At 41.6% G+C, this 104,256-nt stretch overlaps 3 protein-coding genes across 6 annotated transcripts; 1 reads left to right on the top strand and 2 right to left on the bottom strand.

Moving 5' to 3' along the window:
• Positions 1–3,665: 3,665 nt before the first annotated feature.
• On the bottom strand, positions 3,666–30,820 carry HPS4 (HPS4 biogenesis of lysosomal organelles complex 3 subunit 2). Of its 3 annotated transcripts, none has more exons than XM_075276546.1 (14): positions 30,731–30,820; positions 28,472–28,611; positions 26,272–26,362; positions 19,068–19,211; positions 17,697–17,804; positions 17,414–17,527; positions 16,906–17,000; positions 16,342–16,408; positions 7,651–7,678; positions 7,010–7,106; positions 5,544–6,420; positions 4,858–4,990; positions 4,159–4,267; positions 3,666–4,004 (listed from the first exon to the last, which is right to left on the bottom strand). In XM_075276546.1, exons 2-14 carry the CDS (start codon positions 28,510–28,512, stop codon positions 3,833–3,835), a joined length of 2,076 nt encoding a protein of 691 aa, XP_075132647.1. In that variant the 5' UTR covers positions 28,513–28,611; positions 30,731–30,820; the 3' UTR covers positions 3,666–3,832. The 3 variants fall into 3 exon arrangements, with proteins under 3 accessions (XP_075132647.1, XP_075132648.1, XP_075132649.1); XM_075276547.1 differs by having other exon boundaries at positions 30,497–30,778; XM_075276548.1 differs by lacking the exon at positions 30,731–30,820 and adding an exon at positions 30,153–30,225.
• An 88-nt stretch (positions 30,821–30,908) lies between these two features.
• SRRD (SRR1 domain containing) lies at positions 30,909–40,881 on the top strand. Its single transcript, XM_075262787.1, has 8 exons — positions 30,909–30,980; positions 34,374–34,538; positions 35,187–35,227; positions 36,449–36,666; positions 37,266–37,364; positions 38,823–38,974; positions 39,048–39,093; positions 40,298–40,881. Exons 2-8 carry the CDS (start codon positions 34,375–34,377, stop codon positions 40,487–40,489), a joined length of 912 nt encoding a protein of 303 aa, XP_075118888.1. The 5' UTR covers positions 30,909–30,980; position 34,374; the 3' UTR covers positions 40,490–40,881.
• A 3,546-nt stretch (positions 40,882–44,427) lies between these two features.
• On the bottom strand, positions 44,428–79,684 carry LOC142205649 (clustered mitochondria protein homolog). 2 transcript variants are annotated; one of them, XM_075276545.1, is made up of 26 exons: positions 79,592–79,684; positions 74,540–74,655; positions 73,443–73,614; positions 73,148–73,291; positions 72,895–73,046; positions 72,195–72,349; positions 71,736–71,861; positions 71,488–71,635; positions 70,520–70,612; positions 69,042–69,736; positions 67,965–68,053; positions 63,226–63,330; positions 63,031–63,131; positions 60,545–60,697; positions 60,212–60,274; positions 57,881–58,125; positions 56,990–57,074; positions 55,943–56,096; positions 54,615–54,754; positions 53,983–54,063; positions 53,732–53,857; positions 52,955–53,076; positions 51,056–51,149; positions 48,380–48,514; positions 47,943–48,016; positions 44,428–47,843 (listed from the first exon to the last, which is right to left on the bottom strand). In XM_075276545.1, exons 1-26 carry the CDS (start codon positions 79,680–79,682, stop codon positions 47,258–47,260), a joined length of 4,245 nt encoding a protein of 1,414 aa, XP_075132646.1. In that variant the 5' UTR covers positions 79,683–79,684; the 3' UTR covers positions 44,428–47,257. The 2 variants fall into 2 exon arrangements, 1 of the variants encoding a protein (XP_075132646.1); XR_012716640.1 differs by lacking the exons at positions 44,428–47,843; positions 51,056–51,149.
• Between the last annotated feature and the right edge of the window lie 24,572 nt (positions 79,685–104,256).

The raw sequence follows: 104,256 nt of genomic DNA, 5'->3' as shown, positions 1-104,256 counted from the left end.
GGTGTCAAGTGTTACTACTATTATGGTGTTAAATGAAACTGCCCCATAATGAAATCATTTGACAAAAGAATTGACAAGTGAAGCATTTTTCCATAATACAATTCCCTACCGCAGATAACTACAAGTGCCAATACAGCAAAAAGATCCAATAAAGATGGCAATAATCAGTGACCCTAAACTTTTTATGAGAAAATATAGAGTAGAAATTCCCCCTCTTTCTCCTCTGCACCCTAGGCAAAGTTTGGCAACATCACAATATAACTGCTTCCCATTTATGCAGGTGTTCAAGCATATACCGAGAGTTACGTGTAAAGCAGTCGCCCATCGCGATATTAGTCAGAGTGGGGCACGTCTAAATAAACTTCTTCCACGTAAGGAAAAACACTAGTTATCTTGTCTTTATTATAAAGGAGCTGTCACTAGTGTCGTGCTTAATATGAGGCAGATTGAGGCCTCTGAAATATTTCATTTGTAGTAAGTTGAAGAAATATATTTGGTAGGCAGGTATTTCCTCTGACCCATATAGAGGGGTGGCAGGCAATATGAGGCAGATTTTCATCTGATGTTTGCAGGAGTATAGGTAGTGTCTGTATAAGGAAAGGCAATTTGGGAAAGAAAACCATTTTTTGAGAAGGTAGCATTACAAAACAGAAAGGATAAGGGATTTCGAGTATTGGAATTCCTCATTTATTTTCTGGATCATCAGAAAAATTTCTAGGTATTTTTAAGAAGTCTGTCCACCAGGTCAATGGAATAGTTTTTCCAGCCCCTACGTGCATATTAAAAAACTGACATAGCTTAAAATTTCATAAAATTCACACTAAAACGGAAGACTGCACTGAACTTATAGATCAGTGACATGGGAAGAGGTAAAGCTTCACTTGGGTTGTAAATTAAAGGGAGTAGATCATCTGCAAATGCTAACATTGTAATCTCTGATGTAGAATACCACTTCTAAGCATTGGAAGACAGTCTATTGCTCTAAGGCAGTGGTTCCCAAACTTTCCAAAAGTGGGACCCCCTACTACTATACTTAGTCCCAAAGACAGCTATATTGGGCCTCTATTATACTTTTCAGCTGTAAACTGCTTCTGTTCTGCTTATTCCACATACGCCTGCTACACACACAGCTTTGTAACCTCCATATTCTTCCCACACATCCACATTCTCCATACCCACAGCTGTGCTACCTCCATATTTCCCAAACATAACACTGCTGCCCCATGTTCTCTTTCCTACACACACACACAAAGTCTACCACTGTGCTTTCATCCTAGACTCACAACAGTGCTGCTATCATGTTTTCTCCTTACATACAGCCTGCACCTTCCATACTTTCAATCCTGTTATATCCACCTCCCCACACAATCAAGTCTGCTACTTCCATATTTTCCCCACCCTCAGCTCTGCTACTTCCCCACAGCTTCTCCTCTATATGGAGCTATTGCACAAGTTCTGCCCCTTCATGTCACTGATTTTAGGACTATGACATCTTAAGAGGTCCTTTTGCAGGACTTCAAAATACCAGCAATTCCAAGGTTTGGGTATAAGAGATAAGCAGAAAACCGTTTCTAGGAGGTTTCTGGTCCCTTTGGAAACGTATGCCCTCTGCAGTACAGTCTGATCAGGCTTTATATAAGATCTTGTAGATGTTTTAGAAGGCTTTGCATATTTGTGGTGTTTGGATAAACGTATGGCCTTCAGAAGTACTGATGCATTTGATTGTAGTGTCAGGGAGAAAGGGACTGGTCAAAATCCGGTAGCCAGTGTATGGTATAATAACTGAGAGGACGCTTATTCTTGGAGACTCATCTGTTTATTTAGCCTCTTTAGGTTTCTGTATGTCAGCGATATTAGCAAACAATGGTTTAAGTCATGTTAAAAGTCCTTTTGTATGCAACATACACAATTACATGGCTCCTAAGCACAGCTTCCCCTTATCCAGAATAGGTTGAGGTCCTTCTGTTGAAAGGTTTCTCTCTTGGCCCTGAGAAATATCCAAAATGTGATGGAGTTATATGAATCTGGAAAACTTCATCTCGAGGAGAACAACCCAGGCAGCTGTAAATCTATCTGAACAAGAATAGGGTATGATCTGAGAATGCATGTTGAAGAATATCTGGTCTATGGACAGAATTCAGCAGAGTCAGATAACAGCCAATAACCAAGGCACGTGTGCCCATCATACCAGGAGAGTAGAAAGTATTCTGGTAGAAGTGCCATGTATTGATAAGGTCATTCCTCTTGAGGAGGATGATGGAAGCAGCCAGTGTAGGTGGAAGTAGAATAGAGATATCAAGTATTGAATCAAATAGCATGTTAAAATCTTCCCTATAGTCAGGTTAGAATCTCTGAAAGCTTAACAAAGAAATGGTAGGGGTGTTCAGAGCGCAAATGTTGACTAGACAGTGAGATTGATGTTGCTTGAACTAGAGACCTGTCTGTTGTCAGTGCGCATTTCTGTATGAAATAGTCCAGCTGCTTATGAAATTCACTCCCCAACATAGAAATTGCAATACCACGACGGACAACATGTATGGCTAGAATCAAATGTTGTGGGATGACTGATACCTCTTGTTTGTTGACATGCCAGTTATGGCCACGTGTCACAGACTGAGAGGAACAGAATCCTTGAAAACGTATAGCTCCAGCACATCGCTACTTGTCTAGGCTGAGACACCAACACTGTTCAATACTGTAAGTCCTGGTGGGTGAGCAGAGGCAAACCTCTGGCCAGACAGATTGTGTGATTGGAAGAATGGCGTATAGTGATCCATTCTGTATTGCACGTGCAATTGGACATCCCAAGCCTAGCCTAGGGCAGCAAACCATCATAAGGGCCATATATCCAGCTACAGGTCTTACCCCTAAAGGTGGTACATCTCAGCTGTATGCACAGGATATCCTGAAGCCACATATGTTATCTCTCATGGCAGGAATTCTAAATGTCATTATTTAGCAGGATAATGTTAACCCACACACTGCAAGAGTTTCTCAGGAATGTCTCCGTCATATTGCAACACTTCTTGCAAGATTTATCACCAATCTAGCATTGATGGGACCTGTAGGGACACCAGCTTAGGCAAACAATGAATGTGCAGAATCTACAGGCCCAGCCATAACATTTGTGGGCAAATGTGCTACAGAATACTATATGGAACCTGTATACCCCCTCAGCCACCTGTATCTCATCTTGTATACAGACTACAGCTGGCCCAATAGGGTACTAGAGCCTCCTGTCAATGGTACAGCTTTCCTCAATTAACATATTCATTTGCTCCAATATTATAATCATTACATTCACACATATAAAGTATAATTTCACTCCAATAAATCCAGCTTGCTGCATTTTTTTTTTGTCAAATAGTATATGTAAAATGGAACAAATCTCTTGATCATTTATTCTTATGATCAGAAAAGGGCAGACCGCAATAAAGAGTTACAACCGGATCCCATAGATCTCTGAGTATCATGGCATCCGCCGTATTTCTGGTGTTTTAAAACTGAAACCCGTGTAGAAATATATCCTCTGTGCAGATGTGAACATAGCCCTAGTCACAGTGTTTATAAGGAGGTTTTGTAGACAATATCAACATTGATATTACATTACAAATCAATAACACTTATAACCTTTATTTATATATTTATTATTTATATTTATCTATTTAAAATATTTCTTTACTTTGTGGTGTAAAACACATTTAGATGTAGATACACGGATGCATCTAATAAAGAGTAGGTTTCATAAACGACATTGCTTTTGTTCAGTTTTGGCTGGAGAAAATACTATTATGCATACTATAGCATTCTCATGATACAAGGTGTTACGCTGTTAAAGCAGGTTGAGCCCATGCTTCAGCAACTTCTGCTTGGCTTTGCTATGTAGCATGAAGGTAAAGTCCTGTGGGTCAGGAGCTCCAGAATTCCTGAGAAGAGGCGCTAGTTGCTGGAAGTAAGTTTCATGGACAGCACTTTGGCAGCCATAGACAGATGACGAGGCATTCCTATAACGTTCATTGAAAAAAGATAACATTACTTGCTTGCATAGCCTGAACATTAACACAAAAGACAGCTTGTGGCATCTGTCAAAAAAATTGGAAAGGCTAGGAAGATGGAGATGAATTTAACACTTACATCAAATCATCCCCCGTATCTTACCTTACCGTCACCTCATGTAAAGATGGATATAAGCTAAAGTCCGAGTGGATTAAGTTAGCAGCTCTGAGAAACTGGCGGTCACTTGTGCTTGACGTTGATGGCAGATTAGCTGTAAAGAAGACACAATGAGAATTCTTATACACAATCCAAGAATCTGACTATGGGTATTAAAGGGGCATTCCCATCTCACATTGATGGCACATTGCTAGGTTATGCTAGAACTATAAATTGTGGGGTCCAACCTCTGGGATCTACTTGTTTCACTGATAGGTAGTGTTCACACTATCGTTGGATTCTGTTATGAAGGTAAAAAAAAAATAAAAATTTACACCTATCATGACGGACAGAAACGAACAGTAACTGATAGCTATCAGTTACTGTCTGTTATAAGTCAGTTGCCCATAGACTTCAATGTTAAAAAAAATAACGGACACTTACCATCCGTTTTTTTCCAACAGACAGAAAAGTCCTGCATGTAGGATTTTTTTGTTTGCTGGAAAAAAACGGACTTGGGTGTAAACGGACACAAGATAAAATCCCATTGAAACAAATGGAAATTTTAACGGATTTCTGACAGTCCAGCTAGTGTCCTTTGCTAAAATCTTGTAACGGACAATAGCTATGGACACTGATGACTGTCACCAACAGTAGTGTGAACGCCCCCTATCGATATAATACTAAAAAAAAGACACCACATACCAGTAAGTGTGTTCTGAATAGAGTCATAATGCGTAAAGTTGTAAGTGCTCTTTGATAAATTATTATTGGCTACTTGTAACGTCTCCTTCAGATGAACTTCTAAGCCGTTGAGAGAAGCCAGTGTGCTGTCGTACTAAAGGACAAAGAGACGTAACAGAAATGTTAGCGTAAACCTTTTCACTAGGCTTCAGCCTAAAAAAATGTTATTGTAATACTATCTGTTTTGTCTGTAATGTAAATGAAGTGAGTGCTGCTATGAAAACCACTAAAGAATTGGCAAGTGTCAGCGCTGGATTTAATACCTTTTTTTAAATCTAGATAGATCGATGACATTGGAAGTGCATAAAAAAAATAACAATGAAAGTCTATATTATTGGATAGAAAGATATGTTGTTCTTGTGAAAGATTTATTCATTCACAAAACAGCTTTCTTGAAAACAATGTTTGCAGTCTGTTCCCATAAGGATTGTTTGCCCTTTACCCGGTGTCACTGAACATGTACGACCAGATTGAGGAATAGTAACGGACTAGTCAGCTAAAATGTGTATGGTTGCTTCAGCAGATAAACTTTCGTTTAACAGTTTGTTCATCTGTCCTTATTTCTACCTACTTTTTATTGACTAGAGAAAGATATTATTCATGGTCAAGGAAAAGTTTTAAGTCCTTGTCAAAGGCTTCATACTCACCACATCTTTAATAGTCTCTTTGGTGCATTTAAAATCACTTTCTGCAATGAGAGAGAGCACTAAGCCTTTCACGTTATGGACATATAAAACCATCTGCACCAGTTTTGAGCTACTGCTTGGTGGGTTAGAGCTTAGCGACAGCGTCCAATCTGTGATATGACAAGAGTTAGTGGTCTGACAGCTTTCTATTTCTGTGCTCTCAAAAGACAGTGAAATAACCTTGGAAGTTTCAGCATTTTTCACTTGGGTGTCACTCTCTGTAATGGACAACATCTCAAGTCTGTCCTCAGTAGTCCTAGGGACATGATTGTCTCCAGAATTCTCTTCCATGGTTGGTAACTCATCATTATTTACTTCAATTGAGTTGTTCACAGTGGTCTGGCTGTCCACCAAAGTGGAGCAGACCGATTCACTAGGACTGCCTTTCTCTAGCTCATCTGTAGAACAGCAAGTAACAACATTCCCTGTAGATAAATGTTCACTTTCAATTTCAGGATCTTTTTGTGACACAAGAACCTTTTTTTGGTCTTCAGAAGTCATTACAGGAAAGTACTTAGGACCGTTGTCTACGAACACATCTTCAGGGCTGCAGCTTTCTTTGGCATCTATCTGTTGGTCTTCACTGCCTGTATTAAGCACATTTATAGGTTTACATGGAGATGAGCTTCGTATAGGAACATGCGGCAGGGTTCCGAGAAACACAGAGTCTGAAGCTATACTGTCATTTTTAGCACTGACATTTCCTGCTGAATGAGATGAAACCTCCACTTTTGGTAATGAAGTGGAAACCCCATCTGAAACCTGAGACTGGTTAACTTGGGCTTCCTCGCTGAGGCTGTGTGAAATACTTGAATTTCTTCTTGAGGAACTTGGTATTCTAGGTATAGAAATACAATACAGTATTTTGAGTATGTGAAATGAATGATCAAAACACAATGTAAATTGGTTCTCATATGCTTGTAACAGATGTACATGGGGATACCCAAACATAGTATCCATAGAAACTGATTCTGGCAATGGTCAAGAATTTTTCATAAAACATAAAAAATGTCCTCACACAAAACAACTGTAAGAAAAGTGTCAGTGCTGACCATGGCAATAAACCCTCAGAACTCTTCCTTTATTTTCAAAGATGTTCTGAAAGAGAGATAAAGAGAGAAAGGAGATAAAAAAGGAGGAGAAAAAGGAAAAGTAGAGAAACAACAAAAATAGTTAGAAAGAAGGGAAAAAAAAAGAAGTAACAGTGGGAAAGGGGAGAAAGAGGGAAAAGCACAAAGTGAGATAGAAAGAAGGAAGGAAGGAAAGAGAAAAAAGAAAAATAGGAAAGAAAGAATGTGAAAAAAAAAGACAAAGTGAGAGAACTAAGAAGACACAGAAAAGACAAAGCTATATAATAAACCAGTCAGAAACTTCAAGTGGTTTCCTTTAACTCTCCCTTTCTATCAATCTACTTTTTTTATATCTACCTGGTCATCCATTGAACTGGGTATTGGCGAAGTGCCGTAGCTTCTTTTTCCATGACAAATACTGGGATCATATAGACATCCTGAAGTAACAAGGTATCTGTTACAGAAATACAAAAGCAGTAATAATATTAGCATGGTTCAGCTATAACTTTACAATTTTTAGTTCACGCTTCTCAAAGTGAGGGCTTGTTATTAGAGATGAGCGAATACTATTGGAAACTCTAGTTTCGAATACCTTGCTCCATAGGAATGAATGGGAGCAGGCGAACTGCAAGGGGTTAAGCGCTGGCCAGTGCGCAATCTCTCCCATTCATTCCTATGGAGCGAGGTATTCGAAACTGCAGTTTTGAATACTACTCGCTCATCTCTACTTGTTATATATGGAAAGAATTTGGGCACATAATAAGTTAACATTAAATATTTTTAGAATTTTTTTTTTTTTTCGGGGCGAAATATTTTTACACCATGCATGTGTGTCCTATGAATTGTCAAGTGCTGGTATATATAAAGTAGATAGATAATCATTATATGCAAAGCTACACAATGATTTGTCAATGCAGCACCAAAATTGTGACAAGCTGCAACGGATGTCACATCATGGAATATTGTTTGAAAGGGAAGAATAATTATGGCATTCTTACCTTGTCCTTGAGAAGTGCTCAAGGGTGCCTGAAAAAAAACATGAGAACATCAAGGTCAATGCACTTTGTGTTAAATAATAACAATGCAGTTTACTATATAGTATGTATTATTCATCAGCAGCTATACTGTAAACTTTTATTCAATGTACTGTATATCCTGTGTCATTCCTGACTTCTCAATATGTAAGGCTTTCTAAATATTCAGTAATAAACTTGCACCTCCAGCGTTATTGCAAAACGTGGCAAATACACCAATCATAAGTCTACGAATCTTAGAGGAAGACCCTGAGGGAGTTATAATGGATGTCACCCAGCTGTCCCAGAAACAGACACATGCTGATGATATAGTACCAATATTCACACTACTAAGGTGGCAAATGGTACTGGATTCAGTAAATCAGATAAGGTCTGGGAAAAACTCATTTCTGGAGTTTCTCTTCATGCTGAAAACTAAACCTCATAAACCTGTACTATTTCTAGGCATATTTTAATAAAAGGCTGTCATGCAAGAGAAACTACCCTGCTAAGAAAGTCAACATATTAATATTAATGCAATATCATTACCCAATTTATATAGGAAAAATATATTAATGTTAAATGATTGTCCCTGGAGGATGACAGCCACATGTATCAAGTGGAGAGGGAGTAAAATAAAGATGTGAGCATTATTAATATGATAAAAAAATCTAACAACATGTTCAAGAAAATGTGCAATTAATTCACAAATATGAGGCCCATATTCAGGAATTGTAGTACAAGTACACATGCACTTAATAATATTGGGACTACGCTGAGATTTAAAGGCGTTTTCTGGGACTTTACAATTGATGGCTCATTCTTAGGATCCATCAGTATCAAATCAGCGAGTGTCCAACTCCTGACACCCCATATCAGCTAATCAAAGGGGAAGGCAGGCTTGGGCAAGTGCTGAAACTGCTTCCTAACCAGACATTACTACATACACTGTAGGCACATCCCCTTTAAAGAGGACCTTTCATGTCCTAGGGCACATGCAGTTTTATATACCACTAGAAAGGTTTTCCCGTTTGTTATGTGATCTGTAAGAAGGTACATTTACTGATAGCTCTTCACTGTCAGAAGGTCGTTCCTGATAGTCTAAGGGGGCGTTCACACTACCGTCGGTGTCCGACAGCTAGTGTCCGCTCCTAGTGTCCGTTCAAAATCTTGTGTGGACATTAGCATCAGACACTAACTGAGTCCGTGACATTTTGCATTGATTTACTAGGACATCATGTGCATTCTTTTACAGTCCGTGTCTGTCCTTAACTGTCTGTTCCCAAAGATGTCCGACTTTTCAAGCGGACAGCAAAACCCGACATGTAGGTTTTTTCTGTCCGCTTGAAAAGTCAGACATCTTTGGGAACAGACACTTAAGGACAACCACGGACAGTAAAAGAACGCACCCAGTGTCCATTTAAATCAATGCAAAATGTCATGGACACAGCTAGTGTCCGCTGCTAATGTCCGCACAAGATTTTGAACAGACGTTAGCAGCGGACACTAGCTGTCGGACACTGACGGTAGCGTGAACGCTCCCTAACTGGGAATGCCCCTCTTGACGGTACTGTCCGTAGCGCTATACTGTGAGAGTGCATTCCTTACCACCCAGCCATGACACTAAGCGGTGAGGGACGGCCCCCTCCTGACAGTACTCATCCATAGATTAGGACTGTGGAGGAAGGGGGTGGGGGGGTGTTCCTCACTGATCAGCGTCATGGCTGGGTGGTAAGGAATGCATCCTCACAGTATAGCCCAGGGGTAGGGAACGTACGGCTCTCCAGCTGTTGCAAAACTACAACTCCCAGCATGCATACTGGCTCTGCTGTTCTGGAAACTCCCATGGAAGTGAATGGAGCATGCTGGGAGTTGTAGTTTCACAGCAGCTGGAGAGCCAAAGGTTCCCTACCCCTGGTATAGCGCTACGGACAGTACTGTTAGGAGAGGAGTTCCCAGTTAGACTGTTAGGAATGACTTTCTGATAGTGAAGCGCTATCGGTAAATGCACCGATATCCCTTCTCCCAGGACATATAACAGGGAAGCTGGCAGTACGCTAAATTCAGTGCACTGTTGGCTTTCTAGCAGTATATAAAACCACATGTACCTGAGGACATGAAAGGTCCTCTTTAATTCATTGATCGGCCCAGGGAGCCAGCTGATCAGTGGGGGATAAGGTAGTCGGATGCTCACCTATCTGAAATTGCTGTTCTATCGTAAGGATAGGTCATCACTGTAAAATCCTGGTGACTGGTTTCCTTTAAGGCGTAACTAAACTTTCAAACAACTTTAAATTTTCCCGCAATATTTGTGTTATTAGTACATTTTCTAATGTACTTTACTATCAAATTCTGGCTCCCTTCTCTGAAATCCAGCATTTCTTTATTCTTTCCCTTGCTTCTCAATTGTGACACTAGGTTCACACCTGCGTTCAGCTGTCCGTTCTGTGGTTTCCGTCTTCTGCATGCCAGAAGACGGAAACCACAGACTGGGTCCGGCCGTGAGCGGCGGTGAGCGCTTTATGCTCTCTGCCGCGAAACCGTTTTTTTAAATCCGGACACAGAGTACTGCATGTCCGACTCTGTGTCCGGATTATAAAACCTGGTTTTGCGGCTGAGAGCATAAAACGCTCACTGCCGCTCACGGCCGGACAGCTTTCTCACCCATTCAAATGAATGGGTGAGAGACTCCTGCAGGTTTCCGTCTCCTGCTCTGTTTTATGCAGGAAACGGAAACCTGAAGTACGGACACCTGGGCGCAGATGTGAACGAGCCCTGAATAGTACTCTGCTTCTCAATGTGTATGGTGTACTGACTGTGCAGGGAAAAATAAGGGTAGTGGTCACTCAAACTGTTATATCTAAGGGATTATATAGTGTAGACACTTGCTTCTCAAGTATGACAGATTATCAGGATGCTAGTCTGAATCCTGAGATTACACACATGAAATTTTTTTTTTTTTTTTTTTTCCCAAAGTAGAGTTTTTGGTATTCATGACCTAACATTATTATCAGGGAATATTTTATGTACTGTAGGTCAAATAGCCGTCTGATGGATTGGATCATTAGAGCTATATTGACATGACATTTGCTTCTACTCTCAGTCAGGCCACAACAATATAAGTCACATGTATATTAAGTTTTTTGATTGCCAATAGCATATCAGATTCTCATTCTCTGCTTGTCATTCCAGTCACAAAACATAGGCAGACATTTGGATTGAGCGCAGTCGTTTTAATCTGCAACCGTTTTGGGAAATGTCCCTCCTGAAACGTATGGTCCTTGGGGCTTGAATATAAAGGAAGTGTTTGAAGTGCTGGAATACCAATCACTATCATAAAGGTCTGCTGTACAAATAGCACTGATAGGATTAAAGACTCGACTATAGGAGGAGGTTAGATCAAAACACGTTGGCACAAATCACATGTGTGCACAGAACAATGGCTCTCGGGAGGTGGCGGACAAACCACTCTTATCCCTGCTGCAATAATCTGCTCATCACATGTATGGAAATGACAGCAGGTCATGCAAATACAGCCGCAATAATCCAATCAGCTGCTTGACCAACATCAAAGGCTTAGAAAATCCAGCAGGATAAATGTTTAGATTAATCCATTTACACATAACTCCACTCTGAGAACTCCTTCAATGCTGAGGAAATCTAGGATAGCGCTTATAATTCATTAAGAACCAATTTGTGCAAAGATAATGACTATACCACTCGTAGAAACATGAAACTCTTTCCAGGATATTCAATGGATGGGCTTAATGGGGACATCCTGATACAACTGGCAGCATACATTCACTTTTACTCTGATGTGTCTCGAGACAGACGAGAAATCTGACATATCCCCAAGGGGTCAATCCCATACCTCTCTTGAAACCAAAGGTCCCTGAGACAAGTTTTGTTGTCACTAAGAGTGAAAAGTTTGTCACGTGAGCAGTTCTCAGAAATTCATGTCTATGGAAGTTTTTTAAAAAAAGCCAAGGCTGCCTGGTCTGCAAGGAGATTTGATTTTTAAAATTAAACTGAATTTAATACAGAAAGCAATAGATGTGCGGCAAACTCTCCATTCTTATAGACCACAAATCTGGGCTCAAGGATCTCAGAGATTGGTGTCAGTCCCAGGTACCTGTATCTATCACACCTTTATGGCATATGAGATGGGAATGACTCTTTAATGTCAGAGACAATTTTTTTTTTCTTTTGCATGTATTGGTACATTTAAGTTTTTGGTGCACACGCACAGTTACACACGTGGACAAAATTGTTGGTATCCCTCGTTTATTGAAAGAAAAACCCACAATGGTCACAGAAATAACTTGAATCTGACAACAAAAGTAATAATAAATAAAAATTGTTGACAAGCCACAAAGCTTCTGGGAGAATATCCTATGGACAGATGAGACAAAAATCGAACATTTTGGCAAGGCACATCAGCTCTATGTTCACAGAAGGAAAAATGAGGCAGATCTTGAAAAGAACACTGTCCCTACTGTGAAACATGGAGGAGGCTTTGTTATGTTCTGGGGCTGCTTTGCTGCATCTGGCACAGGGTGTCTTGAATCTGCGCAGGGTACAATGAAATCTCAAGACTATCGAGGGATTCTAGAGAGAAATGTGTTGCTCAGTGTCAGAAAGCTTGGTCTCAGTTGCAGGTCATGGGTCTTGTAACAGGATAATGACCCAAAACACACAGCTAAAAACACCCAAGAATGGGTAAGAGGAAAACATTGGACTATTCTGAAGTGGCCTTCTATGAGCCCTGACCTAAATCCTATTAACATCTTTGGAAGGAGCTGAAACATGCCGTCTGGAAAATGCAGCCTTCATACCTGAGACAAGTGGAGCAGTTTGCTTATGAGGAGGGGGTCAAATACCTGCTGGCAGTGCCATTTATTGTAACGTATCTGTGCTTGGTATTAAAACTCAGCCCAATTTACTTGAATGGAACTGAGCTGTAAACAGGCCATATGACCAATGACCTGTGAAGCATATGTAGTATGCCAGAGTAATAATATACCGTATATACTCGAGTATAAGCCGACCCCCCTAATTTTACCACAAAAAACTGGGAAAAACTTATTGACTCGAGTATAAGCCTGGGGGGGGGGGGGGAATGCAGCAGCTACTGGAAAATTTCAAAAATTAAAATGGCCGAGTTCTTGGGTGCAGTAGATGCTGGGGAAGGGGAGGGGGTGTTTTGGTTGTCTGTCTGCCCCTTCCCTGAGCTTGAGGACTGGGTTTTTTACCCCCAGTTGGAACTCAGCCTGGCTGAATATAGGGTATCTGCAGTGCTCCTATTAACCCCTTTCTGACAGAACAGGAGCACTGCAGGTACCCTATATTCAGTAGACCGGGCACTTTCAGACACAGGGATATCTAATGTGTATGTGTGTCACAGTCATTTTCTACTTTGAGGGAAGGTTCACACTAGCGCCCAATCTCCGTTATGCATAACGGTTTCGCCATGGGCAGCAGAAGACGCTCACCGACAGACACTGAATGTCGGTTTCTGTCTTCTGCCGACAGAAAACGGAAACCTGCATAACTGAGATCAGGTGCTGTGAACCCGCCTTTATATGTATTCTAGGGAAAGGAGTGAGTTAGAACTTTTATTTATTTTATATTATATATATTTTTTTTAAACTTTTTTTTTTTTAGCCCCCCCTGGGGGACTTGAACCTGCAGTCATTTGATTGTAAGTCCCATAGATGGCAATACAAGTGGGAGATAGGAGATTCTCTACATTACTATTACGGCTGGTCATAGACCAGCCGTAATAGTAATATAGCGATGACAGGCCTGGGAGCCTTCATTAGGCTCCCGGCTGTCGTCGGAACAGGTCGGCTCCTGCGAGCTCACTGCGCAGGAGCCGGCCTGCAACTTTAAAAGTATGGGGCAGGCAGAAGGGAGGAGGACATCTCCGGAGGGGGGAGGACATCTCCGGAGGGCACCTCCGCTGTAACGCTTACATTTACAGACCCGGCATCCAGACACCGGGGGCGGGTGCCGGGACCCACAGCATCACCACGCTCCTGCCAGGAGCATGGCGATGCTGTACATTAAAAACTGCAGAAGTACTTACGGTACTTCTGCTAGCAGGCCAGGAAGCAGCCACATGCCGGGTGCGGGCCTGAGCTTACGTGGTGTGATGGAGCGGTGGGGGGGCGGGGTCTGCTATCCTGGCCTTCTAGCAGAAAATTACCGTAATGACCCGAATATAAGCTGAGGAGCACTTTTTCAGCACAAAAACTGTGCTGAAAAACTCTGCTTATACTCGAGTATATACGGTAATTAACAAATAATCTAATAATCAATAAAAATTAATCTAATAAACTTAATAAATTGATCTGCGGGGGTTCCAAGTGCCAGACTCCTACCATTCTAATATGTATTAATTTATCTTATTTGTATAGCGCCATCATATTCCGCAGCGCTTTAAAAACATTGTAAATTGTCCCATATAGGGCTCACAATCTACATTCTCTATCAGTACATCTTTGGAGTGTGGCAGGAAACTGGAGAACCCAGAGGAAACACACACAAACACGGGGAAAACATACAAACTCCTTGCAGATGTTGTCCTTGGCAGGATTCTAACCCAGGACTCCAGCACTGCAAGGCTAACCACTGAGCCACTGTGCTGCCCCAGTGGCTTCAAATTCTAATATTCTATTATTAAAGATCAGTGCAAAGAACAGATCATAAATCTTAAGTGTAATTTTTAACTAGGAAATCTTTAGCATTGACATAAATCATCCTAACACATGGTTTCATCACTTAACACACAACGGAGGTTGAATTTAAACCAGTTCCCAGGTCAAATTTAGAGTTCTTCAAAAAATGATGGATAACATTCCAATATCTGACTGTACAGCAGAGAGCTTTCTAACCATCCTTTTACAACAAGTCCTGTACTTATGGAGGAAAGATTTTAGTATCACTCTAACAGCAGTAAGACTATGGAACTCTCGGCCACGGGATGTTGTGATAGGTGATGCATTGGACGTTTCCAAAGAGGCTTTGCGTTAGATCATCAAATTACAAGTTATTGATACTGGGTCATCGATGCAGGGATTTATTCTGATTGACATATTTGGAATTGGGAATGAATAATACATGGAGCAATAGGGATTATTATTATTTATTTAGAAAGCACCATTAATTCCATTGTGCTGTACGTTTGTGAAGTTGTTTTCATACATAATACAACAAGTACAATAAATAAAAAACTAAGTAGATAACTAACCAGATACAAGTAGGAAAAAGGCCCCGCCTGGAAACTTATAGTCTATAAGGGAAGATAGGTGAGACAACAGGTGACATGTGGTGTAGTGGTGGCAGTATTACTGTGGGGGGAAGGGCGGAGGTCAGTTTTATGAATCATGGTAGTGAGTTCCAGAGTATGAGGCATGCATGGGAGAAATCATGGAGGCCATTGTGAGAAGAGAAGATAAGAGTCATGGGGCTGTAGGAAACTCTACTAGATAAATATGTGAAGAGCAGACAGAAATTCCTGAATATTGACATACAAGTACATTATTGAGAAAAACAAGTCCACCCTCTTTCTTCTACCTATCAGGAATATAATAAAAATATCTGGTGCTTAGGGAGCGTTCACACTACCGTCTGTGTCCGACAGGTAGTGTCCACTCCTAGTGTCGCTCAAAATCTGGCACAGACATTAGCGGACATTAGCTGTGTCCGTGACACCTGTCATTTATTTAAATGGCCATCGGGTGCGTTCTTTTGCACTCCGTGCCCTTCCTTCCCTGTCCGCATGTAAAGATGTCCGACTTTTCAAGCGGACAGTAGAACCCTACATGTCGGGTTTTTCTGTCCGCTTGAGAAGTCGGACATCTTTACATGCGGAAAGTGAAGAACGGGCACGGAGTGCAAAAGAACGCACCCGATCGCCATTTAAATAAATGACAGGTGTCACAGACACAGCTAGTGTCCGCTCCTAATGTCCGTGCCAGATTTTGAGCGGACACTAGGAGCGGACACTACCTGTCGGACACCGATGGTAGTGTGAACGCCCCCTTAGACAGTCTTAAAATGAGACAAATAAAATTTCAGATGCACAACAACACATAGCAGATACCACTGTGTCATCATCTATAAATGGAAAAGCTAAGAACACTCCATCAATCAAGAAGTTGTAGAACCATCTTTAGCAGAAATAACTATTTATTTAGAAAGCGCCAACTTGGGAATGATCTTTCTCATTGTATTTTCATGGACTTCTAATAGTGTACAAATGACCTTACAATTGCTTCTGTAAGATCACTGTGGATGTGTTTCCTTCCTTGATATTTTGTTAACACACACTTGAATTTGCCAAACCAGCAAACTGCCAAAATTGTTTTTCTAGAAGTTTTTATATGATTGTGGATGACCAATTAATCAAGGGTATTGCTCAGCAACACCGGGCTGCTACTTACCCTCGTAATTCCTAGGGGAGAAGTAGGAGGGTACTGCTTCTGCATTTTAGCCTAGTTTTTGTTAAATGATGATATTTTGTAATTTCTCACGTGTTGTTGTTCATTTGAGGTTGTATATCTAAGGTCATAAGATTTTTTTTATGATGTCCTAATATGCACAACAATAGAATTGAATAGAGGGTGGACTTTTGTTTTCACATGACAGAAGCTTGTTTTGACACATACTCACCTTTTGTACAAGGCTCTGAAAGAGAACCCTCGAAGTCAGTGAAGGAGGAAGCTGTGTGCTCACTATGCTGAAATGTGAGAGACAAAGGGTTTTTACTTGGTATATTATAATAATGTTAGTTAATTAATATAAGCTAATGACTCACAGTCACTGAATAACAGGAGGGATGCAGTACTTCAATAAGTCAAAGCCTCCTGAAAACACAGTCTTGAATAGATCATACAAATCATACACTAAAATGACTAATCCATGTGTAAATATTGTGGATGGAGACATGATTCAGTTTGCTCCTTAAACGTGTGAGATGGAATCACAATACTCACACACACTTTAGGCTCTTTACATGCTAATATCATGGCTTCCAGTTTCAAGATCTATAACAAGTCTGTTTTCTCCAATTCACTGACTTATAATATTTCTGGCATTTTTATTTACTGGATAGAACAGCACAGCATACTGGGCTATTCTGACCGTACATGAAGAAACCAAATAGAAATAATGTCATGACAGATCCCTTCTTAAAGATAAAATTACCATTAATAATAATAGGATTACTTATCATACCGATTTTTATACATAATGCAGCCAGCCAGTATATAGGGGAAGCGCTGACATGTCTGCAAAATGAGTGCAGCTTTAAGCAACAGAAGTGGATCCACCTGCAACATAAAAAAGTCACTTTGGCATTTATTGCAATTTTATCTGTATTCATTTCATCATATTTGTTTAAATGTGACACCATTGTTTCCAGCCCTCCCTCTTTGCCCCGTAGCTTTTACACGCTGATTCAGCAGAGTGACTCGAATTGCACGTTCTGTCGGTAAATCAGCCACAGAATCTGCAGCAAAACCGACCAGGATACTTATTACTTTCAACTTCCTGTTTTGATCTCTGCCTCCCATTGAATACAATGGCAGGCAGATTCGGGACTGAATTTGGCACTGACTTTGAGGCAGGTCTTACCCTTAGGCACCACAAGCAGATTTATTTTTCTTGTGTTACAGTCATATAGCCACACTGTGCATCATAATACACAAAATAACAGATTGATCTGAAGACAGGGAGATCATACTTTAGTTTTATCCACATGGCTGAGGGAGCTGAAGATTTGGTGCAGATCAGAGCTGTTCTGTATGTGTTCAAGGTAAAGATCCCACTCTGCGCTCAGCTCCTCCTGGGGACGAACCTGAAAAGAAAACAGGTATTGATATGCGTGTAACCCTATATATTTGGTACCAAGCTCAAAACTACACTTCTTTCTTCCTATAATTAAAATATTGCTCATTCTTGATATAGTAAAGTACCATATTGCATATTCACAGAACTAATATAAGACTCTGCAAGTTAACAGTTACCTGATAAGCATGCCACAATGGCCCGTTATAGAACCGAAACAGTCCAATGAGGTCCTCCAAGAAACACTTGCAAGTGACATCAGAAACATCAACTGAGCATCCGAGAGCCTGAAAGAAATTTAAGTGCAAGGATGAAACCTCTGAGAAGTAGTTCCTATAAGCCGTCAAATTAATTATTTTTACAATTCAGATGATATCCCGATATCACCACAGTGCAACATGATGTTAAATAGAGCATAGTGCATTTACTGCACTGGATGACAAACATTCTTACAATAAAAGCCAGAAATCTCTTTGTGCTCTGCCTTCCCTGCTGCTGCTTCAGCTCTCTGTGACGTCCCTGACTCCGCTCTACTCCAGGTGATTTTCATAGAGTAGAGTGGAGTTGGTCATCTGATTGAGAGTCAGAGTGTCAGCAGAGAAAGTAGAAGAATAAGACTTCTGCTTCCCCTGCTGTGTTCTCCAAATATAATAACGGGGACTGAAGGGACCCTCATCTATATTAGTACGAATGTTCAACCAGTGCAGTGTGAAAACTTTAATTCACATAAGTTTACCGGTAAAGTTACAATAATGTTTGATATTGTAAATCTCGGTATATTTTCAATATACATTTATTACCATAATTACAGTTTTCCTGCTTTCCTCCCTGGTCCTCCCTGTATACTCTGTACTTGTGCTGCATAGGATTCTTGGCTAGGGAAATCTGTAGCCTGCACTTACACAGTGGGCAGGAATTTTAAGTAGAACAATTCCAATTGGGGAGTTAAGAGCCAGAGCTAACTCTAAGCCAATTGGCTAATCAGCCTGAACACAAAAAGAACAGCAAGCCCCACCCCAAACCCCACCCCTGCAGGTCTCAAGCAGCATGTAGCCTATTCTATTTTCACGATGCTACTGTTTAACTAAAGGTATTTAGGACAGCAACACAGCAAATATGTTTACTCCTTTATTTCTTCCCAGACAACTCCTTTAAACCCCTTTGCTCTCGTAATAGAGCTGTGTGTGCCATTCTTGCAGTTTACAGAGCAGTGTCATTTATATCAATTATGGCCTGCTTCTCTGTTGGAAGACCAGAACAACGGAGAAGCAGACTGCTAAAACAGTGGTAATACAGTCCGACATACCGTATTGACTATAAGTGGGTCTGTTGTGTGTCCGTTGCTTTAAACCTGGAACCGGTGGAGGAAAAAGTTTTCCTCTACCAATTTTCAGGTCAGACACTGCAACGCAGATGTGAACTTAAATGAGAAATTTGAGAAATGGGGGTATTATAACCCACAAATAAGTGATTTCTAATATGTTATTTATTTACAAAGTATAACTAAAGTGAACTGCCACCAAATACTTTTTAATATCTAAAATACTCACCCATAAATACTCTCCATGCACCTGAATTGCAAATTTTTGCTTCCGCAACCGAATAAGATTGGGAGGAGAGTTGGAAATCTCAGTCAGACAGCGAACAACTCCTGCTATCTGTCCACATAGTAACTCCTGTTGGTCAATAACTGTCTGGAAAGCACAGAGAATCATAAAATTAGTTATTTTATTAATTAGATCTGTGCTGCGATAATAACAGAGACTGAATGGGGTATGTCAGGTTTCTGTTACAGTGTCCATCATTTTGCCAGAAGACTAGGTTTAGCCTGTGATTTTTGAGCCCCTAACATATATATCAACATAGCCTTAAAGAATAATTCAAGTTTTAAGACAGCTTTTCATAAATCAATGGCACAGGTGAATATAAGAAACTCTGTGATATATCTTACTAAAGAAATATGTTCCTTCTTCACTTATCAAGCTGAGTTTTTTTTTACATAGAAGTCTATGGAGAGGGGAGGGGGGAGGCTGTTGCTAATCTCTAGCACACTGTGAGTGAGAGAACTCTTTTGATATTTATGTATCTTCAAGAGTCTACTGAGGCAAAAAATCAGTTAATTAGCCTCCCTTGTCCTCTCCATAGACTTCTGTATGTTTGGCTGAGTAAGGAGACGATTCAGATAAACACTGAGTTACAATAAGGAGGAGGAGAGTAGACTAATAAATGGAGAAGGAAACAGATTTCTTTAATATTACAAATCTCCATATATTCAAAGTGCACTATTCATCTATGAAAAGTGGTTTTAGAATTTTAGGTAAACGTTAACGTGACTTTTTTTTTTATTATCTTTGTCAATTACTCATCTCTTTTAAAGATATCTTTTTGCTATCAGTAAATAGAAAGATCCTTGTTTACATGAAGAAGGGTGCCTATTACAGAGACCAACATTTGGCAATTGTATTAATGTTCGCCATTGCTCCATGCAAATATGGCCACTATTAGCTTACAATAAGAGGATTTTGACAGCCAAGTGCCAGTGACAATAGTACAAGACGTAGGATAGGAAATAACAGGCTTCTGGATGTTGTAAATAAATAAAACAAGCCTTCTAATTTTTTTTAAAATTTACTTATTTTAAACTTCATGAGTTTTTACATTTGATTTACCATAGCATTTCAAAATGCAAGAAAAACGCACAGTATGAATCTAGGCTAAGGAAAACACAGACCTGATTCAGCCCAGGTCAATATGAAAAGTAGATCCAAGTGCAGCTGCAAGAACTCAAGCAAGCTACAAAACCATTAAAGGGGTTGTTCAGTTCATAATTTTATAGGTTTGCGGAATACTGTCCTCTTCACAAATGGAACATCACAGCATTCACGTGCTGTTAATGAAGAAGTCACCCCTGAGGCCTATGCTTGTCTATAGTGGTCCTCTAGCACAAACATGACATCACCAGTGACATCAGCTAAGGAGTCTGTATAAAAGAAACTGATAATATGAACTGGATAATCCCTTTAAGGCTGCTACAGAATGGAAAAATGAAATAGCAATGAAAAGATTTTCCTCGAGTCAGTGTCTAATCTAAAATGGTGTGACTGCAGAGCCGGATGTAAACTCATTACTACAAGAGGAACGTTCTTATATGTTACATAGAGTATGCAATGAATTTACCATGCTGCATTCCACCACATAGAAATGCTGTTATGTAGATAAATTAGAAGATTTTTCCAGAGGCTAGCAAAATGTCACAAGGCTTCTATGGGATTGAAGGTTTTTATTCTTACAGTTTAGTCCGTGATATCTTTATGAGAAAAAGTTTCAAAGGTCATTGCAGTGAAGCCATATTGGGAATAAAAACAGGACCTTTCACCACCTCCACCAATTCAAGTTCTTAGCATCCATTAAAAGGAGCTGCTTCACTGCTTCCAGCGCAGTTGCAATTTTCTCTCTAACCTCTACTGTTCCTGAGCAATAAGAGCAGGTAATTTTGGTATATTCACAGTGGAAAAGTTGATCAGACCTTTCATAGGAATTAAAAAAATAAAAAATAACTTTTATTAGGTCCTTTTAAAACTTTGGTACTCCACAATACAACACATACCCAATTTGAGAAAATATTTACAACTAGGAAGTTGCTACCATAGCTGATATTTTCCCTAATAGCAACTAACTCCCTACATAGTAACCATGCGGTTATCACTCCCCATAGAGGTCTGTTAACAGGACTGTATATGTTTAAAGCTCAGTGTCTTAATCCCCACCACTTGGAGGTTACTGGCCTTGTGCCACGCCAACCAAGGGGGGAGGGAGTCACTGGCTTAGTCCCTGCTCAGACCTTAGCTATGTGAGGTCAGTTACTCATTGTGTCCCAGATAGAGAGCCTAATCCAAAATGCAAGCCATTATGTGGATGCTATATTGAGACCTTTTGTTCTTGGGTTGGCCTCATATACTAGGGACCGTATGGATGTTTTGAATCGATTGGATGGGATAATTATGGAGGAGGAAGTATGTTTTGCAAGTCTGGATGTCGAGGCGCTATATTCCTCTATCCCCCATGAAAAAGGTTATGAGGCTATTAACTATTTCCTGAAGTCCAGACGTGTAGAACTTACTGAACACAACAATTTCGTTATGCAGCTCCTTAAATTTATTCTGGAGCGCAATGTATTCTCCTTTGAGGGGCGGACCTTCCACCAGCTGAGGGGTACTGCGATGGGGGCCCCTGTGGCCCCCACGTATGCAAATTTATACCTCGGCTGGTGGGAGGAAACCGTTGTGCATGCGGAGGAGAATATAGAATGGGCGGGTCACATAGACTTATGGATACGCTTTATTGATGATGTGCTCCTATTATGGAGAGGATCTAAATCACAGTTTGAGGCATTTGTTAAGGGACTAAATGAAAATAGTTTGGGCCTTAGATTCACAGCAGAATTTCAGGAGGAGTCCATAACGTTTTTGGACTTGAAGTTGTTAACAGCTTCCTTAATTGGTCTAGTTGTCATCCAGATCCCCTGAAGAAAGGGATACCGAGAGGCCAATTTTTAAGAGCACGTCGTAACTGCTCGGCCTATACAGATTTCTTAAATGAATCCAGGACACTTGCAAGACGCTTTGAGAACAAGGGCTTCCCTAGAAAAGTAGTAGAGGAGGCGTTTACAAAGGCGAAGCAAGTAGAAAGAAAGGACCTTTTAGTCCCTAAACAGAAAGTACCCTCTCAAAGTCCTATTAGGATGATTGGTACATTTGATTCGGGTCACCAAGAAATAAGGAAAATTATGAAGAATTTTTGGAACATCTTAGTAGCCGACCCAGACATTGGTGAAGTGGTGGGTGAGCGACCCAGTATTACCTTCAGACGAGGAAAGAATTTAAAGGATCGCCTGGTACACAGTGTACTACCAGTTGAAGAAGAGAGATCAACATGGCTCTCAGCACAAAGACCAATGGGGACGTTCCCTTGTGGTAAATGCTCAGCATGTCCATTTATTCTCAAGAGATCTTCCTTTATGAGTGTGGCGACCGGTGTGACATACGATTGCAGGGATTTTGCAAATTGTGAAACCAGTGGAGTCATCTACCTCCTTAGCTGCCCATGTCCTCTTAATTATGTGGGTAAAACCCGCAGACAGCTAAGGCGGAGGATTAGAGAACATATTTGTGATATACAAAATCAAAGAGATACACCGGTGGCAAGACATTTTATTAACCAACACTCAGGACAGACGAAAGACCTTACTGTCCAGGTCATAGAGGTAATCAAACCTCCGTCGAGAGGAGGAGACTGGGACAGATTTTTGTTGAGAAAGGAAACTCAGTGGATTTATAGAATGGAGAGTATGGCACCAAAGGGGCTGAATGAACAGCTAGATTTTTCCTGCTTCTTGGAATAAATCATACCTGATATGTACAGATAATAGTTGAGACAGATCCTTAAGAACAAAGAGTAATAAATGATTGTGACACACTATAACCCCGGAGAAGAACACGTATATGTTTCAAGCTTGCCGCTCAAATAAAACGTTGCCTTTATAATACAGAGTAGCCCAGTAGTGTAAGCTACTGTAATTCCCAATTTAAAGTCTAATGGGGAATAAAAGCTCCCCACGTCGTCCCCCGTTATAAATAATAATTATAATAGGTTCACTAGTCTTGTTCAATATTGATTAAAGAAAAAAATTGGTAATAATTATGGTGTAAATATGGCAATTTATGAATAGTAAGAAATATCAGCACATCATGATAGATTAAAATAGGTCTGCGGCAATACACAACATACGTTTTTTCTACACTAAGTGCCGATACATACTTATTGTTGTAGTAGCTGCGGTGACAGGTCTAATATCACCGGAACCAGTCGATGTAACAAAGTGGCGTATATGTAGACATTCATACAGACAAGGTCTGACAATGATGCGGCAAAATGTCCAAAGACATGACGCATGCGCGAAAAGAATCTTTGAAGAAGCAATGTCAGCAGATCTAATAGAAACATTACGATCGGGAACCTTGATGACAGTACGCATGCGCAGGGGAAGAGAAGAGGGAGCGCCGAGTTCCGCCAATTGAAAGAGGTGGGCGGGAAGAAAGGTGCGGCAGGCCCCACGCATGCAAAAACAGAGGAGAATATACAATATGAGCATTGGCTCAGAGGAGCAATGGGGGAGTGGTTTAACACGTATAAGCGTGAAGTCCGGCTGGGCAACTCACCGCTGAAAGTCAGAGCGGCGGTCCTGCTGGCGGTCAGCGTATCAACCGCCCACACTATCAGACAAACAAAGCAGTTATTACTGCTATTACTTTGAGAAAAGAAAAAGGCAAAAAAGAGACCCCTGATGAGTTTAACGAAACGCGTAGGGTCAGAATTCTAATAAGCATAGCAGTAACTGACCTCACATAGCTAAGGTTTGAGCAGGGACTAAGCCAGTGACTCCCTCCCCCCTTGGTTGGCGTGGCACAAGGCCAGTAACCTCCAAGTGGTGGGGATTAAGACACTGAGCTTTAAACATATACAGTCCTGTTAACAGACCTCTATGGGGAGTGATAACCGCATGGTTACTATGTAGGGAGTTAGTTGCTATTAGGGAAAATATCAGCAATGGTAGCAACTTCCTAGTTGTAAATATTTTCTCAAATTGGGTATGTGTTGTATTGTGGAGTACCAAAGTTTTAAAAGGACTTAATAAAAGTTATTTTTTATTTATTTTTTTAATTCCTATGAAAGGTCTGATCAACTTTTCCACTGTGAATATAGGATTGTAGGATTTATAGATATTGTGTAAACAAACTATTTCAGGTAATTTTGGTGCCTGATGTTCTATTTACACTCTGTAATGTCAGAAGGTGAGTGTTAGGCAAGGGGCATGATTCAGAGCACGGAGGTAGCCAGTGTCAGAGCTCAGAATCACACCCCTCCTGACTGTACAGGGACTGAAAAGAATATCCTGCACTGATTGCTCAGAAACAGTGGGGGCTAGAGGAATAATTCCAACTATTAATTGATACAAAGAGCTGGACTTGTTGGAGATGGTGAAAGATCCTCTTTAACCTCTTCCCGCCGATGGCATTTTTTGATTTTCGTTTTTGACTTCCCTCCTTCTAAACCCCATAACTTTTTTCTTTCTCCGCTCCCAGAGCCATATGAGGTCTTAATTTTTGCGGGACAAATTTTTCTTCATTAATTATTCTGTATAATGTACTGGGAATCAGGAAAAAAATTCAGAATGAGGTGGATTTGAAGAAAAAATGCATTTCTGCGACTTTCTTACGGGCTTTGGTTTTACGGTGTTCACTGTGCAGCCAAAATGACATGTCCCCTATATTCTGTGTTTCGGTACGGTTCCAGGGATACCAAATTTATATGGTTTTATTTACATTTTGACCCCTAAAAAAAATTCCAAAACTGTGTTAAAAAATTTTTTTTCTAAAAGTCGCCATATTCCGACGGCCGTAACTTTTTTATACGTAAGTGTACGGGGATGTATAGGGCGTCTTTTTTTGCGGGGCCGGGTGTACTTTTTAGTTCTACCATTTTCGGGAAATGTTATTGCTTTGATCACTTTTTATTCAAATTTTTATCAGAATCAAAACAGTGAAAAAACGGCGGTTTGGCACTTTCGACTATTTTTCCCGCTACGGCGTTTACCGAACAGGAAAAATATTTTTATAGATTTGTAGAGCGGGCGATTTCGGACGCGTGGATACCTAAAGGCTCGTTCACATCTGCGTCGCCCTCTCCGTACTGCAGGTTTCCGTTTCCTGCCTAAAACAGAGGCAGGAGACGGAAACCTGCAGGAGTCCCTCTCACCCATTCATTTGAATGGGTGAGAGAGATGTCCGGACGTGAGCGGCGGTGAGCGTTTTATGCTCTCCGCCGCGAAACCGGGTTTTATAATCCGGACACAGAGTCGGACATGCAGTACTCTGTGTCCGGATAAAAAAATCCGGTTTCGCGGCGGAGAGCCTAAAACGCTCACCGCCGCACCCGGTCTGTGCTTTCCGTCTTCTGGCATGCAGAAGACGGAAAGCACAGAACGGAAAGAAGAACGCAGGTGTGAACCTAGCGTAACATGTATAGGTTTCACAGTTTTTAACTACTTTTATATGTGTTCTAGGGAAAGGGGGGTGAATTGAACTTTTAATTCTTTTTATATTTTTTTTTTAACTTTTTTTTTTTTTTGCATTTATTAGACCCCCTAGGGGTGTTGAACCCCAGGGGGTTTGATCACTAATGCAATGCATTACAATGCTATTGCATTGCAATGCATTGCAAAAAAGCATCCTTTCTTTTGCAGGCTGCATAGACCAGCCTGCAAAAGAGAGGATTTGCAGACAAGCCTGGGAGCCTTGTACAGGCTCCCAGCTGTCATGGTAATGGGACGTCAGCCCTGGAGCATGCTCCAGGAGCCGGCGATCCCAGCCAAAATGGCGGCGCCCATGCGCCGCCGGGAAAATGGCGCCTCCGGCGCCTTTGACCACGGCGCCATAGTTACAGACCCGACATGCGCCGTACTATTACGGCGCATGTCGGGAAGGGGTTAATAGCTTCACTATATATTAATAAAACAGGTTGTATTGTATTTTGCGTCCTTTGAAGATGCTCCTTAGTACCCAACTCCACTTCCCCAGCATAATTCCCCATTAGTGCCCTCACAAATAATTAGCACTTACAGCTGCTGAGAGAAACGTCCAGTTATACACATATTACCATCAGTTCAGATGTCCACGTTTTTTATCTAAAGCTTACCTGAGGAGGGTAGAAGTAATTAATCCCATCCCTTGTGGGGTCACCCTCTCCCTTTACTTTTGATCCATCATAGAGAAAAAAATAATTCATCCTGCAAACAACAAGAAAAAAAAAAACTATTTGGATGGACAGATAGATAGATAGATAGATAGATAGATAGATAGATAGATAGATAGATAGATTAAAATTACTGACAACACAAGAAAAGTCCCAAAAGCCCATGCTACATGTCGACTGTCAATTACTGATGGCAGGGTAGCATCTTGGTAGCATCTACATCATTGTTAATCTGCTATTCTAAGAATGTAGGAGATATTTCCCTTCTCAAAAGACACATCATGAATGTTGCTGCTATTTTTAAGGCTCATTTGCTCTTCAGATTAATACTGTGATATCAATGTGCCGATCAGTTGTCAGAAGCCTAGGAACTAAGTGACAACAAATAAAAGCCAGTGAAGAGGAAAAGTATACAGAAGCTATAAAGTGCTCTGATGTGACAGCTCTGCCCATGGTTTGTCAGAAGACGTGACACATCAGACCTATCTAAACACGTCAGACAAAACCTATTATGATGTTCAGGCAGAACAATCTGCAATTGGTGATAAACACATCAGTCTCTGCTTGTTTACACCAACCTTTTACACTGACTGATGCAAAGTATCAGGAAAGATTGCTACTACGATCATACCTCCGACATGCAGTTTTACATGTATTGTGTATTTATGTCTAATCGGATTTAATTAAAGTTTTTCAAATACAACAAAAGAAAAAACAAATAAGGAGGGAGAACAAGAACAGATGGCGCAATGGCACACAGGCCACGCCTGTAAACAAAAGAACAAAGGTACAACCTTGTCTAGGTTGTAGACAATATAACGTAGCATAGTAATAAGGGAAATGGGGGTCCAGAAGTACCGAAGGGGAGAAGGGGGACGAATCAATAGAAAGGGAAAACACATAAGTGAACTGAAGTCGGAAAAACACGTGCGGGAAAAGAATGGCGAGCATCCTCCTCCAAGGAGAGGGGGAAGGGGGGTGGTATGCTGGCATTATTTTCACATGTTAACTCACATATCTAAGATGAAGATGAGTGAGATAAAAGATGAAAGACAGGCTTAGTTTGTTACTGGAGCTAAATTGGTTATAAATCTATTACAATCAAAGTACTTTATTCACACCACTGCAGTAGTTTTTATATATATATATATATATATATATATATATATATATATATATATATATATATGTCCTGCAAGTTCCTACGGCTATTTCTGAGTGGGAGAGACACTTGTACAGAAGATTCTACCCTATGTACTGTGCACAGTATATGGCAGGTAGTCTCTACCCTCCAGTTCAGATAGAAATCAAAACTATACATCTAGCCGAGTATGTATGTGTGGAGGAGTCAGGCAAGATAGGCCATTTTCTGTGTACTGATAAATCGAATCTAGAACAGTTGTGAACTTGTGTAAATTGTTCTATAGCTGACACCAGTTCTGGTGCATATTATGGTAATATGAGGCACAGTGTATTGCGACAAATTTTGTGATTTTTTTTTTTTCATACACCAGATAGATGATGTTATGGTACTTAATATGCTAGTTAGGCTTCTACTGTGAAGTGGGTGGTCTGTGGCAAAGAGCAGACAGAGGCATGATTCTAAACTCTCAGTGTCAAATCAGAGGTAAAGTCAAAGGTCAGAGGCACACACCGCTATCTGCTCTTGTACAAGACCACCCAAATGTAGTAGAAACTCAGGTATCAAAACTAACCACGCTGATTGGTGATGAACAGTGGGCAGTAAAGGTGAGATGGCACAGATTAAGTTCTCATGCTCACCACTGTACTTTTTATTCAAAGTTGTGGATAAAAGTATGTAAACATACATTTCTATGGCCCCATACACACATCCGTAGTTTTTACAGATGTATATCCAGCCACAGAAAAGAGTCGCAAATCATGTAGAAGGTCCTATACATTTCCAGATTTGCGTCTCAGTCAACTAATTTGAATGTATGCGTACATGATCAATTTTACTCACCCATACACTGCACACTGACACTGTACATGTACCCTGAAGGATGCAAAGAACTAGAGACAGTGGAGTCCTCTTTAACTAGCTTAAAAATTCCAACAATTGTTCATATAAGCTCACACAACTGTTTACTGACTAATATTATTCTAAATAACACTCACTCACCATGACACAGGTCTGGACTCGGAAACAAAGGGAGATGCCATGGAGTCAGTGTGCAATTATTCACTCGCCATGAAGAACTTTACTGTGATGAAACACAAGATTTACTGCAGAGTCTCATAGCCTCCAAACTTTGTGGACTCCTGGTAAAAGGTAGAAAAATGAGAAGTGTTTGAGGGAGCGCAGAATGAGTGATATTTATATATTGTACATTTCCTATATATAGTATACATCCAAATGGATAGGATATAGGTCATCAAGTAACGCCCTGGTTTTCTATTCATCTTATCTAGATTCCTTAGTATTTCTATATCTCTGATTGTACTTATTGAACGAGAACCCTCAATGTCTGCTTCAAAGACATGAAGAGCAGTCCTGGTCATGTGATGATCACACAGGGATATAGCTTTTTACAATTAGAATACGGTTATTAGAAATGCAGCATAAGAAGCCATGTATCTGTGTTATCACATGACCCAGATAGATCCTCATACTCTGGATGTAAACAATATAAGGTTTGCTGATACACAAGATTGTTACCTCAGCCATATAAATACATACATATACACACACACACACTTGGCTCAGATGGGCGTGCAAATCTCAACTGAAACAAGGGAGGAAACCACTGCTGGACATTTCTGGTTTTCTGGTAAAATCCAACTGCTGGATCCTACTTGGCGGGAGTTCACACGGAGGAAAGTGGTGCGCAATCTGGCACGTATTCATGTGCCGGCAGATGACGCACTTATAATGCTATATACGCGTATATGCTGCGTTATTTTGCGGCCGTGATTTTGTGGCAGCAAAATAACGTGGCGTATACAAGACTAACTCCCATTGAAATCAATGGGAGCATTTTGAGCGCGTCATCTGCCGGCAAGTGTATACGTGCCAGATTGCGTTCCACTTTCCTCCGTGTGAACTTACCCTTACTCCCCACTTCTGCTGTTAGGGCAGAGTGCTGAGGACCTCGAATACTATATACTGTACGTGCAGTTAGATCTATGTCTGTTGCTAGTGATTTGAGAACAGCAGAAGCTGCCAGTTTTCTTATCAGTATGAGGATATTCCTGTGGACATGGACATGACTATCCATTTGCCATCTTCATAGATTTGTTGTTTTTCTGTATGGCATAACTTAGGCTGCTCTATGTCTCAATTCCACAATAAAGTATATGCTATAGTAGAAGTATAAGGCAGAGGCATGCCATTTTACTTATAGCGGAAAAAAGAATAAAAACCGTCCTGTATCTAACCGTATAGACTTAGACTGTGATGCCACATACAATGCCTATATACCCACAGTAGTTCTGGGTGCCACCTTTGCAGGGTCCATGTGGTTTTTCAGTTTTTGGACATACAGAAGAATATTTTCTCATATACTGAGGTACCAAACGTAATACAAATGTGGTTAGCAAGCATTTACTACATTTACTGCCAGAGGATCGTACATTGCTGGAAAATGTTTTATGTAAATGGCGGAAACAAATGACAGAATTATATAGAGATGTCTAGTTTTAAGAAGACAGAAACAAGACTACTTGTACTCCGCTGACTACGGTAGTTTCCTTGCACTTACACTGGTGGATACACATGAACCCCAGTAACTTATGTCACATAAAGCACCTGAAAGCAATAAAAAGTAGACAAGCCTTCATTGTTAGGAATGTATTCTACCCACCTCCGTGTCATAGCACAAGCCGCAGTACTGGAGGATACAAACAATGATGTACAGCCAGATATTTCAGATAAAGTGATCACAAGACTCTTCTCGTGATTCCTCCACTCCCCTCATTCTACTTCAGGGGTGTCATACTTACAAGCGGCCGCTAGGTGGAGCACGAGCACATTCTATACTCGTACAAGGGAGACCATAGTCATCACTGACATACTGATAGTTTATCAGGAAGTAGCAGCCAATGATAACCATACAACTACCCTACAGTACGGTATATTACTTTACACGTAATAATATGTAGAGGCATAGTCATAAACCACATATAAAGCGTTCAATGTCCCACAGACCTCATACAGAACTGCCTCAGAAGCAGCAGCCAATCAGAGTTCAGATTGTATTCCTCCAGTTACACTTTGAAAATAGAAGACACGCTCTGATTGGCTGCTGTAAGAACCGCTCTTACTTCCCTTCTCGGGGTCATATTTTGTCTCTTGGACGTTCACACTGAAAGCAGCAATTGCGTTAGATACAGCATTACGGCAGCGAGCGGCAGGGCCACATTCCGGAGCGACGCTTCCTACCTGTTGTTACAATTAGGTAACGCCACTAAACTAATGATTACAAAATAAACGTCGCATGAAATATACGGCCGTCCCTTACTAGATGCGTCACATCCCTGTGTCCGTACAACAACATGACAGCCACCTATCCGTGCGCGAAGGTGTGGAGAAGAGGCTTGGAACGCACGCCAGCTTCCGGTCTGAGGGAAAGGATGGACGCGTGGAGAGTCAAGTGGAACGCAAGCGTGCAGTGACTGGTCCATGCTGAAAGGTATACAGTTCTATTACACTGATAATCCTATATCATGGGATTGGCCGGGGAATCTGAGGGAAGATCACTGATTTCTTACACGAGAGTTTTCTTATGGCAGCTGCTGTGGACATGAGCTGTCTCCTCTCCTGTCTGCTTTACTAAATACTTGTATTTCCCATCATATACAGCTTTTCTTACAGCTCAACATTGTGCTGCCCCACTGTTATTCCTACTGGAAATGCATGCATACTACCATTCTACTTGTCAATGAGACCTGTCCATAGAAGTCTGATGTTGCCCTTCATATATTTCCAGGATTAATATCAGAGGAACACACAGATTTCGAAGAGAAACTGCCCCAAATTTGGAGAGTTCAAGTATTTAGTAAAACATACGTGTCAGGAGGGGCTGATAGACCCTCTACGGATCACAATTTTCCAAGATAATGTCCTTATCTGAATTGCTTTGACTTTGGTGAAAATTTTCACTATGCTGATCATTATTTCACTATGCTGACCTCTGAAGCTTATTTTCAGCACATCATTGTTGAGCACAGCAAGCGGTGACCGCTGGGGTGCTGTTACTTGTCTCGTGATGCGACACATAACATCAAGCTGATCATTAGAAGGGCCGGTATAAGTTGTTCAGTTTTCTTGTTTTGTTTTGGTGTCAGTTTCTTAACCCCTTCCCGCCGATGGCATTTTTGATTTTCGTTTTTCATTTTTGACTCCCCTCCTTCTAAACCCCATAACTTTTTTATTTCTCCGCTCCCAGAGCCATATGAGGTCTTAATCTTTGCGGGACAAATTTTTCTTCATGATGCCGTCATTAATTATTCTGTATAATGTACTGGGAAGCTGGAAAAAAATTCAGAATGGGGTAAATTTGAAGAAAAAGTGCATTTCTGCGAATTTCTTACGGGCTTCGGTTTTATGGCGTTCACTGTGCAGCCAAAATGACATGTCCCCTGTATTCTATGTTTGTGTACGATTCCAGGGATACCAAATTTATATGGTTTTATTTACATTTTAACTAGAGATGAGCAAGTACTGTTCGGATCAGCCGATCCGAACAGCACGCTCGCATAGAAATGAATGGATGTAGCCAGCACGCGGGGGGTTTAGCGGCCGGCCACCGTCAAAGCGGAAGTACCAGGTGCATCCATTCATTTCTATGGAGAGTGCTGTTTGCATCGGCTGATCCGAACAGTACTCGCTCATCTCTAATTTTAACCCCTTAAAAAAAATTCAAAACTGTTAAAAAAAAATTATTTTTCTAAAAGTCGCCATATTCTGACAGCCTATAGGGCGTCTTTTTTTGCGGGGCCAGGTGTACTTTTTAGTTCTACCTTTTTTGGGAAATGCTATTGCTTTGATCACTTTTTATTCAAATCTTTATCAGAATCAAAACAGTGAAAAAATGCCGGTTTGGCACTTTTGACTATTTTTCCCACTACAGCGTTTACCGAACAGGAAAAATATTTTTATAGATTTGTAGAGCGGGTGATTTCGGACACAGGGATACCTAACGTGTATGTGTTTCACAGAATTTAACTAGTTTTTTATGTGTTCTAGGGAAAGGGGGGTGATTTGAATTTTTAATACTTTTTTAAAAATTTTATATTTTTTTTTTTACTTTTTTTCAAAATTTTTTTTGCATTTATTAGACCCCCCTAGGGGTCTTGAACCCCAGGGGGTCTGATCACTAATGCACTGCATTACAATGTTAATGCATTGCAATGCATTGCAAAAAAACATCATTTCTTTTGCAGGCTGCATAGACCAGCCTGCAAAAGCAAATCACTGCAGACAAGCCAGGAGCCTTTACAAGCCTTTGATCGCGGCGCCGGAGGAGTTAATGTCTCCGATCAGTCCGGGGACCGATCGGAGACGTAAGCGCTGGTTGTCTACTGCGTAAAGCAGTAGACACCCGGCGGCTATGGCGGCCACCTGGGTGGCCGCCATAGTTACACACCCGGCATGCGCCGTAATAGTACGGCGGATGTCAGGAAGGGGTTAAGGAAGATTGCTAGAAATAACTTCTCAAAATAAATAGAGTGCAGTATTTCTGTAGTTGAATGTTCTAACTACCCAGTTTCTCCAAAAATAAACCCCATTCCAAAAATAAGCCCTGGCTTAATTTTGTAGGGTTTTTGCAGTAGGTGTGAAATATAAACCCTACTCCAAAAATAATCCCTAGTTACAGTAAGTACCTCCAGCGCTAGGTTACGTCACGTCACTGACGTCATGTAGAATAGGCATACCGTAGGTCCCAACCGTCCTGGACAATTGCTCCACTACCTCCCACCAGGGCAAAGAGTCCCAGCTCCTGACCGCTACTAAGCTGTGGGCTTGGCTACCTATGTGAACGGACATCAAGTCCCACCCCTGCTCGCTACCATAGATGCAGCCACTCCACTACAGCACCTCCTCCTTAGCATAAAGGAGAGGAGATGAAGAGGGTATGGTGCTACTGCCACACAAAGTGTTTAGAGAGAGTGCCTGTAAGTTTAAGAGTCACTGACTGCACCATTAATTGCGAATGTAAGTTAGGGTTAATAAACCAAAATAAAAAATACAATTATTCCAGCACTATGAGGATTGGTTAAGGAATTGTTAAACTTAACTTTTAATATAAATATATATCACAAAAAAGTATAAAAATCAAAAAATACAAAAAGGAAGAGAGACATCCAAAAACAACAAAAATAGACACCACATGATAAATCTAGCTCTGCCAAATTCAAAAAATACTGATTTGCTCCAATGAATGAAAAACAAGCCATAGCCTAAAATAAGCCGTAGCACTTATAATATAAGACCCTGTCTTACTTTCAAACACGGTACTTTGTATATATGCATAATGTCTGCTTAAAGGGATTTTCCGGGCATTTGACAACTCTCAAAGACTGCCATGGAAGGTGAAACATAAAAACCCCCAATCATACTCGCCTTTCCTCACTGCTTCGATGTCCACAAGACATCCTGTGATGTCCAAAGTCGCCACAGGAAGTCCTGCACTGCACGTGACTGCTGAGGCCAGTAGCCAATAGATTGATAGCTTCAACTGCCAGAAAAAAGGACCCAGCAAGGTATGTATTCTCCCGGAATCTTTTCCAGCCACTACTCAGGTTATTGGTTGGCCTCAGCGGTTACATGCAGTGCAAGACTTCCTATGGACAGTGGCGGACCCTGGAGTAGGTTTTTTTTTTTCCAATGTTCACCTTCCCTTGGTGTCCACTGTGAGTTGTCAGGTTTCTGGACAGTCCCTTCAAGGGTCATCCAGTTTTTCCCATGTGTATGAAATTATGGGTAATGAGAATGCCAGGCTGATATATTATGATAATCAGTCCCTATGTACAGCGTTGTGAAACGTGATAAATCTTGTTCATATTAGCTGTCTCTATTCCAGGATGGATTCAGATGCATGGCAGGTGGTCAGCAAGAAAAAAGCCAATAAGAAATCATCCCGGGTAAAGCATATTACAACTGCTGCATCTGCTGCTACTGAACCGCCTCATAACTTGTGTCTAGCTAAGGATTGCACCGATGTAATAAAGCGAATTAATGAGACCATGTAAGTTATTAATTTATTACTGTACACAGTATAAGGCCACACATAGCATAGATGGAGATGGCCTTACCTGCATCAGTTAGCAATTTATATTCTAAGTTCACACTTTGTTCCAACAGGATCATTTGAAATCCACCAAACACATGAACAAAACCAATGCAACTATCTTCACATTTGCTTCCCTGCATAAGTTTATTTGTGATGACATTAGTATACATGCTAGGAGGTCACCACACCATATAGGTGTGAATATAGCCTCATAAATTCTCACAGTAACAGCTTTTGTTATATACAGTCCCTTGCTTTAGCTAGTCTATCCATCACTACACTATAAGGCAGCATCTTTCTTTAGTAGGTTCTCTACATTGCAGAGATACCCTGTTTCTGTTAACATTCAAATGAGCTGTTTGAAGCAACAACAGCACTGCCATTGCTCCCAAGAGGTAAGCAGCAATACCGTCATAGCTCTTTTGCTTACTGACAAAAATGCCAATATCTTCACAACAGAGGCTCCGATTCACAAAGAAAAACATCCTTTGATTGCTGCTAATCTTACATATCTATCTGCAGACTCTCTTAAAATCTGAAACTTCTTTATAGATCCTAATATGACTGTTTAAATTATCTTTTATGTTTTTTTTATTTTAACAGGGCAGATCTGCAGATGTCTGATTTTTGGGTTTCTTGCCAAGGTGAGAATGTTTTGACCTGGACTATGTAAACTATTCATTCTAATATCAGAAAATTCAGATTGTTGTCCATTTATTTCTGTTATGCTGTTGCTGATACTGTGATGTCATTGTGTTGATACCAATGACACCCGTTTATGGTAGGTTAATTGGTTAAAGGAGTTATACAACAAAAATATTTATCCTCTATCCAAGGTGTCACCATCTCAGGACCTTCCTGTATAATTCAAACTGGGTAGAATATTATTACATAGTCTTTTCCCAGAGGCTCAAAATCTAAAACCTAAAGCTTCTGTTGATTATAAGAAGCTTATTATTAAATTATTTAGGCAAATATAAATAAAAATAAAAATTAATTATGCTTACCCTGTCACTTTATCAAGACAGGAGAACCCGAAAGGTGTTCCCTATCCTCTCAACATGGGATAACTAAAAAAACGGTACAACCCCTTTAAAATTTTGGTCCAAAGTAAGGTATATTATAGGTGACGACAAGTAGACGGTAACGCTCAGCCCACTAGATAATTGTCCAAAAGTATAGAAAAAACTGGTCACTTACAGTTCTTGATGAGTAATAAAAACAACTGGTGTGTGAACGGAATCCAATATGGAGTGCACAGATAGAAGTTCCTCCGGCCGGGATCGCAGCAATGCATATGATAATAGCAGAAAATCCAGCACCCAGGAGTCCGGTGTAATTTTAGATTAAAACTTCACTTTTATTTCAATGGAGTCGTACTCCGAAGGTAAAAACAAGATATCCAAGTGTGAGTCCGAGTGCAGAGATGGATTACTGCATAGCCATGGCATAGCCAGTAATCCATCTCTGCACTCGGACTCACACTTGGATGTCTTGTTTTTACCTTCGGAATACGACTCCATTGAAATAAAAGTGAAGTTTTAATCTAAAATTACACCGGACTCCTGGGTGCTGGATTTTCTGCTATTATCATATGCATATATTATAGGTGGTATAAACTTAGACAGTCTAAATATGCAGCAGATTTATCATCTGGGATAAATGTAGTATGTGGACAGCATGGCGGCTCAGTGGTTACCCTAGTGCTTTGCAATGCTCCAACAAAAGACAACATCTGCATGGATTTTGCTGTAAATTTTGCTTATATATGAAGTTCAATGAAATATGTTTTGTTTCTTTAATTTTCAAAATTTTCAAAATTTTCAAAATAGCTTTGTTGTCAGCTATTTATATATTTCTCCCAGATTGTATTCCCAGTTGTCAAGATCTATCACCAGTAACTTCACATGACAGCGGTATTTCTGAGGAGTTAATGGAGAAGTTGAACCTTGAGAACTCTACATCTACCTGCATTTCTCTCCAAGACTTTGACTGCGTGTGCTATGGTCTAGGAAATTTTACATCATGTGTTATATCCAGACACCAAATGGCCTTCTTACTGTTGTTCCTGGCACATTTTAAGGTGATTGAACATCATGAGAATACACCACAGTGTTAATAATTGTTTGTCCTCCATTTTCTATTTCTGAAGGTTAAAGGGGTTTGCCCACTATAATAAGTGATGGCATATCCCTAGGATATCACTATGTTATAGGAGTTGACCAGTGAGATTTCTGCTGGTCCTTAGAAGGAAAGGAGCGCAAGGTCAAGGGTGGAGCTATACAAATGTAAAACTTGAAGGGGGGAAAAGCTTCTTCTTTTTAGAGGTCACTAGATATCTAGTCACAAATTATTGTTCCCAGACCATAGAAAGTCTCTTCATTCATTATTGTATCTATTGGCAACCTAGCAAGAAAGAAAATGGTCACCACTAAGATGGTTAGAGAAAATCTATAAAACTACACAGTTGTTTCCGGATAGAATGCGGGCAATATCATCTCCTATGGCACATAGTTCATGTAGACTCATATACATCAGTATTTTTCAGTTAGTTTGTCCCTGTCATTGCGGTTAAAGTATGAAAATTTCAACAAAGTTGTTGATGCAAAGAAAAGAGATTACAGTGACATGTCTGGTCCTTTGGAACTAATTTCTTTTTATTTTTTATATATATTTTTTTAGATCCTGAGACACCAGTGCTATGTTTTTGATCCAATATTTTCCCCATTGGAGATTGCTGTACTCCAAGAACTAGGCCTGACTGTTGTGGCGAAAAATGAAGTAAGTTGTGCTAACAGGTCCTCTATTGATTTTTCATGTTTGGCTTTATGGCTGGACAGAGGTTTATTGCTACATAAGAAAAAGAAAAATACACAACAAAATTCATACAAATCGGCAAAAATGATCTGGAATGTCAAAAAAACGTAGGCACAGAAGTGTGAGCATTTGTTGCATGGCAGTTGGATACACACACTAGTCATACTAGGGTTGGGCAGATAATCGTAAAAATACCAAAACCAAATGTCGGTTCAATCAATGTGAATTTGCTCACATCGATTATTTCAGTTAGTTTACATCCATGCCATCCTATCTTACTCTGCCATTGGCTAAAGAATATGTCCAAAACTAAAATTCAGTGGTATGGCTTGGCATGTAATTAGGGTGTTTGTCATATAAAAAGGGTGTATTTGTTAATCCTAATGAAGGTAAAATGTTCAAACTATATTGATTTTCATTTAGGTCATAATCACTCAGCCCTTGTTTATGCAGTTTTGCGTTATATGCACTTTATAGGCTTTAACCACTTCTGGACCGTCCATTGGGTTTTTACTTTCGCATATTGGTTGTCTTGAATCGTGCAGTTGCAAAAGTAGGGAGCTGGCTGTTACTACACCCGGAGCTCCTCTAGAGAAGGCAGGGACGGTTTATTACTGTCCCTGCCTTTTCAATCACTGTGTACACAGCGTGCATTGAAGTTTATTACTATACCCAGTGCAATGTTCCCAAATCGGAGACTGCAAGCATGGTGGATTTATTTGGCATAGGTTGTGTGTGCAGTACAGTAGCAGGAGGGAGATGATGGTGATGATGATTGATGATGATCTGAAAGTGAAGGATCATAGATTGTAAGCTCTTGTGAGCAGGGCCCTCAGTCCCATTGTGTGAAATGACGTTCTTTGTTTTGTATCTGTCTGTATCTGAACCCTACAAATTGTACAGCGCTGCGGAATATGTTGGCGCTATATAAATAAAATTTATTATTATTATTAAGGATGAACCTGTGTAACCACTCACCTGTTCTTTACAGCTCTCACCTGTAGATCATCATCATCTCCTTCCTCCTCCCGTCTCTTACTACAGTGCACACAGCCTTTGCAAAGGGAATCCACTATGGATTCTAGTGTCTGGTTTTATCTCCAGGCAAATTCTAAGCCAATACACTTACATAGCAGAGGCTTTGTGTGCAGTGAAATAATGCAGCAGGAATAAGATATACCTATACACCTATAAGCAGCTACAAAATCTTAATCGCACTTACTGTGTTCCGTCTCCTCTCTCTGCTGCTAGAGGGGTTTTATATAAAAATCAGTAGTGGACAGTGGCTTAGCATGAAAACAATTGTCATTTTGTTTAATAAATTATTAAAAATGTGATATCTTAGTAGCATGGTGTGTAAAATATCTAGTGTCTGTATTTGCTGCTGATGTACATAAGTAATGTGTTCCCACTTTATTACAGGAGGGTAAGCATGCTGTCTGTAAAGCCACGGTGTTCTACATGCCACATTGTGGCAAGGCGCTGTATAATAACTTGCTCTGGAGGAATTGGTCATGTGATGCTTTGTCGCAAATGATCATCATTGGGAACAGTTTCAAGGGAATGGAAGAAAGGTAAGCAATTAGAATAAATCCCTATTTTATGCTAAAACTATATTTCCTTTTATCAAAATGTCTTTTCTTATAGACTGGTTTCCAGAATCCTACAGAGAGATTACATTTATATTTATAAGGTAAGTTCTGTTATAACACATCGCCCTACTCGATAGTATTCTTTTCTATTCTTGTCTATTGAGCTACATCATTATTCCAGCATCAAGTATTTAACACCATAGGTTATATTTTCCATAGGATAGGGGTCAGCTGATAGAGTATGGCTCAAAAAAAACTGAATGGGGTGGCAGTTGAGTATGCACTCCGCTTCTTTGTAGAGTAGGATAGCTGAGCACTGTGCTAGGCAGCAAGAGGTCTGAAGATGTCTTGTGCATCATAGGTATGGATATGGCATGTGAATGTGTTCCCTGCTGTATAGCACCTTGTTTCTAAGAAATAGGAACATTTATTTTAATAAGGGTATGTTGGGACTTTGGTTTAGCGGCTTAGGGCTACCTAATTGTTATGATCAGTGCTTGAATATACTTGTAAATTGGGCTATGGATAAAACTTCAAAGGGGCTTATACAAAAATAATTGGACGAAATAGCCTCTAACACATTTAGAGTAATCTCAGCTCCAACCACATACATCTCCCCCAATGACAAATGTACTGCTTTTAAATATTGACTATCCATTGTAACTAAATATGTTTTACAGAGGTTGGAGCTTCCGTTTCCACACAAATCTCCATAACATTTACGTCTCTTTACACGGCAGTATAACTAAATGATAAAAATCCTGAAGCCACCAGTAGGGGAAGGTTTTTTTTATATGGATTTATTTATGCAGCCCCCTTTTAACTCAATAGGAGCTATAATAATGTCTAAGCATTGAGCTTCCCCAACTGGAAGCTGCAGAAAAATGATGCATAGGCCAGGTTCACATCTGCGCACCCGCCTCCACTTTCCGGTTTCCGTATTCTGCCAACAGAAGACGGAAACCTGGCAGACAGTGTCGGGCCGTGAGCATTTTGTGCTCTCCGTGGCAAAACCGTTTTTTTTTTATAACCGGACACAAAGTCCTGCATGTTGGACTTTGTGTCCGGACAGCAAAAAACGCTCACAGGCGCTCACGGCCAGACACTTTCCAAACCCATTCAAATGAATGGGTTTGGAAACTGACTGCAGGTTTCCATCTCCTGTCCAGTTTCAAGGGCAGGAAACGTAAACCTGCAAAACGGAGATCGGGCGCTGGTGTGAACCCACCCTTATGTGTCAGTAAGAAGCAGTACAGTGGGCAATGCTATTATTATATAGGATTTAACTTTTCTGTATTTCCACAGAGTTTGCAGGTTGTAGAAGAAACGTCATTTCCAGAGAGTGATCGCTATAGCGATGTTTTCAATGACACATCCATTCATAGGTTTCCTATTGGAAAACTAAAATCTTTACATGAGAAAACATGGCAGTCTCAAGATGAACCTCAATATCAAAACTGTGAAGACCTTGAAATCATCCTCAGTCCCACAAGATAGCAATGACTGTTCCACTGTGAGAAACATCAAGGAAAGGCATTTTGTTATTTCTGTGTATTTTTGGCTGCTGGTAGAGAGGCTTGTGTGACAGTGGGAACTGGCGACTGTTCTTGTACTAGACACACAGGTACAGTACTTGTGCACAGATGACATGGACCCTACCATAAAAACCTGGGCCAATGAGACAACATTCCCAGGAGAAGAACATTTGCACAAAACCACATTACAGAATTGCCAAAGTTAAAAGCTCACAATCACAAACATCCCAACACAATGAAGATGTTGTACTCCAGGACCACTGTATTGCTGACCACTGAACCACCATACCACAAGACAGTGGCAGCTCGCTTAAAGGGGTTATCTCATGAATCATTGTTTTTACACAAAAGCCAAAAAGGCTATTAACTGGTATTTTATAAAATATTATAAAATTAAAACTATAAATTATTATAATTACCGTATTTTTCGGACTATAAGACGCACTTTTTTTCCCCCAAATTTGGGGGGAAAAGAAGGGTGCGTCTTATAGGCCGAATGTGGCGCCTGGCATCCGCTGTAATAGAGAGGCGGAAGCCGGCAAGTGATAGACGCCATTACAGGTGCCGGGGCCTGAGACATCGCTGCCCTGCCCTGAATGAAGCCAGCAGCAGCTCCTCCGTCCCCCCGCCGCTGGCTTCATGCAGGGCAGGGCAGCGATGTCTCAGGCCCCGGCACCTGTAATGGCGTCTATCACTTGCCGGCTTCCGCCTCTCTATTACAGCGGATGCCAGGCGCCACATTCGGCCTATAAGACGCACCCTTCTTTTCCCCCCAAATTTGGGGGAAAAAAAGTGCGTCTTATAGTCCGAAAAATACGGTAATTATAATAATTTCTTGAATTTAATATACTTTCTTTCTGAATTTAATAATTTCTTGAATATAATAACTTCTTGAATTTTAGCAGCTGCGCATTGCATCAGATGTGCATGTCTTTCTTCTATCCGGTCACTCCTAATAAATTCTTACCTCTGTCCCACACTTTAAACTGTAGCATCAGGGTAGGTAGAGTCCTCCCATCTACCTGATTCACTCCTGCCTCCAGCAACCGCACAGGATGTTGCCCATTCGAGCCCTGTGACACCAACCTCCCGGTCACCCCCACAGAAGTAATTTCACCCCATTTGATTCTAATATGTTGTTTTTTTTCTACAAGAGTTCCCTAAAAATGGTATGTATTCTATGTAAATATGTCATGAGAATCCACATTGGAGAATTGTTCAACAAGTATAGAGCCTGAGGCATTAAAATAATTTTTAATAAGATTACCCGGGCCCACTATGGACATAGGAGGTTTACACAATGTATTAACTTTTGGGCGACAATGCACCAGGAGATCAAGGTTTAGCACCACATAATCCAGTAGTCCATCAGGCACTGACACTCCCAAATATTACCCACCACCTGGATATGTATCTTGGGTAGCGAGGCAGGAAGTGGATCTACTGGTAACAGTATCGACTTATCCCAATCAATGAGGAGGCTGAACCATCGGCAAATCTCAGTAATAAGAGACCTCACTGGTAATAAAGACCCAACATCTCCCTCATACAGTATCATTATCAGTGTAAAGAGAGATACAGTCTTCCATGATATTGCACTGCCATTCTTGAATCATCAATGATATCCTAATTCCGCAGGATTATGGTTTAATGGCCAGCGCGAAGAGGAGGGGAGACAATGCAAAGATTCTAGACAACAGGCAATTCACCCATATATATGCAGACGGAAGAATACAATAGTTGGACATACAGTAGGTGAAATTTAGGGCCAAACACCTTCCTATGCAAATTGGCCCATAAAAAATTCCACGCAATGCTCTCAAAAGCCTTAGTAACGTCGAAGAAGAGGATTGCCCTGGTTCCAGAGCTGTCATCCACAAGCTGAAGATTCATGAAGAGGCGCCTCAGGTTGACAACCGGAGATTTGTTGGGCATAAAGCCTGTTTGGTCCTTCATGAATAACCCAAATGAGTCTGTTGGTCAAAACCTTGGTCAGTAGATTAACATGGAAAGAGAGCAAAACGATTATACAATAAGAGACTGGACTGACGGGGTCCTGGCCTGGTTTAAGTAAAAACACTATGATTGCTTCCCTCATAGAGACGGGTAGACTTCCCTCATCCAGTGCTGCTTGAAACATAGACAAGCATAAGCTCACCACATAACTTAAAGAGTTCGCTAGGGAGTCCATTCACCCCAGGGGCCTTTTCATTACTAGCAGGCTAATAATAGCACCCACAGAGTAAGCAGGGCCTTATCAGATGGTCTAGGCACGAGAAGGTCTTCGAGAGAGACAACTCATTCCTCCTTGTTTGTGTGCACCTGGGAGATTTACACCCCAGCATAGAAGTCTTTTAATGTGTGAGGAATATCACGGATTCTCTGTGACCAGGGAACCATCAGTCCCCCTGTAGGTATGTTATAAGCAATGAGCCTTGTTGAGCTCCAACAATAGTAGCCAATAAACGCAACGTGCACCTGTACTTCTCAACCCATCTGGCTCAGCAGTTACTGAAATGGGACTACTCCTGCAGTAGTGACTTGGTGGTTCCCTGCAGTGAAGAACAAATCCCATAGTGGGTTAAGGGTGACAATACGGATTTTTTCCACAATGCCTCCAGGAGTAACCTAAACAAGTTCAGTGAAACCGTTAAGTTGCATTACACCAACTCTAATGCTGAATAATCAAATCACAAAAAAAAAATCATTTGCATCTATATTATTTACAATAATATAGATTTAATATTTGCAGATCATTTTCATCAATTATTGTTGAGGTGATGGTTTTTAAAAAAATCCAAAAATCCTTGGGTTTTCTCCAGTGAAGGAAGTGGGACAAAGTAACTATGGGCAATAGGGACACACTGATTAAAAGAGGAAAAAAACTAAAAATAACAGGTTTTGACTTGGTTGTAAATAGGTTCTTGAGATTTCAGGATCGATTTTAAAATCTGATTTCTGTTTTCCAGCCGATCCTGATTATGAAATCTGTTCGATCGCTGATTGGAATCCAATCTTTTCCGATCGCTCAACCTTAGTCAATGCTTCTCTATGGGAAAAGTCACTTTTAGGGTTGAGCCGATCTTGAGATAACCTCTGACCTCGATCCCGCTGGAAAAGATTGGGATCGGAATTCCGATCGTGATATTTACTCGATCGCCCATCAGAATCCGATCTTTACTGATCCCGATCGCTCAACCCTAGTTGTGAATTATTATTTAGAAAAATTTCCACTGCCTACAATGTATAATCTAATGATGTTTGGTATATCACAGCACTGACCAAAACTTATGTTGCATTAAATGTTTAGATTCACATGAGTAAAAAGTCAATGAATAAAAGTCAAAACTGTCAGGTTTATTAAAAGGCATGTTGTAAAGTCTTTAGACAGCAAAAATATTTCATCTTATTAGAAAAGAAGTAAAAATAACAATAGAAAACATGAAAGCAGACAATAGTAAGGGAGCGTTCACACTACCGTTGGTGTCCGACAGGTAGTGTCCGCTCCTAGTGTCCGCTCAAAATCTGTCACGGACATTAGGAGCGAACACTAGCTGTGTCCGTGACACCTGTCATTAATTTCAATGGGCATTGGGTGCGTTCTTTTGCACTCCGTGCCAGTCCTTCCCTGTCCGCAAGAGAAGATGTCCGACTTCTCAAGCGGACAGAGGAACCCTGCATGCAGGGTTTTTCTGTCCGCTTGAGAAGTCGGACATCTTCTCTTGCGGACAGGGAAGGACGGGCACGGAGTGCAAAAGAACGCACCCGATGCCCATTCAAGTGAATGACCGGTGTCACGGACACAGCTAGTGTCCGCTCCTAATGTCCGTGACAGATTTTGAGCGGACACTAGGAGCGGACACTACCTGTCGGACACCGACGGTAGTGTGAACGCCCCCTTACTTGCATAGTTAAATGTATCTCTTCTATCAGTTGAGCCTCTTCGTTCCTGTAATGACGGTGTCAAAAGGCAACTGATTGACAGGTCACCAAATGTAAACTTTCAATGTAACCGTCATCGAGATCAGGGGCCAAAGACCCTCTGAGCTTTGGCAGTACCAATTGATGAAATGACTAAGGGGGAGAGGTATTTATCTGCAAAGCAGTCACACAGCTTACCATAGAGATGCAAACTTGTAATAGAAGGTTAATAACGTATAGTACTTGTGTATTTCACTTTCCCTATGAACATCAGTCTTATACTAGTATATACTCTTGAATTAGTTCCGGTGAGGAGATGAGGGTGACAAACCTTAAGTATACTTGTAGCCTACTCAAGGTATAATCTTCTTGTGATATCTGCACAAAGTTTTCATAGAAATCTCCTGGAAGTGTGTAATTGTACTACAGATGGAAAGGTTTCATCCAGTTTACAAAGGCTATAGTTGGATTCTGCAGCTGGAAGTGAAGTGGTTCTCTTACTATTCACTTTCCTGTAATGTGGCATGTAAACACAGACTGGTTTTGGCTGAGAGTGTAACTAAAATGATTTGACCATACAGAAGCCTGCCTAACATCTAAAGGCACAGTGCGGCATATCAAATTCATATACAGACAGATATACAGATGAGATCCATTAGGATCCACATAGGTAATGTCCATGAAAAACGGCCATGTCAGTGGCAGGGGCTCATTCACAATACATAATGGCCATGTGATCGCCATTTTTAATACGGTTGTTGCACAACTGCTTTAAAACCTATGATTGTCTATGGATCTATGTCTGTCAAAACAGACAAAGATAGATTGTCAGTTTTTATGACAGGTGTAAAAAACAGTTTTTTTACATTGCACTGAATCATATATTATTACTGCTTTTGTTGACTTTGTTGCTGGTATGATTCGTGATAGTTTTTGATGGATTTGTTTCATGTAATGCAGGTAATATTGCAGGTATGCATTAGTTCACACTTGTCTTTTCAGAACGTATAGCTATACAGATGGTTTGTGTATTATCTGCTCTATGGTCACAGGAACTGGCAGCTATTGGACTGTTTTGACTATAGGTAATAGATAGTATTTAGTGGATGGATGAATGAATGTCAAGAGTTTCTAGAGATGCTGCATGAGTAGATTTTACTATACAGTACCTATCCTATATAGCTAGTCTGTGCACAAACTGCATAGATTAAAGTATAATATGTATACCTTGGCCATAGGCTAGCACTAAAGGCACGTTTGTTTAGACAGTACACTGCATCTCTGGACATCAGTGCTCACTTAGGTCTCTATTTAGGGGCTACATAAGCTTATAGTTTACATTACAAAAATGAGTAACATGTTGTATGAACACACACAAGATACCAAACCCCTTCTAAGGGACCCCTTTCCATGATCCACAGTGAAAAGCTGCGGAGTCAGCAGATCCTAGACTCAGCTATTCCATATGTTATATGAAATTATGGAAATATATGATGACAACTTTCTCCATCAATGATAGCCGACCAATGCGGGTTTCAGAAGCCAGACCCACAGCATGCAGGCAGGCTACCAGGCTGGCTACCTTTCTAAAAGGAATAATCTAGATGTGACCACCTTTTAATTCTTGGCATATGTATGCTCACAGTATTATCATTTTGTTGTAAGACTAGCAAAAATACATAGAACAAGTAGGGTGCAGCCCACAGTCATATAAGAACTCATATGTACACATACAACTACTGATCCTACATACTGCTTCGCTCATGCGGCTGGTATGCATTGACCTTCATTGCTTGACATGTGAGCTTAATGTTGGAATATCATTTCTGTAACAGGTTTACATGATTGTTACTTATTGTATCTACCGTAAGTTATTAAAATATATTAATATATGGTAACCTTTGTTTAGGCTTATGAACATAGATAAAGGCTTTACTGATAGTGAAGAATACGTGATAGGCTTATGAGCTTTGCGTGCTCTGTTACTTTATGTCTACTACGGATCATGAAAGGAGAAGCACTTGATAAAAAGGTGCTAAGTCATGAAGCATCTGGTTGGGTACGGTTAAAGTAGTCTGAAGAAAACTCAGCTTTTTGTATTAGGTTGCCTTATTGCTGCTCCCTATTATTGGTTGAGGCAGTTCCCGAGCTTCTCATGACAGCAATAATTCACTGCCATGGTCAGCTCAGGCCTGTGTGCCAACCTACAGAATGATCTTGTTGAAATGAATGAAACATTAGGCAGAGCTCTTGATGTCTAACCAAAAGATGAATTTCCTGTTTTCACCCTGACTTATACCCCACAGTGATCTACGAAGCCTAGTAAAAATTCATTATATGCCTTGAAGGAAAAGAGGTCAGACGTCACTTGGATTGAAGGCAAAAAGTATGAGCACCCCTGAGATATATGCACAGATCATCTGAGCTAGTACATGCTTATAAAAGTAATGTAGTGTTGTAAAGCAAAAATCTCTATTACCATCTCACCATTATTCACATTGTGAAAAAGCCATACTATAGATATATAAAACATTATACACAAGTATAGTCAGAGTCTAAGAGTATGGTAATATTCAGCCTTGAATAATTACCACAGAAATCCAGAGCCCATTCTTGGAAAAGAAATCGAGAAAAGAATTGTATTGCTAGCTGGTAAGTTATTTGTCTCTTGATCTTCCCACTGTTGGGGAAATTCCTTTTATATTCATCTTTGTTGGTCTTCTAGACCGTAAGTTCTCATCATTTTTTTATGTGCCTTCTCTTTCTCTGTTACAGCAACACCCACATTTTTCTGTCCATCTTTGGGGCCTTAATTTACTCCATCTACTTTATTATCGTCTTCTTTGATATCAGTCTGTTCCTTAACCCCATTTTGGACATCACTATTATTAGTTGCTTCATTATCTTGATCCTTTGTTTCTTCAGCTTCATCCTTAGTTTGATTATCAGCCCCATCTTTCTTTGCCATACCATCTTTGTTTTTCTCTTCAACTTCATCTTTCTTTTCACTGGCATCTTTCATTTGGTTTGCACCTTCATCTTTTTCTGTAGTGACATCTTTGACAAGGTCTCCTTTTTCATCTTTTTCTGTAGTGACATCTTTGGCAAGGTCTTCAGTTTCATCTTTTTCTGTAGTGACATCTTTGGCAAGGTCTTCAGTTTCATCTTTTTCTGTACTGGCATCTTTGGCCTGGTCTTCAGCTTCATCTTTTTCTGCAGTGGCATCCCTAGGTTGGTCTTCAGCTCCTTCTTTTTGAGCTTCAGCTTTGATAACATCCTTCGTCTTCTCAGTACTTGCGTTTTGTTCCTCACAAATGAATCCTCCTTCTTCTTCTAATTGCTCTTCACCAATATCTGTTAAATTTAGATTTTGGGTATGTTTTCCTTCGCTGATGCTGCAAAGTTAAGTGAAATAATTTGTGTTAATGTTTCCAATGTATAATTTAGAATTTATAGTACATTACAAAGTAAATCAGTGGCCAACTATCTCTTACCCAACATTGATCCGTAAAATGCCATTTAAGAGGTTCAGCTGCTGCAATAGGGTGTCAATCCCTGGAGGAACAGTCTGTGAATATAAGGTATGTTTTAATCCAGTGAAAATAAATACTATACTACTAAAGAAGAAAATTAAAAGTGTCACTAAATAAAAGGTCCATATGGCCTAAAGTGAGCTAAAGTGATGTAAATCTATAGCGTAGAAAAGTGAAATGACCCAGACCTATACAAGTATTCAGGAAAGTTTTTACTTCCTTCTCAATACTATATTATTATGTATATTCTATATGGGGTAGCACCCAAGTGCATGGTCCAAAATTTCTATATCATGTAAAATGTCTGTTATAAGAATCATCCTCAGACCTATATATAGAAATTAATACTTAGAAATTATACATTTCTAAATCTCCTCATGCACAGTACCCCTGGTTACCTGGACATGAGGTAAGGTAGAAATAGATCCATTTTTGTAGATCTCATTCATGGTCCGCTGGAGGTTGACGGCTTGTTGTGTAACATGTTTCAGGAAGGCAGAACTCTCTCTAGTCCGTTCGTGGCAATCTCCAAGCTAGAATCAATGACATAAGAAAGCATGAATACATGTCTTGTGTGTGAATTTACTTCAGGGTGGTATTTAAGTTATATTCATGCTAACTGAGATGTTCATGGAGTTAAGTCATAAATAATCCAGGCAGGTCTGACTAGACAAGTTGTGATAAATCTGATGTATTCTGCACTGGACGGGGTACTGACGGACTTATTGTATGTTATCTTTTAACTATAAGTACTCTTTAACTTATGTCCTTGTAGTGTTAAGCAGGTGCATGAAATCAGGAAGCTGCAGAATCAAGATCTCCCATAGAGAAGACAAGGGTGGGTTTATTACCCACCACCCAGTTATGGGAGCCCCCATGAAGCGGAACCTCTCTGAGTGATCCATCGGGGGCCAGGAAGTGTAAAAGCTGCAGATCAGCTCCGTAGTTCAGTTTAGAAGGCTGCATTCCTCCTGTAACTGGAGCTAAATGTTTACATTGTGATAAAGTTGAGTCTCTGCGCCAAGCTGATGAGATGCAAGTACATCGAAACAGCTGTCCTTGGCTGAGAGACTGTATCTGGTAAAATCCCATCATCATTGCAAACAAAGGCCTCTGAGAAGGTCGGCATGATGTTAAAGGGAGCGCCCTCTATAGGTTTGCTTGACTGAGACTCTGTCTTCCTAATTACATCATGGAAGATAGACTTGCACATTCTCAGTCAGCGCCCTCTATTGGTGTGCATACTGGAGGCACTGGCATCCTACATCATGGAAGTCAGATTTGCATATTCTTCCCATGTTACATTGTGATATTAAGACAAATGTTGACATCTGCCTCCCCTTTCACAATATGAATTGCTTGAAAACTCCCTTCCTACCTGTGTATCTGCATGCTGTATTTCCACATTATGCCGTCCTGATGTAAGTGTCAATATTGATCAATCTTATTTCACAATGATCTATTCATATGATGTGAGCAACATGACATGATCAAGTGGTTTATGTGAATGTTATATTGTTAACTTAACAGCAGCTTCCAATGCGTTTCCCGCACAACAATCAATACTCTATTGAGAACCGTATAATAAATGAATAGTTAGCATCAGTGGACAGATGTGGAGCACTGTGCAGCCTAAAGTTCACACCTGCAGATGTCTTTCCGTTCTTCTGATCAATTGGGGTACCAAAAGAATTTTAAAATGGACACTATCTGATCCGTTCTATGATGGACATGAGCTGCGCCCGGAGGGACCCTATTGAGTAGAATGGTGTCTGTTGCATGTGGGTTTTTTTTTAAGTTAAACCATAGCATGAAAAAGTAGGCTCGCAGGCCTTTTTGGTCCGGAGATTTCCGACAGACCTAGCTGGAACTTTGAACCTAATTTAAGAAATGAAAACCCATATGTTGTCTGTTTGCATGCCAAATGCCAACTCACCGTACAATTTAAGTTTCCATTTTATACAAAGAGCTATAGAAATCATATTTTTATTTATTTATATATATTTTTTTAGTTATTTTATCTGGATGGTTCTAATGAATCCCAACTTCATTTATGTTTATGACAGAGTAAGAATATGGGGAATGGGGAATATTCTCATGCTTCGGGGGCCACACGGTGGCTCAGTGGTTAGCACTGCAGCCTTGCAGCGCTGGAGTCCTGGTGTTCAAATCCCGCCAAGGGCAAAAAACCATCTGCAAGGAGTTTGTATGTTCTCCCCGTGTTTGCATGGTTTTCCATCCCATATTCCAAAAAGACATACTGATAGGGAAAAAAAATGTACATTGTGAGCTCTATGTGTAGCTCACAATCTACATAAAAAAATATATATATATTCTCCATATATACCAAAATAAAGTCTTCTTCATAGTAAAGCCAGTGTTAGAATGCATTTGGGAACTTTTCAGACCCATTCACTTTTTTTTTAACATTTTGTTGAGACCTTGTACAAAAAAACAAAAAAATATCAAGTTGTTCCCCATCAATCTGCACTCAATACCCCATAATGAGAATGTGAAAACAGAACTATAAAACTTTGGCAAACCTATAAGGCCAGGTTCACACGGGGGTTTTTGGGCCGGATTTTGACATGGAATTCGAGTCAGAATCCGGCTCAAACAACTGCCTCCCATTAAAATCAATGAGAGACGTTCATTTCCCTTTTCCACAAGCAGTTTTTTCCCGCTCGCGGAAAAGAAACAACCTGTCCTTTCTTCAGGCGGATTCCAGGGCTGATTCAGCCCCGGACATCCACCTTGCGGCAGCACCCTCCCGACTAGGCCCATTTATTTGGGCCTAATCCGGAGCGGAATGCCGCAACTGGATGCCACTGCACTGCACCAGCATCCAGTTGTGGCTTAGACATTTTTTGGACCAGAATCTGAAGCGGCCTCCGCATCATATTATGGTCCAAAAAAACTCACATGTGAACTTACCCTTAAGAAGGAAAAACCAAGATGGGCATAAGTATTCAGATGCTTTGCTATGAGAATCTAAGCTGTGGGGCCTTCCATTTTTCTTCATTGTAGTACATCTATAGTAAATAAATTATTGTACCCAGATGAGAAAAACTTACCAAAGCTTTGTATATAGTAAATGTTTCTTTTTCATGCTGCATTGCTGATCTGAATTCTACTTTGCTTGTATATGCAAGAGCAATTAAGTGATGGCTGGAATAAAGGAAGAAGAGGAAATTATTACGAAGGCCTCTGCTTCAGTTACACAGAACAAGTGCATGTTCATGTCCAGTAATAGAAAATTTGCAGTTTTCCTCTGCAGACTTTCTTCTCTTACTCTACCTATACAGAAAACACTGGCATTTTTGTAGGTATATTTGACAGGTATATTTGACACGTGTTTGACACGTGTTTTTGAAAACGCAGTTTTTCCGCTGCAGATTTTTTTCTGCAATTTGTGGATGGGGTTAGCTTGAATCCTATCCACTTTGCAGGTGCTGTGAAATGCAGAATTTTTTGCTGCTGCGTTTCCACTGTGGCCAAAATGCTGCCTTTTCACAATGTGGGGCCACGGAGATTTTTGGACAGGAAATTGGTCAGGAAACTGACTCAAATTCCTCCTCCTAAAACGCCTCCCCATAGGACTATATGGTGAGGCGTTTTTTGGAGGAGGAATTTGAGTCAGTTTCCTAACCAAATTCCTGACCAAAAAACTCCGTGTGAACTTTAGGGTAAAGTCCCATTCAGCTATATGTGACCAGAAGACCACACCCACAGAATTTTGAAATAGATTGTCATAGACGCCATGTGATTTTTCTTGTATTTTCACAGTTTTACTCACCAGTATGGTCAGTGTCAATCTTGCTTGTGGCTTGTTTGTTTTTTTATACAAGTGTTGAAAAAAAAAAGTGTGTGATGGAGGCCTTATTGTCCTATTTAGGTGAGGCTGTCCACTGTAAACCTTTATCTTATAAGCTCAGTTAGGCCCTATAAAAATTGTGTGCTATATTTAAACTTATATAAGTTTATATATATAAACTTTATATAAAACTCCTGGTTTTGACTAAAAGGACGTAGCAAATTCTGCAACAAAAAAAATAGCTGCTTTTGCACAATGTGGGGCCTCAGATTGTATATGCATCAGGGTGGGTCTAATTTGTAAGTACTTTGCTTTACCTTACACATTATCAGATACTGTATCACATTGAAAGGAATAGGGAAAAAAGCAGCCCATTCATTTCACTGGGGTGCGCACATATGCCGGCTCCCATAGAAATGAATGGGATCTGCTTTGTACGCGCTCATTCTGAATGTGTTTTACGCTCAGAAAGAGCTTAGCGTATACTCAGTGTGAATGCATCCTAAAATGTGTCTGGTCCTGGACCACAAATTGGCCCAGTACTGAAGTGGTTAAGGAGTCAAATTAAAAAAATAATAGCACAACTTTTTTTTTTCTCTGCATTGAGTCTAGTATTGCAGGTTAGCCCCTATTCCTTTTAACCACTTACACAATACTTCAAGACTTCAGTATTTTACAAATAAATTTATGTAAAATGTAAAAAAAAATATATGTACATACACATATATTTTACGCATACACACTGAACACTCAAAGAAATATCCAAAAGCAAGCAAAAAAGTAAAATGTTTTGCTAAAGCCCTATGGTAACATCCAGCTGTAGTATGACCTTCACAAGGTCACTGATCTGGGCAGCTGTTCTGTGCCAACACAAGCAGTACAAAGCCTTTTGCTATCAAGGCTATTAGTGTTGCGTCAGCTGTTGCTCCATAACCTTTGCAAAACCCAATATTCCCACATGAGGCCGTGTGCTTTCATCACCACTGTCTGAATTCTTATATATGGCTGCAACGCCCTGAATTCCAAGAGATAATATTACAAAAGCATACTACTCCTCCAGACAGGAGGAGTTGTATACTGTATAGCTGTATATATGTCACACAGGCTTCCTGATGAGTTACAGCAAACGTTTGTCAAACATATATGTATATTATAATACCTTAAAGCAACATCGAGGGATTTCTGTCCAAAATATTTTTCATTGACTTGCAAAGCTTTCTCAAGGAAACGTAGGGACAAGTCACATTCAAGCACAGCTTGTAGAACCACGCCGATATTACTCTGCCAGGGAGACAAAACAATGAAGAAGTCTGAGTTAAGACAGTATTGTAAGAAGCTTCCTTAAATTTATAATGCCAGATCTCTGGTGACTCCTGAATCATGATGTTTGTTGGACTTGGAAACCACAATGCAATGATCAATCTCTCACCCCAAGGGCTCCAATAGAACCTGACAGACCCCTTTGACTTATAATCGGCTCCATCAGATCCTATAATGGTGCTTTATTGTGTTAGTGCAGCATGCAGTATTTTTTTCTGTGAAATATAACAGTATCTGCAATGGAGAAGTCTTTTGAGCCTTGGATGCAGAAACACAGCATACATAAAGAAATAACACAGACAGAAACCATTGCTCCTATCTAAGTTCATAATTTCTATATTACTAGGAAGACACTTTATCAAGAAAATTACTGTCACAGTCCTATGCTATTATCAAGGTCTGCCAGAAGAATACATTACATGAAAACCTTACAATCTGGAAGCTTTTAGGTGGAGAAGTAGGCTATGAATAGTACACACCAATAATGGGAATGGATGTTATGAAGCAGAAGCTTATTATGTGACAGCACATTCATGTTGATAATTCTCAGCTTTCAGGCATTGTAATAAGTGTGCCTTATATGAAGAATCACATCTAATATACCCAGTATACTCACATCCAGTGTAGCCATGGTAGGATGATCTTCACCTGCTATCACCAGCATTAAGTATCGGGCACGGTACAGCAATTTCAAAGCTACTGGTAATTGTCCACTGGCAAAGCAGAAATGTGAGAGGAGAACCTGTAGGAAAAAAGCACAACAACTAAGTGTACCGCATGCACAACGGTGGCATGTGATGATTTTATAGGCTTATACTCAAAAGGCAGAAGATGAGTTGGACATTAAAGGTATAAAAGTGAACTTACATAGTCCTGAACTGCAGTGCTGCTGTCATATCCCAATGTCCTCTCTGCCATTATTACTGCTTTTTGTTGGTTATCCAGAGCCTGTTAATAGAATGACATTTATTCAGTGTATATCTTCATCATTTCTACCATGCTACATTCTTATATCATAGATGAAATATATCAAACTGCTTTATACAGGTTGATTAATATTGAAGGTTAAGGGTATGTTCACATCTGCATCAGAGGCTTGGTGCAGAGTCTGTCTAAAATCGCAAAGAGGCTTGTCCAACTTTTTCGTCAAGCGATCTTACGGAGAAAACAAATGATACCTGACAGGCCCCATTATAGTGAATGGGGTCCCTGGTGTCCATCATAGAATAGAGCAATCTTTATTGTTTATCCATTCTTTTCCTACAGCAGAATGGAGTAAACAATGCAGTTGTTATCTCAACCTTCGCAAGAGCAATATAGACCTTATACCCTATATACAATGCATGCTCTGTAATATGTAGGAGCATTAACGTTCTATTCCTTTTAATGGCACGGTCAGCCTTAGTGGTAAGAATTAGAACTTGGGTCGTTTTTGGACGTTCATGGTGTGTTTCTGGATCATGACAAAAGCAGAGGGTAGTATCAGTAAAAGCTCTCACCTCTGCTACATCTCCCAAAATGAACTTCACCCTAGCAAGCAATCGTAGGCATGTGGCAATGTCTGGATGTATGGCACCATATACACTATTGAACTGGACCAACGCTTCATTCAACAAAACAACTCCTTCTTTAAGGGCTCCTGCAAAACATGATAGGTAATGTTACTGAAGTTTAATTCTGTATATACATTTAGGAAAGGTAATAAGAAGTTTTGTTCAGTGGGGATTCGGGTGTGCAGTTACCACCAATTACTGAAACAAAGAGGTTTCTATGAGCTTGTCTTCATCTAACCCTGCCTCTCCAAGGAGAAGGAGAAGAGAATCAAGTGAGTTTATCTGCTCTTTGTTTTTGTGATTGTGTGTCTCAACACCTGAAAACACACCAATAACATTAAATTGCGCTTTATATCTGAAAAAGCTTATCTCCCAATACCAGCCCAAATTATTTCTAACTGTTGGGTCTTCCAAGTTAGGTCTTCCAGGAACATTAGGGCTATTTTGGTCACTGTTAAGACAAAGTAATTTTTACTCCTACATTCTGTGCTGATCATTGACTTAATCCAGTAAGTATATCGCTACAAAGGCTATAAATGCTGCTCAGAGGAACATGTGTGAATATTTACCATACTTAGTAGTCACCCAGTGCTATTGAGTCAAGACAACAAATATTGCATTTCCGCAAAATGAAAGATTTTTATGCAGACCTCAACAATTAAAGATTTTGATAATGGAACACTTGGGGGATAGGGAAGACCCATGTCAAGTAACAAATGGTATTAACTATAGGAAGAACAGAATTGATATTGTGGTTTAGAAATTAACCACTTGTGCAATACATAACCTATTGAGGACAAATAGGTAAAACAAGTCTTTCATCCAATAATGACATTAACAATGGGCTTCTATCCTGAGGACATAGGTAATGACTCTGTATTTATTCAGTCAGAAAAGACTATGTGATTGGATGGCTTGCATTTCCAAGGCTTCAATGGTAACTTACATTTCACAAAATGTTTCTCATTGCTCTGGACTATAGTTAGAAACTAGAAGAAAGCAGCTAATAGTTTTTCTTTACACTATTTGTGATGCTCAAGCTCTAGTCTGGAAACCATCTTTAGCATACTGTTGAATAATCTGACATATTGGGAGTTTTTGTTGAAAACAGTACTAAGAGACCATAATGGATATATACTGTACACCGCTGTCAATAAGCAGGGTCCGATTTGTCCCATTTACAGGAGCCCTTCAAATATGACTATAAAGACCTATATAAAGTTTGACAACAATTTCTGATGCTCATAAAACCCCAGAATTTAGAAAGTCTTTACCTTGCTGTATGCTGATCTGTGCTTTAGCGAATAGCTCATGTGCCTCCTTTGCCTTAATGCTGACGTGTTTGACTACTGGAAACATATTCAGGATGTCTTCCTCTGTTAAAGCTGGCTTGTGACGACTTTCAAAGTTGTATTCCCTGAGCAGAACCTAAAGAAACAAAAGCATGTTTGTAATGTAGAATTTCCTTGACTTATCAAAGCCTCTCCAATGATTCTTGAATACATATATACGACCACCCCCTGTAACATCTAGATCCTAAATTACAGTTGCAGTTATTGGTGTATAACAGTCACTGACAAGAACAAATCTCACCAAGAATTAGTTGAAAATTGAATAAAACGTTTTGTCCAGTCACTGGGTGCATGACCACCGGGTCCTCCAGGAGAATGGGGGACGAAGGACCCCTTGTGCCTGGAGTGGCATTGCATTGGTGTGGCCGGCACTCCATGCACTTCTATGGGGCCGCTGGGGCTGTGACACCAAATTTCCTATAGCTAAACATCTGGAAATGGTCAGGCAGAGATAGGGGATGGAACACAAAGAAACGGAGCTACTGGTGCTTGTCAGAGGATCAAATGATCCTCGCTACTGGGGCAACACGGTGGCTCGGTGGTTAGCACTTCAGCGCTGGAGTCCTGCCAGGAACAACATCTGCAAGGAGTTTGTATGTTCTCCCTGTGTTTGCATGGATTTTCTCCCATACTCCAAAGACATACTGATAGGAAAAATGTACATTGTGAGCCCTATATGAGGCTCACAATCTACATCAGAAAATTAAAAAAAAATCCTCTCTACTGGTGGTAGAGCCTGTTTGCCGTGTATACTCAGATTATCTCTAGGGAGAACTCATTGGAAATACTAAAGAATATAAATAGCATAAAGAAGGAATGATTTTCTTTACTCAATAACAATCACGGCTTGCAAAGTACTTGCCTTGTATGAATAGCTTACATTACACATGTGTGCTATAGGCAGCTTGAGCCCTGCAGATATATACACGTTGAGATATATACATTCCATATACATGTTGAGACATTTACCTGAACTCCAGTCTTTATACAGAACTCCCGGAGGAGCGTCACTTTCTGTAGGGTAAACCTTTCAACCAACTGCTCTACAGAATCGCTGAAATACAGTAAATAGATCATCAGACTTATTTAGGTCAGTGATAGAGTTTATCAGCAGTGTATCAATGAAAGACACTTCGGCCAAAAAGCCCCAAGTGCTGCATAAAGATACCTGGTCCTCTCAGCTGTATTGTATTTCAATGGGGCTATAACGCACTGCCAGACTTATCACCTTGGATAATAAAATAATCAGACAGCAAAAATTAATTCTGTCCGAGATTGTTTCCTCCAAAGGCCAGTTTTTAGGTATCTGCCGTCCAGATTCTGTACAGATCAGATTCCTACAATAATGTAATGTGTCTATGGTTTGCTTAAAGGCATTGACTATTTTTTTTATAAAAGACAACTGGTTAAAAAAACTTAACAGGAATAGTTTACAGGGAAACTAAATTTATAATCCATTAAGCAGATGTGCAAGTAAATGCAATCTGTTGTTATCTGTTATCAGCCATTTCAAGCTTGGGAGAATATAAGAATATCTTCAATAAAATTGCTGACACAAAGTGTCCCATGATCACTTTTTTATCAGACATATCTCCTAAACTGTAGGTGCCCAGACACATGATGTAAATGTTAGTCTACCTTGGGATTGGCTGCCCATCTAATGCATATAGGGCTTACCAGACAGCAGATGTAGAGAGAAATAAGTGTTGGAGTTGTTGCCAGAATTCAGTGTCTGTTTATAGGGGTAGAGACAGCTGATGGTTGAACAAGTGTGCGGCCAACAGGTATTTTTAGTGTATGGAGAAATTTAGGTTAAGCGCCCCTTATGTATTCAGTGCTTGGGAACAATCAGGATCCTACCATGAAAGTGTAAAGTCGAAGCTCTCTTTTGCGTTCTGCTGGATTTGCTTCCAGAGATCAGTCGGTGTCATAATGGCCCAGGCTGTGCTGTCTCCGTTTTCAAGCGAACGCATCTTCTTCTTGTTCTTGCGTTTGCGTGAGAGCAGCTCATCGGGAGGCAGATGTGCCACAGGGTTTGGGTAAGAACTCACGAAGCAGTTCAGAAAGTGGCTGACGGCAGCTGACAAAGCCGACATCTCTATTCCCTGATATAAACATATGGATGAGACGTTATACATTTCACTACCACATATACAAATCTCTATACCCCTAAATGATATGATTCATCAGATTATATTTCCAGTTCAACTGCATCTACAGACAAGTTCATTTTCATCTGCAGTATTGGTAGTGTAACTGCTTCTTATAAGTCCTCTGTCAGTGTGCTGCACCCAGTGCCAGTTATCCTACCCCAAAATGGGACAAACCAAGGCAAGAGCATGATGGGGCAGATTTACTATTGAAAATGCATCAGAATTGTGGAGAATTTTCCCAAACAGTGTTGTACAAGACTTCCTGTACCTTGTTGACAAGTGGGCGGGGCTTAATATGTGACACTGTGCACCAAACATTAAGCCACCTCAATGGTGTAAACCTTATATAATGCAGTATAACAATGTGCCAGATTTATTATCAAACATCAGTCATTTTAAAACTGTCTAGTCTAGGGTTTCACTGCCTAAAATTTATGGTATTAGTAAATTTGCTCCATCGTCCTGTTATTGCGGGGCTACCCATAGTAAGGCTGGCTTCACACAGGGGTTTTTGGCCAGGATTTTGACGCGGAATCCACGTCAGAATCCAGCTACAAAAAAACGCCTCTCTGAATTCAATAAGTTCATTAATCCGCAAGCGATGCCCTTTCTTTAGGCATATTCCATGGCTGATTCAGCTGCGGATGTCCACGGCGTCACACTCCCTCCCGACTAGGCCCATTCATTTGGGCCTAATCCAGAGCAGAATGCCACGACTGGTTGCCAGTGCACTGTATGCACTGCTCCGGCATCCAGTCATGGCTAGCCGTTTTTTGGACTGGATTCTGAGGTGGCCTCCGCCTCAGAATCCGGTCCAAAATACCCCTGTGTGAACCCAGTTTAAGAGGTTCTATATAACTCCAACCTTAAAGAATAATACATTTGATTAAACTACATTCAATAACAAAGTGACAATTACATTAAGGCAATAATTATCTTAAAATAATAGAGGATTACACCAACTTTAACTACCTAATAGAAGTCCTTTTAAAATATGACATCTGAACCCTAATCTCAGGGACTATTGTCAAAGGGGTAAGTTATTGTTTGTTTCATGTGTCTGTAAGGTGGATGTTAGTAGTGACCTGTGTCTTTGCAGTCTTGTGCTTGGTGTAATGAGGTTTTAATGCTGATATTGATGACTCATGGTTACACTTTGTATTTTGCATGCCACTGTCACATTGCCATGTCATTGTGCCATTTCTGGTTCTGGTACTTTCTGGATGGGAGGTAGTGCAATGATTCTATAACACATAAAACTCCATTTTGACTTTTGGTTATGCATAGGTTGGTGGCTTTTCATGCTTCCCAAGGTACAGCCTAGGTACGCTTAAACCTGGTGCGTTATAGTTATGTTGGATCAGGAAAGTCTCCTTATAATCTGCGCCTTTCCAGAGTTTGGTCCAGAACTCTGGTGCCATCAGTGTAGAGTGATTGCAGGGTATCTGCGCTTCTTCATAAAGCCAGTGGAGGAAGCAGCAGCTGAGGCTTAGAGCAGCAGGGTACATAGGAGCTGTTAGGTGTCTGCGACTTCAATGCTGTCTGAAGAAGCTGTTACCTGTGTCCTGTGAAACCAATGTTAAGCTGCTGTGTAACTGCTGTAAAGTGCTCTGAAGTCCTGCTGTAACCAACAACTACCTCTAAGTGAAACTGTGACTTGTAATTTTAGTGTGTGTGTTGTCTGCTAAATTTTCTGAAATACCGGGGCAACACGGTGGCTCAGTGGTTAGCAATGCAGCCTTGCAGTGCTGGAGTCCTGGAGTGGGGCTCACAATCTACATTTAAAAAAAAAATCTTCTGAAATACTGTTGTAACTGAGCTCACTGTCCTATTCATCCCCTTGGGTAGTCCTGCGTTACAGGCGATGCAGTGTCAGCTCCTTGTTCAGTTAAGTCTTGCCCGTTTGACCCACTTTATGTCTTTATGACATGTAGAAGTTTTTGGTATAAAAGTGTCATAAGAAACTGTAGCAAACAGTAGGTAAGAATTAATCTTCATTATTAACTATTAAAGATTGAGACTGGTTTGACTCTCTTACCTGTAGGTAGCTGCGTAGGATTATTTTGGCTGAACGTGTGACTATTTCAGTAATTATGATTCTCTGTTGGAAAAATAATCAGAAAGATTACCATAATGCAACAAATAAACAGTACTCCAAAAAGAAAGAAAAAGAAAAATATTATCAGTTATTCAAAGAATGAAGAAGGATAGGCAAAGTAGCATAAGTCATAATTATTCTTACACTTTAACAGAGAAAGAATTGCTATTTCAAGACTAACAGGAAAGGTGACGGATCCTATTTAAAGCTACATGTGCTTCAGAGACAAAGAAAGTTGTGTTTTTTCTATTTTTATACTGAAGTTATACTTACATAAAGATGGTCCAGGGAAGGGCGGCCTTGCATCTTGTCAATCATCTCAGCAACTGTCCCCAAATATCTTATATTGATTCCATGTGAGTGAAGAGACTCTTTTAGGGTTTTACCATCCAGAGGAACAATGATATGATTCAGACATGCTTTTATCTGTTAGAGATATTAAAGTCATAGTGAGAAGAAAACTCAAAAATTCAGTGACTGGCTGGATGACAACTAGTATGGCACTGAAAGAGATTTGTTTTTTCATCAGTATTGAGATTGCAGTTTCCATCTGGCTTATAAACCAAGGAGACCCACAGATTACCGTAACCACACTAAGGTTTATTAAACTCCTTAGCACCTGTAACCATCACTATCAAGAACTTGCTGTAGGGATGAGGTAGAGGACCCCGGACAAAAGATTGCACCGGAGCCCACAAGACTTTAGTTACACCACTGCTCCAGTCATACAAAATCAGTCCCATTGAGTCCATCCTAAAATCCTACTGTATTGATCCAGAGGAAAGCAAACACTCCTGTAAGACAGATTCCAATTACCCCATATTAAGGGCAAAATTCCTTCCACACAAAAAATATAACAATCAGAATAAATACTAGATCAAGCTCCCATTATTAGAAAGTTGTGTTACTTTACATTTCTATAGTGATTAAAAGGATTTTCTAGAACTATGATATTGATCACCTCGTTATCAAATCGGTGAGGGTCCAACACCTGGCACACCCATCGATCCGCTGATTTAAAGAGGACCTTTCATCAGATCGGGCACATGCAGTTCTATATACTGCTGGAAAGCTGACAGTGCGCTGAATTCAGCGCACTGTCGGCTTTCCCGATCTGTGCCCGGTGTAAAGCGCTACCGGTCCCATTACCGTAGCGCTTTAGTGTCAGAAGGGCGTTTCTGAAACTTAGCCAGGGACGCCCTTCTGCCTAGCAGCGCCTATCGCGCCGTACTGTGTGAGCGGGGAGGAACGCCCCCTCCCTCTGCTCACACAGCTCGTCCATAGACGAGTATTATCAGGAGGGGAGGGGGCGTTCCTCCCCAGTCTTAGAGCACAGCGCGAAAGGCACTGCTGGGCAGAAGGGCGTCCCTGGCTAAGTTTCAGAAACTTCTGACTGTAAAGCGCTACTTTACCGGGACCGATAGCGCTTTACACCGGGCACAGATCGGGAAATAAAAAAAAAATAAAAAAAAAAATAAAAAATCCAGCACGCCCAAAAATTTGAAAAATAAAAAATAACTTACTTCAAATCATTAAAAACGAACAAAGCTCCATAGAGCATGGATCCAGGATAAAATCAACCGCCTACGCGTTTCGAGACCGATATCATGGTGTACCATGATTAAGAGACCATGATATCGGTCTCGAAATGCATAGGCGGTTGATTTTATCCTGGATCCATGCTCTATGGAGCTTTGTTCGTTTTTAATGATTTGAAGTAAAAGTTATTTTTTATTTTTCAAATTTTTGGGCGTGCTGGATTTTTTTTATAATTTTTTTATTACTTGATTACCACCTGACGGTCAGAGGTTCCGTGCAGCCCGCAACACATTGGATACCATCTGGTTAACAACTCAGGTAGAGCGATTTCTTTTTTGAACTTTACAGATCGGGAAAGCCGATTTCAGCGCATTCAGCGCACTGTCAGCTTTTCAGCAGTATATAAAACTGCATGTGCCCGATCTGATGAAAGGTCCTCTTTAAGGGGTGTTTGTACTGTAATGCAGTAGGTCTCTTCACTGTTAATCAAGTACAGCACCGTACATACTATAGTGGCTGTGCTTGGTATTACAGATCTTATCTATCCTTTTAAATAGGACTGAACTGCAACATGTGACCAATGGACATTATGTCGGTGGTCTGAGAAGAGGAAGAGGAGCTCACTTAAGTGCTAGAAACTGTTCAAACAGCTGATCAGCAAGGGTCCTAGGGGTCCATAGGTTTCAGACATCCCCTTTAAACTTTATTAATGGAAAAATATTTTTTTCCTAATGCACATTAAAGGGTCCATATTACAGCTCCAATACCTAGACCTTCCACTGGAGCACACTTCTATTACCATACGATTTAGTTCTGGAGCTGGGAGTGATCTGGGTATTGCAGCTAGTAATCTTTATAACTGTCACAATATCTATATGGCTATATATTTTCCAAATAGGTAACAGGCACCAGGTTACGGTATGGCAAACTATCTTATGTGTGGGTTTCATGTTGATCCACCCAGCAAATCCAATAATAGTCTAAAACACTCTTCTTGCAAGTGGATATTCTGGTTGACACTTGCCTTTCCCAGAAACAGAAATGCAACCAAACAGCTTTCTTAACAACTTTGACGGAAAAGGATAACATTATAGATATGGGTACTTTTTTCTGTTTTAGGGGAAAAGCCCTTGAATTGTGTACATGACACTTTTACTGGATGGTAGCTATAGTTGAATACAAACATTAATGGATTTGCGGGTTTGTACATTTTCACTTACAAAGTTGGGGATCTGCACAGTGAGGATAAAGGCCGCTGCTTCGCTCAGCAATCGCTTTTGTATTTGAAGGGCCTGGTTTTGGGATTCTGGAAACCTAACAACTAAGCACAAAGAAAATAAGTTTAATTTTAACTAAGAGTTTCACATCTGCCCTCAGCATTCATTGTAAACTTTAATAGGTCATGAAACGCTTACCTGGTGAATATACATCTGGATTAAACCGTACATCAAACATATATTCTGTGACAGAGCCAGTATCCCTACACGCTTCTCTTACAATATCTGCACCCTTTAAGTCATCTAAAGGAAAAGAGAGTTGGATAGTCATTCATCATAAACCAGTAATATATTAAGCCCTAGCCCATTACAATCCCATCTTTTGCGCTCTTATTTTTAATGATAATGGTATTGATGTCCTATCCTTAGGATTGATCAGCAGTATCAGATTAGTGTGGGTTCAACACCCTGAACCCCACCGATCAGCAACCATTTTATAGTTTCCTCCTCCACCTTCTAAAGTTCATTATTTTTATGTCAGTAAAGCATTACGAGGGCTTAGTCTTTGCATAGTGCGTGGTATTTTTATTTGGCACCATTTTGGTTTACATATAATAATTTGATTAGCTTTTTATGCCGATCACTCTGTATTTAAAATAATATGGCCACTGCAATAACTAATTCTATCAGTTAAAACCCCATTTTGGGAATATAAACAATTATTTTAACATCTATAACTTCTTACTTTTGAGAGCTATGTCAGGGCTCCTTTGCAGTTTTCATTGGTATTGGAACTAATTTCAGATATGTAGAACTTTTTGATCTCTTAATTGCTTTCATGGGGGGGAAGGGGGAGGTGACCAAAACACATTCATTTGTGCATGGCGGTATCTGTTTATTTTATTACAAAGGTTTATTGGATTTTTATAATATCGTCCCATTTCACTGCTCCTGTACGCCTCAAAACTGCTTGAGCAGCATGTCCACTCCGAACTCTCCTCCTATCTCTCGTCCAACCTGCTCTTTGACAGACTACAGTCAGGCTTCAGACCCCCGTCACTCCACTGAAACTGCCCTAACAAAAGTCACCAATGACCTTCTAACCGCCAAAGCCAAGCGCCATTACTCTGTCCTCCTCCTCCTTGACCTCTCATCTGCCTTTGACACAGTTGACCACTCCCTCCTGTTAGAAATTCTCTCATCCCTTGGTTTTTCAGACCTGGCCCTTTCCTGGATCTCCTCATACTTCACTGACCGCACATTCAGCGTCTCCCACTCGCACCCGACCTCCTCACCACACCCTCTCTCTGTAGGTGTCCCCCAAGGCTCCGTCCTAGGACCCCTCCGGTTCTCCATCTACACCCTTGGCCTGGGCCAACTCATAGAATCTCATGTTTTCCAGTACCATTGCTATGCTGATGACACCCAAATATACATCTCTGGACCAGACATTACCTCTCTGCTGGACAGAGTTCCATATTGTTTAACGGATGTAGCCTCCTTTCTCTCCTCCTGAATTCTCAAACTCAATATGGAGAAAACTGAGTTCATCATCTTTGCCCCACCCCGTATGGCCCGTCCATGCGACCCATCTATCAAAGTCAACGGAACCACACTTACCCCTATCCCACAGGCTCGATGCCTTGGAGTAACACTGGACCCCGACCTATCCTTCAAGTCACACGTTCAAACCCTCAACACTTCCTGCTGCCTCCAACTCAAGAACATCCATCGAATCCGCTCCTTCCTCACCCCTGAAACGACTAAGATGCTCGTCCAGGCCCTCATAATCTCCCGCTTAGACTACTGCAATACCCTTCTCCATGGACTCCCAGGAAACACCCTCGCCCCCCCCAGTCCACCTTAAACTGCACTGCTCATTTAATTCACCTCACCCCTGATCTTCATCGGCTGCTCCCCTCTGCCAGTCCCTCCACTGGCTACCTATAGCCCAGCGAATTGAGTTCAAGCTACTAATGTTAACATACAAAGCCATCCACAACCTGGCCCCTCCATAGATCTCCAACCTAATCTCCCGCTACCTGCCCACACGTAACCTCAGATCTTCCAAAGACCTCCTACTTCGCTCTGCTCTCATCCACTCCTCACACAACCGTCTCCAAGATTTCTCTTGTGCATCCCCCATACTCTGGAACTCCTTACCAAGACACATAAGACTGACCCCCACAATCACAGGCTTCAAGAAGGCCCTTAAGACTCACCTATTCAGGAAGACCTACAACCCCCAATAACACTATCACCTCACCCCCATCTGTACAGTCTCCCCCTCTCCTTCTGTCTCTACCCCCTTACCTCATAGATTGTAAGCCCTTGAGCCCTCTACCCCACTGTGCCATTTGGTCACTGTTAATTTTATATCTGCCTGTATATTTTCTGTACTGTATGTAACCCTCTAATATAAAGCACCATGGAATTAATGGTGCTATATAAATAAACAATAATAATAATGATGAATACAATTATTTAAAATAACAAAATACATCTGCAAAGTGCATATAAAAACAACCAAGAAAACAAATAAAACACTATTTACAGTCCTCAGTCTAGTCTTTCTGGGGTTTTTTTTTTTTTACAGTAGGTCACAGTATTGGGTAAATAACATTATATTTAGATAAATCAGACTTCTACACGTCTGTACATAATATGTTCCTTACAACTAAGGAAGTTTCATTCCGAAACACGTAAGCTAGCTAGTCACCCATGTGGCTCACTGCATAATTCCATCAATGCATAATGCTTGCTGAAGAATTTTTGTGAATTTTAAATTGTATTTTCATTAAAAGTTAAATTTTATGGAAGAAGAAGTCTTTGCTGGACTTTTTACATTTTGAATTTCTTGGACATATGTCTTCGGGCCGTGAAGATTTTCTGTGCATTGGCTGTCTTCAGGAGCGTGAGTTGGAAACATCTTTAGTTAATATCTGCAAGTTGAACCTGAATCTCCCTTCCCCCATCCCTCTTACATAGTACATAATATGTTTTGTTGTTTCTTTACATTATTTTTGAAAAAGAAAAGATTTTTTCTTCAACATTTTTTAAAATACATTTTTAGAAACTTTTTTTTCCCTGTCCCACAAGGGATCTTACACCTGTTGTTAAAATGTGTTAAATGTCTTGCTGTGTATTAAATAGTGCTGTCTCTGTGTATTAAGGAAAGCGTATTACATAGTTGTGCATTGTAGCTAGAAAGCCAGGTGGCCTCTTGACTATCATGGCAACCCTTCAGAATCCTGCAATTCCACTGTGCTGGGGAAGGGATATTTATCACAATATCTGAGGAGTTAACCTGTTTTGACATTTTTAGTAATAAGAGAATGGCCATGTATTGCAGCACATTCAACTTAAAGGGGTATTCCCACCTCACATACTCAGCAGTCTTCACTCTTGTAAAATCTTCTTTCTTCCTGGTTTCTTGCATCATTTGGTGGGCGGGGTTTCACAGGCAACCTGCCGTTTAGCCCCGCCCCCAAATTCACGTGTAGCTCCGCCCACCCACATTGAACTATGAAGTACAGGCAGCAGCAACTCCATTCTGTGTTACATACAGAGACTGCCTGTCTCTGCCATAATGAACACAATTGAATTAGCTAGCCTGATAACTGGGAGAACAGAAGAAATGAAAGCAGCTCCTCTATCTGAGTGCAGGACCTAGGTCACGTGGTGTAGACACAGGAATAGCTAGATACACAGGCTGGCTCCCTGCACTTAGCCCCTCCTCCCTCCCCCCTGAGAGCAGCAGACACATCACTTGACTCAGGAGCAGCTAGGTCAGGGCTGTGGCCACAAATAATTGAATAAAGTAAGATAGTGCACAAACAAAGCAGTTTTGCTGAAGCAATGTATTTAGGAAAAGTCTTACATCCACATTAACAAGCATTATAGATAGGATCCTTGTGATGGTACAACCCCTTTAAAAACAACAGACACCTGATGGACCATATTATAGTCAATAGGGTCTGTAGGGCTCTGTATGTGTCTGCTATTTTGTACCAATTCGCTTCCTCTTGTCATCTTTCTCTCCCTCACCCTTCCCTCTCCATCAACCCAGAGATGAGTCATGTGACCTGCAGTCCTTCTCGAGATGGATACAGCAGTGATTTTCATGGTGAAACTCAGTTTAGCAGAGGGAGTGGGAGCAGGAGGAGCCCGGTGACATGTCGCCCTCAGATTGGTATGTGGTTCCCAGAGGATCACGCAGTAGGTGGGGCTTTGCCTTTATAGTCTCAGTTGTTTGCCAGTTCAGCATGCCGCCATTATCAGAGCATACATGCTGTCAGTGTGTCTCTGTATCTAAGAATCTGTTATATCTGACCCCTGATGACAATATCAGCATTAGAAATGTATAGAGGTCTTTCTAGTAAGGACTTATTTGAGCACGTTCACAAGATAAGAGATGTCTGAGGGTTTAGTAATCCGGGGCTTGTCATCATCTCTAGGAGGGGTCACTCCAGTAATACCATGCATGCTGTTGCTATCATAACACTACATTGCTATGATTTGGCTATTACAAGGGACAGATCTGTGTTGCAACATCATACAGCTCAATCTCTTTGATGCTAATAAAATTTTTAACATTATTATTAGGATTATTTTTTGATAACACATTTTTGTTGAGCGCTCGTTATATAATTTGTATATGATTTACTTTTATCGGCTAACAATAAGAGTTATACTTTAGACCACTTTATAACATACTGAGTGAAATCTAGTTTAATAAAAGGGTCTATTCATCAAAATTACAGTGTATTTTTTGGAGCGGGGAAGCAGCCTGATAGAAAGAGACATTTCTCTCTGATAACACATATTACAAGGTTTTATATTATCGTCATTATTGCAAAATGTGTTGAAACATCAGTGCCTATTGTGTAAAATATGAGCAAAATTCACTTTAACAGTACTCAGTTCTTTAGGTTTACCTCTTTGAGACACATCTCCACTGTTATCAGGCTGAAGTAACTCTCCGTTTTGTGACTTGTTCATTACAACCTTCATAAACTGGGCATACCTAGGAAATAAAATTACACATGTATTATTAATGTCATATTAAGCAGTCACTTACTGCATGCATTTCACAGAGACATTTCTATATCATTAGAATCATAGTCATAGGTTTTCTTTAACACAAGGCAAACATTTAGTTCAATGCCCTAGCTTTGTATCTACATATACTAAACAAGGTATAGTGCGAGCATCCATCCCCAGCCCAGCACACAAGTCACATGGCTGTCCATCTTATCACTTCCCCTAGCATTCGGCCTGGTTCACATCTGCGTACGGTATTCAAGCAGCACTTTTCTCTCTGCGTGAAAACATACGGACCCCAATACAATCTATGGGGTCTGTGTGGTTTAATTGCTCACTGCTTTTTAATGCATTCGATATTCCGTTCCGGGGGGTCCCCAAGCGGACTTCCCGGACGGAATACCGAAAGCAGATGTGAACCAGGCCTCACATAAAGCAGCAATAATCTAATGAGAAGCAATTGTGGACCTGAAATGATACCCACCAGACCATTTCATGTAAATATATCACTTATATTTGATACATTGCCATAAAATGTTACAATATTATAATTGTAATTGTACCATTTTCAAGGCTGTTATTTTGCTTAGGCTCTAAAGACATACTGATAGGGAATGTAGATTGTGAGCCCTGTATGGGACAGCGACTGAAAATGTCTGCGGAATATGATGGCGCTATATAAGTAAGAGAACTAAATAAATAAATAGGCATAACAGGCCTAAGTCTTATTCTATCCAAAATATGTATGTAAATAGAGACAGACCTGTCAGTCAAGACCAGCTGGGAGAAGCCAGGAGGCAGTAGTGGAGGTACCACCCAGCGGAAACTGTTCCCTGTGTCCAGCTCTTTTCTAAACCAGATGTTCCATGAAACACTTCACCTTTAAAGGTTTCTCTTTAACTATCCTCGGTTCCTACTTCTAACATATTGCCCTTGTTTGCTCCTACATCTCAGCTGACTGGGTAACTTACTTGTATTGAAAAAAGCTTTCCATGAGTTCTGGCCTCAAACTGCACAGTCGGTGGCGATAAGGTTTAGGAAATCCAAAGTTTCGACAGTCATTTAGTAGGTTTTCCTCCTTCAGTGGCAAGAAATTTACATCAGGAGGGAAAGTTCTCAGGAGATCCAAAATGTAGTGGCGTCCGTCATTACCCACGATTCCTTTGCACTCCACAGAAGAGCACAGAAGTACCTCTTCATTCTTCTCATTAAGCACAGTATGCCTCATTATTCGGAGTGGTTTACAGGCTTTCTGGAGTAAAGCTAGATATTTGACATTTGATGATACGGTTTTACCAAAGTCAATAGAACCATAAACAACACTTTGATCTTCCTTACGGTCCAATATTCCAGGTATGATGGACTGAGCAGTTACTCTGTATCCTCTATAATCCAGAACCACAGTGCCTAAGACATAAAGTTCTTCAATGTCCAAATCACTGTAGGCCTGTACTCCTTTCAAGTCATGGGTCGCCGCCACGTGAGCAGCATGATCTCCACCCAAGTCCTTGTAGTGGTCTCTTACATCAAAGCCAAAGCTGAAAAAGATGTTGTTCCAAATAAACATTTGCATTTTGGTTTCCTCTCCAGGGTTGATAGCCATAACATTTCCATCAATTACAGCCATGGCTCCTCGGGTACAAGCTCCAACAAAATCAGAGTTGATCTAGAAGGAATAACAGAAAAGACTATTATAAAGACAGTTATAAATGCACCTTTATGTCCCAATATGACATTTCCAAGAACTCCAGGATTTTGATCTCAATCAAATCTTCTACATGGGCTGTGTCTGGAATTGCAGCTTATTCCCACATGCATGGAGATGAGCAACAATATCATACATAGTCCATAGTCATAAATCTAGACAAACAGTGCAATACTCTTCATTATAAAGCATTGACTCAAAGGGACTGTGTCAACATCATCCAAAGTGGATGTATATTTAGCTGACAATCCACTGCAATGTCCAAAATCAGAGAACTGTTATGCTGTCCCTACTGAACCTTCAGATGCTGCAGTCAAGAGTGACTGTGCCATCTTTGGAGGGGGCTTCCTCTGTAATCCTAATGGGTGTACATGGCAGACTGGGGCCTAAAGAAGGTATGCTACATGTGTATGCTATAGCAACTGTAAAATGTGGATCTATGCCCATACTACGCTCTCCTTATATAGGGCAGCATAGTCTGATGACAGATCTGCTTTAAGACTCTGTGGACACCATATTTTTTTTTATTATTCTACACTGTATGTTGCTTTGCATGTTCATTGCCATGTAGAGGACATGGCTTTATTCCCAATGGAGGTGGTGAGGAGTTACCACAGAGCTTTAGAAAGATCTGCTACTAAATAGGTCTTCTGTATATGTGAAAATTACACCATAAACCTGTGCTATAACATTGGATGCAACAAGATAACTTCAACATATATTATCATTATTCTGTGATATTACCTTAAAGTTTGCTCTTCGTCGCACAAGTTGATCTGCCGGGAGTTCCTGAGGAAGTTCTCTAGTTGTCTGCAGTTCCTCATTCCAGTCTCTTGTCTGTCAGATAAAGAATATCATCAATAACAATTATTTTTTTCTCAGATTGCATTAGATATTATGCTGCTAATTGTAAATAATGGTGATAACAAAGGTTATTCAAATGAAAGGTACAAAAGCTTTAAAATTACTAACAATGTTTTAAGGAACTGTTCACACTTAAGTTGTTCTATATTTTCATTTTTTCCAATATTGTTCTCCATCCGGCAGCAGACAAAGGGGAAAAACTGAATGCTGAATGAGTTAAATGATGGACAGCGTGCTGAGCTATTTGTCCCCTTAAATATGACAGAACTTTGGACGAAGGCCCCAAGAGAAAAAAGTGAACATAGTAAGATACAGTTAAAATAGTGATATAGCTGAGAATTGTAAAGTGCCAGCCCTGTAATCCAAGCAATAGATACAAATTTTGCTGTTCTAATATAAAAACATTCTTATTCCCCTGCATATTGTGTCCCCTGCAAGTGTTCTGAATACATAAGTCTATATAAGTCTACTGGAAGATGGCAACAATATTTTGGATCTGACCCATGATAATATGATGTCATCAATATCAGATTATTTGACACCGGCCACCCATGTAATTAGCTGTTCCCAGAAGTTGATACAGAGAATACTGCAGGACTGTTCTCCATGTAGTGGCCAGTTCAGGTCCTGCAAATCAGTTCCCATTTATTTGAATAAGAGCCTAGTGACTCCACTACACACAGAACAGAGCTGTCTGCTTCCTGTTCTGTTCTCTGTGTATCAGATGCGGAGAATAGTTAATCGATGGAGTTGTCAGATGTCAGGACCCCACAGATCTGACATTAGTAACCTCTGTTTCGGAAAGATCATCAATATTAGTTATCACAAATGTATGGACATGCTTGTACCTGGCCAGGAATGTGTTCCTCATATCCCAGGCGTGAATTGTATGCATCCTCTGCTCGCACACAGTCTATGATATGGTTACTACTTGGGGCAATCCAGCTGTACATTTGATAAGGAGTTGCAATTCTCTCCAAAGGATGACGGTGAACCCTAGATGGTGGAGAACGATAACAGATTTAATTGCTGCCCTTTAGTGAGTTTGGTGTTGGTATTATTTTATACAAGTCATGTCTTTGTTGCTACATTTTACCTCTTCTTTTGTAGATTGGAAAAGTTCTTCTTAAAAGCTGGGCTGACCTGGTTTAGTAGTTCCACAATACTGTGGCTCAAGTGACTCGGTGAAGCTGGTTTTGGATTAAATACCTCTGCTGTTGATCTTAAAAAAATGGATACATGTAAGACAGACTCCAAAGACAACCCAAGCACTCTTGTCCACTACAAGCAATGAATCCCCAATGTTGGCATGTGTGGTACAATGGGTAACAAAGTCATATCTCCACTGGAGTTTCAATAACATTGTGAGATCTCTATTTATCCCACTATTTTAGCCAAATCATATATTCTTTATAGTGAATTCAAAGAAAGAGCTTTATAGAGTTTTCCTGTAAAATGTTCAATACATCCACCTCAAAATGACTTTTAAGGAGGTTCCAAGAGCCTCAGACACAAAGTATTACAGACCACTAAAATCATTCCTCGCAGTACTTACTGGTTTATGTAGAAACCCCTGTTGGAAGAAGTGATATTAATGTGGTGGTCTTCCATGGTTACTACAGTTAAGTACAGGAGATCTCCATGCATCTTCCGATTGCCTGGAGGAGGATTCCAGCCGCTCATAATCAATGACTTCAGACATTGTGGAGGCTGCAGAAAAGATATTAACACGAGAATATAAGGTCAGCAAATGTCTATTAGACTAAGGCCCAACTTAGCGGACCGCAGCCAAAAAACATTGCATATTTTTCATAGAAAGTCTGCAGAGTTTTCCTCTGTGGAATTTCTGCCAATATTGCCAAAACGCACGTGTTTCTGTATGTATAATTGACATGCTGAGAATTACTAAAACTTTGAGCATTTTTGGAATTTCTGCTACAGATTTTTTCTGCAATGCGTGGATGGAATTAGCCAGAATCCCATCCAATTTGCAGTAATGTAAAATCAGCGTTTGTTTGCCACAGAGTTTGTGCTTCAGCCAAAACGCTGTGTTTTCGCAACGTGGGGTCCTATCAGACATTTGTGCTATTTCAATCAAAACCAGTCTTTCTGAAGGTAACTTCCATAGAGATTTGTAAGTAACTGCATATGAAAGGCCAGGAATGGGTAACTAGACACTACTGGTCATTGGATTGTGGAGGTCCCAGCTATTGTGCATACATCTGAAAGCATAGGATCGGTTGAGAGGGAATTACCTTGTCAATGCTGATAGGCTGAAGAGGTTGTAGTGGACGCTCCACACTTCCTGGAAGAATATATTCTGGTGGAGAACAGTCTATTGCATCCAGACCTTGTTCTGCAGATGAACGCTTCTTCTTCTTTCCATTGTTTTCAAAACTGGATGAATCTAGAATGGAGAAAAATATTTTTGACAATAGATCCATGACAAAAAGAAATCCTTTAACACATTCTACATATTGGATAATCTTAAAACCAAATCATTGATACCTCCAATATCACCTTCTGAAATGTTGCTGAGAAAAGACAGTGAGCTGCAGTCTACTCCATTGTAGGCATCTGTGAGGTCAAGGCTTTTCAACAGGTCCCTGAAATGGCGTATATGAATTCGTGCCTCTCTGATGGTATATGGCTCTATAGAAAGTGGAATAAATAATAATAACAATGATTATTATATATATATATATATATATATATATATATATATATATATATATATTTAGAGCAAATCTGAGCTATTTGCTGTCACCACTGTAAGTATCTATATAACACATACAGTACTCACCCTCCACAACCTTTAAAACAGAATTTTCCTTCAGACCCTCAACAGACTTCAATTCTGAAAAGTTGTCCAAAACATTCCCATCAAACTGCAGTGAAAAGCACGTTCTATGGCAAGAATCTTCATGTTCCATCAATACCTGGATTATCTCCTGAACCAGTTCTTTAGATGATACCTGTGCAAATAATAGATAGAAAAACAGACAAACATTAGTTTAGCCTTATAGACGGCAACACTTTCAAATTATCGAGTTCAAGGAAATTGGAAAACAGCAACCTTGATCCTACGAACTAATGTGTAAGATATTCTTATGACTAATGTGCAGTAACAACCTTGTGTCTGTTACTTCTGTTTATCTTTTCCTACAATTTCCATATAATTGTACTTTCCATGAAATTCAGTACCAGGGGCTGATATAGAAACCTTGGACAATATATTCATCATTTATTATTTTGTTCCAGCTGACCTACAGCTATACACATGGGTAATGGAATTATGATACGCTAAAGCTTAAAAAATATTACCATATTAGTAATTTTAAAAAAAGTTAAAATAAAGTGTTTTTTGACACAGACTTGGATCCAGCCTAATACAAGAGTGCAGTCATTAAAGAAGGCCGACACCACCGAGGACTGCAGGGGAGCCAGAGATAGGTAAGTAACAGTGTTTTTTTATGTTTCTATCCCCCGGGTCTCCAATTATTATACTCTGGGGTCTGAAAAGACCTAAAAGTATAATAATTGTACATGGGTACCCACAGTGGGGCATAATAGTGCGTGCAGGGGCCACTATGGGGCATCATACTGTGTGCAGGGGCCACTATGGGGCATCATACTGTGTGCAGGGGCCACTATGGGGCATAATACTGTGTGCAGGGGCCACTATGGGGCATAATACTGTGTGCAGGGGCCACTATGGGGCATAATACTGTGTGCAGGGGCCACTATGAGGCATAATACTATGTACAAGGACCACTATGGGGCCTCGCCGGTCCTAGTTACGCCACTGGTTACTATGCTCTGTGGAACCCCTGATCTGTAAAACTGAAATGCGAACTACACAGACATTTTATATGCGAACACTTCCAAAATGACGCTCACCTGTATTTCAATACTGTCTCCACCAGGCAGCTGAACAGTCACATTAAACAGATCCTGTGTGTCCCCTGTCGAGTTTACATTGTAGTTAACTTTTCCTTCTGACACTTTGGTAATATCTGGAATTATAATATATTGCAGAACAGATTATTATTTCATAATTAATAGTGTGTACAAAGCAATAATTACGCTGCTATCTCTTTGCAGACGACAAGGCCAATTTTTTCAGGACTAGTTGAGGTCCAAGAAGTTAAATGGCTACCAAAAATACAGTATATTCTAAGTATAGGCCATAAACCCTTTTTTCTGTAGCAAATTTGACAAAACCCATGTAAACATAGTATATAAAGTAAAATAATCTTAGGGTGAACTCTTGTAGCATATCTGAACTTTATCTGACCGGGACTTGAAGAAATCCATGTCTTTGCAGCAAAAGTAACATCATTTAGGAGGAATACACCTGGTTTTCCTTCACAGAAATCTCTGCAACCATTCAGTGTATAATCATACGCAGGATATTTGTTGCTGAAACTACAACACATTGTGTGTATTCGCCCTTAACATACCCAAATAGTGCTGGTCATGCCAAATGAATATAACCATATTTAAATTTGTAGACAAGTTAAAAATAAATAAATAAATTTGCAAATATAGATAATTGCATGTTCTTAAAGATTTCCTCTATCTACATTAGTGGTGACAATCTTTTATTTTGATCGGTTGCCAATAGATACCACCAGCAATTGTATATGGTCTGGATCAAGTCCCGAACCATAGAAAGTATCAGCATTCATGGTCATATCCATAGTCAAAATGTTTATTTATATCTGCAAAAATGTTTAACTTCTAATTGCCTAAAGATTTAAGTATGGCGATGTTCATGACGAACGCCTTTAGGCTGGGGCCCCGCTTCGTGAAAACATTACCTGCAAAGTGGAAGGGATTCTGGCTAATTCCATCCAAAGAGTGCAGGAAAAATACCTGCAGCAGAAATGCTGCAATTTCAAAAAAGAGTTTTTGCAAATTGTAGCATGTCAATTATACCTCTGGAAATGCGGGGGTTTCAAAAAGCACTATGCAAAAAAAGTGTTCTTTTCTGCAGCGTTTTTTGACTGTTGCTCGCTACGTGGGCCGTACCCTTATAGAGGACCTTTTACCTTCTCCGCCAACTCCATTTCTTAGCATCTGTTATTATACGCTGCTAAACTGATTCTGGAATTTTTCCTTTAGTTCTCACAATCCCTGAGCAATGGGTGCTGTGAGTTTTAGTGCCTGAAATGAATAGCACTTATTGCTTGGGAATGGTGGGGCCTGGAGAAAAATTCCCAATTGTGCTGAAATTAGAGGAGTATCGCTTATTAAATGATGCAAACAGCTGGATTTGGCTGAGGTGGTGAAAGATCCTCTTTAAGTGGAGATCTGCTTTTAACAGGGCTCATGGCTTCCTTCAAACATGCAGAAAAAATACTCCAGGGCTAATGCTTACAGAAAATGTTTGCTAGATTCCTAAATTTCATCCCCTGCAGGTAAATATCTGCAATGTGTGCTGACACCATGGCTCTTATTAAGACCCTCTGGCAAACTGTTCTGCTGACACAGAATGTTCACTGATATATGGAGCGCTGTCACATATATAAGCCTGAGAATAATCACCTTGGAACACTCAGGATGAATTCACACGTGGCAAAGACCTGCATATTTTCATTGCAGAATAAAGTTGCATCCTCTGTCAGTGTTGTTGCAGATTCTGGATGCAAAATTTGTTCATTGACTTCAATGGTATGTCTAAGGTCAATCTGTAGGTACTAATGCTAATAGTCTGTAAGTCAAAAAATGATTTTGATGGATATTTTGTTGCATATTTTTTTGCCACATGTGAATTAGCATTAACATGTTGCTACAGCTCTGTATAGGTTATCTGGAAACAGTTCTATGATCAACCAGTAAAAAGTATTATGGTGTAGAAAGGCCTGGTACAAATTATATTGTACATTCTGGGAGTCTATGGTGGCAAGAATGGACATAGATCTTTAAAGTGAACCTATACGATTTATATGGTTTGGTAAAACCACAATAATACATTTTTAAAATATGGACTTCGGCCTTTGACTTTGAATACGGCATCTATAAATTCCAGCCATAAGTAAATAAGGATGAGCATAATTTTATGATTCCGCTACAAAAGGTCCTTACATTATAATGAAATGTTTTGTTTTTTTTTTTTTTATTTAGCGCTGCTTTCGTGGAGAATCTCCACCTAGAATTTTATAACTTTTTAGAACTGTCCAGTAATACATTTCATAACTCAGAATTTACCAGATCAGATGAACTGCTGGTTTAAAAGAATGATACTGCGTGAAGGATTTTTTAGATTCATGGCTAATAACTGTCACACACTTAGTTAAAATGCTTAAAGACCTAAATGCTTCCTGTGTCTCCTTAAAATTACCCTCTAGAAAGTAGTTTGGGGGGGGGGGGGGTTGAGAAAAACAACTCCGTCTGTGTGGGAATCAGTGGAGCACAACCTATTAAAGGAAACTTCTAAAGAACTGGAGCTGGTGGAGATGGTGAAAGCTCCTTCACTGCTACCAGTGCTTTTGGAATCTTTTCTGTAATCCACACCATTCCTGAACCATAACTGCTGTTAGTTTTGGTGCCTGATGTGTTGTTTGGGCTCTGTACTCTCAGATGGGCAATGTCAGGCAGTAGCAGTCAAGGGGTGTTATTCTGAGCTCTGACACTGTCTACCTCTAGCTGTAGTTCTAAATCACACCCCCTTTTCCTGTATTAAAAGTAATACTTTAACAAAGTTGATTATATAATTTGCACTTTTTGAGGTCACCATCATGGCTCTGACCAGTTAAAGGTTGTGATTGCATGGATTGTTTCTTCCAGGTTGATGTGTTTCATCACCTCCACCAATTGCAGCTCTCTGCATTCTTTACTAGGTGCTCCTTCAATGATTCTGTAATAGCTGGCATTTTATCTAGCCGCCATTGTTCTTAAGTAAGAAGTGCCGTTAGTTTTGTTGCCTGATGTGCCAATAAGACTGGGTCTGTACTGTTAAGTGGGTGGTTAGCTGGCAAAGGGGCATAATTCTGAGCATGATTCACGCCCTTTTCCTGTGTCTCCTTAAAATTACCCTCTAGAAAGTAGTTTGGGGGGGGGGGGGGGTTTGAGAAAAACAACTCCGTCTGTGTGGGAATCAGTGGAGCACAACCTATTAAAGGAAACTTCTAAAGAACTGGAGCTGGTGGAGATGGTGAAAGCTCCCTTTTGGCCAGGGCTTCATGTTGTGAAAATGCAGAGTTTTGGCCGCTTCAGAAACTCTATGGCAAAAAATGCTGTGTTTTACATCTACCCGCATAGATTGTAAACTCTTGCGAGCAGGGCCCTCAGTCCCATTGTGTGAAATGACTTTCTTTGTAATGTATCTGTCTGTATTTGAACCCTACAAATTGTACAGCGCTGCGGAATATGTTGGCGCTATAGAAATAAAATTTATTATTATTATATTACCCGCAAAGTGAATGGGATTCTTGCTAATCCCATCCACACTGTAGAGAAAAATCTGCAGAAAGAAAGCTGGAAATTAGCTTAGTAATACATGTATTGTATTATGAAAAAAATGACTGTGCACCAATACAGATCCAACGTTATATGGCAGTGGAGCCATACCTACAGGTTTCATACAAAGTGGCCTATGGAAATGGTACAATATAAAATTTGGCAGTGATATAGGGGCTGGTTATAGCATTGCATCTATATAAGTAGCTTTTCACCAAAAGAAAAGGATCAGTTCTGACCACTCCTGCCAGACTGTCTTCTTATTGACATCTCCATGTACCCTGGTCTCATGCCCCATTAACCATCCTAACTTATGCCCCTGGTGCCAGGGATGTGATGTGTATATGAAACTCATTGAGAGGTATTTATTAAAACTTGTATTTCACATAACTGTGTGCGAGTATGGAAATCTATGCTAGCTGGGAATTCCTTTCTAACTCACACTAGTTTTTAGAGTTATAAAAGCATGTCAGGATGGAACATCATCACCCCAGCCAGCTCTCAGCCCTGCTCTGCCCACTATTACAGCAAGGCACAGAACAGGGGACATGGCACACCCATTAACACTAATATGGCATAGATAGGTTGATAAATTTCCCACAATGTAGGTTACTTGACCAGTCAGCCAGGCTGTGACAATGTAGGTTACTTGCCCAATTCTAATCCTCATTGGTGGTGGATGCTTAAATGGGTACTGTGGTGCCAAGACTACATAGTGAGTGAATGCTTGAAATAGGAAATTAGACTGTAATCCCACTATGGGCAACAACTGATGCAGGTGTACTGCGTGTACGGCGCTGCTGAAAATGTTGGTACAATATTAATATTGAAATAAATTACTTTAAAGATCACATAAGACTCATTTAACTGAATAATCCACTTTATATTGTGCTAAAGTAAATGAAAAAATTTTAAAATTAAAATACATATATGTCATGTATGTAATATGACTATAAATACTGAACACCCCATCACTTCATCTGTAATAGGGGGCTCACTAGAGCTGATCTAGATGGAAGTCTGTTCCAGAAGTAGCGCTGTATGATATCACCCAGTGCTACACATGGTTACTCCATCCCCCTATCTGTCTCTACTGGTGAACCCAGCACAAGTAAGGTGACCTTGGGGCTTTGTACACACATCCACGTGTAGTGACCACAACTTTCTGGCAGCCCATGTACAGCACCTATTATAGATCTGTCAGGACTAATCTTGGGTTTACCCCTCTAGATCCATCAGCTGATCTGACACCATGTGTAGTGATGTATAAGAGGTGATGCCAGGTTATGGGATACAGGTAGATGCTCCCTATTGATCCTCTATGATCATCCCCAGCACTGGATCTGGGATCACTTCATCAGCTGATCCTATAAGCAGTACTGGGACCATGTACACTATAGAGAATGGGTAAGACTGAGGATACATGAATGAGTGTCAGCTCCTACGATGCAGCCAGCCAGTGTCATGCTGATATGCCTCTGCTCTCACCTTGGTGCAGGCTTTCCGTGGCTTCCTCTGCAGTATCCCGTGCAGGAGGCAGGGAGAGCCCGGCAGGGTGGCTCTCGGTTCCGCTCACCATGTTTCCAGTCACGGCTCCGGTCAGCGCAGTGATCAGTGACTGCAGAGATTTACACAGAGGTCACCCCGCAGCTTGTACCGGAGGAGGCGCCCTCTGCCATATATGGTCATTCTGTCCATTTACGGACGGGGATCCCGAGCTCGGCCAATCATGACGAGGGGGCGTGGTCAGTGTAAGTTTTACTAGTCCATTGAGTGGGGCCGGTGTGTGTAGAGGTGACTGCATGTCCTGCAAGGACACCCGCTGAGTGACGACATGTGGCTGTGACCTGCTATGAGGAAAGAGGCTGAAACTGGGTGAAAAGCTGGGCAATGTCATATCCAGCAATGGCTCATGTGTTTCCGGAATCCTTCCTCAAGTAGCACATGGAAAGTCACCTGCCATTATGTAAAGGGCATCCTGTCCTACAGAAAGAACAGAGCCGTGGTAAATAACTGCTTAAGGCTAAGTCCACACATTGCAGAAACGCAGCGTTTTTGGTTTACCAGCAAAGTGAAACAGAGTTTGGTTAATCTCGTCTACACATTGCGGCAATAAAAGGTGCAGAACAGGTACTTTTTAGCCAAAAAAAATTAAAAATGCAGCATGTTGGTGTAAATCGCGGAAACACAATAAGGGAAACAAATAGAGCATATGTAGAAAAAATTAGGAAGGGCACTCACCCACATCCAAGCTCGTCTTCATAAAATACTTCTTTTATTAAGGTAACAGATTTCTTTAAAATCAAGTAGTGCAGGGAGGGAATAGAGCATATCAGGCAAGTAGGCAACAGCCGTTTCGCGCAACTATGTGCGCTTTCTCAAGCCTCAGAATGCAATATATTCAGTATCAGTATTGCATTCTGAGGCTTGAGAAAGCGCACATAGTTGCGCGAAACGGCTGTTGCCTACTTGCCTGATATGCTCTATTCCCTCCCTGCACTACTTGATTTTAAAGAAATCTGTTACCTTAATAAAAGAAGTATTTTATGAAGACGAGCTTGGATGTGGGTGAGTGCCCTTCCTAATTTTTTCTACATATGCTCTATTTGTTCATACTGCCTTTTTTTGGTCGTTGAGCACCCCCACAGCTCTTCACATTTAAGGTTACAATCCTCATACTTACCTTCAATTTATTGGGACTTTCATTAATATTTCTAGCAGTGCCATCCTATATTTCTTTTTCCTCGTTTTTTCACAATAAGGGAAACATTCAATAAACACTCAAAAATTCAGCAGAAAAAAACTATGTGTTTTTGCTGTTATATTTTTCACAGGCTAACTAACAAAAAAAATTCTTTAGCTATTTCGTAGATATTTCTCTCTAAGGCCGCAGCTCTACGTGGCGTAAACGCCGCAATTTGCCCACGGAGGAAACACAGCGGGAAAAATCGTGTTTTACAGTAAGCATACCTCCCAACTTTTGAAGGAGCGAAAGAGGGACAAAATGTGCAGCGCGCGTAGCGCGCCGCGGCAAATTTAGCCCCACCCACTTTTGTGTTGACTCCGCCCACTCGTTAATTTTTCATGTGCCCGCACACAGTATAATCCTCCTACAGTCACCCGTAAATTATATGTCCCCCCTCTATCTCTCCCCCAGTTTCATATACACCCTTCATCTGCCCCCAGTTTCATGTCCCTCTTCCATCTCTGCCCCCAGATTCATGTCCCTCCATCTCTGCCCCCAGATTCATGTCCCCTCCATCTCTGCCCCCAGATTCATGTCCCACATCTCTGCCCCCAGATTCATGTCCCTCTATCTCTGCCCCCAGATTCATGTCCCTCCATCTCTGCCCCCAGATTCATGTCCCCTCCATCTCTGCCCCCAGATTCATGTCCCCTCCATCTCTGCCCCCAGATTCATGTCCCACATCTCTGCCCCCAGATTCATGTCCCTCCATCTCTGCCCCCAGATTCATGTCCTCTCCATCTCTGCCCCCAGATTCATGTCCCTCTTTCATCTCTGCCCCCAGATTCATGTCCCCTCCATCTCTGCCCCCAGATTCATGTCCCACATCTCTGCCCCCAGATTCATGTCCCTCCATCTCTGCCCCCAGATTCATGTCCCTCCATCTCTGCCCCCAGATTCATGTCCCCTCCATCTCTGCCCCCAGATTCATGTCCCCACATCTCTGCCCCCAGATTCATGTCCCACATCTCTGCCCCCAGATTCCTGTCCCTCCATCTCTGCCCCCAGATTCATGTCCCCCATCTCTGCCCCCAGATTCATGTCCCTCCATCTCTGCCCCCAGATTCATGTCCTCTCCATCTCTGCCCCCAGATTCATGTCCCCACATCTCTGCCCCCAGATTCATGTCCCACATCTCTGCCCCCAGATTCATGTCCCTCCATCTCTGCCCCCAGATTCATGTCCCTCCATCTCTGCCCCCAAATTCATGTCCTCTCCATCTCTGCCCCCAGATTCATGTCCCTCCATCTCTGCCCCCAAATTCATGTCCTCTCCATCTCTGCCCCCAGATTCATGTCCCCCATCTCTGCCCTCAGATTCATGTCCTCTCCATCTCTTCCCCCAGATTCATGTCCCCCATCTCTGCCCCCAGATTCATGTCCCTCCATCTCTGCCCCCAGATTCATGTCCCCCATCTCTGCCCCAGATTCATGTCCTCTCCATCTCTGCCCCCAGATTCATGTCCCCCATCTCTGCCCCAATGTCATGCCGTCCTCTCCTTCATCTGCCCCCAGATTCACGTTCCACCTCCACATTAAACTTACCTTCTCCTCCGCTCCCTCGCCGCCTCTCTCGCTGACACATGCGGCTGAAGGAAGGAGCTGACACAGGTCAGCTCCTCCCTTCGCCGCTGCCCGCCTCTCTCCCTGACACACGCGGCTGAAGCTGCTTGCGTGCTCGCTTCGCCGCTGCGTCTCTCTCTCTCGCTTCGCTGCTGCCGCCGGCTCCTGGCGTGTACATCGCGTCTACAAGCCAGGAGCCGGCGGCAGCAGCGAAGCTAGGAGCTGACACAGGTCAGCTCCTCGCTTCAGCCGCATGTGTCAGCGAGAGAGAGACGCAGCGGCGAAGCGAGCACGCAAGCAGCTTCAGCCGCATGTGTCAGGGAGAGAGGCGGGCAGCGGCGAAGCGAGGAGCTGACCTGTGTCAGCTCCTTCCTTCAGCCGCATGTGTGTTCAACTCAGATCTGCGTCCTCTGGACGCAGATCTGAGTTGAAATCGGGACATACCTCCCTCCAACCGGGACCGCGGGACATGTCACCCAAATCGGGACTGTCCCGCGGAAATCGGGACGGTTGGGAGGTATGCAGTAAGGGCAAAGTGGATGGGATGCTAGTGAATCCCATGCCCACTTTACGGTAAAAACCACGCTGCAGACACGCCAGGATTTTCAAAACTGGCGCGGTTTTGGAAATCGCAGCTTGTTAATTAAACCTATAGAAACGCCAGCGGTTTCCCCATAGGTGTAATTGAAATAAAAAGTCAGCAGAGGAAACCTCTGCCAACTTTCTGTCTAAAGCGCTGCAGGAAGAACTGCAATGCGTTGCCACCGCGGTTTTTCCCACAGCGCGTTTTTGCTGTTGGCTGCCACATGAGGCCTTAACCTTAGTGGTAACCACATTGGCCCTCATTACAGCTCCCACAGGGGTTGCAGCCAAACTTTCCCAGGCTCCTGAATGATAAATCTGAAAAGAGGGGGATGTCTTCTGTTGGAGAAAGTCCTTGGTTACAAAAACACAAACTTAAGGGCTAGTTCACACGTGAGTATAAGGGGAGGTTTTTGACAGCGGATTTCGCGTCCAAAACCTCCCCTTATAATGGTGGTCTATGGAGACCGCCGGGCTTCTGTTCTCCGCTAGCGGCGAGCTGCTGCTAGCGGAGAAAAGAAAGGACATGTCCTTTCTTCAGGCGGAAGCCACGCTGTCTCAGTCGCGCGGCTTCCGCCCCCCGCAGCTCCCTCCTATGTCGGCTCATTCATTTGAGCCGACAGCAGAGGGTTAAGCCGCGACAGCGATGGTCGCGGCGGGCGGGTTTTGACAAGAGAGAGACGCGGCTCGCCGCGTCTCTCTCTGTGTCAAAACCCGCGCGGGCAGTTCACGTGTGAACTAGCCCTAAAGGTATGCCTTTGTCCTGGATGATAACCACACACTGACAATACTGTATGAACTGTTTGCTATCCAAAGCTGACAACCAAAATAGGTCTCCTGGCAGTACTGTCACCTAGGTACGCCAAGATGGCTGACAGCTGCTGTGGTATAGTAGTCCCCACAGGATCTTCATGGAGTGTGGAATTCCCAGGTTACCAGTATCTTTCAGCTCAATATAGTCTGTATGCTGTATAAGGGTGCATTCACACTGAGTAAACGCTAGCTTATTCTGAACGTAAAACACGTTCAGAATAAGCGGCGTCTAAAGCAGCTCCATTCATTTCTATGGGAGCGGGGATACGAGCGCTCCCCATAGAAATGAATGGGCTGCTTCTTTCACTCCGTGCAGTCCCATTGAAGTGAATGGGGAGTGCCGGCGTATACGGCAAGCTCTGCTCATGCCGGAGCGTACACGCCGGCACTCCCCATTCACTTCAATGGGACTGCACGGAGTGAAAGAAGCAGCCCATTCATTTCTATGGGGAGCGCTCGTATCCCCGCTCCCATAGAAATGAATGGAGCTGCTTTAGACGCCGCTTATTCTGAACGTGTTTTACGTTCAGAATAAGCTAGCGTTTACTCAGTGTGAATGCACCCAAAGGGTGCATTCACACTGAGTAAACGCTAGCTTATTTTGTAGAGTAAAATTACACTTGTAAATTTTGCTATCCCATTGACTTCAATGATATTTTTTTACAAGTGTAAAAATACGCCAGTAAAAAATACGCCTGTAAAAAATACGCCTGTAAAAATACGCCTGTAAAATGTCATTGAAGTCAATGGGATAGCAAAATTTACAAGTGTAATTTTACTCTACAAAATAAGCTAGCGTTTACTCAGTGTGAATGCACCCTAAGGCTGTATTCACACAGAGTAACGCCAGGCGTTTTTTGTGTGTTTTTTGCACATAGCGCCGCGTTTACGCCGCGTAGCGCCGTGTTAACGCCGCGTATACGCCGCGTTAACGCCGCGCTATTTAGCGGTGGCGTTGCCCGGCGTTAATGCGGCGTATACGCAGCGTTAACGCGGCGTAAACGCGGCGCTATGTGCAAAAAACACACAAAAAACGCCTGGCGTTACTCTGTGTGAATACAGCCTTAGGGTATGTTCACATACAGTTTTTTCCAAGCTGAAAAAATCTGTTTGAGGAATTCGGAAACGGAATCGGAAGGCTAGCGGTTTTTCAGCCTCCATTGATTTCAATGGGTTTTTCAAGGCAGAATCTACTTGAAGATAAGTCATGTTCCTTTTTTTTTTTTTTTTTTGCTAGCTGAAAAAATCCGCTAGAGGAAAAAACTGTAAGGGTCCATTCACACGGAGGAAAATGGCGCTAAATTTGGTGCTGAAATTCAGCTTAAATTCAGCACCATTTTCCTCCGTGTGAATGGACCCTTAGGGTATGTTCACACGGCAGAAACCTTTTCCACGGTGTGAATTCTCAGAGTTGCTAGCCGTGACAGGATGCTGATGCAGTGCAGTGGCATCCCATTGCAGCATCCCGCTCCTGATTAGGCCTGAATGAATGGGCCTAATCGGGAGTGAGTCTCGCGTCACGGACGCCATGGCTGTCTCAGCTGTGGAATCCACAGGAAAATAGGGTATGTCGCTTCTTTTTCCCACTAGCTAAAAAAAATCACTAGCCGGAAAAAGAAGTGAGCGACTCCCATTGAAATGAATGAGAGCCTTTTTTGCAGGCAGATTTTGAGGCGGATTCTGCGTCAAAATCTGCCTGCAGACTCCCTTACTGACTCCCACTGAAATGAATGGGAGGCGTTTATTCAGGCGGATTTTGAGGCGGACTCCGTGTCAAAATCTGCCTGCATAAAACCCTACATGTCGGGTTTTTCTGTCCGCTTGAAAAGTCGGACATCTTTACAAGCGCACAGTGAAGGAAGGGCACGGAGTGCAAAAGAACGCACCCATTCGCCATTTAAATAAATGACAGGTGTCACGGACACAGTTAGTGTCCGCTCCTAATGTCCGTGCCAGATTTTGAACGGACGCTAGGAGCGGACACTACCTGTCGGACACAGACGGTAGTGTGAACGCCCCCTAACATAGAATGGAATCTTCTGGGCAGTCTACTTCTTACTGAGACTTCGGGTACAAGCATCCCAAGGAGAAGTTTTGCCTCATAACATGTACAGTCAGTAGTGTCTACAAGCTGAATATGGGTATTCCATAGCAAAGAGCTGAACCTAGGAACTAGTTCAGCAGGGATGTTAAGATAAGATAAGATAATCCTTTAATAGTCGGGAAATTTCAGCATGTTACAGCAGCATAGTAATACAGATACAGGATAATACACAGTAATATATTACAGAAGGAGACACACATATGCTGAGAAAAAGAAGATATACTAGGAGTCCATAGCAGCTAAGGAAGAGAAGAAAGAAGGAAGACTTCAGGGTCACTTTGTTCTCTGTGCTGAGTGATCTAAGAGTGATATAAGAGGAGACTGAATTGGAAAATATAATATATTGAAAATGTTCATTAAGTCTCCTATCCTACACATTTATTAAAAAAATAAGAAAATATGAAAAATACACTTTACAGAATATATATATATATATATATATATATTTTTTACCACAACCACCAACTCCAGTTCTGCATTTTTTAAATAGATACCGCTCCACTGATCCCGACACAGTTGGTATTTTTTTAGTCCCCACCATTCCTGAGCAATCATATCTGCTATTTTCAGCTCAATTATGCTCTGTACTGTAAAGTGGATAGTCCAATACTGTCTGCTCCCTCATAGGACTGCTTATTTGACCATAGCATATTGAGTGCTGAAACTAACAGTGCTGAATGCTCAGGAACAGTGAGGACTAGAGAAAAATTCTAACTGGGCCGGAATCAACAGAGCATGAAGGATGCAAAGAACTGAGTTGGAGGTGATAAAAGTTCCTCCAAATTTCCAATTTCTCTCCATTCATTTTTAGATCTAGGTGAATCTCATGCCCTAACAAAGCGGAGGGGAGAGGTTTTATGTACTACGTGGCTCTACACTTAAAGAGGACCTTTCATGGTTTGAGACACAGGCAGTTCTACAGTATATACTGCTGGATAGCCGACAGTGCGCTGAATTTAGTGCACTGTCAGCTTTCCCGATTTGTGCCCCGGGTGAAGAGCTATTCGGTGCTGATACTGTAGCTCTTCACAGTCAGAAGGGCGTTCCTGACAGTCTGTCAGCCTATCGTGCTGTACAGTGTGAGCAGGGAAGAACACCCCCTCCCCTCCTGATAGTACTTGTCTATGGACGAGCACTGTGAGCAGAGGGAGGGGGCGTTCCTCCCCGCTCACACAGTAGAGTACAGCGCGATAGGCGCTGCTGTGGAGAAGGACGTTTCTGACAGACTGTCAGGAACGCTCTTCTGACTGTAAAGCGCTACGGTACCGGCACCGATAGCTCTTTACCCGGGGCACAGATAGGGAAAGCCGACAATGCGCTGAATTCAGTGCACTGTCAGCTTTCCAGCAGTATATAGAGCTGCCTGTGCCCAAACCATGAAAGGTCCTCTTTAAAGGGATCCCATCATTGGATACCCTTTTTTTCTGACTAACACGTAGGAATAGCCTTAGGAAAGGCTATTATTGTCCTACCTTTAGAACCCTGCTCTGTAATCTTACATGGTCTGCCACTTGTTGAGTTGCTGTCAGTAATTTTTTCAGTAATACCATTCACAGTTATTGTGGAATATCTAGGAGGGAAGAAACTTCATAAACTGACTTGCAGTGCTGACATCCTATTACAGTATCAAACTGGAATACAGTAAGCTCTTTAGAACGACCCACAGCCTATTCTTTCACAAATATCTGGTAATGCAGATTGCATGGTGAGGTGCTGGATTTAATGGGTATACTTTAGAGATAATGTTATACAAGTTACTACTATGGGAAGTTAAGGATTGATTCTGTCTTCTTGGGGTTGTCCAGGCTTAGTTTTTGGATAGGTCATAAATATATGATCGATAAGGGTCGACACCCAGCCCCGGGGCCGATCATCTGCACGGATCCGCTTTTGGCGTCCATCCTGTACACAATCTGGGGTTGGAGGCAGAAAGCTCCGTCCATTGTCTAGCGGCCAGGCACCTTTACTGCAGATCACCTCCCAATGAAGTTAGTAGCATCTGAGCTTTAGTGAAGGTGCCAATAAAGGATGGAGCTTTCTGCTTCCAGCTCTGTATTGTTTACAGGACAGGCGCCAGAAGCAACTCCTTACTTATGATTGGTCCAGGTATTTATGGCCTATCCTAAGAATTTACCATAAAAAGAAATAAGCTCGGACAATCCCTGTAATATGTCCACCTTGTTTGTGAAGAGGTAAAATCCCTGCATTTCCTAGAAATACTTAAAGTGACGTTCATTTAGTCTTGTTACCCTGCAGCGCTTAACCTGTTCATAAACCCTGACAAATATTCATAAGGTCCAGTTATCACATGTCTTGTGCTCTGGGGTAAAATTTTACTGCAACATGAAGAAATGATAAAAGGTACTTGCTCAGCAAAAAAAAAAAAAAAGATGTAGAAGTTATACAATAAATCACCAACTAATCTCAAGTCATCCTTTCATAAATTTGTAATAGGCTTACACATAAGAGCATAAGTGCTGATATCTCTAGAATCCGCCCTTGTTTTCCCATGGAAACATCAAAAACCCATATTGTCCTCTTTATGTGTTCTCATCTAGAATAGTGTAACTCCCTACTAATCTTTGTTCCTTTCACTAAACTCTCCCCTCAGCAGTCTATCCTGAATGTGACAGCCTGGCTTGTCTTTCAGTCCAAATGCTACACTGATGTCTCCATTCGATGCCAGTCACTGCAGTAGTTCACTATAGAATACAATCTAAAGTTCTCACTGCACCTTCGTACATCTCCTCTCTCATCTCTGTCTAACAGCCTAGACATGCTCTTCATTCTGCCATGATCTAAGATTAACATTCACTTTAATCTAAATCTCAAAGATTTTTCTCAAGCTGCACAAATTCTCCAGAATGTGTTACCTCAGTCAGATTAATACCCAACTTCCACAGCTTCAAAGGTATCTTTAAGGTTAAGGCCCCATGTAGCAGGCCACAGCAAAAAAAAGCGTTGCAGGAAAAACCGTGGCATCAACGTATTGTGATTTTTTCCACAGTGCTTTTAGCAGAGAATGGAAAACTCTGTGGACTTTCTGCTTCAATTATAACCATAGGGAAATGCTGGCATTTCTATAGATTTAATTGGCAACAGCAATGTCCACTGCGTGTATTTTCTCGCAATGTGCAGGAACTGAAGACCGCCATGGCTAAACCACGGCATTTATCCCACAAGGGACCCCGGCCTAAAACAAATCTTTTTAGGCAAGTGTATCATGTTCCCTAATCTGTTTACTTATACTATAGCTCGCCATACACAAGACAGCTGTTAGCCAAATGCTCATATGACCAACAGGTATCTCACTTGACTCCCTTAAAGACGTAATGGTTTTTAAATTTACTTGAGAAAGGAGCCGAGAGTTCCGAAACGTTGTAATATGTCATCATTACTAGTTAGCCATTAAAAAGGTATCAACTACTGAAGACTATCAGGTTTTTTGTTTTATTTACCGTTTATACTCGAGTATAAGCCGAATTTTTAAGCACAGTTTTTGTGCTGAAAAAGCCCCCCTCGGCTTATACTCGAGTCAAGCAAAAAAAAAAAAAAATAATTTTTTTTTTGGGTGGGGGGTGATCTATGACCAGCCGCAATAGTAATGAATAGAATCTGAATGAATAGAATCTGAGAATGAATAGAATAGATTTAGAACATAATATAGTGGGGAAAAAAAAGCTTTAAAAAAATATAATAAAAATTAAAGTTCTAAATCACTCCTTTCCCTAGAATACATATAAAAATAGAAAATTACTGTTAAACACATACACATTAGGTATCTCTGTGTCTGACAGTGCCCGGTCTACTGAATATAGGGTATCTGCAGTGCTCCTGTTCCGTCGGGAAGGGGTTAATAGGAGCACTGCAGATACCCTGCATTTAGCCAGGTTCAATTCCAAGTGGGGGAAAAAAAACCAGACCTTAAGCTCAGGGAAGGGGCAGACAGACAACCGAAACACCTCCCTTCCTCAGCACCCAGCAACTACTGCACCCAAAAACTCCGAACATTTTAATTTTTGAAAAATTACCAGTAGCTGCTGCATTTCCCCCCTTGGCTTATACTCGAGTCAATAAGTTTTCCCAGTTTTTTGTGGTAAAATTGGGGGGGGGGGGGGGGTGTGTCGGCTTATATTCCGGTCGGCTTATACTCGAGTATATACGGTATATTCCCTTAAAGACGTGAAGCTCGGCTGGGCAATGTTTGTGTAGTGAATAGTAAAGGTGAAAATGCAGCAGTCAGACATCCATGCTTTCTATACAAATGTACTCTCGACCAAGAAAGAGATTAAAACCACTGCCAGAAATGCAATGAATAAAAGGAGATCAAACTGACTGATCCTTATTTTACCTGTCATGTGTCAAAGGGGACTTCAGCTGAACCTACCAAAATTGAGGGGCTTGGGTATAGATTGCTTTACCTTTTTGTTTCCTGCCTCCCTTATATATTATACTTCTGAACCTTCATCCAACAGTTTCCCCACCCTAAATGCACTTAGTATCTCTACATAGACAGATACTAGCTCTAAATGTTGGCCCGCCAAAGGAATTTATTCAGAGGGCCATTATATCGATAATGTAATAGTATAGTATATGCACATACCTCACAACTGTCAAAGGACAGAAAGAGGGACAAAATGTGTGGCGTGCTATGTGTATTTAGCCCCGCCCACTTCTATGTTGACTTCGCCAATTCTCACACAGTTTTCTTTGTACCCCCAAACAGTTCTATGCTCCTACAGTCACGTTAACATTATATGACCCACATTATAATGTTCCCTACAATTGCCGCACATTATGAAGTCCCTCTCCTTATGCCCCAATTTAAACTGGGAGCAAATAGAGGGGAACAATAAATTGGGGGCAACTAGAGGCAGGCATGCCCCCCCCCCCAGTTGTCCAAAGTTTTATGCTCCCTTTATCTTCCCCCAGTTTAATTGCCTCTTCATCTGTCCCCAGTTTAATTGCCCCCTTCATCTGTCCACAGTTTAATTGCCCCATCATCTGCCCCCAGTTTAATTGCCCCCTTCATCTGCCACCAATTTAACGTCCCCCCAAAGTTTAACTGATAAAATTACTGATACTCACCTCTCCTTGCTCCCCTGCTGCTCTGTCTTTTCTCCTGAAGTGTACAGGGAGTTGCAGGCACGAAGTGAATGATGTCATCACATTGCGCCTACAGTTCCTGGGGCCGGAGCATAGGGAGGAGAACAGTGGTGAAGCAAGCACTGTCCATGGATGGTTCCTGCTTCACCATTATATTCAACTCATCTGTGTCCTCTCAGACGCAAATGAGTTGAATCCGGGACAGGACCCACCAAAGTGTTCATGTCAGTAAGAATAAGTGTCAGTAATTATGTGCATGTTTCTGTGTCAGTGCATGAGTGACTGTATACATGTGCATGTGTCAGTAACAGTATGTCAAAAGGTGTATATTTCAACAAGTACATGTGTCGGTTCCTCATTGTGTACCATATAGTATTATAGTAAAATGTGTATTAGTAAATCTGCTATTAAGCATACAGTCCCTGACAAAAGTTCTGTCGCTTATCCATGTTGTGGAATCAAAAGCTTATAACCTGACTTTAAATTCATCCATTGGTTTTAGAAATGACTCATATGAAAGCTGCAACCCTCCCAAATGTTTTTGTTATTAAGAAAATAAATTGGCTTCAATGGTGAAATATTGATCATTTAATGAACCCAGAAAGGTCAGATTTTGCCAAGACAAAAGTTTTGTCGCCTTGTCATATAATGCCTCCAATCCTAGTGTACAGCCTCGCTAGTGCTCACTAATTGATCGGTTAATTAGTGGGTGTGTATAAGAAGAACTCCAGCACTGCAAACCTTCACTTGAACTGTAACTTCACCTCTGACAACGTACCAAAAATCAACCCTGCGACCAAAGCCTTGATTATTAGAGATGAGCGAGTACTGTTTGGATCAGCCGATCCGAACAGCACGCTCGCATAGAAATGAATGGACGTAGCCGGCACGCGGGGGGTTAAGCGGCCGGTCGCCGTCAAAGCGGAAGTACCAGGTGCATCCATTCATTTCTATGGAGCGTGCTGTTCGGATCGGCTGATCCGAACAGTACTCGCTCATCTCTATTGATTATCAAGAAGCTGAAGACCAGATCCACTGCAGAGGTGGCTGGCACCTTTAATGTGTCTCAGCGTCAAGTACAAAGAATTAAAAAAAGATTTGAACAGGCTGGAGATGTTTTTGACAAGTCCAGGTCCAGTAGACCCCGCAAGACAACGGCTCAGGAGGAACGTTTGTTGGTTAGAAAATCAAAAGCCAGCCCTTCTTCCACTGCAGCAGAGCTCCAACAGGCCCGGTCACCTCAAGTCCCTGTTTCAACTAGAACAGTTTGTAGGATTCTGTCTCGAAATGGCCTCCATGGTCGAATCAGTGCCTAGAAGCCAGCACTAAACAAAAGGCAATTAAAAGCCCACAGCCTACTAAACGGATGGACGCTGGAAAAGTGGCAGAAGGTGGATTTCTCAGATGAATCTTCAGTTGAATTACACCACAGCCATCGCAAATACTGCAGGAGACCTACTGGAGCCCGTATGGATCCAAGATACACCCAGAAAACATTTAAGTTTGGTGGTGGAAAGATCATGGTCTGGGGTTACATTCAGTATGGGGGTATGCGAAACATTTGCAATGTGGAAGGCAATATCCATAACCTAAAATATCGAGAAGTATTAGCTTCCTCTTACATTCCCAATCATAAAAGGGGTCATATTTTGCCGCAGGATGGTGCTCCATCTCATACATCCATCTCTACATTAAAGTTCCTCAAGGCAAATAAGATGAAGGTGCTCCAGCACTGGCCAGCCCAGGCACCAGACATGAACATCATTGAGCATGTTTGGGGTAGGATGAAAGAGGAAGCTTGGCAGACAACTCTGGGAGGCATGTTAGGGTGCATTCACACTGAGTAAACGCTAGCTTATTCTGAACGTAAAACACGTTCAGAATAAGCGGCGTCTAAAGCAGTTCCATTCATTTCTATGGGAGCAGGGATACGAGCGCTCCCCATAGAAATGAATGGGCTGCTTCTTTCACTCCGAGCAGTCCCATTGAAGTGAATGGGGAGTGCCGGCGTATACGGCAAGCTCTGCTCATGCCGGAGCGTACACGCCGGCACTCCCCATTCACTTCAATGGGACTGCTCGGAGTGAAAGAAGCAGCCCATTCATTTCTATGGGGAGCGCTCGTATGCCGGCTCCCATAGAAATGAATGGAACTGCTTTATACGCCGCTTATTCTGAACGTGTTTTACGTTCAGAATAAGCTAGCATTTACTCAGTGTGAATGCACCCTTAGACTGTATTCTGTGCTATTACTGATGACTTCATCAATAAATTGTATGAATCATTGTCGAAACGCATGGATGCCGTCCTTCAAGCTCATGGAAGTCACACAAAATATTAAATATGGCTCTAATAGCACCACAACTTCATTCACCAATGTTAGGAAACATATCTTTGTATTTCAACTGAATTATTGGTTTGATTTTCACATGACTTTATGTGGGCGACAAAACTTTTGTCTTGCCAAAATCTGACCTTTCTGTGTTCATTAAATGATCAATATTTCAGCGGTGAAGTCAATCTATTTTCTTGACAAAAAAAAACATTTGGGAGGGTTTCAGCTTTCATATGAGTCATTTCTAAAACCAATGGATGAATTTAAAATCAGTTTATAAGCTTTTCGCATGGATAAGCGACAGACTGTATGTCAGTAACTATACAGTCCTATGAAAAAGTTTGGGCACCCCTATTAATCTTAATCATTTTTAGTTCTAAATATTTTGGTGTTTGCAACAGCCATTTCAGTTTGATATATCTAATAACTGATGGACACAGTAATATTTCAGGATTGAAATGAGGTTTATTGTACTAACAGAAAATGCGCAATATGCATTAAACCAAAATTTGACCGGTGCAAAAATATGGGCACCTCAACAGAAAAGTGACATTAATATTTAGTAGATCCTCCTTTTGCAAAGATAACAGCCTCTAGTCGCTTCCTGTAGCTTTTAATCAGTTCCTGGATCCTGGATGAAGGTATTTTGGACCATTTCTTTCTACAAAACAATTCAAGTTCAGTTAAGTTTGATGGTCGCCGAACATGGACTGCCCGCTCTCAAATGATCTGAAAACAAAGATTGTTCAACATAGTTGTTCAGGGGAAGGATACAAAACGTTGTCTCAGAGATTTAACTTGTCAGTTTCCACTGTGAGGAACATAGTAAGGAAATGGAAGACCACAGGGACAGTTCTTGTTAAGCCCAGAAGTGGCAGGCCAAGAAAAATATCAGAAAGGCAGAGAAGAAGAATGGTGAGAACAGTCAAGGACAATCCACAGACCACCTCCAAAGAGCTGCAGCATCATCTTGCTGCAGATGGTGTCACTGTGCATCGGTCAACTATACAGCGCACTTTGCACAAGGAGAAGCTATATGGGAGAGTGATGAGAAAGAAGCCGTTTCTGCACGTACGCCACAAATAGAGTTGCCTGAGGTATGAAAAAGCACATTTGGACAAGGCAGCTTCATTTTGGAAACAAAAATTGAGTTGTTTGGTTATAAAAAAAAGGCGTTATGCATGGCGTCCAAAAAGAAACAGCATTCCAAGAAAAACACTTGCTACCCACTGTAAAATTTGGTGGAGGTTCCATCATGCTTTGGGGCTGTGTGGCCAATGCCGGCATCGGGAATCTTGTTAAAGTTGAGAGTCGCATGGATTCCACTCAGTATCAGCAGATTCTTGAGAATAATGTTCAAGAATCAGTGACGAAGTTGAAGTTACGCCGGGGATGGATATTTCAGCAAGACAATGATCCAAAACACCGCTCCAAATCCTCAGGCATTCATGCAGAGGAACAATTACAATGTTCTGGAATGGCCATCCCAGTCCCCAGACCTGAATATCATTGAACATCTGTGGGATGATTTGAAGCGGGCTGTCCATGCTCGGCGACCATCTAACTTAACTGAACTTGAATTGTTTGTCCAAAATACCTTTATCCAGGATCCAGGAACTGATTAAAAGCTACAGGAAGCGACTAGAGGCTGTTATCTTTGCAAAAGGAGGATCTACTAAATATTAATGTCACTTTTCTGTTGAGGTGCCCATACTTTTGCACCGGTCAAATTTTGGTTTAATGCATATTGCACATTTTCTGTTAGTACAATAAACCTCATTTCAATCCTGAAATATTACTGTGTCCATCAGTTATTAGATATATCAAACTGAAATGGCTGTTGCAAATACCAAAATATTTAGAACTAAAAATGATTAAGATTAATAGGGGTGCCCAAACTTTTTCATAGGACTGTATGTCAGTAATTCAGTGGGGAAGACTTAGGGAGCATTCGCACTACCGTCGGAGTCCGACAGCTAGTGTCCACTGCTAATGTCCGTGCAAAATCTTGTGCGGACATTAGCATCGGATACTAGCTGTGTCAGTGACATTTTGCATTGATTTAAATGGTGATCGGGTGCGTTGTTTTACTGTCCGTGGGTGTCCTTAACTGTCCGTACCTAAAGATGTCCAACTTTTCAAGCAGACAGTAAAAACCTACATGTCGGGTTTTGCTGTCCGCTTGAAAAGTCAGACATCTTTGGGAACGGACAGTTAAAGGGGTATTCCCACGTCACATACTCAGCAGTTTTCACTCCTGTAAAATCTTCTTTCTTCCTGGTTTCTTGCATCATTTGGTGGGTGGGGTTTCACATGCAACCTGCCGTTTAGCTCCGCCCCCAAATTCGTGTGTAGCTCCGCCCACCCATAGTGGACTATGAAGTACAGGCAGCAGCAACTCCATTCTGTGTTACATACAGACACTGCCTGTCTCTGCCATAATGAACACAACTGGATTAGCTAGCCTGATAACTGGGAGAACAGAAGAAATGAAAGCAGCTCCTCTATCTGATAGCAGGGAGCTAGGTCACATGGTGTAGACACAGGAATAGCTAGATACACAGGCTCGCTCCCTGCACTTAGCCCCTCCTCCCTCCCCCCTGAGAGCAGCAGATACATCACTTGACTCATGAGCAGCTAAGTCAGGGCTGTGGCCACAAAGCATTGAATAAAGTAAGATAGTGGAAAAACAAAGCAGTTTTGCTGAAGTAATGTATTTAGGAAAAGTCTTACATCCACATTAACAAGCAGTATAGGTAGGATTCTTGTGATGGGACAACCCCTTTAAGGCTGAGTTGATCAAGAGGAAGGCGAAAACCTTTTTGAGGAGTGAGCCAATTGTCCTCAAGGGGAAAAATTCCTTCCTGACCCCAAATATGGCGATCAGATCATGTCCCAGGATCAAAGCCGACATCTAATATCTAACATCTATCCATCTGCCTACTTGTATCAGTGAGTATCTATACTTATCCGTCTACCAATCTATATGTCTATAAGTCTATGTGACTATACTTGTATCTATGTGTCTATACTTATAGCTAGGTGTGTGTGTGTAATCTATCTGTAATGTATGAGTGCAGTGTATAGCTTACCTGGCCTGTGCTGAGATGTACACATGCACAGGCCAATCCTTGGGGTCGCGGGCAGTCTTCAGAAGGTAGTGATGTCTGATGCCAGCCAGATATTAGAGGATGCGGTCAAGGTCCAGGACAACAGCTTGATGGAAGATCTGCAGCATTGAGATGGTTAGAGAGGATGTTGCAGGCAGCCGAGGTCTCTTCCAGCAGCAGAGGTATGGGTCAGGAGGCACAACGTTCTGGGCATTAGGCGCGGCTGATCCGGGTCCAGCTTGGTGACATGTATGAGAAATTGGACACAGCGTGAAGGGTCTGTTCCTCCGGCCACAGAAGGTGTTGGTTCTTCAGAACTGCCTTGGGTGGTATAAATGGCGGCTGTGCTCTCCTCATCTCCAGATCCTCCCAGCAGATGATGTTAAAGAAGGAATGGTCTCTGATGTTACCTTTCACACCCAGCCTCTTCTTAGGATTTCTCTGCAGCAGTCCTGAGAGCAGGTTTTGTACATCGGTGTTGATGGATAATTTCACTGCGGTAAATGGGAAGCATCCTGATGACATTCTGGATACAATAATCCCCAGGCTCCACCAGTCCACTGCTGCATCATAATCCTCTCCTAGAAGTATCTCTGGGGCCAGATAACGTAATGTGCCCGCCGCTCCACGGGTCTTATTGGAGGAGGTGACGTCATCTCGGGCAAGCCCCAGGTCAATAATCCGGATGTGACCATTCCCGTCCAGCATGATGTTGGCTGGCTTCATATCTCTGCAATGAAAGAAGACACATGAAGTGTAAATAAAAGAAAATGGGAAATCTGTCCAAGGTTATAGTGATATAAAAGACATGGCATATACCTCAGCAAAACCAAGCATCATTCAGGACTCTGGAAAAACTGGGTACATTATTTCACCATTACAAATGACATCTGCTTACCTGTGGATGATGTTCTGTCCATGGAGGAACTGGAGGCCGCATACCATCTCTGCCGAGTAGAATCTGAGAGAGAGGACAGAGTGTAGTATCAATGACATGAAATCATTCTCTAGTAATCCCCTAATATCCTGCTATTATCAAAGCGTCACCAGCAGCAGGAGGCGCTGTGTATGGTCGTCTGTATTCCCTCCAGTCTCTTCTATATCTGACCTGACATGACACTATATATGTATTTTCCACCCTTCAGTCCACTGTTACTCGTTTCCCACGTCATTCACGTACCTTGTAGTTTTGATGTTCAGACTGCCGCACCGTCTCAGTAAATCCTCAAGGCTGCCACCGGACAGATACTCCATGATGTAGTATGCTCTGTCCTGAGACTGATGTGCGGCATATAGATGGCAGAGGAATGGGCAGTCTCGGACCTTGTGGAGTATCTGCCGCTCTCTCATTATAATTGCTGCATTGTCCCTTGTTTTGTTGACGATCTTGACAGCCATGAAGATGTTTTGGCCGGGGACTGATGCCAGGACCACCTGAAGAAAAAGATGGAAAGGTCATTAAAAGTGGTCACAGGGGAAATTCTTACATATTTATTACATGGGGGATTTTATCTACAGGGGTCTCTGGCTATTCTGCCACCTGTGACAGAGGGGTGGACCGAGTGGTCGGACAGTCAGCTGGATCCAGACCCTACAGATCAGAAGAATATAATGTACCATATACATAGGCATAAATAGAGGATACTGTAGATAGGAACAGTGAAATAATGGTCAAGTATATTTACAGATCTAGGTGGACATTGGTTGTACTATGTATACAGACGTCGATATATACATTGTGTTCTTACTGCAGCCTACACAGACCAGGGCAGGTAAATAACAATGTACATTTCCCAATCTCTTCAGTCCCTGAGACCAGCACCCCATCACACAGGATATCCCTTTCTATGAGAATAGACTATGTGGAGGCTTATTACACTGCAGCTCTATAGAAGGAGTCACATATATTTAGAAAGTTATTGGAGGTCCTCAGCACTAGAGATATAAAGGACTTATCATGGAGGATGGGAACTTTCTGGACATCCTGTCATTTACTTCATTAATGGAAAATGCAGTTTACCTAAGTGGCTGATAACAGGGAACAATAGTTTTCCAAAGGGAAATAAGAAAGAATTTGGTTCACTGTCCTATTAACAAAAAATAAAAAGTTTTAAAACTTAGGGCTTGTTCACATCTGCGCCCGGTCTCCGTACTTTAGGTTTCCGTTTCCTGCCTAAAACAGAGGCAGGAGACGGAAACCTGCAGGAGACTTTCTCACCCATTCATTTGAATGGGTGAGAAAGCTGTCCGGCCGTGCGCGGCAGTGAGCGTTTTGTGCTCTCCGCCGCGAAACCGGGTTTTATAATCCGGACACAGAGTCGGCCATGCAGTACTCTGTGTCCGGATTAAAAAATCCGGTTTCGCGGCGGAGAGCCTAAAACGCTCACCGCCGCGCACGGCCGGACCCGGTCTATGGTTTCCGTCTTCTGGCATGCAGAAGACGGAAACCATAGAACGGAGACCAGAACGCAGGTGTGAACCTAGTGTTACTTTGCCAAAGCTGCCCCTACCCAACTCCTGATGGATGAGGAAGCGGTTGATGTAAAAGTCAGGGTAGGGGCTGGATGTTCCGGGGTCCTGGCTGCTGCCTGGTCTTGATCTGTCATCCTCCAATATACTGGCCTCCCCTCCTCTCTTCTTCTTCTTCATACATCCGCTCTCTCCATCTTCTTCTCTCTTCCTCGTTTCATTTTCCCTCTTCTCATCTCCTCTTCTTCATCTTCATATATCTGCTCTCTCCATCCTCTTCTCTTTCCTTCTTTTCATCTTCCCTCTTCTCATCTCCTCCTCCTCTCATCTTCTTCATCCTCATAAATCCGCTCTCTCCATCCTCTTCTCTCTTCCTTTTCTCATTTTCCTTCTTCTCTTCTTCTCTCTTCCTATCGCATGTTCCTCTTTGTCCAATGAAAGGCACTTTCCGCAGTATCGCTGAGATCCAGTGGTACAGTCTAGTCGCCGCCATCTTCAGTGGATACTAAATGACAGTTGACCGTGTGCAGATCGCATGCTGTGAGAGGTCACAGAATCCTCAGGTGTCACCTGCCAGCCAGTACTACATGTACCAGCTCTGCCATATGTGATGTGGGCAGTATGGCTGATAATCTAGTGTCCAGAGGAATGGAGGACATCATGGCTGGTTCTTCTAGTGCTCTATCATCTGTAGATGGGCAGGAGATGTGACTCTATGGCTAGGTCTGTAGTGGTGTCCATAGGTCACCAAGATCTCAGCTGTTATTTTAGAATAAGTAGAGTTGTGTAGAAATTCAATGATCCAGGTGAAGGAATAAACCATAAACTATACCTGTTAGGTGTGAAATGTTAGGAAGGGTCATCTAGAGATTATTGGAGTGGTTTTAGCAGTAAAATATTTCAGTCCAGTGGCCCCCTACTCCAAACCTAAGACATATTCTTGATAGCAGCAGTTATGGGGGCTGCAGCGGCATCCAATAGACTTGAAAAGGATACAGGTATAATACCCACACCCAGTATTATCAAGAATACAGGGAGTGAGTAGCCAGTGCCCAGTATGTAAACATTGCTGGGAAACAGCTGATTTGTGTGGTCCTAATAGTTTGGTCTTCACTGATCTAAAATATTAATGTTAGGCATCAATTTTTAAAAAGTGGATCCAGTAGATTTTTATTTGTGAGCTATCCTCAGCATTGCGAGTGCCAGAGTCCCTTCAAGAAGATGATCAGCATGGGTCCCGGGTGTTGGATCCCCTCTGATTTTATATTGATGACATATCCCAGGTTGATGCTGAATGATTTTCTATTCTACATAACACCTATTGATTGACTATGCTTCAGGAAGAATTATATTCTGAAATTTGAAGTGTACAATAGTTTATTTTCTAGGGGTTGGTGGAGGGTAGGCCATTTTAGCTGGTGGGCCCAAGGTACCCCAGTCTTACACTGTCTGCTCACTTTTAATGATATGTAAGCCGAGGGTAGACCTTATTTCCATTACAGTGAGGACAGATTGCCTGTGAATAATAATACTTGTCTGGTGCCTGATATACACTATGCACCAAATAACACCTGATCAGGTTGGCCTTACGCAGTGGCGTAACTACCGCCATAGCAGCAGAGGCAGCTGCCACAGGGCCCAGGACATTAGGGGCCTGGTGACAGCCGGTACCGCAACTATCATTATACTCGGGGGTCTTTTTGGACCCCCAAGTATAATGATTGGCGGACCAGGAGAGGTAAGAAACATAAGAAACACTGTTACTTACCTCTCCACGATCCTGGCCAGGCCTCCTTCCTAGTTGACTGACGTCTCTGACATCAAATGAACCCGGCCTGCGTCCCGGGTCATGTGACCTGTCCCATAGGGGGGATAATACTGTGTGCAGGGGTCACTACGGGGGATAATACTGTATGCAGGGACCACTATGGGAGATAATACTGTGTGCAGGGACCACTATGGGAGATAATACTGTGTGCAGGGGCCACTATTGGGGATAATACTGTGTGCAGGGGCCACTAAGGGACATAATAGTGTGTGCAGGGGCTACTATGGGGCATAATACTATGTACAGGGGCCACTATGGGGGATAATAGAACGCGCAGGAATGCGTAAGAGGGAGTCGGTCGATGTCTTCGGCGTCAGTCGGTTGAGGCCCCATGTCAAAAGTTCGCCACAGGGCCCCGCCATTCCTAGTTACGCCACTGGGCTTCAGAGTTTAATGTCTTGTAAACCAAAAGACACTTAGGCTTGCAATTTACAAGACATGGAGAACACAGACAGAAGACATCTATTTCTCAGCACAGGCCGGCGTGATGACATCATAGTATTGTGCCTCCTGTGCTGAGACACAGACGTCTTACGTGACGGTCAAGAAGAGTAGGCAGCGGCTCAATCAAGGCATCGTATGTAGGTGAGTATAACTTTTTTTCTTAGCACAGTTGTGGGTATTTTAATAGTATAAGGGGCCATTTGGAAGGATGTGTTTGCCTTCTCTCTGTGCTGAGCCCCTAGCTATGCCTCTGCTCCTAGGCTATGCAGTACGACTCCTGTGGTCCCCCTGTTCCTGCTCTCAGGATTTTAGCACTGCTGGCATGGCTGTTGCCTTCTTCTTGGATCCGGATCCCTATTTGTGCACCAGTATCATCACCAGCTGAAGTAAGCATTTTATATTACTGAAATAATGCTCTGAAAGGTATTTATCCCCTACTTATAGTATAGAGGAGAAATACATGATGGATCGGGGTCTTTCTGCTGAGACACCCCCCCCCCCCCCCCCCCCAAAAGTGTTTTCTTTTATTATAACCCCCACTGGGAATTCAGCATGACCACAACCAGGCTGAATGTACAGTAGGCATGTCGCTTGGTGGATGGACAAACCTACACTCTCATTCACTTTGATGGGTGTGCCAAAGTCAAGTACTCAGCTATCTGTGGTGCTCCTATTAAAGAGAATGGGGGTCATGTGGGCTCGTCCATCCACCAAGAAGATGTTTGAAGTTACTTTCATTGTTAATGCTGTGTTATTAATCTTAGATAATGTTAGAAATAATACCGTAAGACTTAAAAGATTTAGAATTTTGGGTATTGTGTACGTTTATTGTGCGACAGTAACAGCATGTGAGGCTAGTAACTTGTAAACGCAATTTTTATTTTTTTGCACCTTTCTATAGTCCGCCTCAGGCAGCAGAGGGGCCAGGTTCAGCCCTGGATGCCCACAGCACAGTGGTTGGTGCTACAGATGTCACATCATAATGTTCAAACGGTTGTTTGACTGAATTAGACCCTTCTTGCCTTCCAAACCCCATAACTTTATTTTTCTGTTCACAGAGTAAAATGAAGGCTTAATGTTTGTGGGACAAATAGTTCTTCACAGTGGAACCATTTATTATTTTGTACAATGTGTTGGGAAGCTGGAAAAATAAATAAATAAATAAATGAAAGTAGAATTTGAGCGAGTACATCTGTGCAACTTTCTTACAGGCTTCGCTTTTATGCAATTTACTATCACGTCACTTGTATTTTATGGTACAATTCCGAGGATACCAAATTTATATAGTTTTATTTACATTTTAACCAGACCTCCCAACCGTCCCGATTTCCACGGGACATTCACAATTTGGGTGACATGTCCCGCGGTCCCGGTTGGAGGGGGGTATGTCCCGATTTCAACTCAGATCTGCATCCAGAGGACGCAGATCTGAGTTGAACATATATGCGGCTGAAGCAAGGAGCTGACACAGGTCAGATCCTCACTTCGCCACTGCGCGCCTCTCTCGCTGACACATATGCAGCTGAAGCGAGGAGCTGACCTGTGTCAGCTCCTCGCTTCGCCGCTGCCACCGGCTACTGGCTTGTAGACGCAATGTGACGTCATCACATCGCGTCTACAAGCCAGTAGTCGGCAGTAGCAGCGAAGCGAGGAGCTGACCTATGTCAACTCCTTGCTTCATCCGCATATGTGTCAGCGAGAGAGGCGTGCAGAGAGCGGCGAGGGAGCAGAGGAGAAGGTAAGTGTAATGTGGAGGTGGAACATGACACTGGGGGCAGAGATGGAGAGGACGGCATGACACTGGGGGCAGAGATGGAGGGACGACATGAAACTGGGGGCAGATGAAGGGTGTATATGAAGCTGGGGGAGAGATAGAGGGGGGGACATAATTTACGGGTGACTGTAGGAGGATTATACTGTGTGCGGGCACAAGAAAAATTAACGAGTGGACGGAGTCAACACAAAAGTGGGCGGAGAGCATAAAACGCTCACGGCTAAAATGAATGGGTTTGAAAGTCCTGCAGCTTTCCGTCTCCTGCTCTGTTTTGTGCAGGAAATGGAAACCTGTATGAACGGAGACCGGGCGCAGATGTGAACGAGCCCTGAGCGGTACCATGCGGTCTCAGATTTAGAGTCCCAAAACTTGCTTGCCCTTTCTCGCATACTGCCAATTGTTCCTCCCTCTTTCACAATCAGGTCACTGTGCCCCAATTACCTTCCCCGATGTTTTCAGCAGCAGTTTGTGCACTTTTATAGGACCTGTCATGACTAGAAATAAGCGAACAGTAAAATATTCGATATTCGTTTCGAATAGCTGCTCAATATTCGACTATTCGAACGAATATCGAACCCCATTATAGTCTATGGGGAAAAAATGCTTTGTTTCAGGGGATCCCACCATTCGAATCAGGAGAGTCACCAAGTCCACTATGACACCCCTGGAAATTATGCCAACACCCTGGAATGCAACTGGGACAGCAGGGGAAGCATGCCTGGGAGCATCTAACATGCCCAAGTCACTGTATTACTTCAGGATCCCTGTCACCTTGCGATATGCGGGAGCTGACTTTTTCCCATAGGAATACATTGACCAGCGTTGATTGGCCGAATGCCATACAGCATTCAGCCAATCAACGCTGGTTCTGCCGAAGGAGGCGGAGTCTTATATTGGACCAGAATGGAGACTGCTGTGGACTGATCTTAGACTCCGCCTCCACCAGCAGAACCAGCGTTGATTGGCTGAATGCTGTATGGCATTTGGCTAATCAACGCTGGTCAATACATTCCTATGCCGAGATGTAGTGCTGGCCGTGCGCTGAGCTCGACTACTCCGAAGATGCTACATCGGAGATGTAGCAGTGCTGGCCGCGCGCTCAGCTCGGCTACTCCGAAGATGCAGACGAGCTGAGCGCACGGCCAGCACTGCTACATCTTCGCAGTGCTGAGTGTGCATTGAACCCTACTACAAACTCAGCTCTGCTACATCTCTGTGTGTGCTAAGCATGGCTGCTTCTCAGTGTAGCAGAGCTGTCAACACTGCTACATCTGAGATCGA

The sequence above is a fragment of the Leptodactylus fuscus genome, chromosome 1 (genome assembly GCF_031893055.1).
Source record: "Leptodactylus fuscus isolate aLepFus1 chromosome 1, aLepFus1.hap2, whole genome shotgun sequence".
NCBI classification, from domain to species: Eukaryota; Metazoa; Chordata; class Amphibia; order Anura; family Leptodactylidae; genus Leptodactylus; species Leptodactylus fuscus.
The sequence above is the reverse complement of the archived record's forward strand: the minus strand, read 5'-3'. Positions and strand labels throughout refer to the sequence as shown.

Excerpts from the sequence above, each read along its gene's own strand:
- HPS4 (XM_075276546.1), bottom strand. The coding sequence starts at position 28,512 with ATGGCATCTCCCTTTGTTTCCGAGTCCAGACCTGTGTCATG. Across the intron at positions 17,001-17,413 it reads GCCATGTGGATAAAACTAAA|GTGGATCCACTTCTGTTGCT; the intron begins GTATGATCTCCC and ends TTTATGTTGCAG. Across the intron at positions 4,268-4,857 it reads TATTCAGAACACACTTACTG|CTAATCTGCCATCAACGTCA; the intron begins GTATGTGGTGTC and ends TCTTCTTTACAG.
- SRRD (XM_075262787.1), top strand. The coding sequence starts at position 34,375 with ATGGATTCAGATGCATGGCAGGTGGTCAGCAAGAAAAAAGCCAATAAG. Across the intron at positions 37,365-38,822 it reads CTGTTGTGGCGAAAAATGAA|GAGGGTAAGCATGCTGTCTG; the intron begins GTAAGTTGTGCT and ends ACTTTATTACAG. Across the intron at positions 38,975-39,047 it reads TTCAAGGGAATGGAAGAAAG|ACTGGTTTCCAGAATCCTAC; the intron begins GTAAGCAATTAG and ends CTTTTCTTATAG.
- LOC142205649 (XM_075276545.1), bottom strand. The coding sequence starts at position 79,682 with ATGGTGAGCGGAACCGAGAGCCACCCTGCCGGGCTCTCCCTGCCTCCT. Across the intron at positions 60,275-60,544 it reads CTTCCCTGGACCATCTTTAT|AGAATCATAATTACTGAAAT; the intron begins GTAAGTATAACT and ends TTTTTCCAACAG. Across the intron at positions 53,077-53,731 it reads CTACCATGGCTACACTGGAT|AGTAATATCGGCGTGGTTCT; the intron begins GTGAGTATACTG and ends TCTCCCTGGCAG.